Source organism: Oncorhynchus masou, chromosome 10 (assembly GCF_036934945.1).
Source record: "Oncorhynchus masou masou isolate Uvic2021 chromosome 10, UVic_Omas_1.1, whole genome shotgun sequence".
NCBI classification, from domain to species: Eukaryota; Metazoa; Chordata; class Actinopteri; order Salmoniformes; family Salmonidae; genus Oncorhynchus; species Oncorhynchus masou.
This window is the reverse complement of record NC_088221.1, coordinates 17,585,260-17,729,022: the sequence shown is the minus strand read 5'-3', so window position 1 is coordinate 17,729,022 and position 143,763 is coordinate 17,585,260. Positions and strand designations below refer to the sequence as shown.

Sequence of the window (143,763 nt, the reverse complement as noted above, 5' to 3'; positions counted from 1 at the left end):
GAGATAGGTGCCGCTCTAGCAGGGGCCGTGCCTGCTGTGTGTTCGTGGCTACTGTGAGTGAGCGAATGATGAGGTGGAGGAGCGAGAGAGACTACAGACCGCAACCAGCCAAGCCGCCTCGCGCTATAGTAGACTAATAGCTGGTATATCTAGGTTATTTATCATCAAATATGATTACGTAGTACCTGTCTTGACTGCATCAAACTGGCTAATTGAGGCTGCGTACTCTTTCTCATCCTAAGCAGTTAAACTACAACAATTCAGAATATTAAGTAGCAGCCTACCTGTTGATTCGAGGTCATTGTAGCTATCCTTCACCTTTTTAACTTTTAATTCCGTCATTTTAATTCCATCTTCCATTGATTAGATATCTCCTAACTTTTGCCACACGGAGGCTCTATGACTGTATCCTATTGCCGCATTGATGACTTATGATTGGCCAACAACAACAAGCTTCACGCGCCAATATTATGACAAGCAAGAGCAGCAGCATAAATTATACAATTTCTCATTTTCTCTCTCCTGCAGCAGTCGCGTTCGGATCGGTACGGGTCCCACCGGTCAAGTCACTTAAAATTGACACATGACCATTAGATTCGACTAAGACCCGTGATATTTAGAATTCTGGATGGTCTAGGGTACGGGTGTCTGGTATTTGGGTACAGGTGGAGACCTCTAAGAGCACATGTTATCACTGGGAACAAAGTTTTTTGATTGATCTGCTCTAAATTCTATTTTAGCAAGCTGTTATCTATCACTTTTATCACATGCACTGGATTATATCAAAGCGTTTATGGGAAGCCATATATATTTTAAGCAAAGCATTTATGGGAAATTTGTCTGCTTCAAACTACGATCAGTTCCTGTTTGTTTTAAATGGGGTAGCTGTCGTTCTGTCTCAGGATTTGTCATTTTTTAAGTCTTTTTTTTTTTTTTAAGTCCGAAGCATTTTTTTCTATTGTCGTTCCATTCAGAAAGTGACAAAAGTATCTTTATATGAACAAAGGTAACCTTGTAACGGTCGTCGTTATCTTAGCAAAGTTCCCTTCGCCCATTTAAACAATGTTTCTGTTTTCTACATATCGAGTTCCCATCCAAAATAGCACTAGTTTAGGTACAGTGAGATCCTGCATCTGAATCCAATACTATTAGGTATACTACACTACTACCCCACAGATTGTGCTATAGTGGGCCTATCCTGCATCTTAAAAATGCTTAAGTAGATAAAGAAGGGGTATGAGCATGATGTCACAATAGCAATTTGCATCAGCCAGCCCAAAGCATGCTGGGGCGTATCAGCTCCGTAATAACCATTTACGCCAATATTCAAGCCAATAGCTGAAGAAAAGGGTCAAGCATGTATGGTAGTAGACAGGTGGCTCCTTTTTCTAGTGTTGCTATCGACTACCTCATCCCTTTTGTGTGATAGCTGTTCCATTTAGCAGCCATGTGACTAAGACTGCCCTGGTTCTCACCCTCTTCACCTGTTTAAAAAAAAATACATGTCAATCTGAAGCACCAGGGCTGTGCTAGCTATGTATTTTTAGGAAGGGAACAAATTTGGAAGGCATTATTATAAGGATTTGGCGTCAGGTCAGTGTTGAGCTAGAGGTGGATGAATATGGCTGATCGAGGTCCGTAAACTGGAGCTCGGTAGCTGGAGATAATGTTTTTGTCTGGTGGTGAGTAGTTGACCAGATACGGGCTGAACAGATACGGTTCCTCCAGCTAGAGGAAGTTGATTAATAAAAAAAAAACTCAGTCCCCAATGTAGCTAAAATTAACAGAAGGAAATTTAGGTGTGAAATCCTTATGGAAATAGTATTTTTGAGTAGTATTGACAGATGCAGCGTGATTGGTTGGTTCTTGACTGCCAAGAGAAGTAAACACAGATGACTTTTGACTTATCTGAAATTTTCATGTCGTCTGCTAAGCATCCAATGCTAATGACATGAATCTGTCGATCTGGATGTGAATGAGCTACAACCAGTGAATAAGAGGTCATTATGAAGTGTTTCAATGGGTTATATATACAGTGCCTTGCGAAAGTATTCGCCCCCCTTGAACTTTGCGACCTTTTGCCACATTTCAGGCTTCAAACATAAAAGATATAACACTGTATTTTTTTGTGAAGAATCAACAACAAGTGGGACACAATCATGAAGTGGAACGACATTTATTGGATATTTCAAACTTTTTTAACAAATCAAAAACTGAAAAATTGGGCGTGCAAAATTATTCAGCCCCTTTACTTTCAGTGCAGCAAACTCTCCAGAAGTTCAGTGAGGATCTCTGAATGATCCAATGTTGACCTAAATGACTAATGATGATAAATACAATCCACCTGTGTGTAATCAAGTCTCCGTATAAATGCACCTGCAATGTGATAGTCTCAGAGGTCCGTTAAAAGCGCAGAGAGCATCATGAAGAACAAGGAACACACCAGGCAGGTCCGAGATACTGTTGTGAAGAAGTTTAAAGCCGGATTTGGATACAAAAAGATTTCCCAAGCTTTAAACATCCCAAGGAGCACTGTGCAAGCGATAATATTGAAATGGAAGGAGTATCAGACCACTGCAAATCTACCAAGACCTGGCCGTCCCTCTAAACTTTCAGCTCATACAAGGAGAAGACTGATCAGAGATGCAGCCAAGAGGCCCATGATCACTCTGGATGAACTGCAGAGATCTACAGTTGAGGTGGGAGACTCTGTCCATAGGACAACAATCAGTCAAATATTGCACAAATCTGGCCTTTATGGAAGAGTGGCAAGAAGAAAGCCATTTCTTAAAGATATCCATAAAAAGTGTCGTTTAAAGTTTGCCACAAGCCACCTGGGAGACACACCAAACATGTGGAAGAAGGTGTTCTGGTCAGATGAAACCAAAATTGAACTTTTTGGCAACAATGCAAAACGTTATGTTTGGCGTAAAAGCAACACAGCTCATCACCCTGAACACACCATACCCACTGTCAAACATGGTGGTGGCAGCATCATGTTTTGGGCCTGCTTTTCTTCAGCAGGGACAGGGATGATGGATGAAGCCAAAACAGGACCATTCTGGAAGAAAACCTGATGGAGTCTGCAAAAGACCTGAGACTGGGACGAAGATTTGCCTTCCAACAAGACAATGATCCAAAACATAAAGCAAAATCTACAATGGAATGGTTCAAAAATAAACATATCCAGGTGTTAGAATGGCCAAGTCAAAGTCCAGACCTGAATCCAATCGAGAATCTGTGGAAAGAACTGAAAACTGCTGTTCACAAATGCTCTCCATCCAACCTCACTGAGCTCGAGCTGTTTTGCAAGGAGGAATGGGAAAAATCGATGTGCAAAACTGATAGAGACATACCCCAAGCGACTTACAGCTGTAATCGCAGCAAAAGGTGGCGCTACAAAGTATTAACTTAAGGGGGCTGAATAATTTTGCACGCCCAATTTTTCAGTTTTTGATTTGTTAAAAAAAGTTTGAAATATCCAATAAATGTCGTTCTACTTCATGATTGTGTCCCACTTGTTGTTGATTCTTCACAAAAAAATAGTTTTATATCTTTGTTTGAAGATTCTTCACAAAAAAATAGTTTTATATCTTTGTTTGAAGCCTGAAATGTGGCAAAAGGTCGCAAAGTTCAAGGGGGCCGAATACTTTCGCAAGGCACTGTATATGCTATTATACCCCCCAAAAATAACCACTTTCAAGTTGTGAAAGGGGAAGTGTTACAGGGTACTGATTCATCAAGCGTTTTGTAGTAGTTCTGTCCTTGATCATTGGCTTCCTCTGTTCAAATTTAACGACAGACGTGGAGTAAATGGTCACATAATCTGCTTCAATAAAAAAAAAAAACATTTTAAATGTAAAGTTTGGATGTTTCATGCTATGTTTAATTGCCTCTTGGAAGAGTATGTATGTTGATGAATGTGGTTGCGTTATTCTAGTCTACATTTGCTTGTTCATGCTTGAAAACAGGAAGAGAAATTGAGGCAACATATCAAAATGGCTGTGTTTTATTTATTTAAACCCCGTATCAAATCATTTGTGGGTCAAAGCCCTGGCACTTTCACATCAATGTAGAATATTCATTCAAAAACAAAGTCAATGTAACACACACTTTTCCAATTTCACCTTGACTTGAACAGTTTTTAGCATAAAGTAATACAACAAAGTTAATACATTCAATCAATATAATGCTAGAGGTACATTTTCATATAAAGTGCAAGCATAGATAAGTCTCAATAACTTGTCCTATGTCTGTTTTCACATTTTAATACAGCCCTTCAGCCAACTTTTGACCATGTATACCTCAAACTGTAATTTCATTGATTAGTAAATTACAATATGTGCCTTAACCTTGCTACTAGTACTTGTCTAATATGTTCAGTAAAAAAAACTGAAGAAATAGTGTGATATACACAGTTGAACATAGTAATCCCATTATTAAACAGCCCAAATGTTACATGAAAGTCCTGGCCCAAGGACGCATGTCAAATGACTTTTTAATAAAGTGGTTCTGTCTTAAGCTGGATGACCTGATGACACGATATTATCAAAACAAATCATTACCGGGTAGGTCTAATTAGCGAGCCATATGCACCTGTCTCTGTCCTCTGCAGCAGAGCATACTAACATGCCTAGAGAAGTTCCCAGATTCTTGTAAAATAGTTATCTTTTGATCAAACGCAATGTTTGTAGCTGATGCAAGCAATGGCTTCAAAGTGTAAACAGTCATAGGCCTACTACAGTTCATCTACTGACGTTATCAAGTTCAACTTAAAATCCCAGTGAGTGTGAAAGGCTCATGTCTTGTCTGAAGTCACAGGATCAATGGATCACGGGTAATGATCTAAAGGGCCAGAGGATGACTCCAGTTCAGTAGGTGAATTAGTCCTGTTCTCTGTCAGACTGGTCCTCTTCACAGCAGGCGATGGAGATGAGATCGTGGCTTCCTTCACAGTCCCTGGTTGTTCTTGTGATGGACAGGGCCTGCTGGGGGAAGTCCCCTGATAGGTACTGGAAAATGAACCAATCATGAAAGTTGTTAGCGTTTAGCCCAGGAGATGTAAGCTACTTTAAAGACTCGATCATGGACACTCACTGACAGTTGTGGCTGCTTCGTGTGATGTATTGTTGCCTCTACCTTCTTACCCTTTGTGCTGTTCTCTGTGCCCAATAATAATTGTACCATGTTTTGTGCTGCTACGATGTTGTGTTGCTACCATACTGTGTTCTCATGTGTTGCTGCCATGCTATGTTGGCTTAGGTCTCTCATGTAGTGTTGTAGTGTCTCTCTTGTCGTGATGTGTGTTTTGTCATATTTTTTAAATTCCAGTCCCCATCCCCGCAGAAGGCCTTTGCCTTCTGGCAGGCCGTCTTTGTAAATAAGAATTTGTTCTTAACTGACTTGCCTAGTTAAATAGAAAAAAAATACTTGTACATCAAGGTGCCTCACACTACAGAAACAGGAGACAGGCTCCTGCCCTATGGGACATTCTGGCTCGGACAAGGTAATATATTTTATGTAAGCAGGGGAGTTCCATTTAATAGGTGTCTCAGACTAAATAATAGGTGTTAGAGGGGAATGAAAGAATATTGAGATATATAAACTCAAACTTCACAGCTCTTCATTGTAAACACTGTCTCCCATGCTTTTTCAATGAACCATAAACAATGTACATGCACCTGTGGAACGGTCGTTAAGACACTAACAGCTTACAGACAGTAGGCAATTAAGGTCACAGTTATGAAAACTTAGGACACTAAAGAAGCCTTTCTACTGACTGACAAAACACCAAAAGAAAGATGCCCAGGGTCCCTGCTCATCTGCGTGAACGTGCCTTAGGCATGCTGCAAGGAGGCATGAGGACTGCAGATATGTCCAGGGCAATAAATTGCAATGTCTGTACTGTGAGACGCCTAAGACAGCGCTACAGGGAGACAGGACAGACAGCTGATCGTCCTCGCAGTGGCAGACCACGTGTAACAACACCTGCACAGGATCGGTACATCCGAACATCACACCTGCGGGACAGGTACAGGATGGCAACAAAAACTGCCCGAGTTACACCAGGAACGCACAATCCCTCCATCAGTGCTGACTGTCCGCAATAAGCTCAGAGAGGCTGGACTGAGGGCTTGTAGGCCTGTTGTAAGGCAGGTCCTCACCAGACAACACCGGCAACAACGTTGCCTATGGGCACAAATCCATCGTTACTGGACCAGTCAGGACTGGCAAAAAAGTGCTCTACACTGACGAGTCGTGATTTTGTCTCACCAGGGGTGATGGTCGGATTCGCGTTTATCGTCTAAGGAATAACCGTTACACCGAGGCCTGCACTGGAGCGGGATCAATTAGGAGGTGGTGGGTCCGTCATGGTCTGGGGCGGTGTGGCACAGCATCATTGGACTGAGCTTGTTGTCATTGCAGGCAATCTCAATGCTGTGCGTTACAGGGAAGACATCCTCCTCCCTCATGTGGTGCCCTTCCTGCAGGATCATCCTGACATGAACCTCCAACATGACAATGCCACCAGCCATACTGCTCGTTCTGTGCGGGATTTCCTGCAAGACAGGAATGTCAGTGTTCTGCCATGGCCAGCGAAGAGCCCGGATCTCAATCCCATTGAGCACGTCTGAGACCTGTTGGATCAGAGGGTGAGGGCTAGGGCAATTCCCCCCAGAAATGTCCGGGAACTTGCAGGTACTTTGGAAGAGTGGGGTAACATCTCACAGCAAGAACAGGCAAATCTGGTGCAGTCCATGAGGAGGAGATGCACTGCAGTACTTAATGCAGCTGGTGGCCACACCAGATACTGACTGTTAGTTTTGATTTTGACCCATTTGTTCAGGGACAAATTATTCAATTTCTATTAGTCACATGTCTGTGGAAATTGTTCAGTTTATGTCTCAGTTGTTGAATCTTATTTTGTTCATACAAATATTTACACGTTAAGTTTGCTGAAATTAAACGCAGTTGACAGTGAGAGGACATTTCTTTTTTTGCTGAGTTTACATATACCCTGATGACCAGATCCTGTTATCACATGAAACATTTTGTTTCACAGGACATAGACATACCTCACGATAGTGGTCTGGTAGCTGTAGTGGGGGTTGAAGGATCTGTTTAATTTTCTCATGGTGCCTGTAGATGAACGCAAGGCCCACTACCAAGAATCCCAACAGGATGGTAAGGGTCACACTGATAGCCACAATCCTAATATGCCTTGTCCTTTCTGTACAGGAAGATAAAGAAAGAGCAAGAGAGAAAGGTGGCATGATTAGTTACTAGGTGAAGTGTTAACAGAGGATAAGATTATGGTAACGGCAAGTCAATTCGTACAAAGAAAAACTGGTTGAGCCTCACCTGACTCTGGGATGGATACACACTGTAGGGGGCTAGAGGTTCCAAAGGGGTTGTGGTAACAGACATAGCGGACCTGTACACAGTACCTCCCCCCAATCTCCAGACCTCGGAGGGTCTCGGGGGATTTGGAGACATACTCCTGGTAAAACAAGAGTAGAGAAAGGCACATCAACTCATCTCTGACCACACATATCACCTTACAGCAGTGGTTGTCACCAAACCTAGTCCTACAGAGATGCAGGGTGAGCAGGCTTTTTGTTCCAGCACTAAAATACCAAATATCCTGCCAAATAATTGCCAAGACCTTGGATGAATTAGGTGTTTCGGTGCTGTGTTGGATAAAAGGCCTGGCTACCCATGCCACTCACTTCGAGCTTCTCCCCCTCTCTACCGTAGTTGACCACATAATGACAATGGTCCCCATGTTCCTCCCAAAGACAGTTTTTCCCAATGTTGACCATCAGGAATCCTGCGTGGGGTTTGATCTGGACTACAGGGCTGCAGGAATCAGCTGGGTGGGCTAGAGAGAGAGGGGTGGTGAAAACACGAGTTTAAATACAGTTGGTCAAGCTTTCTAACCAAACCACACTTCTTCCAGTGTGCTGGCCTTCTGATGTAGCAGAGAATGCCTTGGACATGAAATAAAGCAGGTCAGCTCCAATTGTATCAAGTTTATCAGGAGTGAAGTGAACTGATCCGTTCCCATGGCTACAGGCTCAGATGGCTCCAGAGGTGCTGTTCCCTTCCCGGAACCCAGACACGCACCTACCAAGAAACCCAACAGGATGGTAACGGATCAGTTGTTTGATAGACCCAACAGGATATTGTTTGATATACCCACAGGCCTATGTTCATCAGTGCCTGTGTCAGTGTCTCTGGTCACATGATCAGGAAAAGTGGCATAATGTTCTGTGATATGTTCTGACCTGTAATTCACCATCCTTGCTAAAATGTGCCTTTAACACAATAAAAATGATCCCATCTCCCCAAAACAGTGTTGCAGTGTTGGTATTGTCAGCTACGTGAAGTCTAATACATCCAGGAATGTCTATTGGCATTTATAGCTAATAAAATAACATTTTCATGATTGTATGATAGATAAGGAAGTCATGGCCCGCTTACTAGCTACTCACAAACATGAATAAGAGTAGCCTAGCCTTCAAATCGAAAATAAAGAGTGAGGAATAATCCAAGGGAGAAAAAAGTGTTTTACCTTGTTTGATGACTTGACAGAGTGCCCAAAACGTCAAAACACATTTCAGACACATTTTACTCGATCAGTGAGCTGTATATGCGACGGCAACATAACCTTATACATCACTACATTGTGACTAGCATTATAGCGAAACCTACGTGCAATTGAGAAAAACTATGTTCACGTCACTTCAACACAGCTACGACCGGGAAGCGGTGTTGCCAAGTCCAGGGAAATTCTAGGGCTTGGCCAATAACCCCGGAAAACCCACCCACAAAGCCTGAAAAATCCCCCCTAAAATAGTTTGGCAGCATTGGGAGTTTCCAGGTTCATCCATGAAACCCTTTTCCTTAATTAACGTTGTCGAGCTAATTAAGGATTGTCTACGCCATTTTTAAAGAAGTACAATTCGGTTTTCCATCGAAATAATATATAAGTTTAAGAATATTTCGAAAGAGAAAAGATAAATCGACCTTATTAAACTCTCCAGATCATTTTCCATCAATGGATATCGATGTAACTTGTTTTGACTGCTATGACTGCTATACCACACCCTATGAGGTGTGGTATATGGCCAATACACCACGGCCAAGGGCTGTTCTTTCAACATGTACCACAAACCCCTGTGGAGCCTTATTGCTATAACTGGTTAACAATGTAATTAGAATAGTAAAAAGTGATTCCCATGGTACACAGTCCGCTATTCAACCATTTATTTTTACTGTTCTAATTACGTTGGTAACCAGTTTATAATAGCAATAACGCATAATATATGTTGCTGTGATATATAGGGCTGTGTCTAGGCACTCCGCGATGCGTCGTGCGTAAGAACAGCCCTTGGCTGTATATTGGCCATATACCACAACCCCTCGTGACTTATTGCTTATTAAATTAATAAAAAATGGTGCATCTGCATAACTATAGATAAATCCAACGGGAGAGTTTGAGTGATACAAGTTGGACAGAGGATCTCAAAAAACGAACGGCTATTTTCTGGCAGTTGTGCCTTCAATATGTGCCAGATTTTAAGACTACAAACCATAATAAATTGCCTATTTTCGAGATTGACTTGTTATTTCAATAGGCATAGGCTACTGACTAAAATTGCAAATAAACTTTGCCAAGGTTTGCTGAGCTAGATGCAGGTAGCCTGTAGCCCCTGAAGGCCAACATCTAATTTAATGGATAAGTCCAATATTAAACTGACATTTAAATGTGGAGAAGGATACATTCGCGATAGAGCTGTGATCGTGATCACAATCGATAACTTCCCATTTAATTAACTAAACATGGCCATTAACAATTGCATAATAACACAAGGCTACAACAACAAAAAATGAGTTATAGGCAAGTTATTAAATTCGTTTTCCAGCTCCATGTAGGCTACACAAGTGGCACAAATTAATTTGCAATGATTCCAGTGATATCATTAATTCGGAATATCTATTGTACTGTATCAAATGGTAGGCTACAGTAGCCTACAATGGCATATAAATTAATAGCCCACTTGATGGCCAACAGCTGCAAATGTGGCCTATCATTCTCCACATTTCATGTAATTTGCATTGTGAACTTTTTCCCATAACAGAGGCACGCGAGGGAGTTCCATAACTTCCATAGCGCCCCAGAACCTAAAACGAGACCCTAGAACTGAGCATGAGTAAAACCCTTCGCTTGATACGGTATCCATAAGAAAGGTAGACGTTTACTTCAAACCACCCCTGAGCGAATTTATCTAAAGAGATCGAGTGCGCCCAAAGCCATTTTCCAATGCCTTGTCTCAGTTATATCAGTTCAGCACGCTAAATATGTTTTATGGAAAAAGGGTGTCTCGACCAATCTAAATAGCCGACCTACAACTGGTAAAACGTTGTCACGCTGTACGCGCTACGTGATCTGGCTCCTTGACTCAGCTGCCTCTGTTGCAGCACTCTCAACCAGTGCTCTCAACGCACACACCTCTCTGGCCCTCCCCAACATTCATTCACTCATCCAGTCACTCAGTAACAACCTGCTCACTGCCTAAAAGTCGGCAGCAGATCAGTTAAATATATATATACACTACTGTTCAAAAGTTTGGGGACACTTAGAAATGTCCTTGTTTTCCATGAAAACATACATGAATAGGAAATTTAGTCAAGACGTTGACAAGGCTATAAATAATGATTTTGAATTGGAATAATAATTGTGTCCTTCAAACGTTGTTTTCGTCAAAGAATCCTCAATTTGCAGCAATTACAACCTTGCAGACTTTAGGCATCCTAGTTGTCAAATTCCTAGTTGGGGCGGCAGTGTAGCCTAGTGGTTAGAGCATTGGACTAGTAACCGAAAGGTTGCAAGTTCAAATCCCCGAGCTGACAAGGTACAAAATCTGTCGTTCTGCCCCTGAACAGGCAGTTAACCCACTGTTCCTAGGCCGTCATTGAAAATAAGAATTTGTTCTTAACTGACTTGCCTAGTAAAATAAAGGTTAAATTAAAAATTTGTTGAGGTAATCTGAAGAGATTTCACCCCATGCTTCTTGAAGCACCTCCCACAAATTGGATTGGCTTGATGGGCACTTCTTACATACCATAAGGTCAAGCTGCTCCCACAACAGCTCAATAGGCTTGAGATCCGGTGACTGTGCTGGCTACTCCATTATAGACAGAATCCCAGCTGACTGTTTCTTCCCAAATAGGTATTGCATAGTTTGTAGCTGTGCTTTGGGTCATTGTCATGTTGTAGGAGGAAATTGGCTCCAATTAAGTGCTGTTCACAGAGTATGGCATGGCGTTGCAAAATTGAGTGATAGCCTTCCTTCTTCAAGGTCCCCTTTTCCCTGTACAAATCTCCCACTTTACCACCACCAAAGCACCCCAGACCATCGCATTGTCTCCACCATGCTTGACAGATGGTGTCAAGCACTCCTCCAGCATATTTTCATTTTTTTTCTGCGTATCACAAATGTTCTTCTTTGTGATCTGAACACTTCAAATTTAGATTAGTCTGTCCATAACACCTTTTTTTCCCAATCTTCCTCTGTCCAGTGACTGTATTCTTTTGCCCATCTTAATCTTTTATTTTTATTGGCCAGTCTGAGATATGGCGTTTTCTTTGCAACTGTGTCTAGAAGGCCAGTCGCCTCTTCACTGTTAACGTTGAGACTGGTGTTTTGCGGGTACTATTTAATGAAGCTGCCAGATGAGGACTTGTGAGGCATCTGTTTCTCAAGCTAGACACTCTAATGTACTTAGTTGTGCAACGTGGCCTCCCACTCCTCTTTCTATTCTGGTTAGGGACTGTTTGCACTGTTCTGTGGATTGAGTGGTACACAGCATTGTATGAGATCTTCAGTTTCTTGGCAATATCTCGCATGGAATAGCCTTCATTTCTCAGAACAAGAATAGACTGACGAGTTTCAGAAGAAAGTTATTTGTTTCTGGCCATTTTGAGCCTGTAATCGATCCCACAAATGCTGATGCTCCAGATACTCAACTACTCTAAAGAAGGCCAGTTTCCTTGCTTCTTTAAGCAGGACTACAGTTTTCAGCTGTGCTAACATAATTGCAAAAGGGTTTTCTAATGATCAATTAGACTTTTCAAATGATACATTTGGATTATCTAACACAACGTGCCATTAGAACACAGGATTGATGGGTATTCGTTTGACTAGTGCAATTTATCACTTTCGCTGTAAACGCAACTACGAAAAATTTATAGCAGCAGGCTAGGATAATTAACGTAGCCGTTTAGGAGACTGGTTAGGAAAAGAGAGGGTTAGGGTTAGGGCAAATGCTCTCCTAACTTATGGAAAGGTACTTTGTTTAGAGCAAGATTTCAATGCAAACGGAAGTGTCTGAAAGTGGGCGTGTCAACAGAAGTAGGAGGCTCAACATCCATAGGCGGTACACCAGCGCTCTGTAATTGGTTAGCAGGTTTTGATTGAACGTGTTGTTTTTAGTTTCTTAACACGTTTTTATTGGGCAGTTACCGACCATGTGAGACAAGACTTGGAGAGCTAAAAGGCACTATGTTCTTGATAGAGAATCATACTGTGTCATTTGAATATTAAATTGAATATTAACAAATATTAACAAAACACAGAATGAACAACTCACTTATAGCCTAATTATTAAAATAAAATTAATTTTGACATCAGTTATTAGTCTTTTACCAGTTTTTCATTTATTACAAATAATAATAATAATAATTACTGTTGTATAATTGGGCAGCAAACAACCTACCGGGTTTTCATTTACCAATACATCTATCTTTGATTATTATAGCATCTATTTTATATTATCATAGCATCTATTTGACGATCATCAGATGATGACAATAAACTTGTGTTTGGCTCAATATAATATAATTTAATCGGTATTCTCATGAAAACGAATGGCACAAGTAATGATAGATGGACTCTCAAAATCACTCATAAATGTTTAGCCTGGTTAGATGGTTTCCAACGTGAAAGGCATTCAAACTTGTCATGTAGGACAATAATGAAAGACAGAATGAAATTATGAAAGAGGGCATTTTAATATGAGATATTCATCTAACAAGGTACAGCCCAAACAGAATGGCATTTGGAGTGTACATGAGGAGGTACTGTAGATGTTGACTTGGAGGGGTGTCATGATGTTATGTCAGTGTTATCATCCTGACTAAACCAGTTGGACATTACAAGCATCTATGCCTAATCTGAATCCTAAAGGAACCCACCACTCTTCACAGACCTCTTTTTGTACACTTGACATTTCTGCCAATACAATGTACAAATTCTAGCTTGGCATGGCATCATGACAATAATGAAAGCCAGAAAGAAATCATGAAAGAGGCCTTCTGTGCGATGTTTCTTACATTACCATGCGTGATCAAAACATGTTTTCTCATGGGTCTCTCTTGTCCCGATGTGGCAGACATAAAGTGAGAAAAATGTTTTGAACATCGAATCACTGTATCGAATCGCAATACATATCGTATCGGTACCTAAATATTGTGATATGTTATTGTGAGGTCCCTGGTGATTCTTAGAATAATGTCTTGACTCCCCCCCCCCCTTTTTTGGTTTGTCAAACTTTATTCCCACGTACACATTTTGAGAAGCAACTGCTGTAAAAGATGGGCGTCATTGTTGTTGTGTGTGAGGCACATAGCCGAAATATTAAAATAAAGGTCATTTTGACATTAGTTAAGTCTACCAGTTTTTCATTACTCATTATTGTTGTATAATTGGGCAGCAAACACCCTACCATTTTTTCATTTACCAATAAATCTATGTTTGATTATTATAACTCATGGCACCTATTTGACGATCATCAGATGATGACAAGAAACTTGTGTTTGGCTCAATATAATTACTCTTGTAGAATTGGGCAGCAAACCAGCTTAGAATGGATAGTAATTTAAGGAATGACAAGGGTTAACAATAAAATCTACCACTAATAGGACTCCCACCAGAAAACAACAACAGACGATGGCAAATAAACTTAATGACTTTTACATTACTTCTCTGGATAGCCACCTTTAAAAAAAATGTTTTTCACCTAAATTACATACCCAAATCTAACTGCCTGTAGCTCAGGCCCTGAACCAAGGATATGCATATTCTTGGTACCATTTGAAAGGAAACACTTTGAAGTTTGTGGAAATGTGAATTGAATGTAGGAGAATATAACACAATAGATCTGGTATAAGAAAATACAAAGAAAATAACCACCGTTTTTTTTCTACCACCAAAAATAGAAAATAAAAATATAGGACAAAATAAACATCATGACAAGAGAGACACCACAACACTACATAAAGATAGACCTAAGACAACAACATAGCATGGCAGCAACACATGACAACAACATGGTAGCAACATAACATGGCAGCAGCACAAAACATTGTACAAACATTATTGGGCACAGACAACAGCACAAAGGGCAAGAAGGTAGAGACAACAATGCATCACATAAAGCAGCCACAACTGTCAGTAAGAGTGTATATGATTGAGTCTTTGAATGAAGAGCTGGAGATAAAACTGTCCAGTTTGAGTGTTTTTTGCAGCTTGTTCCTGTCGCTAGCTGCAGCGAACTGAAAAGAGGAGCGACCCAGGGATGTGTGTGCTTTTTGGGACCTTTAACAGAATGTGACTGGCAGAAAGGGTGTTGTATGTAGAGGATGAGGGCTGCAGTAGGTATCTCAGATAGGGGGGATTGAGGTCTAAGAGGGTTTTATAAATAAACATCAACAGTGGGTCTTGCGACGGATATACAGAGATGACCAGTTTACAGAGGAGTATAGAATGCAGTGATGTGTCCTATAAGGAGCATTGGTGGCAAATCTGATGGCCGAATAGTGAAGAACATCTAGCCGTTCGAGAGCAACCTTACCTGCCGGTCCATAAATGACGTCTCCGTAATCTAGCAGGGGAAGGATGGTCATCTGAATCAGGGTTAGTTTGGCAGCTGGGGTGAAAGAGGAGCGATTACGATAGAGGAAACCAAATCTAGATTTAACTTTAGCCTGCAGCTTTGATATGTGCTGAGAGAAGGACAGTGTACCGTCTAGCCACACTCCCAAGTACTTGTATGAGGTGACTACCTCAAGCACTAAACCCTCAGGAGGTAGTAATCACACCGGAGAGGAGAGGGGCATTCTTCTTACCAAACCACATGACCTTTGTTTTGGAAGTGTTCAGAACCAGCCCATACAATTGCAATCATCAGAAAACTATCAGAAGTCAAGCAATATCAATCAAAAAATGGGGCGCCCCTGACCCACTAGTTGGTCAGAAAGTTCAAATCTTCGTTTCATATCGGGGTGTAGCTGTACTGTACAGACAATGACACAATAACGCAAGATCACAATTCCAGCATGGCCGACAACCACAACTCCCTTGCCCGCTATAGGAAGTTAAATGGTAATTCATAAATAATAAGTGAGCATTGCATTTGCAGCTCCTAAATTAATAAAAACATTTAAAGGGTAGTTTTAAACGTGATCTCTGAACGAGCTCCGGCAACTCGTGGCCCAGCTGGCTTTTCTGACACTGACACAGCTTTACTGACATTGCTCGGCTGCGGTTGCGTTGCAAGCCTGTGGGCGAATTGCAGATCTTCACGGGGGTGTTCCAGTTGATCTTCATTGTTTCATAATTTCTGGGTGTATTACAATGGATAGATAACATATCAGATTAAAATAATTGATTCAGATTATTTAAAGATTTATTGGCATCTACTTGTATTCAACTTGTCATCCAGTTAGTTTGGTGCACTAGGGTCTGAACAAAATCCTATACTCCCATTTTATTTTAAGAACAAATTCTTATTTTCAATGATGGCCTAGGAACAGTGGGTTAACTGCCTGTTCAGGGGCAGAACGACAGATTTGTACCTTGTCAGCTTGGGGATTTGAACTTGCAACCTTCCGGTCACTAGTACAACGCTCTAACCACTAGGCTACCCTGTCGCCCCAGAATCCTGTACTGGATTTCTCCAGACTTCTAAAACAAGATTTGGAAGGATGGCCACGCAAGGCTAGTGTTGAACATATCACCTAGCCACATACTGGTGGGGTTCCTGCCTGATTACGTTGAAGACGTTGCATTGCACCAAGCAATGGTTGTGCGCCACGTCATCGACTGTCGGGCATTACATTCCTATATCATATGATGTGGTTAGCTGATAAGTTAAACACCTATCCAAGCTTTGTGAGATCTGGTAGCTGTCTGCAATGTAGTCAGGCAGGAATGGCACCCATGTGATATAGTGGAGCGGTGGAGCAATCTAATGCCCGACTGCCAATGGCGTGGCATGCACATGACGTGCTATGCAACTATTGGTTGATACAATGCATTATCTGCAATTTGGTCAGGGCCTGGAACATGATCCTCAACTAGTTGAATCAGATATGTTAGGTTACGGTTGGACTGAATACCAACAGGATGGTAGATCTCCAGGAAGAGAGTTAGGTAGATCTGTTGACACCTATGTAAGTACAAGGTTGTGTTTATTGGTGCGGACCACAGCAGAATTTCCTTTTTCAATGTAAAACTAAAAACAAGCATTTCTTATAGGACAAGTTCAGGTAGTCCCTTGCAGTTTCAGTCCATTTTCATTCTGTTTGGTGCCTATTGAATACGACCCTGTACTGCCTCCAACCAAGTCCCAGGCTTCTGTGGGCTAACTGCCCCACAACGGCTCATTTTGCACTTCTATAGTTTCAGTTTTGTTTTTGTGAAGAGAGCAGTCTCACTAATTGGTCGTTGACCGATGGCCGACCCAGATTATACTTTATGAATTCAGAAAGACTGCCACTGCTCACAGGAAAGATCAAAAGCAATGATGTACTGGTCGTGGTCTCCCATTTCATCTGTGTGTAGTGTCTTTAGATTGGTCTGTTACGCTGGTCGCAGCAAGACTCTTTACTGCCACACAATCAGAGTTGGTGGCAATTGCTTTTGGTACAGCATGATAGAAAAAAACTCTCACAAGGGTTGAGTTTGAACTTATTAGTAGACAAGTAGAACATTTTAGGGCACAGTGTGAATTGCATTGACTCTTATAGAACAATATAGAACAGTAAAAATACATTAAAAAACTGACATTATACAGCTGTGCCAGGAAAATAACCGCTCCCTCAATGTCAACAAAACAAAAGAGCTGATAGTGGACTTCAGGAGACAGTAGAGGGAGCACGCCTCTATCCACATCGACGAGACCGCAGTGGAGATGGTGAAAAGCTTCAAGTTCCTCTGCGTACACATCACTGACAATCTAAAATGGTCCACCCTCATAGACAGTGTGGTGAAGAAGGCGCAACAGCGCCTCTTCAACCTCAGGAGGCTGAAGAAATTTGTCTTGGCCCCTAAGACCCTCACAAACTTTTGCAGATGCACAATTGAGAGCATCCTGTCGGGCTGTATCAGCGCCTGGTACGGCAGCTGCACTGCCCACAACCGCAGGGCTCTCCAGAGGGTGGTGCGGTCTGCCAAACGCATCACCGGGAACACACTGCCTGCCCTCCAGGCCACCTTCAGCACCCGGTGTCACAGGAAGGCCAAAAAGATCATCAAGAACATCAACCACCAGAGCCACGGCCTGTTCACTCCGCTATCATCCAGAAGGCGAGGTCAGTACAGGTGCATCAAAACTGGGACCTAGAGACTGGAAAACAGCTTCTATCTCAAGGCCATCAGACTTTTAAATAGCCATCACTACCCAGTACCCTGAACTGAGTGACTTTCACTAGTCGACTACTACCCGGTTACTCAACCTTGCACCTTCGAGGCTGCTGCCTTATGTACATATCATGGAATCACTGGTCACTTTAATGTTTACATACTGTTTTACTCATTTCATATGTATACACTGTATTCTAGTCAATGCCACTCCGACAATGCGCATCCTAATATTTATAGATTTCTTAATTCCATTATTTTGCTTCTAGATGTGTGTGTATTGTTAGCTGCTATAGCACTCTTGTGAAGCAAACAAACATTTCGCTACACTTGCAATAACATCTGCTAAATATGTGTATGCAACCAATACAAATTTATTTGAATATATCATAGAATCATGTAGACGTTACATGTATCTCTACCAGTATAGAGTTCTCATTTACAACTGCAACCTGGTCAAGATAAAGCAAAGCAGTGCGACACAAACAACAACAGAGTTAAACATGGAATAAACAAGCGTACAGTCAATAACACAATAGAAAAAAAAGTCTATATACAATGTGTGCAAATGGCATGAGGAGGTAAGGCAATAAATAGGCCATAGTAGCAAAGTCATTACAATTTAGCAAATTAACACTGGAGTGACAGATGTGCAGATGATGATGTGCAAAGTCTGATAGCATAATGTAGGACATAGTGGGAATGGCTTTGTCCCAGCAGCTAAAACTGAGAAGATGTCAACTGTCAGTGCTCTCTGAGTGTAACGGCTGTTGGAAGGAAATGACCTCTATGGCCAGGGCGTGACGCTGAGTGGAGGGAGGTCGTGAAAGGGGTGCGATGGATCACTCATGTCTTTGAGGAGTAAAATGATGGCTTCCTATCTACATGGCATTAAAGTCACCATCCATGACCAAACAACGTGAGGGTAGAGCTGGGGAGCAGAATAACTCGCTAGCTCACTAGTAAGTCCGAGCAATAATCAGTGGAGTAGGTTCTTAGTGTGTTAATGGCTAAAGGCACAAAGCTTATACTGTAACATGCCTTATTGCATCCTGGATGTGAATAATGTGAAGTCAGTATCATGTACTATGGGGTTTACCTTGCGTGTCATCTAGTATTATGCCTTAGTGATTTCTTAGCTGATTATGGCCCACTTCTCATATGAAGTCTGTGGTAAGTATACTGATCCACATATGACACTGGAGTAGGATATGTCTTAACAAGTGTCCTTCTGTTCTTAGGACAAAGAAGATTGTACATTTTTCCTGATCAAAGAGAGGTTTTGAAAGCCTTATTTGACCAGGGAATGACCAGGAGACGGTCGCCTCTGCTGGCTGAGGCAGCCACCTGAACTGGACTGTCAGAGAGTGTGGTGGAGGTGAGGGTCATTCATGTTCTGTTTTATTTTCTGTGAACATAAGAAATGGTTCTGTGTTTTTGTAATATCTATCTGGGTTCTGGGCAAAACATTTGGTTTAGGACTACTTCCTGTGGCCTTACTGATGATTCCCCTTTTATATAAGACATTAATTGAAAGCATCCTAACCTGCTTCCTTGGGTGGTATGGTTCGGCAGGGTCAAGTCTCAAAGCATCCCATCACTCTACAAATGAAGAACCATCCATAAATCCAAACAATTTTACTAAGACACACCCACTGTATGACCAGTACTAACGGCTGCTGTCAGGTCGAAGGTTCAAAGCCCCACTCTGTAGAACAAACAGGGCACACAAGTCATTCATATCAACCAGCATCAGGTTCCTAAATCCAGGATGACTAAACCGTAACCCACCACTTACAGTATACTTTCCGTGATAGTTATGTTGTATTTAAGTGAAGTGTTAAATGTCCTGTGATGTGTTACGTGTGCCATTATTCCCCAAACAAATGCCGCTATGGAACAAGGAAGTATTCCTTCATCCATTGTTGTCGGGCTATTGGATTCAATATAGATCATTCGTTGTATAGAAGGGCTCCTTTTTCAATCATCTACAAGATAAAAATCTGAGTTGGTGGAGCAATATTTTTGTCTAACCTTTTAATAAAGTATTACGTACAATTACAATGTGATGCAGTATTCTTTACTATTGTGTTGTCTTCCTAATGTTTCCTCTCGAATTGGTTAGGGAATGAAAGAAGAAAATTGGCCCAGGGTCAAGCTGTCCCTCATAAAACGAAGCTCTACAAACGTAATGTGTCAGCTTGCAAACTGTTTATGAGAGACCACCATAAAGCAAAAAGTTTGTGCAGGTTTGGCACTTTTTTGGTATTTTTACCCCCTTTTTCAATCTTGTCTCATCGCTACAACTCCCCAACGGGCTCGGGAGGTGAATGTCAAGTCATGCATCCTCCAAAACATAATAATAATAATAATAATATGACCCGCCAAGCAGCGCTTTTTAACACCCGCCTGCTTAACCCGTAAGCCAGCTGCACCAATGTGTCGGAGGAAACACCCTTCAACTGACGACCGAGGTCAACCTGCAAAAGCCCGGCCTACCACAAGGAGTAAAGCCCCCCCCCCGGCTAAACCCTCCCCTAACCCGGACGACACTGGGCCAATTGTGCGCCGCCCTATGGCCCTCCAGATCACAGCCGGTTGTGATACAGCCTGGGACCGAACCTAGGTCTGTAGTGACACCTCAAGCAGTGCGGCGCCACCCGGGAGGTCAGGTTTGGCTTTAATTACCAGTGTGTCAGTGTGTCTTTGATGTAGGTTAATTATTATATTTAGATGAATTATGAATTAGATGAATTATCAAAGGGTTTCCCTTCAGAACTTTTGGGGTGTAACAACAAATTCTAAAGTCTACTGTCTCCATCTGACACATTTTTTACATTGTTTCAACAAGTAAATGTTATGTTGTTGTAATGCCCTGATAGAATAGATAGATAAAACAATGTCACTGTTATTGTAATGTTTTCTGTTGTATGTCAGGAGTTATGGAAGGTACACAGCGCAAATGGCAGGCATTACCACCTGACACAAAACCCCATTACAGTGAGGAGGCAGGCAAACTACTGGCAGGAGATCAGGAGTTGAAAGAGAACCTGAAGGCATTAGTCTAAGTTTACTGAAGAAGGTTGAAATCAACGGTGGCAATATATAGGGTCACAATAGTAAGTCATGACATTTTGAAACTTTTACCTCAAAAAAATAATGGATTTGGATTTGATAGTTGGAGTTAGATTTGAGATACAGATTTAAGATACAAAGAACAGGCATTTTTATTATGGTTTGCAGTCTTTTCCTATAAATATTTTTAGATACTGTATTTGTTTTTACATCTAATTTAATGTATTATTTATCTTGTCTATTTTTACATAATTTTTTGTTATCGAGTTGGAAGGTCATCTGGGAGGAGAAAGGAATTTGTTGAGGGCCAGGATGTGAGGGTGTTGGTGAATGGAGAGGTAGAGTCAGGTGCAGGACACAGAGATGAGTATAGTCCGACCTTTTACTCAAAAATGAAGAAAATATTCCAACACGGAAAACACAAAAATCCAAAGCACAAGAACACGAACCCACATGACAAACAATAACGCTCAAAACAGAGAGGGAATCTAGAGGGTTTAATAAGGAACATAATTAATGTAATAGAAATCAGGTATGTATAATGAAGACAAAACCAAACGAAAATGAAACATGGATCGGTAGCGACTAGAAAGCTGGTGACGTCGACCGCCGAACGCTGCCCGAACAAGGAGAGGGACCAACTTCGGCGGAAGTCGTGACACAGGATCTGATCACAAAGTTTTCTGTACAATTTTCTAGTACACCATTTAAAAAAAAAATGAATCAGACTTGATTTTCCCTTGCAAAAAATGTATCAACCCCAGACAAAAATGTAAATGTATTATAATCTACATAACAATTCACATTACCTGTTACTGCACAATTAGTTTCCTGCAGTAGCAAACTGACTCCTACATTTACATTTACATTTAAGTCATTTAGCAGACGCTCTTATCCAGAGCGACTTACAAATTGGACATCTGTACATTTATAATGCCTTTAAACACACTCATACAGCACTGGGCCTCTTTTATTGTTAGGCAAACCTGCAGCTTCACAGTCAGTTTAAGGGTTTGACAAGGCTAGGGTGCAAGGAGTACAAGCCTTATTCAACCAGAAGTATAGTATATATAATTTTATTTTTAGGTAACTATTAAAATGTACTGTATATCTGTGATTCAACAATTAAATAACGTTCCTGCTCCTGCTTATAGCTGTGCCTTGTTAATTTTCATTGTTGATATTCAAGAAAGCAGATTTCTAGATCACTGGTAGAAAGCTTAGAATAATCTGTACACTTGGGGTATGCCAGCTGGGATAAAGAGTTTAAAAAGCCCTCCCACTGGCATGGACGGACTATCTAGCATTTTGGAGGCAGGCCGTGGCATCAAGTTCACAATAAGTAAGATGCAATGCTCTTTACAATGTTTCAATGCAAAATCGTAATGTCTTGGTCATTGAGATGAACAACATTGACATGTACAGTACAGGCAGTGGCTTGACATATTACTCCCTGTAATCCTAGATTCAGATCATTCAGGCGAGAAAAAACATCACCCAGTTAGGCCAGTCGTGTCAGAAACTCGTCATCATGCAAGTGGTCAGACAAGTGAAAATTATGGTCAGTAAAGAAAACTTTAAGCCCTTCTCTCAATTTAAAAAAATGTGTCAATACTTTGCCCCTTGATAACCAGAGCACTTCTGTATGTTGTAAAAGCGTTACATGGTGTTTGCCCATATCAATGCATAGTGCAGAAAATACACGAGAGTTCAGGGGCCTTGCTTTAACAAAGTTAACCATTTTCAGTGTAGTGTCCAAAACGTCTTTCAAGCTGTTAGTCATTCCCTTGGCAGCAAGAGCCTCTCGGTGGATGCTGCAGTGTACCCAAGTGGCGTCGGGACCAACTGCTTGCAAGCGTGTTACAACTCCACTATGTCTCCCTGTTATGGTTTTTGCGCCATCAGTACAGATACCAACACATCTTGACCACCAAAGTCCATTTGATGCTGTCCAAAGCTGTCTAGTTCTTTAAAAATATCCTTTCCTGTTGTCCTGGTTTCCAGAAGATGATATCTTCCTCAATTGACCCCCTATAAACGTAACATATACCAGGAGCTGTGCCAGGCCCGCCAAGTCTGTTGACTCATGCAGTGGTAATGCATAGAATTCACTGGCTGGTATGCAAAGCAGTAATTGTTTAAAAACATCTCCTGCCATGTCACTGATCTGTCATGAAACTGTTGTTTGATGAAGGCATTGTCTGTATTGTTTTGTTGTCCTTTCCCCCAGCATTGTCCCAGCCATATCCACAGCAGCAGGAAGAATGAAGCCTTCCACAATAGCATGGGGCTTGCCTGTCCTAGCCACTTACCATATAAGATGCTTCTAGCCCCTTCTTATTAATGTTATCTATTGCTTTTATACAAGTCTTACTACCCAAAGGTCATCTTAATTCTTGCGCCAAACACTCCTGTGTTTTTCAAATGGCCATGTTTTGTTTCTAAATGTCTGCGCAAGAGTCAAGGTTTCATTGAGTTGTGAGATGGTACTTTTGCACTTATAACACGCTGTGGTAAGTGTCACGCCCTGGCCTTAGTATTCTGTGTTTTCATTAGTATTTTGGTGAGGCCAGGGTGTGACATGGGGATTTATGTGGTTTGTTTTGTCTTGGGTTGTTTGTAGTTATGGGATTGTGGTTAGAGTAGTACTCTAGGTAAGTCTATGGTTGCCTAGAGTGGTTCTCAATCAGAGGCAGGTGTTAATCGTTGTCTCTGATTGGGAACCATATTTAGGCAGCCATGTTCTTTAGGTCTCTTGTTCCTGTCTCTGTGTTTGTTGCACCAGATAGGGCTGTTTCGGTTTTGGCACAGTTCTTGTTTTGTAGATTGTTCATCTTTATTAAAGATGTTTACAAGTAAGTAACCACACTGCGTTTTCGTCCGCCTCTCTTTCCACAGAAGAAAACCGTTACAGTAAGACTCTACTCCCAATATAAGTGAACCCCAAATCAATGTAGTTCTCATCATATTTGCGCCTCTTCGATGATCCAACGTCCCTGTCTGTTCGGTGCTTTCCCGTGTAACAGGAGCGTCTAAGGGGGCAGTAGCTCTTTGGCTGCATCAGATTCACAACTGTCAGTGTCCATGCTAGCGGGGCTAACCACAAATGTAGAATTACTGATGCTAGCATTGGATGTGCTCATGGAAGCAGAACAACTTGTATTGTCGACAGGTGCAGGTGTAGTACTGCTGGTTGTATCAGTACTAGTAGAGCTGGTATGTGTCTCTATGGACGCGGGATTCCTTTAAAAAAAAAAAACATCAATTTTCGAGCAAACGGAATGAGCAGCAGAGCGTTTGGCTATATACGGACCGTTAGTGGAATTCCTGTGAGAGAGTAACGGTTAATGTGATTGGATGTTAATTATTAGACTAGGCTACCTGTCTTTGACATTGTGTTGTTATTTCGCTGAACACTAGATGGTTTAATTTTATTTTTGGCAGTGAAACGAGGCTACTTAGGCGAGAATGAAACCTCACCCAAATGTATAGCCCCGTTGGAAAATATAAATTACTATGAAAATGTGAAGATTTTATTTAAAATGTGAATCACATTTGTATTTGGCGGACCCCCGACAGCATTGTGCGTACCCCAGTTTGGGAATACCTGCATAGAGCATCCATTTTTGTTTATACTGTAATGACCTGACTAGATCATAAATTAACAATTGTCCAGACAGAGGCTTGAGTTTGCGAATTGACGGTTTATTAAACCAACTTTACACAGGCTACTGTTTGGGCCGTAGCACACGCCAAAAAGATGACAGATAACCCACAAGCCAATCGTGACCTTCTCATGGGAAGCCCAGACGTAAGAGAGAGAACAAAAAGCTGAACCTGGTCTTAACTTCCAATGCTCCACCCCCCTGCCCAACCCCCCTCCACGCCACTCCGCCAACCACCAGGATGCCCGGCATCAGAACATTCCAGGCATTCACGTGATTGGCAGATAGCAGGTTGATTGACATGTCGGACCCCGCGAACACCGGGTACTGGTCAGTACAACACAACCACCTCCTAGCCTAAGACATAACACACAGCTGTCTGTGCGGGTCGCTACACAGCCCCCCCACCACAAAGTCCCTCGTCCCCGAGGGAATAAACAAAGTCTCTGAAGCGACCCGGAGGTCTCCTTTGCCTGCGTGTCCGTGACGGTCGCAGAGTGCCCCTCTGGGAACCAGGGGATGAAGGCAGGGCTATGGGGGACAAGGAAGCGGGAACGGGTAATACAGTCCGTGGCTCTGGGGAACCACGCGGTGACACAGGGGGGGAGACAGGGGGAGTGGGCTGTCTGGAGCCTTGTCTGCGGCACCTGAGGGTGGGTGCCTGGAGAATGTCATTGCCAGAGAGGGGAATTGTGGGGGTTCCTGGTGTTTGGGGAAAAGAGGCCCCTCTGTATGGGGCTAACCTGTCCCGGTGCAGTGCCACCTTTCTCCCCCTGGGAGGAAGCTGCACCCGGTACACAACCTCCCCTACCCTCTCCAGGACACTGCAGGGTCCCACCCAGTGACTGTCCAACTTGGGGCATCTGCCTTTTTTCCTTAGGGGGCTGTAGACCCAGACCAGCTCCCCAGCCACAAAGTGCCTTCCCCGGGTGTGCACGTCATAGTTCCTTTTCTGCCTCACACCTGCATTCACCAGCTGCTCCCTGGCGAAGGTGTGGGCTGTCTCCAGGCGGTCCTGGAGTCTCCGGGCATACTCCGGGCATACTCCGTTGAAGCGCTCCACAAGGCCATCACTTTGAGGATGGAGAGGAGTAGTGCGGGTCTTGTGCATACCCAGCCTCTCACACATGGTGGCGAACACACGGGACTCAAAGTTTCTGCCTTGGTCGCTGTGGATGGACTCTGCAGCTCCAAACCTGCTGAACATCCCCGCTGTCAGGGCATCGACGATGGTCTCTGCCTCCTGGTCAGGCAGAGCATAGGCCTCGGGCCATTTTGTGAAATAGTCCATGGCCGTGAGCACCCAGCGGTTTCCACTGTCTGTGGTGGGGAACGGCCCAACTACATCCACTCCCACCCTCTCCATGGGAGCCCCCACTGGGAACTGTTGGAGCTGAGCATGAGAGCGGCCTGGGGGCCCTTTCTCGCTGTGCAGTTGTCACAGCGGCGACAAAAGTCCTCCACATCCCTCTTGTGCTGCCCCCAGTAGAAGCCCTGACGGAGACGGCGCAGTGTTTTTGTGACCCCAAAGTGTCCAGTCCCCAACCCCCATGAGTACTCTGGAGCACAGCCTCCCGCAATGCTTTTGGGACCACCACCTGCCACCTCTCCTCTCCCGTAGCTGACTCCTTCCATGCCCGCTGTAGCACGCCATCAGCCAGCCGCAGTCTCTCAAACTTCGACCACAACCCTTTGGTCGCGAGTGAGAGCGCTGTCACCTCTTCCCATGGTGGCCTCACCTGCGCCTCTACCCACTGTAGCACTGGCTGTAGGTCTGTGTCCCGTCCCTGCTGCTGCCGCCATTCAGCCACGTCGACAGTCTGCAGCTCGCAGCAGACAGGCCCGCTCGCCCGACACACTGTGGCACAGACACCCTCCTCTGCCCGCAGCTCTCTCTCCCATCCCTCTCTCCGTTCACAGTGGCGGCAGCCGTCTGCAGTACAGGGCCGACGGGACATGGCGTCGGCGTTGGAGTGGCGTGCCCCTGCCGTGTGCACCACTGTGAAGTCCTACAGCTGAAGCTCCTCCAACCAGCGTGCCACCTGCCCCTCTGGCTCTCTGAAAGACATGAGCCACTGGAGAGCAGAGTGGTCAGTCCTTACAGTAAAGGGCAGACCACCCAGGTAGTACTTGAAGTGTTTGACGGAAGCCACAACAGCCAAGAGCTCCCGCCGGGTGACACAGTAGCGGCGCTCATGTTTGTCAAATGTTTTGCTGAAGTACGCCACCACTCTCTCCCCCTCTGGCCCCACCTGGGCCAGCACCCCACCCATGCCCACATTGCTCGCGTCTGTGTCCAGGATAAAGGGCAAGGTGAGGTCAGGGGGGGCGAGCACAGGGGCCTCGATCAGTGCACGTTTGAGGGTGTTGAACGCCTCCTCACACTCCACTGTCCAAGTGAAAGCCTTGTCCTTCGGCAGCAGGCGGTTCAGTGGAGCAGCAACGCTTGAGAAGCCCCGTACAAACCTCCTGTAGTACGAGGCCAGGCCCAGGAAGCTCTTCAGCTGACGCTGGTCGGTGGGGGTGGGCCAGTCTCTGACAGCCCCTACCTTGTCCTCCATGGTGCTGATCCCCTCCTTCCCCACTCGGTGGCCCAAGAAGGACACCTCTCTCCTCATGAAGTGGCACTTCTCGGGGTGGAGCTTCAGACCTGCGGCAGCCACCCTCTCCAGCACACGCCGTAGCGCCCCAGGGCTGACTGGAAGGAGCTGCCATGGGCCAGGATGTCATCGAGGTATACCAGACACTGCTGTCGGGGGATGCCATCCAGCACCCTGTCCATCAAACGCTCAAAAGTAGCTGGAGCGTTGCACAGGCCAAAGCACAGGACCTTGAACTGCCAGTGTCCTCTGTTAGTGGAGAACGCAGTTTTGGCTCTGGCCTCTGGGGAGAGGGGCACCTGCCAGTAGCCACTGCGGAGGTCTAGTGAGGAGAACCAGGAGGACCCCCTAACCAGGTCCAGCGACTCATCGATACGTGGTATGGGGTATGAGTCCTTCCTGGTTACCTCATTCAGCCGCCTGTAGTCCGCACAGAACCTCAGCTTGCCCCCTTCTTCGGAACCATGACGACTGGCGCCGCCCAGGGGCTGTCTGAGGGCTCAATGAAGTCTGCCCGCTGCATCTCCAACACAGCCTTGTCTGCCGCCTCCTGGCGTGCCAGCGGGATACGGCGGGGACGCATCTTGATGGGTCGAGCATCACCTGTGTCGATCTCATGCTGCACCAGATGAGTCTGACCCACCTCTTCCTCACTCAACGCAAAGCTGTCTCTGAATTCAAACAGCAACTGCCACAACCGTTCCTGCTGCTCGGGGTCAAGACCAACACAGTTCCTCCCCCATATCTCCCTCACTGCAGACAGTGTCCTCTCCTCTCCCATCTGGGGTAGCTGGGCTGGGGGGTTGCAGCCCGGGCTCACAGAGGGCTGTGTCATGGAGGTAGCTGGGGGAATGTAACACACCGCCGTAGGTGACAGGGGGACTGGGGAAAAGTCACACACAGCTGTGGGGGAGGGGGCGCAGCCATGAGTCTCTGCTGCTTTAACTGTTGGAGTAAAGGGTTTGTTGGGTTGAGTGAATGTGACATTAGGGGGGGCCATGGTGACTTCCGTCCCTCCCTGGAAGCTCCGTGTGCCCCTATTTAGGTCTAATTGGCAGCCTGTGCTCCTAAGAAAGTCCAACCCCAGGATACAAGGGTCCTGCACAGCCGCCACCCACACAGGATGATGCACAGTCCTGCCCCCTACTGTCAGAGTCATTATTCCCTTCCCTTTCATGGGTGCCAGCTCACCTGTGACTGTGCGGAGCTGCACAGTTGTAGGCTCACACTGAGTCCAACCTGGCACAATATCTGGCCTCACCAGGGTTACTGTGGACCCAGTGTCCACCAGGGCGGAGCAGGGCACCCCCTCCACAGTGACAGGGACATGACAAAAGTCCCCAACACAGGTCCGGCCCACCACAACAACAGGCTCCATCCGCTTGCCCTCGTCTGCTTCTGGGGGAAGTGGAGCCTTGCTTCCCGTCTGTGCCGGTGGGCTCCTCCTGAAGATGATGGTGGTTGGGATAGAAAGCCAGGGGTCCGCACTACCCGGTCTATGCGGACCCCGAGCCGTTTCCCTGAGCTCTGGGGGACATGGGGCAATCTCGGCGCAGATGGCCTGGCTGGCCACAACCCCAGCAGACCCTGGGACCAGGGCTTGTGTTTCGTGCCGCCTGTAGCGACACAGCCCGAATGAGTTTTGTCATTTCGGCCACCCAAGCAGGCTTTTCCGGCTCCGGGCTGCTCTGCCCCCCAGCTCGCACAGAGGGTGTGTCTCCCTGCACCCCCACCAAAGCCCCAGCTGAAGCCCCAGCCCACACCAGCTCCCTCTCCAAAGCCATCTCCAAGGCTGTCTGCAATGACTCAGGATGAGCCAGCTGGGTCTGTATGCGCAGCTCCGTAGGAGAGAGCGCCTGTATGAACTGGTCCCGTGCTAGCTCGCTCTGCACGGAGGATGGGCATGTGAGCATATGCCCGCCGAGAGAGGCTCTCAATGTCATTAGCTAGCACCCAAAGAGGCTCTCCAGGCTGCCTGCGTCTATTACTCAGTTTGGAGCGCAGTAGCCCGGGCTGTACACACTGTCCATAGCGCCTCCTCAGTGCTCCCACTAAAGCACCATAATCATGCCTGTCCTCGGGGCTAATCAATATCAAACAGGCCAGAGCTTCATCCGTGAGGCATAAAGCCAACTGCAGTGCCCTTTCTTCATCCGACCACCCCCTAAAATGAGCTAACAGTTCAAACTGAGCATGAAAAGCTTCCCAATCCGCCTTACCGGAATACTTCGGGGTCTTAACAGATACGGACGCAGCCGGGAACTGGGCGCCGCCATGTTTGTTTACATCCTGAGCCCCAGATTCCTCGTCACGCCGCGTCGACGTCGCCACTTCGGTCCGCCCACCAGAATCCGCGCGAAATACAGTCGACGAAGCACTCATGCCCGCTTCAGCCGCCATCGCTCTAACGTCCTCCCTCAAGCGGCCTCTGCGCTCCGACGCCCTGGCGATCTCCTCAGACAGAACCCCCGACGTCCATTCACACGCACCTCCTTGGCCATAATCGTCCCCTACCTCCACCTTTACTTTCGGATTCCCTCGACGCATTTTCAATCCCCGTTCTCACCTATGGTAGCTAGCCACATAAGTCAGCTAGCTAGCTGGCTAACTTGTATCAACGTTTTTACTTCTGACACCAATGTAATGACCTGACTAGATCATAAATGAACAATTGTCCAGACAGAGGCTTGAGTTTGCGAATTGACGGTTTATTAAACCAACTTTACACAGGCTACTGTTTGGGCCGTAGCACACGCCAAAAAGATGACAGATAACCCACAAGCCAATCGTGACCTTCTCATGGGAAGCCCAGACGTAAGAGAGAGAGAACAAAAAGCTGAACCTGGTCTTAACTTCCAATGCTCCACCCCCCTGCCCAACCCCCCTCCACGCCACTCCGCCAACCACCAGGATGCCCGGCATCAGAACATTCCAGGCATTCCCGTGATTGGCAGATAGCAGGTTGATTGACATGTCGGACCCCGCGAACACCGGGTACTGGTCAGTACAACACAACCACCTCCTAGCCTAACACATAACACACAGCTGTCTGTGCGGGTCGCTACAATACGTTTATTTGGATAGGGAAAATGTACAGTACAGCAAAAACATACTGTATGTTAACAGCTCATCTACATCTGTAGTCCCCGTTTACTAATGCTGAAATTCTTCCACCTGTGAAAAACAATGCCAATTGAAACAGCATATCTGATCCAAAAGGATAATTACTAGAAGACAACAGCACATAACCCTGTGGAAGCCAAAGCTGACTGTGTGTGGCATTGTACATATTAAGCAGCTCTTACCCACTATTCAGGGTCAAGATTCAGATGGACAACAGGCAAGCAGTTAGTTGGCCAGGTACAAAGAGGCTTCTTCGCTAATAGAGCACAGATGTGTGGCAAACAAACCGCAGTTACATAAACATCTGGTTTTTATCGTCTAGGTGAAATCTTGGTGGGGCAAAATCAAAAAAATATATTTTGATGCATGCCAGCAAAGCCACTCCCCAACAATACATTAAATGGTGACAAAGGGTGGCCACAAACTGTTGGGGTCTACTTAAAGCTGTACCAACAGCAGTCCCAACACCTTACCACTGTTAGACCTGGCTATCAGCGGAGCCTTGTCTGGCAGCGAAACAGTTCATTCAGCCTCTTTTTTTGCCTTTGCTGATATGGCTGACTTGCTTAAACAAATGTTGTTTCTACTGACAATTGAGATGTACAAACTATGGCATCGGCGATGACGAGAGGATAGGAGGCAATCTGTAATTTTGATTAAGACATTAATGAGCGAGCTAGTCTGGATGTAGTCAATATAACTATTTGTTCAGCACTTAAATGTACAGCAACAGAATTCAGAACATGGGCCTTTCTTACAGTGCTCTCCCTGTACACCAAGTTAGAACCATAGGATAAATAAAGGGGCATATAAGCAGACAATGAAAGCTCTTACAATAATTTGATAATTACATTTATCTAAAACAGGTTATAGGCTACATATGTACCACCAAGTCAGAACAGTAGGCTAAATTCTGAGTGGAAAATTGACCAGATCTTCAGGTCGGAGCTCGAGAAAGAGGCTAGAGTTCCCGACTTGCAATTCAGAGTTGGATGACCGTTCAAAACGTATTTTCCAAGTTGGAGCTTGTTTTCTTCAGAGTTCCCAGTTGTCTTGAACTCACTGAAGTCTGAGATTTTTTCAGCGCAGCAGAAGTCATGCTGGACTGCCAGTAGAATGTCGACTTTATTCATGATGATGACTGCTAGCTAAGATTTTGAAAGTATGATGTTAACATGATCAGTCCAATCAAAGCTAATGTCGATATAACGTGATTTGATGTCATTTTAGCTATGGTCAATGACCTTGAGCCTTCTTGGATGGGCACTTCAAATGTAACTCTATGGCGGCACCCAAGAGGCTTGAATTTTCGAGCTCTCCCTGTAGATTTTGCGGTGACTTTGTGTCCCCATGAGTGACAGAACACTGAGCCAATCACGGCGCGACTAGAGAACATTACCAACCCCTACACTCTGTATTGTCCGCTGGATGCCTCACTACCACAGAAAGCACTGAGCTAGGCTGAAACACCTGTATTTTGGTAGTGTCTTTCTAAAGATAGCAAAAAAAGAGACCTTGTTCATACGCAGCTTTATTAACTCAATTATAAAAAATATTTGTATTTTTTTACATTGTTTGCAAACTGATATGTGACAAGCATTAATGCCAAAATAACATTCAAAACAAGCTCTGCCCCACATTCCCTTATGACGGCCACTGTGGGTAAAGATGAAATCTCGAGTCGGTATTTTATTTGAGTGGTTTATTAATATCTTGACCAGCATTCAAAAAGGAGCCTAAATGATTCTTATTTACAGTACAGTAGCAAATCACTTACATAATAACAACTTGAAGCATTGTTCAAGATACCCAAGGACACGTGACAGTAAACATTTGAATTGTTCAAGTAGTGGTATGCACACCGGTGGTATGCTAATATGGATGTTGGAATTGAGACCGTCTCCCTCTACTGGGATCTCTTCATTCATTAATTCAATTTTTTTTTATTATAGATTTTTTAGGTACACTACTGTTAGTAATTTATGTTATTCTTCAATAACACAAACTCCAACGCAAATCAGGGGAAGAAAAATGCAAAGTTGCAAAGAAAAAAACATATCTCAGACAGGCCAATAAAAAGAAAGGTTTAAGATGGGCAAAAGAACACTGGACAGAGGAACTCTAAATGGCCTGTGAATTATCTGACCAAAATATATATATCTCCTATTGCAAGGGAATAACGTAAAAAATAATAACATATACAGTACATTCCATAACCTGCATTATTGGCCATTATTCCCAGGCAACTCAATAAACTCAACTAGAGAAACGCATCGGGTCTTAGAGCTAGTCTAAAAAAGTCTTAAGTCATTTGACTAAAAGAGAATTTCCCCAAGAGCTCTCCTCTTGATAGTGAATCCAAGCTGCTTCCCAAAATTCCACTAATTGCTCTACAGCAGTTTGCTATGGGGATCCATTTTTTTTCTTCTCAGTGTGTCTCTTTAGGTTGACTTGTTGTTGTTGATCCTGCGCTCTTCTTTCCACTGTCTTCTCCTGAGTAGATCCCAGAGTCCTGACTGGAGCTGCCTTGTCCTCTCTGGATGGAGGAGGAGCCACTGTCCTGCTCCGCCTCAACATCTCCCTGACCCTTGACCTGTTGCTGTTGACCCTGGCTTGTCTGCTCTACCTGTACAGCCACCACAACTGTGGCCACACAGCTCTCCTCCCGAGGCAGGAGGAGAAGGGATATTGTATCCTGTGTGTTATGCAGTATACTGCTGGGAAATGTGTGCTTTGAGACAATACTTTTTCTCTTTTTGTGGCATCTGTAGACAGGCACTGTCGTTATCAGAGCTACACAGCCCAGCAGAGCCAGCAACACCTTCCACACTGGAGGATATCCTTAGAGGGACAAACAGAGCAGGCGTCAATATAGATGTTAAGCTCAAATCTGAAAGATCCCTTTTTCAGGGACAATGTGGATTTAAATGTAATGGTGTGTAAATGGTTCTCAATTTTACCCAGGGTCCTGACACACTGTTGCTGTGTGTATGGGCTGGTCTTATTGTACAATTTGTTGAATGCATTGACCTGCAGGCAGTACTCTGTCCAGGGCTTCAGCGGGAACAATGTTCCCTCTGTGGAGTCAAAAACTTTCTCTTGTTTCTGTATGATGTAGACAAAAGCACACAGTAAGACATATAAATAGTACTTGAGTTTAGCATTTTGAAAAAACAAAAAGGTGTGACATTGATTGATAAAGCAGTGAGCTCAAATTTTTTCAGATATCTCAACAACAAAAATGTCAAAAAAGACCTAGTTGTCCTTAAGCCATTTTGACACAACATTGGAAGTATGCTTGGGTCTTTAACTTCCTGACTGATGTCTAGAGATGTTGCTTCAATATATCCCCATAATTTTCATCTCTAATGATGCCATCTATTTTGTGAAGTGCACCAGTCCCTCCTGCAGCAAAGCACCCCCACAACATGATGCTGCCACCCCCGTGCTTCACGGTTCGGATGGTGTTCTTCGGCTTGCAAGACTACCCCTTTTTCCTCCAAATATAACGAGGGTCATTATGGCCAAACAGTTCTATTTTTGTTTCATCAGACCAGAGGACATTTCTCCAAAAAGTACGATCTTTGTCCCCATGCAAACCGTACTCTGACTTTTTTTATGGTAGTTTTGAAGCAGTGGTTTTTTCATTGTTGAGCGGCCTTTCAGGTTATGTCGATATAGGACTCGTTTTACTGTGGATATCGATACTTTGTACCTGTTTCCTCCAGCATCTTCACAAGGTCCTTTGCTATTGTTCTGGGAATGATTTGCACTTTTTGCACCAAAGTATGTTCATCTCTAGGAGACAGAACACGTCTCCTTCCTGAGCGGTATGACGGCTACGTGGTCCCATGGTGTTTACAATTGCATACTATTGTTTGTACAGATGAACGTGGTACCTTCAGGCATTTGGAAATTGCTCCCAAGGATGAACCAGACTTGTGGAGGTCTACAATCTTTATACTGAGGTCTTGGCTGATTTATTTTGATTTTCCCATGAAGTGAAGCAAAGAGGCACTGAATTTGAAGGTAGGCCTTGAAATACATCCACAGGTACACTTCCAATTGTTGAACTTCTCTAGGGTAGGGGGCAGTATTTTGACATCCGGATGAAAAGCGTGCCCAAAGTAAACTGCCTGTTACTCAGGCCCAGAAGCTAGGATATGCATATATGGTAGATTTGGATAGAAAACACTCTAAAGTTTCCAAAACTGTTAAAATAATGTCTGAGTATAACATAACTGATATGGCAGGCAAAAACCTGAGAAAAATCCACCCAGGAAGTGGATTTTTTTTATGTTTGTAGTTTTCCATTGACTGTCTATACAGATTCCATTGATTAGGGACTCAAATTCCAATAGATGTCAACAGTCTTTAGAAATGGTTTCAGGCTTGTATTCTGAAAAATGAGGGAGTAAGACCACTCTGAATGAGTGGACACTGCAGTGTCCCAGAGGTTTTTCATGCGTGCAACCAAGAGTGCACCTTTCTTGTTTTCCTTTTATAATGACAAAGCTTTTGTCCGGTTGACATATTATTGATTATTATGACTAAAAACAACCTGAAGATTGATTATAAACATAACATAAAACCCAGTCTCTTTCACTCCTTATATTCTATGCTTCTGATTGATCATTTATTTAATATCTCAATGTTCAAAGTTTAGTCAATTCCAACAGTCATGACGTGGACCTTTCTGCGTGTAGATCATAGCCCCCCCCCCTCTCACTCGCTCTCCTAACCCAGGTTTATTACCTCAGGTCATAAATACCGGGTAGAAACTACCATCCCATATCGAGGGAGAGTCTCCCAGAACAGAGACTTGGCCAAGCACCTAAATCTCCAAAATGGGAGAATTAAACAATAAGTCCACTTTTGAGAATGTGGGAAGGGTCCGTGGACACTTAAGGGACACTTATAACGAGTATGTTTCATTTGGGGACCTCATGAAGGACAGGAAACACACAACTATATCTCTGAATGAGTACATTTCTCAGTTATAGGGTGTGCATCTAATTCTTGTATAAAATGAAGAGTAAAGATGTAACTATTTGCGAAATGATGTAATGTGATGTTAACCTTTTTTAAATGAATTGTTTTCATCAGTAAAATATGCTCACTCAGTGGCGATGCCAAAGTGAATAGGCATTGGTTGGAAATTATGAACCAACACCTTTTCTACATTTCTATAAGAGGCCCCGTGACCCAATTCATGGCAGACTAAGCAAACCCCAGCGGGAGCTGTGGTTGCAAATGGTTGAACGACTACAACCTAATGAAATAACAACAACCAGAAATATTCTTGAAAGGAGATGGGACATCTCTGCTGGGCAACTCAGGCTTCCATCTTCTAACAATCTATCGAAGCGCAGCTCAGAGTAAATATATTTCTTGCATTTTCCTTTTTCAAATGGGAGGTTATTTAGAATGCATAAGATTCTGTATTTACGATAGCATAGCTTCATAAGGTCCGATTGAGGAGCAAAATTGTGTCTCTGTCTTCCCGCGCTTTCATTCAAACCCAACCCCCTTTCTTTGTGTAACCAGCTGTCATATCAGTTTTGTCCGCTAGGGACATTTTCTTTTATGATATAATTAGTATTCATTTACATTTACATTTAAGTCATTTAGCAGACGCTCTTATCCAGAGCGACTTACAAATTGGTGAATTCACCTTCTGACATCCAGTGGAACAGCCACTTTACAATAGTGCATCTAAATCATTAAGGGGGGGGTGGTGAGAAGGATTACTTATCCTATCCTAGGTATTCCTTGAAGAGGTGGGGTTTCAGGTGTCTCCGGAAGGTGGTGATTGACTCCGCTGTCCTGGCGTCGTGAGGGAGTTTGTTCCACCATTGGGGGGCCAGAGCAGCGAACAGTTTTGACTGGGCTGAGCGGGAACTGTACTTCCTCAATGGTAGGGAGGCGAGCAGGCCAGAGGTGGATGAACGCAGTGCCCTTTCTTGGGTGTAGGGCCTGATCAGAGCCTGGAGGTACTGCGGTGCCGTTCCCCTCACAGCTCCGTAGGCAAGCACCATGGTCTTGTAGCGGATGCGAGCTTCAACTGGAAGCCAGTGGAGAGAGCGGAGGAGCGGGGTGACGTGAGAGAACTTGGGAAGGTTGAACACCAGACGGGCTGCGGCGTTCTGGATGAGTTGTAGGGGTTTAATGGCACAGGCAGGGAGCCCAGCCAACAGCGAGTTGCAGTAATCCAGACGGGAGATGACAAGTGCCTGGATTAGGACCTGCGCCGCTTCCTGTGTGAGGCAGGGTCGTACTCTGCGGATGTTGTAGAGCATGAACCTACAGGAACGGGCCACCGCCATGATGTTGGTTGAGAACGACAGGGTGTTGTCCAGGATCACGCCAAGGTTCTTAGCGCTCTGGGAGGAGGACACAATGGAGTTGTCAACCGTGATGGCGAGATCATGGAACGGGCATTCCTTCCCCGGGAGGAAGAGCAGCTCCGTCTTGCCGAGGTTCAGCTTGAGGTGGTGATCCGTCATCCACACTGATATGTCTGCCAGACATGCAGAGATGCGATTCGCCACCTGGTCATCAGAAGGGGGAAAGGAGAAGATTAATTGTGTGTCGTCTGCATAGCAATGATAGGAGAGACCATGTGAGGTTATGACAGAGCCAAGTGACTTGGTGTATAGCGAGAATAGGAGAGGGCCTAGAACAGAGCCCTGGGGGACACCAGTGGTGAGAGCGCGTGGCGAGGAGACAGATTCTCGCCACGCCACCTGGTAGGAGCGACCTGTCAGGTAGGACGCAATCCAAGCGTGGGCCGCGCCGGAGATGCCCAACTCGGAGAGGGTGGAGAGGAGGATCTGATGGTTCACAGTATCGAAGGCAGCCGATAGGTCTAGAAGGATGAGAGCAGAGGAGAGAGAGTTAGCTTTAGCAGTGCGGAGCGCCTCCGTGATGCAGAGAAGAGCAGTCTCAGTTGAATGACTAGTCTTGAAACCTGACTGATTTGGATCAAGAAGGTCATTCTGAGAGAGATAGCGGGAGAGCTGGCCAAGGACGGCACGTTCAAGAGTTTTGGAGAGAAAAGAAAGAAGGGATACTGGTCTGTAGTTGTTGACATCGGAGGGATCGAGTGTAGGTTTTTTCAGAAGGGGTGCAACTCTCGCTCTCTTGAAGACGGAAGGGACGTAGCCAGCGGTCAGGGATGAGTTGATGAGCGAGGTGAGGTAAGGGAGAAGGTCTCCGGAAATGGTCTGGAGGGGATAGGGTCGAGCGGGCAGGTTGTTGGGCGGCCGGCCGTCACAAGAAGCGAGATTTCATCTGGAGAGAGAGGGGAGAAAGAGGTCAGAGCACAGGGTAGGGCAGTGTGAGCAGAACCAGCGGTGTCGTTTGACTTAGCAAACGAGGATCGGATGTCGTCGACCTTCTTTTCAAAATGGTTGACGAAGTCATCTGCAGAGAGGGAGGAGGGGGAGGGGGAGGAGGATTCAGGAGGGAGGAGAAGGTGGCAAAGAGCTTCCTAGGGTTAGAGGCAGATGCTTGGAATTTAGAGTGGTAGAAAGTGGCTTTAGCAGCAGAGACAGAGGAGGAAAATGTAGAGAGGAGGGAGTGAAAGGATGCCAGGTCCGCAGGGAGGCGAGTTTTCCTCCATTTCCGCTCGGCTGCCCGGAGCTCTGTTCTGTGAGCTCGCAATGAGTCATCGAGCCACGGAGCGGGAGGGGAGGACCGAGCCGGCCTGGAGGATAGGGGACATAGAGAGTCAAAGGATGCAGAAAGGGAAGAGAGGAGGGTTGAGGAGGCAGAGTCAGGAGAAAGGTTGGAGAAGGTATGAGCAGAGGGAAGAGATGATAGGATGGAAGAGGAAAGAGTAGCGGGGGAGAGAGAGCGAAGGTTGGGACGGCGCGATACCATCCGAGTAGGGGCAGTGTGGGAAGTGTTGGATGAGAGCGAGAGGGAAAAGGATACAAGGTAGTGGTCGGAGACTTGGAGGGGAGTTGCAGTGAGGTTAGTGGAAGAACAGCATCTAGTAAAGATGAGGTCGAGCGTATTGCCTGCCTTGTGAGTAGGGGGAAGGTGAGAGGGTGAGGTCAAAAGAGGAGAGGAGTGGAAAGAAGGAGGCAGAGAGGAATGAGTCAAAGGTAGACGTGGGGAGGTTAAAGTCGCCCAGGACTGTGAGAGGTGAGCCGTCCTCAGGAAAGGAGCTTATCAAGGCATCAAGCTCATTGATGAACTCTCCGAGGGAACCTGGAGGGCGATAAATGATAAGAATGTTGAGCTTGAAAGGGCTGGTAACTGTGACAGCATGGAATTCAAAGGAGGCGATAGATAGATGGGTAAGGGGAGAGAGAGAGAATGACCACTTGGGAGAGATGAGGATCCCGGTGCCACCACCCCGCTGACCAGAAGCTCTCGGGGTGTGCGAGAACACGTGGGCGGACGAAGAGAGAGCAGTAGGAGTAGCAGTGTTATCTGTGGTGATCCATGTTTCCGTCAGTGCCAGGAAGTCGAGGGACTGGAGGGAGGCATAGGCTGAGATGAACTCTGCCTTGTTGGCCGCAGATCGGCAGTTCCAGAGGCTACCGGAGACCAGGAACTCCACGTGGGTCGTGCGCGCTGGGACCACCAGATTAGGGTGGCCGCGGCCACGCGGTGTGGAGCGTTTGTATGGTCTGTGCAGAGAGGAGAGAACAGGGATAGATAGACACATAGTTAACAGGGTACAGAAGAGGCTACGCTAATGCAAAGGAGATTGGAATGACAAGTGGACTACACGTCTCGAATGTTCAGAAAGTTAAGCTTACGTAGCAAGAATCTTATTGACTAAAATGATTGAAATGATACAGTACTGCTGGAGTAGGCTAGCTGGTAGTGGCTGCGATGTTGACACTACACTAATCAAGTCGTTCCGTCGAGTGTAATAGTTTCTACAGTGCTGCTATTCGGGGCTAGCTGGCTAGCTAGCAAGGTTGATTGCGTTCCGTTACTTTAAAAGAACGACAATAGCTGGCTGGCTAACCTAGAAAATCGCTCTAGGCTACACAATTGTCTTAGATACAAAGACGGCTATGTAGCTAGCTAGCTACGATCAAACAAAACAAACCGTTGTACTGTAATAGTTACTACAGTGCTGCTATTCGGGGGCTAGCTGGCTAGCTACGTTAGAAGAACGACAATAGCTGGCCAGCTAACCTAGAAAATCGCTCTAGGCTACACAATTGTCTTAGATACAAAGACGGCTATGTAGCTAGCTAGCTACGATCAAACAAAACAAACCGTTGTACTGTAATAGTTACTACAGTGCTGCTATTCGGGGGCTAGCTGGCTAGCTACGTTAGAAGAACGACAATAGCTGGCCAGCTAACCTAGAAAATCGCTCTAGACTACACAATTGTCTTAGATACAAAGACGGCTATGTAGCTGGCTAGCTACGATCAAACAAATTCAATGTATGATCCATCCTGTTTGATTATTTAGGTATTTAGTAAATAAACAATTCAACCAAATTTTGTATTGCTGATTCAACTTGTTAGCCAGGGTTCGTGAAGATAACCAAGAATTTTACGACGTTCAGATTAACAGGCCTTTAAGAGTTTATTCGAAAGATAACAGCTCTATAAACATTCTTCCGTGATGCTCCGACTTCCTAGTTAATTACATTTACATGATATGTTTATTCAGGTAATATTAATTACAGAGAATTGATTTGATAAAATAGCATGTCAAATATAATGTAATCCATAGTAAAGACACGACAGTATGTAAGTAACAGATGGATTATGAGAGAAAACCACCAAAGCTCCTTCACATCCTGTTTCCTGCCCTTCTTTTCTATGTCACATGGCCCAACCACACAACAGTAGACAATAACACAAGTGAGTCACTTGAGGATAGGCATTGAAGTGTGAACAAAGAAGAAATGGAAAACTTTTCTTCATCTTTGCAGGCTTCAAATACACCAAAAACTTGTTTGATCTGGCAACATTTGAAAAGGCAATGCAGCGTGTCCCTTTTAGACAGAGGACATGTTACACCCCACCCCCCGGTCTCTTATCACAGCATATCCAGTTGCTAGACTTCAAAGAAAGGACAGCACAGATTGTTTTATAATTGGTTTGGAGGATATTATGTTACGAGAAAGGTCAGTGGAGTGGCGCTATTTGCTTGTGCACATGAGATGACATGACATTTGTCTGGCCCTCCGCAGGTGCTTCCGAAAGAGCTGTTCACGGTGGTTTGCCGTTTATTCCCATCTTTAACAAAACTCCTACCACCACTCTACTTGTGAATCATCACTACTACTTAACCATAAAAGCCTAGCTGTTGAAGTGAGTCCTGACCTTGCTGGGTGAATGCTTCTCCCAATACTGCAGACTGAAAGACATGTGTAACACAGATCTCATGGAGGTGTTCTGCTCCGTCATTGGCTCCCTGAAGCTCACTGTTAACATGGTGTCCCCTGGATCGAACGCCACATGGGATGGGGGGCCTAGGTCCGCTGTAACACAGGAACAAACAGTGTTGTCAATGGCTACATCACAGCCTCAACTGCATTAACCTATGGCACTTGAGCACATGGGGTTTTTAAGTCTGTAGGCTAGCATTGTTCCACTTTACAGACATGATTCAAATGATCAACAAACTCAAATTTTAGACCAGTTATTTGAATCAGGTGTCTTTTATGAATCCTGTGTAGGTCAGTTGTTAGAGCATGGCACTTGCAACGCCATGGCTGTAGGTTCGATTCCCACAGATGACCAGTATGAAAAATGTATGAAAATGTATGCACCTACTACTAAGTTTGCCTGGATAAGAGCCTCTGCTAAATGACAAAAAATGTGTTGGAGTTGGGCTGAAACAAAAGCTTGCACACAGCCACAAAGTGTGCATGTCCAGTTACAGATGTTGTTGGCCTCACCATGTTCATCAGGAACGAACTTCAGCCTGTACCAGTCTGACATCTGACCCCTGCCCTCGGCCCTCACTCTCAGTATGTATGACCCCATGTAGAAGTCCAGCTTCCTAGAGAAGTCACACCTCTCCTCAGTTATCCTGATACACATCCCTGTGTAGGACCTCTCGTCCGACTGTTTATGAGAACTATGAGGAGACAAGAGAGGAAAAATGGCTAGCTTGTTGGTGAGGTTCATTCAAGTACCAGACAGCATGCTTGAAGCAGAGTAAACATATTTTTTACTGAATATGTACCTTTTATTGTCCTGGATTAAGAAAGGCTCTTGGTACTCACAATGTGTATTGAGCGGTGAACGTGATGTTGTGATTGGCCATGGAGTGATTCCAGTCCCATTTCATGATGTATCTAGTGTTCACTGCATCCATCCTCACATTATAAGGTCTAGGCAGCGCAGCAAACACTGAGGGAAACGCCAGAATGTCAGAATTCAGATGTTCTTTAGTATCACAGCAGTGTTGATGTTATAGTAACGTTATAGCAGAGGTGGAGGACAATGAGGACATTACACCAACATCTAGGCCTACTGATACTTTTTAGTCTGCTGGAGCAGTATCACTCTAAGACATGATAAAGCTGTTGTGGAAGGAGTGTGAAACGAATATAATTCAAATTAATGTGGTTAAGATATGAACTCATAAACACACCTTTGCCTAGACGAGACAGTTTACTGACATGTAGCACAGGATGTTGAGAAAGAAAAGGAAACCAAGACATCTTCAGCCTGTTGTATTATGTTATGTACATCATTTTTAAACTCGTGTGGCAGCTCATCCTAAATCTGCAAAGATTGGTACAGTTCAGAGAATACACAATGACTATACACGATTAATATTGCAAACTTTTAGATTTGTACACTTGTTTAGGAGCAATTTATTTGAATCAAAATGTCTATTCACCGCTCATTCATTGCAAAAGTGGAGCGGTCTGTCGTTTCGCTTTCATTTTGAATCAAAATATTTACCGGTGTATGCAAGGAGAAAAACTGGCCATGCAAATAGGCGTAATTTCATATCTTATTCCCTGGTCTTGATCGCTTCCCTCCCCTCTATTTCCACGTCGACCCTTCTTCAGTCACGGCGACAAGACCTCTCAAGGATGCGCGGCATTGCGTTGTTCTCATTATACCCTACACAAGTGGAAGCGTGTGTTCACGATCGTACCTTTCCGCCCCAGTATAATTCAATGTAGAAACCAACCACACACACAGGAAATCAAAATTAGTGCTAAAAGTTAGTCACTGTCTGGAAGAAGCAGCACGCACTCTCAATGCCACACGTGACCGATACTCTTTTTTTTTAAAGAACAAAAAAGTGAAATCACAAATGTAACAGAGGTCAAGTTCACAGCATGTTACAACATCAATCAGTTTGCAATCAAACACTTTGGCAAGACGTATGAGGTGAGTTAAATACTTTAATATTAATGAAACTCAATTTGGATGCAATACAGCATGTTCAGTATTGTACAGCATGACCAAAGATATAAATGAAGACAACCATTGTTTTGTGCATACTATTCACCAGGACTACTTTCAGTGGCAATTTTTGCATGTCAATCTTGGTGAGGCAAACATGTTATTTTAGATACATGCCAGCGAAGGCACGACAACTCTAAACAATACATGAAATGTACAACACTACACCAAACGTGATCATGACACGCAGGTTAAAATATCAAAACAAACTCTGAACCAATGACATTAATTTGGGGACAGGTCGAAAAGCATTAAACATGTATGGCAATTTAGCTAGTTAGCTTGCTAGCTCATTTGTCCTATTTAGCTAGCTTGCTGTTGCTTGGAAATTTGTCCTGGGATATAAACATTGAGTTGTTATTTTACCCGAAATGCACAAGGTCCCCAACTCCGACAATTAATCCACACATTTAACGGTCAACCGAATCATTTCTAGTGACCTCTCCTCCTTCCAAGAGGATGCACAGCTCTCGACCTTCGTCTCTCCTGAGTCTGTACGGGAGTTTCAGCGATGAGACAAGACTAACTACCAATTGGATTTCACAAAATTGGGTAAAAAAATAAATAATAGAAAGGACTTCTATTTTAGCCCTTGGCAACGCAGACGCTCGCTGACTCGCACGAGCAGTGTGGGTGTGTTACGGATACAAGTATCCTGTGTGTGTTTCTTTTCTCTCCTTCTTCACTCACAGGTGAAAATCCCCAATCAGTCACCAATCATCAATCAGAAGACACACCTACTGTTTCCTACCCAATCACCAGCCCTTTCACTTTGTTTAAAAACCCTGTCAGTTGTTTGCTGTAGAGCTCAATCTCTCTGTAAATGCCATGTCTGTAGATATCTCTGTTTCACTCTTTTTATGTATTGACCTCTCTTTTGTTTGAGCACCTCCATATCACTTTGTCCTCACCTGTGAGTATTGATTTTGGTTATGGTGTTTGTTTGCTGGTGGGAAAAGGGGGAACCAAGACAAGTCGCCCATGGGCATACACTACCCGTAGGTAAACTTTGTTAAATACCCTAGTTAGAACTGGGCGGACCACCCACTATTTTTGCTTAGTTAGCGGTTGTTGAAATAGGCTAGTCTAGCTTAGGGGTGTTTTTGAATACTTATTATTTATTTCCTTGGGTCCAGCTCAGCCCCTTTCCCTGCTCCCCCCCATTATCGTGTGTTTTCCAATAAACCCTGAGTTTGACGGTAGATTTCAGTAGTTGTGGTTATTTCGTTCTCACTTTTACTTTGTCACTATAATAAATTGCGTGAGTTATGTTACGGGTCTCATTACCCCCCTCCCACTAGACTGTTGGGCCAAAAGGGATTCGTAACAGGGTGCAATAAATTAACATAGATTTCTAAATGTATTTTTGCAAAGCACGCGACGCAAGCGGTGTAGTCAGGGTAGGGTAAAGCTCTCAAATTCAAGCCCCTTGGGTGCTGCCATAGAGTTACATTTGAAGTGCCCATCCAAGAAGGTTTGAGGTCATTGGCCACAGATATGTGATCTGATGTAATTTTATCTAAAGTAGCTATGATTGGACAGATCATGTCAACATCATACTTTCAAAATGTTAGCGAGCAGTCATCATTATGAATCAAGTTGACAATCTACTGGCAAATCCTAACTGCAAGGATTGCAAAGCAATCACTAGCCTGCTATTCAGTGGAGTGGCTGTGTGGTCCCAAGTCTGGGATTAAGGGTGTCTTTTCCAAGCTTAAAATGATAAAACATTCAACATTGGCATGCTTCATTGACAGCGTGGCCATAGTTTGTACATCTCAATTGAGTTTAAATGTATTTGGCTAAGGCGTACATCAACTTGACTTCAACTGTACAGGCATGTAATACAAAGAGCTGTTTGTAGCTGGTTATAATACAAAAGCATAGGAAATTCACATTTGTATTGGCTTTGGTTTTGAGGCTTTAGCTGATATACATGGTTATTTGTTGAATATATTTTGTCACTTATGAACTTAAGTGACGCTGATAATTTCCACTTTTAAAAAACTTTGACAAAGTTGTATTTACAATGAAAAACCTCTAGGAGGTATTTGTTCGACAGGGGAGTTTTCAGCTCAGAGGACAAATGCATCAAACAGACCTTCAAATAAATCACACATGAGATTCCGTTCTTCTTTAAGACTCAGGGTCCAATCAGCAACAGTTGGCGCAAAGCACCTTTCATGACAAAGAGGAAGTCAAATAATGAGAAGGTCTCAGAGAACATGACACTATTCTTGATTTCAGATTCTATAAGAATCATAAAAAGGACAAACTAATGCATTTAACATTTACATACAAACCAACATGCACGATGGGCTTCGTTTTGAAGATGTCTTGACGACAAACTTGAGGTTGATTATCTGCACCATACCTGTGATTGAAAATGTTCAAATTTAACCATTTAAACTACGAGCTGCCCTGTTTCCCCATGAATTCCTTCATTTATTTTGAATGGGGATTACCGCTTTAGTTACAGTATAGGGGAACACACAACATTTTGCAGCAGTCAGTCTGCATACATGCCAATGGACCAACGGTCACAGAATTTGCTGGAAAAAGGCATGCCATTGGCAGTGACCAGCACTCTCTGACATGTAGTTTGGAGCACGCCCATCTCACGACACCATGCCACTACACTCTTCCAGCATGGCCATAGAAAAGAAAGGTGGGCTGGGGTCTTGTTGATATTCTTAATCTGATAGATGCTCCTTCCTCTCCCACATTTTTTCTATGCCCTTAAAACACAGAAACATGGGATTCCCAGAACAACCCAGGCACAAATTCACAACTGACGCAGTGAATAAAGACAAACAGGAATCGCATTAATAACATGCCATCCTGTCACAAGGCGGCTCTGGATGGTACCTTGAGGAGGGGTGTAAAAGTTTACAGAACCTGGTTTTATGGTCGCGCTATGGTTCGGATTTGGTACAGTGGGAAAATGTCAAGTTACTCTAGGTAATTTTAGTTTATTTAAGAAAATATAAAGTGTGGGTATCAGGAATACCCACACTTTATATTTTCTTAAATGAAAACACATTACTCAACACTAAAATAAAGTGCAATATGTGTTTGAAATCAACATGTAAACATGGCTCAGACATTGTAGAAGCCTATGCTATAAGGTTCTTACAAAGAGAAATATGTGCACTTGTGTGACTCTCATAAAGGGGGCGTGTCTGTAGCGCAGTACTTTTCATTTCCCAGTTGAGGGAAATGTGAAGGGCTGTCACTTAAGTAGCTCTCCGTAGCCCTGGGAGGTCCATCCATCTGTAGTAAGCACAACACACATTGGTCTATTTATTGACAACTTCTGTTTCAGCTTGCTTATATAGAGTGGGTACTACCCATCTGCTGAAATGGGTGCGAGTGGGTGAAGTTCGTAACGTGGCTCGAGCACTTTCAAGAAGTGCTGAAACGCCTTATTCTTCTCAACCACCGAGAATATTTCCATGGCAATAAACATACCTATCGCTCGTCATTTGTTTATTTTGGCCCGGTCAGAATCAGCTGAGAAGGGCTGCTTGAATGCAGCGGGGAGACGACGTTGCGCTGTTTTTTTGAGTTGCCGTCTTGTTCTGGTGGTAGGAATACTGGCGTGATGTCGGCGTAACTGTGTCAACATGTTGAGATGTTGGCAGCTGCATAGGCTATTCTCTTCCAGCACTGGCAACATACTGTGTCCATCCCCACAATCTTACTGGGAAGCCAAAATGTTCCCAAACTGGTGATGGAGACTCCTCCTGGTTAATCGACCCCACCACTCGCCATTGGACAGAACTATTTCCTGGCTGCGCCTCACAAAAAGGAGAGTTAGAAATCCATCAATTAAGAATCAAATTGTAATTACAACATGGACATTCTGTAGTCTCTAGTTGTTTTAACGGGATAGCCTGAAATGTTTTTGTTGTTGCTCAGATTTACCCAAGAGGCATACAATGCAGCCTATAGGCCTAGTGAAATATCCATGTACAGTACCAGTCAAAAGTTTGGACGCCTACTCATTCCAGGGTTTCTTGATTTTTACTATTTTCTACATTGTAGAATAGAAACTATGAAATAACAGATATGAAATCAAGTAGTAACCAAACAAGTGTTATAAGAATATAAAATATTTTGATTTAAGTAGCCACCCTTTGCCTTGATGACTTCTTGGCATTCTCTCAACTACCTTCATGAGAAATGCTTTTCCAACAGTCTTGCAGGAGTTCTCACATATGCTGAGCACTTGTTGGCTGCTTTTCCTTCACTCTGCGGTCCAACTAATCTCAAACCATCTCAATTGGGTTTAGGTCGGGTGATTCCATCACTCTCCTTGGTAAAATAGCCCTTACATAGCCTGGAGGTGTGTTCTGGGTCATTGTCATGTTAAAAAATGAATGATAGTCCCATTAAGTGCAAACCGATGGGATGGCGTATCACTGCAGAATTCTGTGGTAGACATTCTGGTTAAGTGTGCCTTGAATTCTAAATAAATCAGTGTCACCAGCAAAGCACCCCCACACCATCACACCTCCATGCTTTACGGTGGGAACTACACATGCGATCATCCATTGACCTAATCTCAAATTTGGACTCATCAGACCAAAGGACAGATTTCCACCGGTTTAATGTGCAATGCTCGTGTTTCTTGGCCCAAGCAAGTCGTTTTCTTAATGGTGTCCTTTAGTAGTGGTTTCTTTGCAGCCATTCAACCACGTGAACTCTGAAGCATTTATTTGGGTAGCAATTTCTGAGGCTGCTAACTCTAATGAACTTATCCTCTGCTGCAGAGGATAACTCTGGGTCTTCCTTTCCTGTGGCGGTCCTCATGAGAGCCGGTTTCATCATAGCGCTTGATGGTTTTTGCGACTTCACTTGAAGAAACTTTCAAAGTTCTTTCCATATTCCAGATTGACTGACCTTCATGTCTTAAAGTAATGATGGACTGTCGTTTGTCTTTGCTTATTTGAGCTGTTCTTGCCATAATATGTACTTGGTCTTTTACCAAATAGGGCTATCTTCTGTATACCACCCTTACCTTGTCACAACACAACTGATTGGCTCAAACATATTAAGAAGGAAAGGAATTCCACAAATTCACTTTTAACAAGACACACCTGTTAATTGAAATGCATTCCAGGTGACTACCTCATGAATCTGGTTGAGAGGGATGCCAAGAGTGTGCAAAGCTGTCATCAAGGCAAAGAGTGGCTACTTTGAATAATCTAAAATATATATTTCGATTTGTTTAACACATTTTTGGATACTAATGATCCCATGTATGTTATTTCATAGTTTGGATGTCTTCAGTATTATTATACAACTTAGAAAATAGTAAGAATAAAGAAACCCTGGAATGAGTGGGTGGCCAAACGTTTGACTGGTACAGTAATCTGGGTTCACAGTGCAGACTGAACAGAGGTCCCCCATACCGAACGAGTTGGTATGGATACGTTTACCGTTACACTTTTGAGGTGTCTTTTAATCTGTGTGATGTCTTAAGCAAGATGTCATCAACTTCAAAGTGTCCTTTGAGGGGTAGAAAGACAGACTTCAGAGAACATTCTGTATGACCCTCCTCCTTTCCCTATTACAATTCTTCAACCATCACCTACAGTCTTTCCACCCAGCGCTCTTCTCGCTCTCTCCATCTCTCCTCAGACGCACACATCCACAACTCCCTCATCCGGAACTCCTTCATCTCCAGGCTCTTCACCCATCTCCTCCAGCTTGACCTTCTCCACTTCCTTGTCTCTCCTGATTGGCTCACCCCCACCACTAGAACCCTGCTGGCCGGAGCCTCCCTCTGTGGAGTAGACCCCAGAGTCTCCGCTGCCTTCACTGCCCTGGCGGCTATGCCTGCTGCTGTCATGCTGCAGCCCTGAGGGGGGAGCTGTGAAGGGAGGAGCTATGTGGATCTCCAGCAGCACCACCTCGGCGTACACGCTCAGATTATCACAGCACAGCTCTGACTCAGGAGTGAGGAGAATGGGCATTTCAGAGCCGAGGGAGGAGTCACAGAGGTACTGGTGGTGGTGGTGGTGGGGGGGGGGGAGAGAAGAGGGAGCAGCATACGATTACTCAATTTATCCCAACACCCCCGAGACACACCCCCACCCACAGATACCTAGATATTACTGTTGTTTACATGCTAGCCACTGTGAGGCCTGCTGCTACTCTCGGTTTATTATACATACATAGTCATATACATACAGTCACTTTACCCCTACCTACATGTACAATTTACCTTGACTAACCTGTATCCCCGCACATTGACTCGGTACCCCCTGTATATAGCTTCGTTATTGTGTTACTTTTTAAACTTTTGTTTATTTTGTCAATTTTGTTTTACTCTATTTTCTTAACTGCATTTTTGGTTAAGGGCTTTTAAGTAAGCATTTCACTGTAAGGTCGACACCGGTAGTCTTCGGCGCATGTGACAAATAAAATTTGATAGGATGTGTGTGCTTGTTAGCCCATGTAGAGCCTACCTCCTGGATGTATGCAGGCAGCTGGATGGTGGGGTAGAAGGTGTGTTTGAAGACTCTGTAGAACCTAAAGAAGGTGTAGGGCAGCAGCACCAGCAGGAAACATACTACCAGGAAGTACAGGAAGATCTGCCTCCACTGTGTGTCACCTGTGGATGAAGACAATCACACAAGTGTCCTTCAGATTACAGTGCCCTCATTAATGTGTAAATACTCCTGTAAAAAAGTGTGTGTATATATATATATATATATATATATATATATATATATATATACAAAAAAAATACACACAGTATACTTACTCACACGGATACAGGTAGGTTACACACACAAACACGTCATGCTATTTCAAAACCAATCTCAAAGTCTTTACCTTCTGTCTGCATGCACTGGGGTGCCGTGTAGCCGCTTGTCTTGTTGTAGTAGTCGTAGCGAGACTGAACCATGACGCAGTACCACGTCCAGGCCTCCAGCTCAGGCAGCGTCACCAGGTTGTTGTTAGAGTTCACCACATTAGGCTTTAGACCCTGTTCAAACAATAAAAACATGTTAAAATAGGTTTTTGCAGAGTGAAATAAGATAGGGCTGTGTTTCCCAAACCTCTCTGGAGTACCTCCAGCCATTCCACTTACTTGATGTAATGCAGTACTAGCACAGTTGATTCCACTGGTGAACTAATCACCAAGCCCTTCTTCACATGAACCATCTATGCTAGTACTAGATTAAATCAAGTAAGTGGAATGGCTGCAGAAGAGCAGATACAATTGATGTTGAAGCCCTGGGGGAGTTAGAGAATACGTAATAAGAGCTTTGCATTCAATCTGATGCGCATTTGAATGCCCTGTTCGATATCGAACAGAATAAAAACCCTGAGACGTGTTGGCTTTACTTTTTAGAATAAATACACTTTTTAAAATATTCAACCCTTCGCACTCGTGGGGATTGTCCTATATGGATAGGGCTAAATTGAAATCTTACAGAAGAAATATGAAAAGTATATGCATAACCATGAGTACACAACTCATCCAATTACGATCTTGTTTCATCGCTGCAACTTCCCAACGGGCTCGGGAGAGGCGAAGGTTGAGTCATGCATCTTCCCGAAACATGACCCGCCAAACCGCGCTTCTAAACACCCACTGCACCAATGTGTCAAAGAACACACCATTCAACTGACGACTGCCTGCAAGTGCCCAGCCCGCCACAAGGAGTCGCTATAGCATCAAGGAGCAAAGTAAAGCCCCCCTGGCCAAACCCTTCACTAACCCGGACCACGTTGGGCCAATATTCCTGGAAAATGTGAGGTAGGTGCAACATAAGACAAACAAATTACAAGGGTTTGAGTGAGAGGTCTAACTGGTGTTTCCAAGTGGCCACACACCTCAAGTGCACAGTCCCTTACATAGGATGCCACTACAGTAACAGGTTGATAGCAACAATTGATAACCTGATGTACCTTTTCAGACAGAATTCTGCTCCAGCATAGAATGTTTGGTATTGTTTCCCTGAAAACAAATGTTGCTCATTGATGTGCTGTTGTTTTTATGGTAGGGTAGAAATTTAGTTTTTTTCCCCCTTCAAAATGTATTGGTAAGTCATATTTTATGAACTTCAAAGAACTTTTCTTATGCCTCGACCACACCGACAGCATCATTGCATTTTTGTACACCAGAAGTACATTTCCAATGGAACACTGCGTTTGCCTCACAGCATTGCGTTGCAGAGGCAGTTGCAGTACGTTCTGTGTGGTGCATCCGTTGGATTTATCGAACGTACCCGTCAAACTATGTGTAGACGGCTTGACGGAAATGGTAGCGGAAGGTGAACGTTGAACTTTTGTTGCACACATACCCAGATGATGCTGATGGTCATTTGATTGACAGTTCTGGTTGCCTAGAAATTGATGTTAGTCCCGTCATTCCTTAACAAACAAGTTAAATTCCTGTTTTCAATGGCGCTTCGAAACTACCTCCAGAAAAGGTTTCGTTGCGGCATTTAAAAAGCCGTAGTGTACCCTTTCAGACAAACACACATGCCGTAGCGCTTTCAAGGCGCCACATTCCATAAGTCTGAAAGGTCTATTATTGTGTTGCGTTACATAGAAAACCTACATAGAAACCCTGCATAGAAAACCAGAGTAGGAACACAGGTGTGTTCTTTTTAAGGTTGCGGTTTAGTGTTACATGTTGTGGCTTCTGGTGTGTGGGGTTTTATAGCAGTCACAGGGTTACTGAGGGGAGGCCCAGGTGCCTTAAGAAAACATAGAAAAGGGAAATGTGAGCTGGAGAAACAAAGGTATTTTAAAAACTTCTCTCTGAGGACTTCTAGTTGTTCCAAAAAATAATGAATCTGTCCTAGTTCCAGCTAGAAACCAAAAAAAGTAACATTCACATTTGTCATTTAGGAGTTACTTAGTGCATCCATTTTAAAGGTAGCTAGGTGAGCCACCACATATCAACAACAGTACATTTTCCACCAATAAAGTAGCTATCAGAAAAGTCAGTGCTCGTAAGAAAAGACAGTACCCGAGGGTCATCAGACAGGCTCCAGTACCGGATGTGGTAGTACAGGGAGAGGACGTGTTCCTTCATGGAGCCCTGGGTGCTGGTCAGGGGGTCAGAGATGGTCACGTCCAGCAGGTTCCCCACAGGAGCCAGCTCAACCCTGGATGGTGGGCCCAAAGCAGCTAGACGGGGAAGAACAGAAAAATAAGCATAAATAAACTTTCAGTAATCATCAAGTCAGAATCCAGCCGAGCCAACTCCAGAGAACGATTATTGGTGATCGATAGCGATCTTCCTGTGCTAGTTGTGTGTTAGGGTGTCTACGTACAGTACCAGTCAAAAGTTTGGACACACCTACTCATTCAAATCAAACTTTGTCACATGCGCCGAATACAACCTTACTGTGAAACGCTTACTTACAAGCCCTTAACTCTTTCTTGAACTGCATTGTTGGTTAAGAAAATATTTACCAAATAAACTAAAGTAAAAAATTATAAAAAAGTAACAATAAAATAACGAGGCTATACACAGAGGGTACCAGTACAGAGTCAATGAGCGGGGATACAGATTAGTAGAGGTAATTTGTACATGTAGGTAGAGGTAAAGTGACTATGCATAGATTAAACAGCGAGTAGCAATAGTGTAAAAAACAAAATGGTGGTGGGGGGTGTAAATAGTCCGGGTGGCCATTTGATTAATTGTTCAGCAGTCTTATGGCTTGGAGGTAGAAGCTGTTAATTAGTCCAGGCTCCAGTACCTCTTGCCGTGTTGTAGCAGAGAGAACTGTTTATGACTTGGGTGACTGGAGTCTGACAATTTTGGGTCTTTCCTCTGACATATAGTATATAGGTCCTGGATGGCAGGAAGCTCGGCCCCAGTGACGTACTGGGCCATATGTACTACCTTCTGCAGCGCCTTACGGTCAGATGCCGAACAGTTGCCATACCAGGTGGTGATGCAACCAGTCAGGATGCTCTCGATGGTGCAGCTGTAGAACTTTGAGGATCTGCGGACCCATGCCAAATCTTTTCAGTCTCCTAAGGGGGAAAAGTTGTTGTCGTGCGCTCTTCATGATTGTCTTGGTGTTTTTGGACCATGATCAACATGTTGCTGATGTGGACTCCAAGGAACTTGAAACTCTCGACCCGCTCCACTACAGCCCTGACAATGTTAATAGGGGCCTGTTCGGCCCGCTTTTTCTTGTAGTTGACGATCAGCTCCTTTGTCTTGCTCACATTGAGGGAGAGGTTGTTATCCTGGTACCACACTGCCAGGTCTCTGACCTCATCGTTATCGGTAATCAGACCTACCACTAGTGTCGTCAGCAAACGTAATGGTGGTGTTGGCAGTCGTGGGTGATCGGAGTACAGGAGGGGACTAAGCACGCACCCCTGAGAGGCCCCAGTGTTGAGGATCAGCGTGGCAGATGTGTTGTTGCCTACCCTTACCACCTGGGGGCGGCCCGTCAGGAAGTCCAGTTGCAGAGGTAGGTGTTTAGTTCCAGGATCCTTAGCTTAGTGATGAGCTTTGTGGGCACTATGGTGTTGACTACAGCTCAGCGTTCATTCTCACATAGGTGTTCCTTTTGTCCAGGTGGGAAAGGGCATTGTAGAGTGCGATTGACATTGCGTCATCTGTGGATCTGTTGGGGCGGTATGCGAATTGGAGTTGGTCTAGGGCAGCGGTTTCCAAACTTTTTATAGTCCTGTACCCCTTCAAATATTCAACCTCCTCTAGCACCAGGGTCAGCGCACTCTCAAATGTTTAATTGCCATTAATGTAAGCCTCCCACACACACTATACGATACATTTATTAAACATAAGAATGAGTGAGAGTTGTCACAACCTGGCTCGTGGGACAAAGAGCTCTTATAGGACTAGGGCACATATAATAATCAATCATTTTGAACCTTATTTGTTAATTAAAAATTGTGAATAACTCACCACAGGTTAATGAGAAGGGTATGATTGAAAGGATGCACATAACTCTGCAATGTTGAGTTGTATTGTTTTAAATCATTTTCCACACAGTCATCTGTTTCGGGAAAGTACCTGCGTAATTGCGCAACAAACTCACTCAGGTGCTTCACTATATCACATTTGACATTGTCCGTAAGCTTGTTCATTTGACCACAAAAAAAATCATACAATGATGGAAAGACCTGTGTGTTGTCCTTGTTAATGCAAACAGAGAAGAGCTCCAACTTCTTAATCATAGGCTCAATTTTGTCCCGCACATTGAATAAAGTTGCGGAGAGTCACAGTAATCCTAGATTCAGATCATTCAGATGAGAAAAAACAACACCCAGATAGCCAGTCGTGTCAGAAACTCATGCAAGCGGTCAGCCAAGTGGAAATTATGGTCAGCAAAAAACTTTAAGCTCGTCTCTCAATTTAAAAAAAATGTGTCAATACTTTGCCCCTTGATAACCAGAGCACTTCTGTATGTTGTAAAAGCGTTACATGGTCGCTGCCCATATCATTGCATAGTGCAGAAAATAGTTCAGGAACCTTGCTGTAACAAAGTTAACCATTTTCCACAGTAGTGTCCAAAATGTCTTTCAAGCTGTCAGGCATTCCCTTGGCAGCAAGAACCTCTCGGTGGATGCTGCAGTGTACCCAAGTGGCGTCGGGACCAACTGCTTGCATGGGTGTTACCACTCCACTACGTCTCCCTGTCATGGCTTTTGCACCACAAGTACAGATAAACATGAACAGCAGCTAAGTTTGGCTACATATGGACCGTTAGTGGAATTTCCGCGAGAGAGTAATGGTTAATGTGATTGGATGTTAATTATTTGACTAGGCTACCCTTTATTTGACATTGTTGTTACTTCGCTGAACACTAGATGGTTTAATTTTATTTTTGGCAGTGAAATGAGCCTACTCAGGCGAAAAGAAAAAAAAAACTAACCCAAATGTATAGCCCCGTTGGAAACTATAAATGGACTGTTTGAAAATGTGAATAATGAAAAAAATCTATACACTATTTTTTTAAACGTGAATCAGTTTTATTTGGCGTACTCCCGACGGCATTTCGCGTACCCCAGTTTGTGAATACCTGGTCTAGTGTATCCGGGATGATGCTGCTGATGTGAGCCATTACCAGTCTTTCAAAGCACTTCATGGCTACTGACATGAGTGCTTCGGGGCGGTAATCATTCTAGGCAGGTTACCTTCGCTTCCTTGGGCACAGGGACTATGGCGGTCTGCTTGAAACATGTAGGTATTACAGACTCCGTCAGGGAGAGGTTGAAAATATCAGTGAAGACACTTGCAAGTTGGTCCGCACATGATTTGAGTACACGTCCCGGTAATCCGTCCGGCCCGTGGCTTTGTGCATGTTGACCTGCTTAAAGGTCTTGCACATCGGCTACCGAGAGCATGCTTCAGTGTTGCTTGCCTCGTAGCGAGCATGAAAGGCATTTAGCTCATCTGGTAGGCTCACGTCACTGGGCAGCTCGTGGCTGGATTTCCCTTTGTACTCTAATAGTTTTCAAACCCTGCCACATCCGATGAGCGTCAAAGCCGGTGTAGTAGGATTCAATCTTAATCCTGTATTGACGCTTTGCCTGTTTAAATGGTTTGACTGAGGGTGTAGCGGGATTTCTTATAAGTGTCCAGATTAGTGTCACACTCCTTGTAAGCGGCAGCTCAAGCCTAGCTCGATGCGGATATTGCCTGCAGTCCATGGCTTCTGGTTGAGATATGTATGTACGGTCACTGTGGGGATGACGTCGTCAATGCACTTATTGATGAAGCTGATGACGGAGGTGGTATACTCCTCAAAGCCATTGGATGAATCCCAGAACATATTACAGACAATTGAGAAACATATGTTTCACAGGCAGCTTCATTAAATAGTACCTGCACAATACCAGTCTCAATGTCAACAGTGAAGAGGCAACTCCGGGATGTTGGCCTTCTAGGCAGAGTTCCTCTGTCCAGTGTTATTTTGCCCATCTTAATCTTTTCTTTTTATCGGCCAGTCTGAGAAGGCTTTTTCTTTGCAACTCTGCCTACAAGGCCAGCATCCCGGAGTCACCTCTTCACTGTTGACGTTGAGACTGGTGTTTTGCGCGTACTATTTAATGAAGCTGCCAGTTAAGGACTTGTGAGGGGTCTGTTTCTCAAACTAGACACTAATGTACTTGTCCTCTTGCTCAGTTGTGCACCGTGGCCTCCCACCCCTCTTTCTATTCTGGTTAGTGTCAGTTTGCACTGTTCTGTGAAGGGAGTAGTGCACAGCATTGCTACATTGATCTACAGTTTCTTGAAAATTTCTCGCATGGAATAGCCTTCATTTCTCAGAACAAGAATAGACTGACGAGTTTCAGAAGAAAGTTATTTGTTTCTGGCCACTTTGAGCCTGTAAATCAAATCCACAAATGCTGATGCTCCAGATACTCAACTAGTCTAAAGGACAGTTTTATTGCTTCATTAAATCAGAACAGTTTTCAGCTATGCTAACAATTGAAAAATGGTTTTCTAATGATCAATTAGCCTTTTAAAATGATAAACTTGGATTAGCTAACACAACGTGCCATTGGAACACAGGAGTGATGGTTGCCGATAATGGGCCTCTGTATGCCTATGTAGATATTCCATTAAAAATCAGCTGTTTCCAGCTTCAAAAGTCATTAAAAAAATTAAATGTCTACACTGTATTTCTGATAAATTTTATGTTATTTTAATGGACAACAAATGTCGCTTTTCTTTCAAAAACAAGGATATTTCTAAGTGACCCCAAACTTTTGAATGGTAGTGTATGTGGGAACTCCTTCAAGATTGTTGGAAAAACATTCCAGGTGAAGCTGGTTGAGTGAATGCCAAGAGTGTGCAAGGCTGTCATCAAGGCAAAGGGTGGCTACTTTGAAGAATATCAAATATATTTTGATTTTCTTAACACTTTTTTGGTTACTACATGATACCATGTTTTTTCATAGTTTTGATGTCTTCCCTATTATTCTACAATGTAGAAAATAGTAAAAATAAAAGAAACCCTAGAATGAGTAGGTGTCCAAACTTTTGACTGATAATGTATGTTGGTGTGTGGTTGTGCTTAGATATGTGACTGCCTCTTTGCAACTGTGTTTATTATTTTGTTATGTTCTCACATTTACATCTCTTTAGTTGGTGTTTTTAAATCGGTGCCAAAGTCAGTCTTCCACATTTCCTCTCTCACCGTCTTTATCGGGGCAGAAGTCTTTAAGGACCCAGTCTGAGTGCAGTCCGTCTGCACTGGCTCGGACCCTGAGCACATACATGCCCAGGTAGTGCAGATCAGAGCCTGTGAAGTTACAGTGGGTATGTATGGTCCTCTCACACACACGGCTCCAGTTCTTCTTCTTCTTCCTCTGCATCTTATACTTCCTATTGGGGAGAGAGAGGGTCACTGATTTACATTTTAGTCCTTTAGCAGACATCGCTCTGGATAAGAGTAATTAGGGTTAACCGCCTAGCTCAAGGGCACAGACAGATTTTTCACCTTGTCGACTCTGGGATTCGAACCAGCAACCTTTTGGTTACTGGCCCAATGTGCTCAACTACTAGGCTATCTGCTACTGATGAGACACAGTCTTGGCCAAATACCAGATCATGAAACTCATATTGTAGTGCAAGAAGAATTAGACCAGCCACAGTTTGGGTGTACTGTAGCATGTGAGATATATTATAATGTGACATGGGGAGGGGTGGAGGATGTGTCCAAGAGTGTGATACTGTGTGTGTGGTGATTTACCCCATGTACTCTGCAGTGAAGGTAACAGTGTTGCCTGTGGTCGTCTGGTCCCGGTCCCAGTCCCATGTTAGTAGGTACTCTGTGTTCAGGGTGAGCAGAGTCAGGTTCTGAGGTACAGGCAGCTGTGCAAGCACTGAAACACACAAAGGAAGACAGGTTTATTAACTTCTTGGTGACAGGGGGGCAGTATTGAGTAGCTGGGTTGAATAAGGTGCACAGAGTCAACTGCCTGCTACTCTGTTCCAGATATATGCATATTATTAGTAGTATTGGATGGAAAACACTGAAGTTTCTAAAACTGTTTGAATAATGTCTGTGAGTACAACAGAACTCATATGGCAGGCGAAAACCTGAGACAAATCCAACCAGGAAGTAGGAAATATGAGGTTTGTAGTTTCATTTAAGTGATTGCCTATCCAATATGCTGTGTCTATGGGGCCAGATTGGACTTCCCAAGGCTTCCAGCAGATGTCAACATCCTTTAGAAAGTTGTTTGGGGCTTCTATTGTGGAAGGGGGTCGAATAAGAGCTGTTTCAACATGTGGACTAGGCTGTGTCCAATCAGTTGTTTACTGCGCAGTCACACAGGCGCGCCATTCCTTCTTTTTCCTCTGTAATGAATACGCTATTGTCCGGTTGGAATATTATTGAAGATTTATTATAAAAATACCCTAAAGATTGTAGAAACATGTCAAATGTTTAAAATCAAACTGTAATGGAACTTGACTTTTCGTCTGGATTTTGCAAGCGCGCATTGTGCCTTTGGAACAGTGAACTAAACGCGTGAACAAAACGGAGGTATTTAGACATAATTATGGATGTAATCGAACAAAACTAACATTTGTGGAAGTGGGAGTCCTGGGAGTGCATTCCGACAAAGATCTTTATTTATTTTTAATTTTAACCCCTTTTCTACCCAATTTCATGGTGTCCAATTGTTGTAGTAGCTACTATCTTGTCTCATCGCTACAACTCCCGTACGGGCTCGGGAGAGACGAAGGTTGAAAGTCATGCGTCCTCCGATACACAACCCAACCTAGCTGCACTGCTTCTTAACACAGCGCGCATCCAACCTGGAAGCCAGCCGCACCAATGTGTCGGAGGAAACACCGTGCACCTGGCAACCTTGGTTAGCGCGCACTGCGCCCGGCCCGCCACAGGAGTCGCTGGTGCGCGATGAGACAAAGACATCATTGAAAATAATAATTTGTTCATAACTGACTTGCCTAGTTAAATAAAGATAAAATAAAAATTGAGCTTGGAATGTGCTGAGTGCCGGGAAGACTATCACATTGGCAGGCACTGATATGGGTAGAGAGCTGTGGATTAGTGAGGAGCGGGGTCGAGGTCATTAAGAGAAAAGGAACAGTTTATTGCCCTTATGATTCTCATATATTATGGCTGTTTCATGACATTTATGAGTATAGCTCACTTCCTATAAAACACACAGGGCTAATGCACATGAATGGGTACTTTGGGTAAAGGCAATAGTGGCTTTGACTTGCAAACATCTTTTCACCCATCACCAACAATGTCTGCAATCCTCTATGACATTGACCTTCTTGGTTGTCTCTGTATTGTAAAATCATGTTCACACAAATAAAAAAGGTAGAATTAGAACGCTCCCCAAACCTATTTTCCTTTTTGACATATTTTATTAGCCTAATAATTGCCAGCTACTTATTTTGATTAACATTACTGTACCTAGAATACAAGGGTTTAATTTGCGCTAAACAATTTCATGTCACAAAAATAATGTAGGAAATCTTTCTGCTTTATGGGTTAGCCGCATATACATTATCTACTGGTATCATTTTAAATTGAGAACATACAGTGCCTTCAAAGTATCCAGACCCCTTGACTTTTACATATTTTGTTACATTATAGCCTTATTGTAAAATGGATTTAAAAAAAATGTAAACTCAGCAATTTACACAACTCTAGACCAAAGAAGCAAAAACCGTGGTGAAAAAAAGAATAGGCTAGCCACGATGACATTGACCTCACTAGCTAGCCAGTGCTTTTATAACAATTGAACACAGACATTTTGAATAGGAAAAACCCTGTAGAGCTAATCCTAGACGAGGTTTCAGCCTGCCGCGTGACTCAGAACTTGCAATACCACAACAGGAACTGTCATATGGGCTGGAATAAATAAATAAAAATGTAGAGGAGAGAATGGTTCCCTTAACAGCTGTGTGTGTGTGTGTGTAGGCCTGCTAAACTTCAGTGCACCCATGGGGCTGCGATTTTAAAAGGGTCATTACATAATATTTCCCTATGACTAAATCTGTACGTCTCGCTCTTTTTCCACTCTCTTTCTCAGTTGCGATTTAGAATGTCTAGCCCTCTTTCTAGATTGGGAGGGCCTTGATCGAGATGAACACAATTACCCCAACCTCCTGATGGTGGCAGGCACACACACTAGTGATATGCGGGTTGACCCATAACCCGCAGCCTCTGCGGATAACCACATGGTGGACGGGTTCAGGGTTATTACATTGTAGAATAAAGATAAATAATATCTTTCAAAGAAATGGATCATTGTGCAATTTAGGCTACATTGAGGTTTTCCTTTCATTATTTTAGGCTATTACTGTATAAGCGTAAACTTCAGGGCTTAAAAAGGGAAACACTTTTGGAAGTAAAGCTAAGCAAAGAGATGTATTCAATCCACTAATACTAAACATGTGTATTTAACACAATCTATATTTTGTATTTTGATCGCCGACAAGGTTTATTTGGAGGCATGGTCAGAAACATTTTAAATTGCCATAGTAACGACTGACGCCAGTGCGCCACTGGCAGGAATCAGCAAATTGTCTGTGGTACTGAGTTTTCGCACAGAGAGTGAATCGAAGAGAGTGGAGTCAAGTGTGGACAATGAAAATGGCAACAAGTAGTAATTCAAACACAAACTGTATAGCGCCAGGCTGTATGAATTGGTAAAAAAAAAAAATCGGAATCCCAAGGACGCACAACTATTGAAGAAGTGGCTCCACATCCTTTAGTTTGAGCTAGCAGGATCTGCAGATCCGCACTTCGCGGAGGCAGACTTCGCGATGAAGGGCACTTTCGATGCGTCAACCGGGAGTTTCCGAACGGAAAGGAGTCATAGGCCTATGTTGAAGCCCTCTTCTTGCGCCTCCATTTGACATTGAGGGTTATGGTATAGTGGTTACCGACCGACCATCATCAACATCTCAAAAACGACTGAACTGAGGAGGCAACGCGAGTCAATGCAATGGGGTAACGTTAACCGGTCATGACTGTTGTTGACTAGTCTAGCGTTAGACACTGAACAACTCTAGTTCAAGGTAACTAGCTAATTGTGTAACACCTCCAGCAAATAACATCAGTAAGCAACTCAACTACAACACAGTTTCTCCGTGTACCCCTGTTATTAGGTAGTTACTGTAGCTAGCTTCCACCTGAGATAGTCAAGTACTGGAATACATTTTGTTGACATTTGTTTTTGTAACATTAGCTCCACCTCATTTAACTAGACTGAAGTTGACACAGCTTTTTTATTTTTATTTAATTAGGCAAGTCAGTTGCAACTCTAGGGGCAGTATTGTCATTTTTGGAGAAAAAAAACATTGCCGTTTTAAATGGGATATTTTGTCAGGACAAGATGCTAGAATATGCATATAATTGACAGCTTTGGATAGAAAACACTAACGTTTCCAAAACTGTAAAGATATTGTCTGTGAGTATAACAGAACTGACGTTGCAGGCGAAAGCCTGAGAAAAATCCAATCCGGAAGTGCCCCGTATTTTGAAAGCGCTGCGTTCCAATGAGTCCCTGAGCTGTGAATGTTCTATCAACGAGCTTACGCTTTCTACGTATTCCCCAAGGTGTCTACAGCATTGTGACGTAGTTTTACGCATTTATGTTGAAGAATAGCCGTAGGTGGCTACATTGCGTAAGTAGTCACATGATGGCTCCCAGGGTGACTCACGCGTAAAATACAGAGGTAGCCATTACTCCAATCGGTCCTACTGAAAAACTAATTGTCCCAACTGATATATTATCGAATAGATATTAGAAAAACACATTGAGGATTGATTATAAAAAACATTTGCCATGTTTCTGTCAATATTATGGAATATTTTTCACCATTTTCGTGACTGCAATTTCCGGACGATTTCTCAGCCAAACGTGAAGAACAAACGGAGCTATTTCGCCTACAAAAATATTCTTTTGGGAAAAAATGAACTCTGGCTATCTACCTGGGAGTCTCGTGAGTGAAAACATCCGAAGTTCATCAAAGGTAAACGCTAGCTGCTAGCAAGGCATAATGCTATGCTAGGCTATCGATAAACTTACACAAATGCTTGTCTAGCTTTGGCTGTAAAGCATATTTTGAAAATCTGAGATGACAGGGTGATTAACAAAAGGCTAAGCTGTGTCTAAATATATTTCATTTGTGATTTTCATGAATATGAATATTTTCTAGGGATATTTATATCCGTTGCTTTATGCTAATTGTTGTCAGGCGATGATTACACGCCCGGATCCGGGATGGGGAGTCACAAGATGTTAAGAACAAATTATTATTTACAATGACGGCTTACCAGTGAACAGTGGGTTAACTCCCTTGTTCAGGGGCTGAACGACAGATATTTACCTTGTCAGCTTGGGGATTCGATGGCCCAAACGCTCTAACCACTAGGCTACCTGCCGCCCCCAAAGTTAATGTTAGCTGAAAAGTAAATGTCCCTGTATTTGCTGTGTGTGTTTGTGTCTTGACAAAGCATACAAGACAGGAAGCTTGTTAATTACAACTGATATACATTTGGGTTCAGTTGTCTTAACTAGGATGACATCTTCCCTGAAAATGTTTATCCTAGAGGAGACTGCGCAGGAGGCAGAGAAGGTACATGCTAATCCATGTTATTTTTAAGGCTATTGTTTATTTCAAGTATATGCAGTTATTCTTGAATATAACTATAGCCTGATAGATGCCTTAATTGTTTTCTACCAAAATGAAAGAATGGTTAGTACAGCATGCCAAACTGACCCCTGGGTGCCAGTGGTCCTGTGCTGCGGTGGAGAAGAGGTCCACCAGGAACATCACTAAAGAGCTTGGGGCCCAGCTAGATTGGCAATTTATTAGGATCCCCATTGACTGTTGCAAAAGCAGCAGCTACTCTTATTGGGGTCCACACAAAACATAATACAGAACATCAATAGACAAGAACAGCTATTCACACTCAATCATTTATATCTATATGGTATACAATGCAGGTTTCTTTTCAATCTTTTTCGATTGTTGTTTAGCTCATAGTACTTTGTTCTATATTCCACTTTGTCGTTGTCTATTGTGTCACTCAATGCTAGGGGGTTAAGAAATAACGTCAAGGGCAAAACATTTTATTTGCCGAACAGCTTAAAACAGATTTTTTTTTTTCAAGCGTCTCATTCAGTTGCTACCGACATCAACTTCTGGAGATCTCAGTGGGGTAATGATGTATGGCTCTCTCATAGCTCTGAACTCTCTGCTGGAGTTATCACTCTAAAGAATCATTTCAATGGAAGTATTTTGCACTCCAACTGTGACCCTTTTGGTCACTTTTTTTGTCTTGTCATCAACTGTAACAACATCATCCTTATTATTACCAACATTTATGGTTTCAATTCCAAACTTGAAAATGATCACTTACTGGAATCTTTAGAAAAGCGTATTCTCCATTGGCTAACCAAGTTCCCGAATGCTTTACTTATTGTAGGTAGGGATTTTAATATTTCTCCAAATAATTTAAACGATAGATGGCCTCCGGGACAGTCCACTTCTATGAATACAAGTTTGAGGCAGTTTATGGAAAGGTTTGAAATTATATATATTTGGAGAGTAAAGTCCTTATGACAAGTCTTTCACATGGAATAATGAGGCATGCTCCAGACAATCATTCATAGATTTTTGGCTGGTGTCTAAATGTTTTGATAAACAGGGTATTTCTGTTAACATCCTGGCCACTCCCCTTACTGAGCATAGAGCTATTTATATTGACATAACTTTTCTCTCTGATAATGGCCTTGGCAGAGCATCCTACTGGAAGCTTAATAGCTTTATACTAAAACATGAGTTGGTCAAGATGGAGATAAACAATTTAAATCACACACTTTTGGAACAAAGCTATAAATGACAATTCATACAGTAATAATGGTGAGCTTTTTAAATATGAGGTTGGAAAATATTTAAGAAAATATGGAAGTATTCTTGCCAAGACAAAGAGAGATGAAGAAGGTGTAATTACAAAGATTGAACAAAAGCCTGTTGAAAGTCTCTCAGAGGAGAACAAATTTGTTCTGTTTGAGCTACAAAACAAGTTGGATGATATGTATAAACTGAAAGCAGAGAGAGCCTTTGTCAGATCTAGGAAGAAGTGGCTAGAGTTCATATTTTTCAGGTTAGAAAAATACCACTAAAAATAATAAAAATTCAATAATTAAATATTAATGATCTCATCACAGATGATCCCAAATTAATCTCTAACTTTAGTTGCAACTTCCACAGGACTTTATATAGTTCTATGTATTCTGAGGATTCCTCAACTCTTTTCTTTGACTCACTGGGGGATGTGAAATCAATTGGGGAGGCTGTGAGGGAACAGCGTGACGACCCTATTATAGTTTAAGAGAATTTATACTATTGAACACCTTAAAAAAGAATACACGTCCTGGGACTGATGGTATATCTGCTGAGTTTTACAAAACTTTTTCTCAACAGTTGGCCCCTTTTCTGTTGGTCTTTTCTGAAAGCATTGTAAATGATGCTCTCCCTCCCAGTTTGGCTCAAGGTCTGATTACATTAATCCCTGAGCCCAAGAAAGACTTGCTTCTACTCGATAATTGACGTTGAATCTGTCTGTAATGACCACAAAATATTAGCCTCTATATTTGCAAAAAGAATGAAGGCAATATTGGACTCAATTGTAGAAGAAACCCAATCTGGCTTCATGAGGAATAGACATATATCTAATAATATCCGACTGATGTTAGACCTTATTGACTATTCTGATTTAATCTTCGAAGATATAAAAGTCTGAGAAGATCTTCTAAAGCCTTCGATACAGTGGAACATGAGCTTCTATTTCTCTCCCTTGAGAAATTTGGTTTTGTGGAATTATTTTGTAGTACTATTAAATTAAAGCATGGCACTTCAAATAGATTTGATTTGAAAAGAGGAATTAGGCAAGGTTAGGCAAGGTTGCCCAATTTCACCTTACCTCTTCCTACTTGCAACCCAACTTCTTTTAAAAGTTCTGTTAAATCTAATTATATAAAAGGGATCTCTATCTCTTATTATCATAAGTCAGCTTGCAGATGACACAACCCTCTTTTTGAAAGATGCTGACCAGATTCCTAGAGCAGTCGCTGTGATAAATATACTTTCCAAAGCATCTGGTTTTTGCCTGAACCTTAAGTGTGAATTGTTTGCTGTTAAAGACTGTGTAATACCCTCTATATGCAATATTTCAGTCAAGGAAAAGGTAATATACCTTGGGATTACCATATCTACGGATCAACAAGAAAGATGCTCATTAAATGTTATACCTATTATTGAAAAAAACAAAAAGAAGTTGAACCATTGGTTGCAGAGGGATTTATCCTTGAAAGGTAGAGTATTGCTTTCTAAAGCTGAAGGTATCTCCAGACATACTTATGCAGCCCAGTCCCTATATCTTGACAACAAAATAGGTAAAGCTGTTGACCAGGTGCTTTTCAACTTCATCTGGAAAAATCGTACACATTATATTAGGAAATCTGTCGTTATGAACTCATGTGAATATGGTGGTCTCAATTTTTGGGGGGGATTTTTCTACTTTGAAAAATACTTAAAAAAATGTTTAGCCCAATTTATCTTAAGAATCCTACTTCAATTTGGAATTTCATCCCTCATATCTTCTCCTGTTTTGGTGGCCTCAATTGTATGTTACTTTGTAACTACGACATTGATAAGATTCCTGCAAAATGATCTGCTTTTGATCTGCTAAGTATTCTTAGCGTGGTTGTTAATATATAAACATTTTTTCCCTGCATAGGTATTTCATTTGGAACAATAAGGACGTTTTGTATTGAATCATGCATTTATTTTATAAGAACTGGTTCAATAATCATATCCTACTGGTGAGTTAACTTTTTAATGCAGAAGGATTATCACTCAATGATGAGGAATTTTTATCGAATTACAATATCCCTGTAACACCTAGAGTTTGCCATAGTCTTTGATGCTATTCCATCTGGAACTCTCATGTTATTTATAGGTGTAGCCAGACCTCACCTTCCTGACCTACCCTATCTTAATCCAGTTGACTCTCCAATAGGGAAAATATGTTTCTCCTTGCTCCCTCAGAACAACAGATCTATACGTGCTTTATTTCAAAGGGATATTGTATCCATTCCTTATGTTACAAGTTACTGGAATACATTGTTCACTAATATCTGTTGGAAAAAAGTCTGGGTATTACCACACAAATACTTGCTTGTTAACAAGGTCAAAGAGGTCTCTTTCAGAATGATCCATAAGCATTACCCTGCGAATCATTACCTGAAGAAACTAAAAAAAATACATTAACATTGATTGTACTTTTTGTGTTGAGCATCCAGAAACCGTTTCACATTTATTTTAGCATTGTCTACATGTAAAACAATTTTGGAAAGATATTCACAGTTTTATAATTGTTAATACTCTTGATGACTTTTGTTTTTTTTTATGTGAGAATGTGTTGCTCGGTTTCCTTAACCATAATAAATAAAAAACAATTTTACCTCCATAAATCTAATTGTGCTAATGGAACATTTTCATAAATGTAAGTTCACTAATAAATAAAAAATTCCTTTCTAGAAGGAATTCGAGCAGTACATTAAGACCATTCTACATTCTTCTAATAAGAAAGCTGTTAAAACAATCAATATGTGTGCATCTTTTAAGGTCTTTGTATAATCTGTAATTTGGTGTACCCCCTAGTATACGTTATCATTGTCTGTATACTGATTTCTTTTTTTTTAATGAAAAGGCCTAGCTAATGCTGTATCACATTAGTGGATACTTACACTGCTCTCAGGGCAGGTTTGTCGGTTTTGACTAGCAGAAGTGACTTTTCGTGGCAGGTTACGAGAATTAGGTTAAAGTTAGTTAAAGGATTAGCTAAAATTGTCAATAACTGCGCTAAAACCAGTCTTGGTTTCAACTACATAATAGTACATGCCATCACCAAAATGTAATATTTAGCTACTATAGCTAGCTAACGTTACCTATATTAGAAAGCAAGACACGACAATATAGAGCTAGCATTAGCTAGCTACTTACCATTGGTTATTGGGAGAGACCAGAGGAGAACGAGAGCAAAGCCCACGTTCATGATGAATAATTATTATTTAGCAAGGAATCCAACCGTACGTTTGCTCAAGCTGCCTTCACAAATCGTTAATTTCACCAGTTGCTGCGGCCAGTTGTTGTGATTGCTGCCTCGGTAAACATTACCGTTCTTCGAACAGCAGGATATTATGCTGGCATCACATGGCGGATTTGTTTTTTTCAAAATAAGAGTCTCATTGAAAAAACACGCTAAACTTTGGGAATATCTTTTTTTTTTTTTACACTAATGTAGTACAACTGTTTTTCACAGCATTGCGACCACCAAGTTCACACAAATACTGGTATGTTGAAAGCTATTGTGTAGGCTATATTTAAGTTAATACACATTTAAATGTTTTTTTTAACCTTTATTTAACTAGGCAAGTCAGTTAAGAACAAATTCTTGTTTTCAATGATGGCCTAGAAACAGTGGGTTAACTGCCTTGTTTAGGGGCAGTTATCATTAGGATGATATTAGGATGAGCAATGTCAGAGTGACAGACTAAAATACAGTATAATAGAATACAGTATATACATATGAGATGAGTGAAGCAAAATATGTAAACATTATTAAAGTGACGGGTGTTCCTTTATTAAAATTGCCAGTGATTTCAAGTCTATGTATATGGGGCAGCAGCCTCCAAGGTACAGGGTTACGTAACCAGATGGAACCCACCTAGTGATGTTAACTTAACAGTCTGATGGCCTTGAGATAAAAACAGCTTCTAAGTCTCTCGGTCCCAGCTTTGATGCAACTGTACTGACCTCGTCTTCTGGAGGGGTGAACAGGCAGTAGCTCGGGTGGTTGTTGTCCTTGATGATCTTTTTGTCTCTTCTGTGACATTGGGTGCTGTAGGTGTCCTGGAGGGCAGGTAGTTTGCCCCCAATGATGCGTTGGGCAGACCGCACCACCCTCTAGAAAGCCCTCCGATTGTAGGTAATGCAGTTGTCGGTGATACAGCCTGACAGGATGCTCTCAATTGTGCATCTGTAAAAGTTTGTGAGGGTCTTAGGGGCCAAGACACATTTCTTCAGCCTCCTGAGCTTGGAGGGTACTATGGTGTTGAATGCTGAGCTATAGTCAATGAACAGCATTCTTGCATACTATAGGTACGTAGGGTGGCAGGGTAGCCTAGTGGTTAGAGCGTTGGACTAGTAACCGAAAGGTTGCAAGTTCGTATCCCGAGCTGACAAGGTCTGTCGTTCTGCCCCTTAACCCACTGTTCCTAGGCCGTCATTGAAAATAAGAATTTGTTCTTAACTGACTTGCCTAGTAAAAATAAAGGTAAAATGAAAAAAAAAATAGGGCAGTGCGATGGCGATTGCATTATCTGTGGATCTATTGGGGCGGTAAGCAAATTTTAGTTGGTTTGTAGAGAGAACTATTCTACCCATCTCAGATAATGGGGTGGGAAATACTCAGTAGGTTCTCCATTCAAATATGTGTAGCTTTGGAGGGGGACTGTGTCACACAGCCTGCTGATGGCTTTTCACTCTGCCCTCTTTATAGTGCCCAATGCAATACACTGTTATAGACTGTGCATGGGATACATATTGGCTTGAAGAGAGAACTTTTCTATCTGTCTCAGCTAAATTGGGGTGGGAAATACTCAGTAGGGTCTCTTCTAACAAAACGTGGTTAGTTTTGGAGATAGACTGGTTCGTACATTTTCAGCAACACAGCTTTATATGACCTGGGCCTGAAATCGATACACACTCGACAACAAAAGGAAATTTTAGCATGTAAATCTAGTCCCCCCCCCCCCCCCAAAAAAAAATGGGATGCATGCCAGCAAAGCCACAAGACTAAACAGTACATTAATTGCATGATAACGGTGACAAACGGTGCCCCCAATATTTTAGGGCCTTCATAAAGCTGTCCCAACAGCAGAGATTTATTTTCACCATGGAGTGAATCCTTACCACTGCTACATCTGGCTATCGGCATAACCTTGTGAACCTTGGCAGCGAAACAGTTAATTCAGCCTCATTTACTGTCTTTTTTAAAAACATAGGTGATATGGCTGACTTGCTTAAACAAATGTGGTTTCTACTGACAATTGAGATGTACAAATTATGGCATAAGGGGACGACAAGCGGATAAGAGGCCATCCGTAATTTCGATTAAGACAATTTTGATTAGGACATAGTCAATATAACTATTTGTTCAGCACTTTTGAAATGTACAGCGACAGAATTCAGAACATGGGCCGTTCTTACAGTATCCTCCTGTACACCAAGTCAGAACCATAGGATAAATAAAGGGGGCATAAGCAGACAATGAAACCTCTTACAATATTCAATGATGACATTTCTCTAAAACAGGCTATAGGCTACATGTGCACCACCAACAGCTAACAGCTTACTACACAACATACACTTTATTACTTTCTTAGCTACAGTATACATTATCGCTGGCATTTTACAGAATTTATGCAGCAGCATACAAGACATTGTATTGTACCTTGTTGTGCTGCGCTCAAATGAACAGGAAGATGGTGCGGCGGTCCTTCGTGGGCAAACTTTGTCATCATATTTTGTCATCAAAGTCTGGCATTCTCTGGATTTATGATGCTGGATGGATGGAGCTCTAGAAAGAGGCCCGAGTTCCCGACTTGGAATTCTGAGTCGGATGACCGTTCGGAGCTCGTTTTTTCCTGAGTTCCCAGTTGCCTTCTTCAAAGGGGGTGACACTCTAGACCCAAACTGTTACAGACCTATATCCATCCTGCCCTGCCTATCTAAAGTCTTCGAAAGACAAGTTAATAAACAGATCACTGACCATTTCGAATACCACCGTACCTTCTCCGCTGTGCAATCCAGTTTCCGAGCCGGTCACTGGTGCACCGCCGTTTCGATCAAGGTCCTTAACGATATCATAACCGCCATTGATAAAAGACAGTACTGTGCAGCCGTCTTCATCGACCTGGCCAAGGCTTTCGACTCTGTCAATCGCCGTATTTTTATCGGCAGACTCAACAGCCTTGTTTTCTCTAATGACTGCCTCAGCTGTTTCACAAACTACTTTGCAGACAGAGTTCAGTGTGTCAAATCGGAGGGCATGTTGTCCGGACCTCTGGCAGTCTCTATGGGGGTACCACAGGGTTCAATTCTCGGGCCGACTCTTTTCTCTGTATATATCAATGATGTCGCTCTTACTGCGGGCGATTTCCTGATCCACCTCTATGCAGACGACACCATTCTGTATACTTCTGGCCCTTCCTTGGACACTGTGCTAACTTTTTAATTTTTATTTCACCTTTATTTAACCAGGTAGGCTGGTTGAGAACAAGTTCTCATTTGCAACTGTGACCTGGCCAATATAGAGCATAGCAGTGTAAACAGACAACACAGAGTTACACATGGAGTAAACAATTAACAAGTCAATAACACAGTAGAAAAAAAGGGAGTCTATATACATTGTGTGCAAAAGGCATGAGGAGGTAGGCGAATAATTACAGTTTTGCAGATTAACACTGGAGTGATAAATGATCAGATGTTCATGTACAGGTAGAGATATTGGTGTGCAAAAGAGCAGAAAAGTAAATAAATAAAAACAGTATGGGGATGAGGTAGGTAAAAATGGGTGGGCTATTTACCGATAGACTATGTACAGCTGCAGCGACCGGTTAGCTGCTCAGATAGCAGATGTTTGAAGTTGGTGAGGGAGATAAGTCTCCAACTTCAGCGATTTTTGCAATTCGTTCCAGTCACAGGCAGCAGAGAACTGGAACGAAAGGCGGCCAAATGAGGTGTTGTCTTTAGGGATGATCAGTGAGATACACTTGTTGGAGCGCGTGCTACGGGTGGGTGTTGCCATCGTGACCAGTGAACCACCGTCCGTGGCCTCCAACTGCTCTTAAACGCTAGTAAAACCAAATGCATGCTTTTCAACCATTCCCTGCCCGCACCTGCTCACCCGACTAGCATCACCACCCTGGACGATTCTGACCTAGAATATGCGGACAACTATAAATACCTAGGTGTCTGGCTCGACTGTAACCTCTCCTTCTTGACTCATATTCAACATCTCCAATCCAAAATCAAATCTAGAATCGGCTTTATATTTTGCAGCAAAGCCTCCTTCACTCACACCGCCAAACTTACCCTAGTAAAACTGACTATCCTACCGATCCTCGACTTCGGCGATGTCATCTACAAAATAGCTTCCAATACTCTACTCAGCAAACTGGATGCAGTCTATCCCAGTGCCACCCGTTTTGCTACCAAATCACCTTATACCACCCACCACTGCAACCTGTATGCTCTAGTCGGCTGGCCCTCGCTACATATTCATTGCCAGACCCACTGGCTCCAGATCATCTATAAGTCTATGCTAGGTAAAGCTCTGCCTTATCTCAGTTCACTGGTCACGATAACAACACCCACCCGTAGCACACGTTCCAGCAGGAATATCTCACTGATCATCCCCAAAGCCAACACCTCATTTGGCCTCCTTTCCTTCCAGTTCTCTGCTGCCAGTGACTGGAAAGAATTGCAAAAATCACCGAAGCTGGAGACTTTTATTTCCCTCACCAACTTTAAATATCAGCTATCTGAGCAGCTAACCGATCGCTGCAGCTGCTCATTTATTACTCCAGTGTTAATCTGCTAAATTGTCATTCTTCACTACTATGGCCTATTTATTGCCTACCTTCTCATACCTTTTGCACACACTGAATATTGACTTTCTTTTTTTCTACTGTGTCATTGACTTGTTTATTGTGTTATTGGCTTGTTTATTGTTTAGTCCATGTGTAACTCTGTGTTGTTGTCTGTGTCACACTGCTTTGCTTTATCTTGGCCAGGTCGCAGTTGTAAATGAGAACTTGTTCTCAACTAGCCTACCTGGTTAAATAAAGGTGAAGTAAAAATAAAAATAAATCTAGTGCGATGGCAGAAATCTGTGAGTTGAGGAGACGGTAGTAGGGAGTGATCATTACCCCATAGTATGCACAGTAAGCCGGAGGGAAGAGGTGTCAGGGGATGGAGTAGGAAGGTGGGTGTTTGGAAGGGCAAAGTGGGATCAGTTTCAAGAGTTGAGTGAGCAGCAGGTGATGGCTCGGGTAGATATGAGAGGGGATGTGGATAGTACCAATAACTGGGTGAGAACAGCTTTAGCAGGGGAAGCTACTGAGGCTATACCTAAGAGTTCAGGGAGAAGGAGGAGGAAAGCAGTCCCATGGTGGATGGAGGAGTGTGGGGCAATGGTGAGGAGTAGTAACAGGGCATTTAGAGTAATGAAAAGGAAACACAACTTCCAACATCTGATTCAGTATAAGCAGGCCCAGACCCTGGTGAGAACTATCCGTCAGGCAAAGAGGTCATCTTGGGGTCAGTTTGTTATATCTGGAGTACTTCTCCTGTCCAATTCGGTGTCCTGTGTGAATCTAAGTGTGCGTTCTCTAATTCTCTCCTTCTCTCTCTCGGAGGACCTGAGCCCTAGGACCATGCCCCAGGACTACCTGACATGATGACTCCTTGCTGTCCCCAGTCCACCTGGCCGTGCTGCTGCTCCAGTTTCAACTGAACCGCGGCCCTAGGACCATGCCCCAGGACTACTTGACATGATGACTCCTTGCTGTCCCCAGTCCACCTGGCCGTGCTGCTGCTCCAGTTTCAACTGTTCTGCCTTATTATTATTCGACCATGCTGGTCATTTATGAACATTTGAACATCTTGGCCATGTTCTGTTATAATCTCTACCCGGCACAGCCAGAAGAGGACTGGCCACCCCACATAGCCTGGTTCCTCTCTAGGTTTCTTCCTAGGTTTTGGCTTTTCTAGGGAGTTTTTCCTAGCCACCGTGCTTCTACACCTGCATTGCTTGCTGTTTGGGGTTTTAGGCTGGGTTTCTGTACAGCACTTTGAGATATCAGCTGATGTACGAAGGGCTATATAAATAAATTTGATTTGATTTGATTTGGTGTCGGTTCTGTGACACCATTGGAAGTGTGACACCTGTGGGAGTAGTGTGGGGGATGATTAAGAGGATGAGTGGGGTCAGAAGGGAGTGGGATTATCCAGTGTTGACAAGTGGGAAGGATGTGGCAGTAACAGATGAGAAGGCAGAGATGCATAGCTCTGCACATTTGTCAGAGGAGGGGCAGAAGGGGAGAGAGGAGGACCCTGGAGTTCTGGATAGGAGGGTGGATGTAAATGATGCGTTGAATGCACCTTTTACCATGGCAAAAATAAAAAGGGCAATAGGTAAGCCTGGGCTAACTTCACCTGGGAAAGATGAGGTGTGCTATGTTATGTTGGCCCATCTTAGTGATGAGGCACTGGATAAGGTATTGGTGTTGTACAACAGAGTGTGGGAGGAGGGGAAACTACTCGGCGGCTGGAAGGATGCTGTAGTGGTACCAATCCGGAAGCCAGGAAAGGACCCAACGAGGCCAACAAGCTATCGGCCAATAGCTTTAATATCAACAGTATGTAAGATTAAGGAAGGTATGATTACGGAGAGGCTAATTTACTTCCTGGAGAGCAGGGGGCTAGTAGGGGGCCAGTTCAGAGTTGGTTCAGGAAGGGAAGGGGAACTATGGACCCAGTGCTCTGCTTAGAAACAGTGGTCAGGAAGGCTAAGGTGAACGGTTGTAGCCATCTTTTTTGATGTGGAGAAGGCATATGATATGATGGAGGAGTTAATCAAGCTTGATATTATGGAGGTAGAAGGAAGAACGTACAACTGGATAAAGGATTTCTTGTTTGGAAGGTCTATCCAAGTGAGGGTGGGCAGCTACCTGGTGGATAACGGTATACCGCAGGGGAGCGTGATTCGTCCTCGGTTGTTCTTAATCATGATCAATGATGTTGACTCTCAGGTATGGATGGAATATTGGGAGGTCATTATTTTCAGATGATGGGGCCTTATGGAAGAGGGGAAGAAATGTGCCATACATAGTCAGGAAGGTACAGGAAGCAATTGAAGGGGTAGAACGGTGGGCATTAATGTGGGGATTCAGGTTCTCTGTGGAGAACTCAGACAGTGTTCTTTACCAGGAGGAAGGTGGGAGATGAGGTACGCTTGAGGTTAGATGGGAGAAACTTAGAGGGTGGGGTGTTCAGGTTCCTTGGGGTATACTTTGACACTAGGCTGACCTGGGCAGAAGACATTGACAGGTGGGAAAGTGTAAGAAGGTGCTAAATTGATTGATTGATTAAATGTAATATTTTAACACAATAAAGCTTATTTTCATTGTGGTCCTTTCGGAGGCATTCATTGTCTTATATACAGTGCCTTGTGAAAGTATTCGGCCCCCTTGAACTTTGCGACCTTTTGACACATTTCAGGCTTCAAACATAAAGATATAAAACTGTATTTTTTTGTGAAGAATCAACAACAAGTGGGACACAATCATGAAGTGGAACAACATTTATTGGATATTTCAAACTTTTTTAACAAATCAAAAACTGAAAAATTGGGCGTGCAAAATTATTCAGCCCCTTTACTTTCATTGTAGCAAACTCTCTCCAGAAGTTCAGTGAGGATCTCTGAATGATCCAATGTTGACCTAAATGACTAATGATGATAAATACAATCCACCTGTGTGTAATCAAGTCTCCGTATAAATGCACCTGCACTGTGATAGTCTCAGAGGTCCGTTAAAAGCGCAGAGAGCATCATGAAGAACAAGGAACACACCAGGCAGGTCTGAGATACTGTTGTGAAGAAGTTTAAAGCCGGATTTGGATACAAAAAGATTTCCCAAGCTTTAAACATCCCAAGGAGCACTGTGCAAGCGATAATATTGAAATGGAAGGAGTATCAGACCACTGCAAATCTACCAAGACCTGGCCGTCCCTCTAAACTTTCAGCTCATACAAGGAGAAGACTGATCAGAGATGCAGCCAAGAGACCCATGATCACTCTGGATGAACTGCAGAGATCTACAGCTGAGGTGGGAGACTCTGTCCATAGGACAACAATCAGTCGTATATTGCACAAATCTGGCCTTTATGGAAGTGGCAAGAAGAAAGCCATTTCTTAAAGATATCCATAAAAAGTGTTGTTTAAAGTCACCTGGGAGACACACCAAACATGTGGAATAAGGTGCTCTGGTCAGATGAAACCAGAATTGAACTTTTTGGCAACAATGCAAAACGTTATGTTTGGCGTAAAAGCAACACAGCTCATCACCTGAACACACCATCCCCACTGTCAAACATGGTGGTGGCAGCATCATGGTTTGGGCCTGCTTTTCTTCAGCAGGGACAGGGAAGATGGTTAAAATTGATGGGAAGATGGATGGAGCCAAATACAGGACCATTCTGGAAGAAAACATGATGGAGTCTGCAAAAGACCTGAGACTGGGACGGAGATTTGTCTTCCAACAAGACAATGATCCAAAACATAATGGCCAAGTCAAAGTCCAGACTTGAATCCAATCGAGAATCTGTGGAAAGAACTGAAAACTGCTGTTCACAAATGCTCTCCATCCAACCTCACTGAGCTCGAGCTGTTTTGCAAGGAGGAATGGGAAAAGATTTCAGTCTCTCGATGTGCAAAACTGATAGAGACATACCCCAAGCGACTTACAGCTGTAATCGCAGCAAAAGGTGGCGCTACAAATTATTAACTTAAGGGGGCTGAATAATTTTGCACGCCCAATTTTTCAGTTTTTGATTTGTTAAAAAGTTTGAAATATCCAATAAATGTCGTTCCACTTCATGATTGTGTCCCACTTGTTGTTGATTCTTCACAAATACAGTTTTATATCTTTATGTTTGAAGCCTGAAATGTGGCAAAAGGTCGCAAAGTTCAAGGGGGCCAAATACTTTCGCAAGGCACTGTATGTCTGTAATAATTTCCCCTTTTGTGGTGAAAAACTCAATCTGATTGGCTGGACTTGGCTCCCCAGTGGGTGGGCCTATGCCCCACCCATGGCTGTGCCCCTGCCCAGTCATGTGAAATCCATAGATTAGGGGTAATGAATTTATTTAAATTGACTGCCTTCCATATATGAACTGTGACTCAGTAAAATCTTTAAATTGTTGCATGTTGTGTTTATATTTGTATTCAGTATATTTCAACTTTAAGTAAACATGCATTGATAATAACCAATGATAGGTGACAACACCAAACATTTATGAGCATTTAAAAATATATATTTATTCCCTTGGCAAGTCATTTTTAACTGTTGGGCACATTTTTTACTTGTTTGTGTGTGGTCTCCCACAATATCAAATGGTAAAAAGTCTATAAAACATGACTTCAAATGTCAAACGACATCTTCCAAGTGCTAATAAAGTACCTTCAACTGTTAAAGGGCTAATGCAGTCAAAAACGTGAGTTACCTGTGTTTTAAATTTCCACACTATGAGCTTGGAATAATACTGTGAAATTATGATAATGTCTTTTAAGTATAAGAGCTGTTTGAAAAGACCGTCTGAAATTTCAGCCTTTTTATGTAGGATGGAGTTTTGGCCTTCCATGGTAACATCACCATGTGGTAAATTAGTTAATAGACCAATAAGAAAGAGTTCCAAACCTCTCTGCCAAAAACAGTTCATTTTCTGTTTTTGCCTAAAGCACTCCCAGACCGTCCAAGCAAATGTCTTGATTAAGAAGTTGCTCTTTGATAAAAAGCTATTTGTTTCCTTTTAACTATTTTAATTGAAGTACCTTACTCTGATTGTTTTCATTGTTACTCATAAATGATTTGATATTTAGATAAAAATGGCTGCATTGGTCCTTTAATATCCTTCACAAACACAGAGTCACACAGAGACATATAGGAACAAACACAGAGTGCATCAAGGCATAAACACAGACCATGTAATACTCCCTTCCTGGTGTTGTGCCATTTAGACTGTGTTGTAAGTCTCTCTGATGACAGTGGTTGAGCCATTCCGTTGCCATGGACCCCAAAAAATGCCAGTGTAGGCTTACCATGCATGGCCATAATGAATGATAGGCAATATTGATCATTATCATACACATAAAGGTCACATAAATAAACACATCACCGTAAGTAGCTCTCTTAGCATTTCATCAACATTAATAAAAATCACTAAATCCCAGATGTCAGAATATTATTTCTCAATAAGATACACATCCTCTTTTCTGCCATCTATTTCAGTCATTTTTCTCTTATCTTACTTCACATCGGACTACTCACTTCCTATTTTTGACCCATATCTTCCCCACCCACTTCGGGCGTGTTCGACATTGCAGCCGACTTTAAAGGCGAGTCGAGAATGGCTGATCAACAAATCACCTTGCAACGTAAATAACTTTTCAATATTATTTGTAGATCTGTCAGTCAGTCTCAATTCACAGTTTTGATACTTTCGAACACAGCCAGACGGTCTGTGTGTTTTCTCCCAGTCTGTGTGTATTACATTCTTCCGACCAGCGGATAGAGCTCTCCTTTGTCTATGCCCCACCTGGCATGACGCGGAGCTCATGGTACACCTCCTCAGGCTGGGGGCTGCTCTGTATGGCCAGGATGGAGGAGCATGGGGGATCCAACAGCTACTGCATAGAATAGAATACCACTTAATTGTGTTACAGAGAACAACATTATTTTGACCCATCACCCTCCACTGCTACACAAAAAGAAACACAGTCTATTATTCATTAAAACACAATGATCATGAGTCATACTACTGACCTCTGTGAAATGTTCAGGCAGCTTGGCCTTGGGTCTGAGGAAGCAGACCACCCTGTAGCAGTACCAGAAGGCCAGGGCCAGCAGGGCCACTGCCAAAGCCATCACCACAAACGTCCCCAGGGCTACCAACCAAGGCCTGTCATTGCCTGAGGAGTGGTTGGGGTTGGAAAAAGGACACCAGGAAGGAAGAATTTAGTTGAGCAGAGGGGACTTGGAGAAGCACTGAAGGCAGCAATCTAATCAAATCCTCATAATTTGTGTTTAACCGATGAAAGGGAGGAAGAGAGAGGCAGAAAGAGAGCGAGAGACATGGGGCTCACCCTTAGCGGTGCTCTCACATGTAACATTGCTGGGCTGGCTGTGTTTGGAGAACCTCTGGGTGTACACCCAGACCTGAACACAGTACCTGGTCCATGGCTCCAGCGCCAAGACCACTTTACGCAGTGGGGTCTCATTCATACTTGTGGCCTGGGAGGGGGTGATAGAGAAGTAATGAGGATCGACAGCGCCATCAGATTATCCCACCCACAGTCATAACAGTTACCATTGGCAGATGGATAAGTAGTTTTTGTGCTCTGACCCTAAACCCAGAAGGTTCCCTCTAAAAGCAACAAAGTGAAACTTTTTTTGGGGGGGGGGTGGGTGCTCTAAGTAATGCTAATTTCACCATTCTTTTATTTGTTTAAAATGCAATCTGTACTGCCACAGTGGTAAATATTAAAATAAAAGTTTATTCCAAATTAAACGAACAACCCCACCTGTGTCAAGGCAAAAAACCAAAAAAAACACCCATGTGTCTGCACTTGTCATCCTGGGACAGTCAGCAAGACGCATCAATTAATTCAGGCTACAAGAGTGTCGACCCAATGATAATCGCCGATTGTCATTAAACTGTTAGAGGAGTTTTGTAAAAGATGTATCTTTCCATTCATCAAATGGCGTAAGCGCACAGTGCACTGTTCGGGTGCTGGAACTATTTTGGAGTGGACGAGCATGCACAAGTAGTCTACTCTTTTTTTTGACAATAAGATGAAAACATCATGACTGGTTGTGTTCATGCCCAATTAAAAAGGTAATAAAACAATTTTGAACGTTAAATGACACGTCTTTACGATTAGATCCATAAACATGTCATGGTATAATTCGCAATCTGCTTAAACCTGTACCTCATACTCCTTATTGGCTCCCGTTACTATGAAGTACTGCTTGTTAACCCACCAGATGTGAAAGATCCGGCGACAGTCTGTTTCCCCTTTGTTTTAACTTGATCAGATCCCTTGATGAAAAAATGTAAAGCAAAATGGTCACCATACCTTCTCCTCCTGTCCCTCTTTCCAGTAGGTGATCTTAAAGTTTGCGTGGTTGTATACGTCTTTGAACTCAGAGATCCTGAGCACTGGGTCGTTGATGCTCACTTCAATGACAGCACCACTGGAGACGAGCGTCACACCGGGAGGGCCTAGCGTGGCTGTAGAGAGACATTTGAAAGGAAGTGACCTAGAGGAAGTGAACACCTCTCAGATGAGGAGGGTTAAAGAAATCACACTTGCTAGCTGATAACCATAGACTAGTCTATTAAAGAGGCAATTCTGTCAGGCTCCAGGCTTTATTCACAGTGACACACTGTGTTTTACCCAACGTCTGGTTGAACAGTGCATGTTAATACACTTTCATACCCTGAAGATCTGTCAAAGCTGTTACGGAGATGGGTATAAACTCACTGTGTTCATCCATGACAAACCACTCAGTCTTCATCCAGCGAGATGTGTCCCCCTCTCGTTCTGCCCTCACTTGGAAAATGTACACTCCAAATTTGTTTAGATGACTGGTGAAGTCACAGCTTTGGGCTGTTGTGTTCCAACATACAACCTCATTGCTGCTGACCAAGCCCCTGTATCAAAACATGGCATAATAGTTATTGCAGTAGAATATTATTACCAGCACGGTCGGATGCTCATTAGGCAGGATTAGGTGGCGGCAGATTGACGAGGGCGGCATTTTCGGAGCTAAACTGACCAAGACGCACCAACAACAACACATAGAACCTCACAAAATTCTGCCCAAAAACAATGATCATTTCTCTCAACCAGTGGCATATGGGCTTTTTAGATGAACGCTGATGCCACCCTGTGATAATCAGGGCCCACTTTATCAAAGGCAGGGGAGCAAATTATTTTGCTTGTCCATTCCCTGCGTGCCTCTCCAGTGTGTTGTTGGACAAATAAAGGCAACAGCCTGTTTTACAAATGGTGGGCCCACCACATGGATGGATATTCATAAAATTCCATTGCCCGACACCCCAGTAAGCACGGGCAGACGTCTTTTTTTGGTCCTGTCCGGATGTCTTTTTTTGGTGTTTTACAAACGGAAGGCTTATCACCTAATTGGCCATTCATAAAATTATATTTCAGGCAACAGGCTACACCTCAGTCAGCACAGACCGATGCAGATGCCTTTTGGACATCTATTTTTGGTGATGTCCAGATCGGCCTTGAGTTCCACAGACATTGGTTTTAGGTTTGGTCCAAATCTGAACCAATCATAGAAGTCTATGTTTGGTTCAGATTTTGTCCGGTCTGGCCCAGCCTTGATTTGGCCCAAACATAGACGTCTATAAATGACGTCTTTTCAACGTTCATACAATATCCAATAAATACAGTAGCTAACATCCAATTTGGGCGAAACTTCCTTTCAAACAATGAGTAAGACATGAGGAATACAAAGAAATGGTCAACAGCCACCGACGGACCCTCAACCAAACCCAGCACAACAAAAAGTACACAGGTGCTCTGAGTATTGTTTCTTCATCCAATGCAATGTTTTCTGAGTGAATTTATTATTATTAAATGTTTTTCTTTCAGAGAAATGTCCTATCCTACATCCTGATATTACCAGGTTCTGATCACTAGATGTTGCTGTTCCTGCTACTAGATGATAAATAGGCAGTTTATGGAAGGTATGACAGCAACCCATGCTTTGGTTTCTTTACCTGGCTACTGCTTCAAATGCTAACATTTTAGCATTTGTGGCACAAATCCAATGCAAGTAAATGGTACCGACAGTACCTTCAGAAAGTATACCCTGGACTTATTCCATATTTTGTTGTGTTACAGTACCTAACATCTGATTTGCCAGTGTGAGTATTCAAAATGTATTACTTTTTAAAATGTTCTTTCTCTCACCCAACTACACACAATACCCGATAATGACAAAGTGAAAAGATGTATTTTTTTGTGGGCAAATTTATTGATAAGTTAAATACGGAAATATCTAATTTACATAAGTATTCACACCCCTAAGTCAATACATGTTAGGATAAACTTTGGCAGCGATTACAACACATTATTATTACTTGTTTATTCTTCAAGCTCTGTCAAGTTGGTTGTTGGTCATTGCTAGACAGCCATTTTCAAGTCTTGCCATGGACTGGACTAGGCCTCTCAGGAACATCTTGGTAAGCAAATACAGTGTATATTTGGACTTGTGTTTTAGGTTATTGTCCCGCTGAAATGTGAACTTGCCTCCCAGTGTCTGTTGGAAAGCAGACTGAACCAGGTTTTCCTCTAGGACAGCAGTCACCAACCTTTTCTGAGTCAAGATCACTTTCACAGTCAAAAAGCAAGCTGAGATCTACTGCTCAGATTATTCTTTTTACATTAACCTCACACAAACAATTTTGTAGGAATGAGGTTTGGGCAGTAGGCCTAATAGATTATCACAGGATATTGGCTATATGATTGGCCTGTCAATATTTTTAATCAGACCATGTTATATTTAAAAACTTGAGCTTTGATAACAAAATAGAGCAGTTAGTTTAGCACTTGTGAGCCACTGTGGAGCATGAATTGAAATAATTAGCTTTTTTATTTTACTGAACTGATGGTACCTGCATCTGATGTTCAACGATATCAAATCACAACGTCAGTGATCTTCAGGTCGAAAAGTCGGAGCTCTAGAAAGACCCCCGAGTTTCTGACTTTGATGACCGTTCGAAACTATTTTTCCAAACTGCCTCTCACGGTCTCTGCTCTCTCCTTCCTTTCCTCCGCTGAGACTGACCAGAGAGAGGAGACACAGTCTTCCACCTGCTCTCTCCTTCCTTTCCTCCGCTGAGACTGACCAGAGAGAGGAGACACAGTCTTCCACCTGCTCTCTCCTTCCTTTCCTCCGCTGAGACTGACCAGAGAGAGGGGACACAGTCTTCCACCTGATGACAAAACTCGAGTCGCACCGCATCTGCCTCATGCACAAATTCATGTTATTCCTATGACCAGAGAAAGTTAAATATTCCTTCATATTAAAATCGACACGATGAGCAGCTAATAATAATGATAATAAAACCCAGGGCTTTCAATACTTGGCTATTCACTTATTGCAACTGCAGCCCGAGCGGAAGAACGGAGAAGCGCGTTTTGTAATAGTGTTGAATAAAAACAGTGACAGTGCTACATATAAACTTAAACATGAACTCACTCATCAAAACAGCAGCTCTTTGCTGTATTCGTTAACAGTCCCTCTGTGGTCATGGTTATAAAAGTTATTAAATGTTAAGCAGGCGAGTAGCCTATTAAACTTGTCTGTGGCCAGGGTCATGGAAGCTCTGTAGCCACGGTAATTTGTGCTATCCGATTGGGCAGTCCAGTAGGTGCACTCTATTTAGTCACAGATATGCCGGTCCGCCGGGTGGGCAGAGTTTGTCTCATAGGAACACTTTGCTTACCCGGTGCGCAGGACTTTTGAATCAAGTGTACCTACCGGCAACAACTCAATAGTTTTAAAAAAGGAGCACAAGCCTTTATCGTTTGTTGGCTTTTCTACAGAAATATTTGGTGATCGACTAGGAATGCCTTGAAGACCGATCAGTTTATCGTGATCAACCAGTCGGCGACCACTGCTCTAGGACTTTGCCTGTGCTTATAGCTGTATCATGTTTCTTTTTATCCCCAAAATCTCACTAGTCCTTGCAAATGACAAGCATACCCATAACATGATGCAACCAACACCGTGCTTGAAATATGAAGAGTGTTACTCAGTAATGTTTTTGATTTGCCCCAAACATAACACTTTATTTATATTTTTATTTATTTAACCTTTATTTAACTAGGCAAGTCAGTTAACTTTTTTGGGATAGGGGGCAGCATTTTCACATTTGGATGAAAAGCATGCCCAGAGTAAACTGCCTCCTACTCAGTCCCAGATGCTAATATATGCATATTACTGTTAGTATTGGATAGAAAACACTCCGAAGTTTCTAAAACGGTTTGAATGATGTCTGTGAGTATAACAGAACTCATATGAGAAGGCAAAAACCTGAGAAAAAAATCCAAACCGGAAGTGGGAAATCTGAGGTTTGTAGTTTTTAAACTCAGCCCCTATTGAAGTTCCAGTGGGATATTGGTTATGTTGCACTTCCTAAGGCTTCCACTAGATGTCAACCATCTTTAGAAATTTGTTTGAGGCTTCTACTGTGAAGTAGGGCCAAATGAGAGGGGAATGAGTCAGAGGTCTGCCAGCAGCCTCGATCAAAGTCACATGTATTTACATGATAGGTAGCTCTCGTTCCATTGCTTTTCTACAGACAATGGAATTCTCCGGTTGGAACATTATTGAACATTTTATGATAAAAACATCCTAAAGATTGATTCTATACATAGTTTGATATGTTTCTACGATCAGTAATATAACTTTTTGGAATTTTAATACTTGTATGTTTGAGAAATTTGATTTTTGAGATTTCTGTTGATTTGTATTTGGTGCCCTGCAATTTCATTGGCTGTTGGCGAGGGGTTCCCAGACAGGTTAAGAACAATCAGGTTAAGAACAATGAAAGCCTGGGCCAATTGTGAGCCGTCCTATCCTATGGGACTCCCAATCACAGCCGGATGTGATACAGCCTGGATTTGAACCAGGAACTGTAGTGATATCTCTTTCACTGAGATGCAGTGCCTTAGACCTCTGCACCACTCGGGAGCCCCCGAGGACATAAAGTACATTTCTTTGCCACATTTTTAGCAGTTTTACTTTAGTGCCTTTTTGCAAACAGGATACATGTTCCGGAACATTTGTATTCTGTACAGGCTTACTTCTTTTCACTCTGTCATTTAGGTTAGTATTTTAGGGTAATTACAATATTGTTGACCCATCCTCAGCTTTCTTGGTGAAATCCCTGAGCGGTTTCACTCCTCTCCGGCAACTGAGTTAGGAAGGACGCCTTTATCTTTGTAGTGACTGGGTGTATTGATACACCATCCAAAGTGTAATGAATAACTTCACCACGATGAAAGGGATATTAAATATCTACTTTTTTTTTTAAATGTACCCATCTACCCATCCTTCTTTGTGAGGCCATGGTTAACCACCCTGGTAGACGTGGTTGAATCTGTGTTTGAACTCCACTGCTCGACTGAGGAACCTTACAGATAATTGTATGTGTGGGGTACAGAAAACACTATTATCATACCCAGAGTGAATCCATGCAACTTATTTTGTGACATGCTAAGCACATTTTTACTCCTGAACATATTTAGGCTTGGCATAACAAAAGGGTTGAATACATTTTAGCTTTTCATTTAATTTGTAAAACCTAACAACTTTAATGACAAATTTCTCTGAACAGGGGAATAAAAAAAACATCCCAAAATTCACTGGGATTGCATTGCATAGGATGAAGAAACAATACTCTGACTACTTGTCAGAGAGAACTGATACCATATACTGATTGTTGGTGTGGGGGGATCCATGGGGGCTTTTGACAATTTCTTTGGAATCCTCATTGTTAGAAAAATGGGTTCCAACTCAGGTGTTAGGTCCTATATTTATTGAATATGAATCCTATCAATTAAAATACCCAATTAGCTTAATTTCTCAGAGATTATATTATATAATCAACAAAATTATGTTTCTAATAGATTGTGGGGTCAAAATCCTCTTTCATGTGCTTTTTGATGTGGAAGTGAAATAGTTGCACTCATTTCTTAGAAATATACTGTCTGTGTGTGTGTGTCAGTGTGAGCAATACTGTATGAGAAAAGTAGGAATGTGTGTAGGTACAAAGAGCACGCCAGAGTGTGAGCATGCCTATGTATGACACATTGAGAGTCTACTGGTAAGGTCGACTTGAAGGTGTGTCAATTCTACCCTTTCCAAGCACCCACAGGAGGAAGTTCCTCATATTTCAATGTGTCACCCTCACTTTGCTCCATTGTGTTGTCTCCACTCACCTGTACTCTGCTCTGTAGGTTATGTTTTCTGTGTGGTTCTGAGGTGCATCCCACTCCAACACTAGTCCCATGTTGACAGAGTTTATCCTGATGTTACTGGGACTTGGAAGTTCGGCTAACACTGCTGTAAAGCACCGAGATATACATTTGAACATACCGACAATATACTGTACACCAGTGATAGGCCTACTAGTAAAATTTAGATGAGGAGGCACATCAACATCAGGAAGAGCAAAATTCAGTTGGTGGTACAGTAACCGAAAAAGGTTGGGATGCTCTGCTGTACATCATGCAGCAGGTGTGGGGAAATAGTATTGTTTCAGGTCTTAGACTATTTTAAGAGGTACTCGAGAAATTAAGCCTGCTTCATAGAGATAAACACTCTTGCGCAAATCTGCCATTCAGCAATGCTGCTGGATAAAACCTTTAGCCTATGTGTATATACATCATCCGTATGTAAATGTAACAGAGACCATTCCTGGACGTTACAGAGAAGGAAGTAAACTAATATTTACAGCAATGACGACGACAAAATGTAAAGTGTTTCCATTGGTTCCCACAATTGGCAATACAATAGATTAAGGAATGTATGAGAGTGTTAAATAAATGTATAATAGACGGTGAAATTATAAAGGAATATCTACAAAACGAGGTTTAAAACCTTCACCTACAAACATAGACAATCGCCTGACAGCACGTTGGTTGGCTATACCTTCTATGGTAAGACCAAGAGCAAAATACTGACCTGTAATTCCATGTAAAGTTAAACATACTTTGACAAACAAGATGGTAAAAACTGTAGATTGCATGTTATCCAAGAGATTTTCAATGTAATCCAACGACACTGAAATGTTTTGTTGGCTATATTTTTCTTGCGGCTGCTCTTGAGAGTTTGTCTAGCCAACTTTCTGAATGGTCTGAGAATTGCGAGGTAAGCGTAACTACGCTGCGCAAGAATACTGAAGCTTTACGTACGGTTCATACGAAAAACATGACACGCACTGGGCATTTCCTAGCTTCGCTATATTCAGTGTCAATAATAAAGAATCGCAATAAAACGTATTCAATTTCCTCCTTTTATTACAGGTCTATAATGAAACCTCAACTACTTGTTGAATAGGACATAGTTCAATACATTTATAGAAAAATCGACATACATTTCACATTTTGTTTTTGCTTATGCCTTTTTTACATGTTATAATCAATCACAAAGTAGCTTTATTAAATAATAATATAACTTTGTCATGACTCAGACATAAATATAAAGCAATGGTTTGTTATAATCTTATCACTGGATAATTGTGGGTTCAATATTTATTTGATCTCGAGGAGACCACCACCAGTCCATAGCCCACAGTAAACTGCATCATCATCTTCTTCCTTGACAGGTCTCCTCCCCTGTGTATGGCCTGGGAGGGACAAAGTCATGGTGATGGGGGTCCAACCACAGGCATGACTGAGAGCAAGTTGAAGAGGTCAGGCTAGGGATCTGTGGGCATCTAACCACCACAGAGAGGAACAGAGGACTGTAGTCAGAGAGAGTAGAGCCAAAAAGGGTTGGGTGTTAAGCCATGGAAGAGGCAATATCAAAAGCATTATAATGATAGTGATTTAATTTACTTTCCCCCTGAGTGAATAAATAACAATAATAATAATAATCTGTATTGATTTAAATTGGTGTCAGGCAAAGTTTCAGTAGCAAAATGATCTATGTTCATATCCTGGTGTAAGCAGTTGTGGTGTTGATGTGGTGTTAATTTGTGTTACTATGACCAGACTTTAAAAAAAATAATTTTGTTCAAGCAGGGTGTCAAATTAATCACTGTTACATAGTGTTGATTTTTCATTGTAACATTTCAAGTGTTGATTCAGGTGTTAAATTAACTCTGTAAGTGTTACATTAACACTCATTTGTGTAAAATAAAATATAACATGGTCTGATTAAAAATATTGACAGGCCAATCATATAGCCAATATCCTGTGATAATCTATATTGTATTGTGTTAAAGAATTGTATTTCAATTAGAAGACATTCACATTCACATTCACTAGGTGAAGATGGATGAAAATGGATGGAACAACAATGTCCCTGTCACTAACAAATACAGTCATGGGCCATAACTCCACAATTGACTTGAAAAGCAAGGCACTCTGGGAAATATGCAAATAAGGCTTTACACTGTGTGTTAAACAGTGTGTTAATTTAACACTGAAAAGTGTGGACCCATATAGGCACTAAAACAGTTTTAAATTGTTGATTTAACACTTAACAATTTGCTCTAAAGGGAAAGGTGAATGCCATAACAGTATACATTTATCACTGACGTAGTGTAAACATTGAATTCTGAAGTGTTAAATACAAGATATTAGTAAACACTATAACAGTGTAACTTTAATTCTAAGTTAGTGCACCACTGGTGTTGCAAAGTATCAGTGTTAAATGGCAGATTTTTGAAATGTATAAATTCAACACTTTCTGGTGGTTCTCATTTAAACACTTCAAATGTGTGAAATTGAACACCTGCAGTGTTCAATTTACCAATCAAATTTCGCTGTGCAGTTGAATGAAGTGGCAATAGTACCAGTGTTTTGGGGAGAGGTTTGTGCATACAGAGCAGACGACCACTATAGACCACTATTCCACAGAGGAGCACCACCAGGAGGCTAAAGGCACACAGTACACTCAGAACCACAGGCACTGGGGGAGAGACAGACACCAAGGGTTACGGACTATAATTGCTAACAGATGTAAACACTGATGTAAAATAATGGCCGTGCCTGTTGTGTATGACTGATTTACCAGTGCTGTATTGCTTTGTTGTACTACACTGTGTGGTCTCTTAGCTGTGCTGTTAGGCCCTGGTACTGTACCTGTGTTGGCAGCAGTAGGGCTGGTGAAGGCACAGTGGGGCTCAGAGGGGACAGAGTGAGGGTTAAAGCTCGTAGATGGGGTGACAGTCACGCAATACTCCGCCCCTGGCTCCAGGTAGCCAATCACAGTTTTCTCAGTGGAGGTGACCCACATGCTGAACTACAAAAAGGCAGAGACATTGTCACAATGTTTATACAATGTTTATAGACACGTTTACCATGCTGTAATCCACATTGATCATTGACCACAACGGTCTAATTCATAGCCATGTGTGTAGCTATAATACCAATATCTCATTAAGATATTAGTCCCTTGACTAATGATTTGTTCATTCATTGTTGTCTTGTATTAGATTCACTGTATCTGTACTGAATTGACAAATAACGGTGGGTTAGAGATAGGGAGATGAGATGACTGACAAAGAGATGAGGAGAAGAGACCCCTCCTCCTGAATCTGTGTAGGCGTACTTTTTCTCAGAGCAAGAGGCAGTTTCCTCGAACACAAACCAGACTGTGTGCTCCTGAGAGGAAGGTGTGGGCAAAAACCACACGTATCTACATCTGTAGTCATGAAAGATAAACAACCCTCAGAGAGGAAAAATGTGCACGATTAAATTCTTATATTAAACAGACACTGATCTGCTTTCTCATCAATGCCCTGATGTTCTTCTCAGGTTCTATTCAAATATAACGTGTGTGGGTTTTACCACATTCTCACAACTTTATTTTCTTGGTATATGTCCTTTCACATATCTTTACACTGTAAAAAAAACATCAACCTCAAAATGATGCTGATAGGTCAAACCCAACATGACAGGGCAAGGTATCAGAATGAGTGTAAGATCAAAGCTGTAAGGAGATGTCAGATGTCAGCTAAAGAGATATGTTATGTCCCCCCCCCCCAACTTACCCCATTGGGGGTCACATTTTGAACGACCAAGTCAAGTCCTACCTGAGATCCATCCCTGGTCCGGCGCACCTTGCAGGTGAACTGTCTGTAGTAGAGCTGTGTGGGGGACAGGGAGCGCTGCAGGCCCCTGGATTTGGGGGGAGTTACCTGCAGGAGCAGGCAGTTCCCACAGCCGGACACGGACACCACTGGAGGGCCCAGCAATGCTGCAACATCAGGGGTCAGAGGTTACAGTGAAGACTGAATGATTATATACAGGTACATCTAAACAGGTAAATGATGTAACGAGGACCACTAGAATGGACAATATTTCGTCCATTTCCTAATATAAAAAAAAAAAGAGTAGACTAACGTTTCACTCAAATACCATTCTCAACATGCATTTTGTCTAGTGAGCCGCGGTATTCCAAGGAAAAGAAAAGGAGACTGAAATGGAGGGGGAAAAGGTAGAGTAAAAGCATCTCACTGTCAGTCAAGGGGTAGAAGAGCATAGAGAGGGACCAGTTGGACTTCTGAGTAGTGGTGATGGCTTGAACACGGGCTTTGTAATGATAGAAGGGATCCTTGAACGTGTTAGTGAGGTCACATGACTGGCGGGTCTTCAACCTAGCACAACCCTTCACGGGATGCCATGAGTACTTCCTGGACGAGGGAGAGAGAGATGTAAAGAAATTAGAGAGTTTAATTTCACCAAATCTGAAATCATAATTTAAGGTTTCCAAGACCTCTCTGATGAGAAGAGGCTACCCTTCCTGTAGGGGGGAGGACGCAGAGAGCTGTGGGTTGGCAGCGCACCCCATTGCTGGGCGTCAGGTAGCCCAGCGGTTAAGAGTCTTAGGCCACTAATCAAAAGGGTGCTGGTTTGAATCCTCAGAGCCAACTAGGTGAAAAATCTGTCAATGTGCCCTTGAGCAAGGCACTTAATTCTAGTCGCTCTGGATAAGAGTATCTGCTAAATGACTAAAATGTAACCAAAATGAGGGACAGTGTCTGACAAACAAACCTGCACACATTTATTTACTTACTGATTTCCATTTCTAATACAACGCCACCCACCCCCCCACCCTAGATTATTGCTGTTACTGATTGTCCTGTTTGTGAAAATCTTGACAATTTTTCATGATGTTGTTATTGATATTATTAATGAATCATTCCATTTCCAAAGTACACTTTGCCAATATGTACATTGTTATGTCATGTATGAAAAAAAGCAAATGAAAATGAATTGAAATTGATTTGAGAGAGAAAAAGAGAGAGAAATAGAAGGGAGAAGCTAAGGAAATGCAACACTGATGAAGATATCTACACGGCTCTACATTGCACAATTGCAGTGATTCAGTATTGGCCTTGACCAGCTAACCAGACGAAACGAAAGCAATGGATCATCCTGGAAGACAACCCTGAAAAGAAAGTGCTTATTCAGCAGCTACGTATAAGGTGAAGTTAAATGAAATGAAAGCATGGGACTGAAGTGTAAGTGTGAGCTAACCTGAGGCTCTGAACTGTGAAATGTGTGTTGTCAGGAGTCCCTGGACCTGGCAGCCAGGTCAGAGTGTGCTCCAGGTTGAAGGAGACAATGGACACGTTGGTAGGGGCTGGGAGCATGGACACCACTGGAAGACACACACACACACACACACACACACACACACACACACACACACACACACACACACACACACACACACACACACAGTTGCAACTTGCAATATGAACATCCTACATGAAATACTACAGTCCTCGCCAGAAAGTAAAATGCATGACCCAAACAATCAACAAAAATCAATTGAAGGGCTGGGTTAAATGCGGAAGCCAAATTTTGTTGAATGCATTCAGTTGTGCAACAGACAAGATATTGCCTTCCCCTTTATTTCCCCCCAGAGACCCCCTTCAAAAAAACAGAGCCTACCCAGGGGTAGGTGCAGGAGCAGCAGGGTCCAAGGCCCCATCTTGGGTCAGTAGCTGTGTAGGATGGCAGGCCTGGCCGTGTGTCTCGGGGTTAGAGTGCAATGAGCTGGGGCAAGGAGCTGCTGCTGTCATTATGTAAAGGTGTAAGTTTCATTTCCCCAGAAATCCCTCCCTGAGATGTTCCCCCTAACTCACTCACACACCTTATAATATCCATGTGCCATGTTCTGTCACTCCCACACTCACTGGAATGCTGCATTCTAATAATGGGACGTACAACACTGGATGGAACAGTATTTTCTCTTCCTTTGCTGTCCATTTCAATGTAATATTTGTTTTTGTGAATGTTTGAAGTGTATGCTGTATTGGTTGTGTGTTTCTGTATGAGGTAAGTTTGAAGGAAGCTATACAGTATACATATTTCTGTCATGAACATGAAGCTTGCTTATAACGTTATACTGAACAGAGTGCTGTCATCAGTTTATTAACTGTGTTTATAACATACAACTACAAAACAAATGTTAAGATGGTATATACAAATATTTCATTTTATTAAGTAAGTACAAATAAAAAAGGATACAAAATGTCTCCAAGATTAATTATAAAATGTTTGTATTAGTTATTTGACCGTTAACAGTTTGGCATTAACAAATATTACATCTCAAAACAACATTCTTTTTGCATTGATTACATACATATAAAATAATACACACTTCAAAATGACTATATTTTCCTGAATATGTAACAGTTTGGGGTGGCAGGTAGGTAGCCTAGTGGTTAGAGCATTGGGCCAGAAATCGAAAGGTTGGTGGATTGAATCCCCAAGCTGACAAGGTAAAAATGTCGTTCTGCCCCTGAACAAGGCAGTTAACCTATTGTTCCCCGGTAGGCCATCATTGTAAATAAGAATTTGTTCTTAACCGACTTGCCTAGATAAAAAAAAATGGATAACAAGTTTTCTATAGTATGGCAAAAAGCAAGTAAAGGCTACTATACATTTGTAACGGTCAAATGACTAATAATTTATCTTTTGAAGACACTTTGTATCCTTTTTTCCCCCCATTGGCATAAACACTGAAAAGTATGTTGACCATAAACTTGTGAATAAGTACAGAAAACTGTATTGTATAGCTTGACCTACCATTCCCTTGACGTTTGCCCATGAGCATCCCACAAACACATACGGTACACACACTGATCCCCACTTTAAAAATGTTAGGCACCAAACATAATTTCAGGAGTACCAGAAAGAGATATATATTTTTAAATATAGTTTAGCACATCTCATGACAACTTGGATGGTAAATGACTCAGGATGAGAGCGAACGATATTGCCACTCCTATTTGCCATCTCTTCAATCAGGCCTACAGGAAAGTGTGTGCCCTCAGGCCTGGAGGAAAGTAAAAGTAATTTTGCTACCTAAGAATAACAAAGCACCTTTTACTGGCTCAAACAGCAGTCCAATCAGCCTGTTACCAGCCCTCAGTAAACTTTGTGAAAAAGTTGTGTTTGACCAGATACAATGCTATTTCACAGTAAACAAATTAACAACAGATTTTCAACAAGCTTATTCAACATGTCCGGCACTTACACAAATGACTCATGATTGGCTGAGAGAAATTGATAGGATACTATCAAAATAGTAGGAGCTGTTTTGTTAGACTTCAGTGCAGCTTTTGCCATAATCTGCTGCTGAAAAAACATGTGTTATAGCTTTACATCCCCTGCTATATTGTGAATTAAGAGTTACCTGTCTAACAGAACACAGAGAGTGCTATTTAATGGAAGCCTTTCCAAAATAATCCACATAGATTCAGGCATTCCCCAGGTCAGCTGTCTAGGCACCTTACTTTCTTCAATCGTTACTAATGACCTGCCATTGGCTCTGAATAAAGCCTCTGTGTCTATGTATGCTGATGATTCTACACGTCAACTACCATAGCAAGTGAAATCACTGCAACACTTCACAAAGAGCTGCAGTCAGTTTCAGAATGGGTGGCAAGAAATAACTAAAAGCACTGTATTTGGGACAAATCATTCATTAAACCCTAATTCTCAACTAAATCTTCTAATGAATCATGTGGAAATTGAGCAAGTTGAGGAGACTAAACTGCTTGGAGTAACCCTGGATTGTAAATGGTCATGGTCAAAACATATTGATGCAACAGTCACTAAGATGGGGAGAGGTCTGTCCATAATAAAGCACTGCTCTACTTTCTTAACATCGCTATAACCAAGACAGGTCCTAGTTTTGTTGCACATGGACCACTGTCCAGTCGTGTGGTCAGGTGCCACAAAGAGGGACTTACGAATGGCCCAGAACAAGGCAGCACAGCTGGTCCTTAAATGTACACGGAGAGCTAACATTAATAATACGCATGTCAATCTTCTTCGCTCAAAGTGATGGAGAGATTGACTTCATCACCACTACCGAGCTGTCTGTTTAAACTACTAGCACACAGTTCAGACACCCATGCATACCCCACTAGCCATGCCAACAGTGGTCTCTTCAAAGTCCCAAAGTCCAGGACAGACTATGGCAGGCGTACAATACTACATAGAGCCATGACTTCTCTATTCCACACAAAGTAACTCATGCAAGCAGTAAAATCAAATTTAGAAAACAGATTAAAAAATACACCTTAAACCAGGTGTACACTACACAACTTTCAAAATCCTAACATCGCTGAGCCTCTCACATTAAACAACCTTCTTTCCTGTAGTTATTTTTGTGTTGCCAACATAGTGGTAAATGATGAGGCACTAAACGATGTGGCACAGACGGGGGTCACACACTGCAAGATTCTTCACTTGGTCGTTATGATTCTCGATACCATGTGGTCTCACAAAAACAATGATGTGATTAGATTTAACGTACAGTAGCTACAATTAGCTGTGGCTCAAAGCAGCCTCAAATGTTTTCAGTAAGACATTCACGCTTGCCATACAGAGTTGAAATATCTTGCCAACATTTTGAATTGAATAACATTGCTTGTGAACTTCAGAGCTGTAGCAATGACACTTTTGCTTTGGTTAAAGACAAGTACAAAAGCATACTAGTAGTAGCTCCTGGTTGAGTCTACACATTCTGGGAGATGAAAAACAACGTCATCATCTCACTGTCTTCTTCTCTGGCGAACTCTCATTGGCTATTGCTGATCACTGTTCTCAAAACTTGTCGTTGCACATCTCACACTACAAGAGCATTGCAGATTTTGTGCTGATAAAATCAAACATGTTTGAAAATGTTTGGACGTCTGGGACTACTCAAACACAAGGTAGCCCTCAGATTGCGTCTCTGACCCGCTCACATTAAACGAGCGTCAGTGATGGCCGTGCGCCCGAGTAGGCAGCGACATGGGGATTTTGTCTACAATCTCAAAAACTTGACTAGGATAGCTAAACCGTGGCCAAAATTGTGTAGTGTACACGTGACTTTATGGAACAGCAGGGACTGTGAAGAGACACACACACACACACGGATTGTGTGTAGAAATGTGGTAGTAGGGTAGTGGCCTGAGGGCACACAATTAATGTGTTGTGAATTCTGTTGTGAAATGCAATGTAATGTTTTTAATTGTATAGAACTGCCTTAATTTTTCTGGACCTGTAGGACCTGCCTCGATATGGATCCCCATGCCAAGGCAGCAAATAATGGGATCCAAAATAAGTACAAATGAGTAGCGTAGCAGACCCATTTCCTTTACCAATCAAATTTCCCTAGACATACACTCAAGTTAGCAGGTTGTTAACTAGGTAAAATGACTGAAAAATGTTGTTTATCAAACCAATAACTAGCGACCTGGAATTAGTTTAAAATGGTCCACAACATGGTTTATGAAATTATATAAAATATGTGTGAAATTGCGCGGGAATAAAAAAGCTCTTAAAAAGCTCTGTTAATATGGGTCATGTTTTTTTTAACCGTTTGAGCTAAGACAAGATGTTTCCTTTGCAGTAAAGCTGCAAGCATGCCTGTCGCACAGCTGTGCTGTATTTGTCCTTCCTGGCACTCAGAGGCTGCGTGACAACAAACTTGTAGAGCCTACTCAGACTGGCCTGTGCTTTTGGTTATACCAGGGATGATATTATACATTTGTATTAACTTTACTTGCTCTGCTCTAATGTATCAAACGCAAAAATCTAAACACAGAAGACTCATCAGAGTCACTATTGTAATGCTCCAGGTGTTGTGGGTGTGGAGTCAAATGCAGGAGACAGAGAGTTCAATGCTGTGCGTCTTTAATAGCACCAACGCACCACAGGGTGCTCACGATAGTTACGTTCCCAAACACAGGGAATCAAAATGTGCAACGAAAAATACACGACCAAGTACTAACACGTACCTCTACAACAGAGCCGAAGGTTACACTGAAATAATCCCGCACAACAACCAGGCGGGCCGGCTGTCTAATAAAGACAAACTAATTAAACATAAACAGGTGGTACCACTAAACATACAAGGAGGAGGAGGAAAGACAATCAGTGGCAGCTAATAGGCCGGTGACGACGACCGCCGAGCGCCACCCGCCCGGGAAAGGGAACCACCCTCGGTCGGACTCGTGACAACTATCCCGCTCGCTATCATGAATAAATTATATTTCAAAAACTGATTGAGGAATAGATGCGCAGGAAACTGACTTTATAAAACAAGTGTAATTGGCAGGGCTGAAAAATGTGGTATTATCATATGAAACAGTACTACAGTTTATAAAATGTTGGTATCATAAGTATTATGACGTTTTGGTACTGTGATATAACCGTGGTACCAGTATACGGTGCAACACTACAAGAATGCACTTGTGCATTTTGCTAAAAGCTGCCCAGAATCAAGTAAATAAATCATGAGGAATAAGGTTTTGAACTGTCTGTCCTATATGTAGGGAATATAAGAAAGCTCAGAAAATATTTTAGTTTTTTTGGACACATATTTTTCCCTGTTTTTATTGGCACAAAACTTCCTCCATACTTCCATTAATTTGTCAGGGAGGGGGTACTGTCATGTATACTTCCTTTCTGGCCTCTAGGTCACCAGACTGCTTGTTATGGCGCACTCCTGTCACCATCGCTACGTGCACCAGCGCGTCATCAGACACACGTGGAATCCATCAACTCCCTGATTACCTTCCCTATATATGTCACTCCCTTTGGTTCCTTCCCCAGGCATTATTGTTTCTGTTTCAGTTTCCTGTCTCTGTGCTGTTCGTGTTTCTTGTTTTGTATTATGTTTCATTTATTTATTTATTAAATGATTCACTCCCTGAACTTGTTTCCCGAACTCCCAGCACACACGTCACAACAAGCATGATGGTTGACGCAGCTTGTTGGTCATTAGCCAAGTGGCGATACCCAGCCATTTCAAAGCACGTGAAGGCATCCAGTATGGTATTTATGACTTCACATCAGGACAATTCCCACCTCCCTCATGGTTACGAACACAGCTTTGTATTTAATATATTGGGTAGAAAAATGTAAAATTCTACTATTATCCGCACATGTACCCAAAAAGGTACTGACCACTACCATGTGAGTTCCTATGTGAAGGTACACTATGTGTATGTACAGTGCCTTGCGAAAGTATTCAGCCCCCTTGAACTTTGCGACCTTTTGCCACATTTCAGGCCTCAAACATAAAGCTATAAAACTGTATTTTTTGTAAAGAATCAACAACAAGTGGGACACAATCATGAAGTGGAACGACATTTATTGGATATTTCAAACTTTTTTAACAAATCAAAAACTTGAAAAATTGGGCGTGCAAAATTATTCAGCCCCCTTAAGTTAATACTTTGTAGCGCCACCTTTTGCTGCGATTACAGCTGTAAGTCGCTTGGGGTATGTCTCTATCAGTTTTGCACATTGAGAGACTGACATTTTTTCCCATTCCTCCTTGCAAAACAGCTCCAGCTCAATGAGGTTTGATGGAGAGCATTTGTGAACAGCAGTTTTCAATTCTTTCCACAGATTCTCGATTGGATTCAGGTCTGGACTTTGACTTGGCCATTCTAACACCTGGATATGTTTATTTTTGAACCATTCCATTGTAGATTTTGCTTTATGTTTTGGATCATTGTCTTGTTGGAAGACAAATCTCCGTCCCAGTCTCAGGACTTTTGCAGACTCCATCAGGTGTTCTTCCAGAATGGTCCTGTATTTGGCTCCATCCATCTTCCCATCAATTTTAACCATCTTCCCTGTGCCTGCTGAAGAAAAGCAGGCCCAAACCATGATGCTGCCACCACCATGTTTGACAGTGGGGATGGTGTGTGTTCAGGGTGATGAGCTGTGTTGCTTTTACGCCAAACATAACGTTTTGCATTGTTGCCAAAAAGTTCAATTTTGGTTTCATCTGACCAGAGCACCTTCTTCCACATGTTTGGTGTGTCTCCCAGGTGACTTGTGGCAAACTTTAAACAACACTTTTTATGGATATCTTTAAGAAACGGCTTTCTTCTTGCCACTCTTCCAAAAAGGCCAGATTTGTGCCACATACGACTGATTGTTGTCCTATGGACAGAGTCTCCCACCTCAGCTGTAGATCTCTGCAGTTCATCCAGAGTGATCATGGGCCTCTTGGCTGCATCTCTGATCAGTCTTCTCCTTGTATGAGCTGAAAGTTTAGAGGGATGGCCAGGTCTTGGTAGATTTGCAGTGGTCTGATACTCCTTCCATTTCAATATTATCGCTTGCACAGTGCTCCTTGGGATGTTTAAAGCTTGGGAAATCTTTTTGTATCCAAATCCGGCTTTAAACTTCTTCGCAACAGTATCTCAGACCTGCCTGGTGTGTTCCTTGTTCTTCATGATGCTCTCTGCGCTTTTAACGGACCTCTGAGACTATCACAGTGCAGGTGCATTTATACGGAGACTTGATTACACACAGGTGGATTGTATTTATCATCATTAGTCATTTAGGTCAACATTGGATCATTCAGAGATCCTCACTGAACTTCTGGAGAGAGTTTGCTGCACTGAAAGTAAAGGGGCTGAATAATTTTGCACGCCCAATCTTTCAGTTTTTGATTTGTTAAAAACGTTTGAAATATCCAATAAATGTCGTTCCACTTCATGATTGTGTCCCACTTGTTGTTGATTCTTCACAAAAAAATACAGTTTTATATCTTTATGTTTGAAGCCTGAAATGTGGCAAAAGGTCGCAAAGTTCAAGGGGGCCGAATACTCTCGCAAGGCACTGTATCTTTGATCTTTTTGTGCACCAGGTAACAACACTTGTACAGTAACTGTACTCTTATTTTTTAGTGTTTGTGAATATACACTACCGTTCAAAAGTTTTGGGTCACTTAGAAATGTCCTTGTTTTTGAAAGAAAAGCTAATTTTTTGTCCTTTAAAATAACATCAAATTGATCAGAAATACAGTGTAGACATTGTTAATGTTGTAAATGACTATTGTAGCTGGAAACGGCTGATTTTTTTATGGAATATCTACATAGGCGTACAGAGGCCCATTATCAGCAACCAATCACTCCTGTTACAATCGCATGTTGTGTTAGATAATCCAAGTTTATAATTTAAAAAAAGTCTAATTGATCATTAGAAAACCCTTTTGCAATTATGTTAGCACAGCTGAAAACTGTTGTTCTGATTAAAGAAGCAATACAACTGGCTTTCTTTAGACTAGTTGAGTATCTATTAATACATTTTCAAGCTCATAACGGTGCTTTCTCCTCAAACAACAGCATTGTATTCTTTCACTGTAATAATTTCGACAGTGCAGTTAGATTAACAAGAATGTAAGCTTTCTGCCAATATCAGATATGTCTATGTCCTGGGAAATGTTATTGTTACTTACAACCTCATGCTAATCACATTAGCCTACGTTAGCTCAACAGTCCGACGGGGGACCCACCGATCCTGTTTGTGCCATAGGCGCATCAAAAGAAGGCTATCCTTTAAGTTTAAATGCAATTGCAAGTGAGGCATGCCAAGTTAATTTGCAGGACAGGCCAAAAAGTACCCAAGCGCATTGCATTTGACAGTAAATATATAGCAGAACACTAATACATACACTACCGGTCAAAGGTTTTAGAACACCTAGTGTTAGGGTTGTATACTATGTATTTTTTATTAGCTAAGCAATAAGTGGTAAATGCAATTTTCGTATATACGGGCTCTCTGTCCCACCTCGCAGGGCAAACAGAGAACTGACTTGTTCCTGACAAAGATATTATAAATATACTCTGACATAGGTAGTTCCTGCGTCCGAGCCGGCCTGTCAGAGAATATACAGTTATCAGGCACCTGGCTCCTGTTATCTAGCAGAAGACTGTTTGTTCTCGCAAACAGTGCCTCCTCTCAACTCATTGCACAATTCCTGTCTTCATGTTATTCTGTATTTCTCCATCATGAGAAAGGCCCATGGCCCTGAAACTGTTAACAATGTTTCAAGTCAGCTATGTTGCATAACACATACACCCACACAAGCCAACAGCAAATAATATTCAATCACATATGATATGGTAACGGGCTATAGTGCATAACACAGAACCTTGGTTTTTCTTTATTTTTCCATTTTTTTCCCTACATTGTAGAATAATAGTGAAGACATCAAAACTATGAAATAACACATATGGAATTATGTAGTAACCAAAAAAAAGTGTTAAATCAAAATATATTTTATATTTGAGTTTCATCAAATAGCCACCCTTTGCCTTGATGACAGCTTTGCACACTCTTGGCATTCTCTCAACCAGCTTCACCTGGAATGCTTTTCCATCAGTCTTGAAGGAGTTCCCACATATGCTGAGCACTTGTTGGCTGCTGTCCCTTCACTCTGCGGTCAGACTCATCCCAAAACATCTCAATTTGGTTGAGGTCGGGTGATTGTGGAGGCCAGGTCATCTGATGCAGCACTCCATCACTCTCATTCTTGGTAAAATAGCCCTTACACAGCCTGGAGGTGTGTTGGGTCATTATCAATTGTTTTTCAACAGGACAGTCTCACTAAGCACAAACCAGATGGATGGCTTATCACTGCAGAATGCTTTGGTAGCCATGCTGGTTAAGTGTGCCTGAAAAATCACAGACTGTGCTTTGCTGGTGACACTACTACACTATAACACCTCCTCCTCCATGCTTTACGGTGGGAAATACACATGCGGAGATCACCCGTTCACCTACATCGCGTCTCACAAGGACACGGCGGTTGGATCCAAAAATCCCAAATTTGGACTCAGACCAAAGGACAAATTCCCAACGGTCTAAAGTACATTGCTCATGTTTCTTGGCCCAAGAAAGTCTCTTCTTATTATTGGTGTCCTTTAGTAGTGGTTTCTTTGCAGCAATTTGATCACGAAGGCCTGATTCACACAGTCTCCTCTGAACAGTTGATGGTGAGATGTGTCTGTTACTTGAACACTGTGAAGCATTTAATTGGGCTGCAATTCCTGAGGCTGGTAACTCTAATGAACGTATCCTCTGCAGCAGAGGTAACTCTGTATACCACCCCTCCACCCCTTCCTTTTCTGTGGTGATCCTTGTGGGACGTGCTTCAGTTTCATCATAGTGCTTGATGGTTTTTGCGACTGCAATGATGGACTTTCTTTTCACTTTGCTTATTTGAGCTGTTCTTGCCATAACATGGACCCGGTCTTTTACAAAATAGGGCTATTATCTGTATACCACCCCTCCACCCCTACCTTGTCACAACACAACTGATTGGCTCAAATGCATTCAGAAGGAAAGAAATTACACAAATTAACTTTAAGAAGGCACACCTGTTAATTAAAATGCATTCCAGGTGACAACCTCATGAAGCTGGTTGAAACAATGTGCAAAGCTGTCCTCAAGGCAAAGGGTGGCTACTTTGAAGAATCTCAAATTTTAAAATATATTTTGATTTGTTTAACACTTTTTTGGTTACTACATGATTCCATTTGTTATTTCATAGTTTTGATGTCTTCACTATTACTCTACAATGTAGAAAATAGTAATAAAAAAAACTTGAATGAGTAGGTGTTCTAAAACTTTTGACAGGTAGTGCATATTACTGTAAAAATCTACCGTATAATGACTATAAAATGTACCACTAAATTAACAGCAATGGCTAACAGTGTAGTTTCATGTTATCACATGTTGAAGCATACGTAAAATGTGACATTTCACATCTGAAATCATGTGAAAATGTGTTTTAGGAACATATGAAGTGTTTTGAAATGTCACAAAGTGTTCCAAAAACATGTTTTCACATATGAAAAGCCACATCATCACGTGACCGCTCCCCTCCTCCTCTTTCATCTGCTGTAATCCCTCTACGGTCCATGTAGTCTCTCTCTCTCTGAGAAAAGACTGAAGCTCAAGTCCTGTCCCAATGAACCACACTTGGCTGGCTCTGGAAGTTGACTGGTTTGTGAGGTCACAGATAGTTGACAGTTGTTTGATATGGACATTGAAAGGCAGTCAGGTCTAAGCAGAGATTCACGCTGTTGGTCTTGTGTTATGAAGAGAGGACATTGAGGGCGGTTGGACACTGTCTCAGAGGTGGTCTTAAGCTTTGTGGACAGGACAGTGGGATAGGCCGGAGAGTGTTTTTGGATGGGGTAGGAGCACCTCTGTTTTAGTGGAAGAAGAGGAGGAAGAGGAGAGGGGGTTGAGAGAGGACAGATCGGCAGCAGCCCCTCGTGTCTCGTGCCCTCCTCCTCCCCCACTATTTATCTTCCCCTCCGTCTCGATCACTGCTGTCCTTACTCTCTCCATCCTTTCCACTGCTTCGCGAAGGCTGACGATGGTGGAACTAAATGCACTGAGGGAAACCGTTCCTCATTGTAGGACACTGGAGGCATGTTCTCCTGGTGTTGTATTTATCTCTGCAAAGAGTCAGACAGTGTTAATGTGTTAATGTGTTTAAAAAGTCTTAAATCAAGAGACCGTTGCACCTCTGACACCATGTGTGAGCCTGTGACTAAGGTCACCTCATACAATCCCCCATAAGGGAAAACCCCTCAACACTAAACCATTGCTGTGGTCAACGCTTCACAATGGAACAAATCAAATAGCGAGCAGATTGGAAACAACCTAGCTTTTATTAGCAGCGTGTTAGCCTAGACTCCCCCTCCTCTACTTGACACATTTATGTTAATTCAGCAATGTGGTATAAGTCATGCCCACGCTATTAACGGTTCCTTGTACCGCGTCTTTGTGACAACATACGTACAGTAATAACAATCATGTTTCCATCGCACATGGTTTATGAACTGACACACAAAACACTGTATTCAAAACTTAAGTTTTTCAATTGAAATGATTATACATAATTCTTGCAACCTATAGAATGTTATGTATATGGGGGATACAAACCATCTGTTTTTTTTATGCATGATGGCTCACTGTTCGTTGTTGGCATATCCTGCCTGTTTGCCCACTTTGCCAATGAAGTAATCATTAAAATAATTGCCAACATCAAATGGTTGTGATGAATAAGCCATCTGATTCGATGAAAGTTGGAGTTGAATTTATCTTTTTGCCCATAATTTAATTTAAAGTAATGCAAAGTGTTTTCCCACTCCATCATTATTTATACAGTATCATTGATCTTGGCTTCATAATAGTTTATTCTTCTTTTTGTTGAGTTTAGTCACATCATTTCTCAATTTGCAGTAAATCAGATGTGCAACCAAACGTATTAGCCACTCCTTTTTGCACCATCTGCCCCCAAAGCCAGACAGCTTTTCAATTCCTCATCAATCCATGGAGCTTCAACAGTTCTAACAGTCAGTTTCTCAACAGGTGCCACGTTCATCAACAATTGGAAGAAGCCATTTCATAAATTCATCAAGTGCAGTGGCTGGATGCTCCTCATTAGTCACATCAGACCAACTAATATTTGTAACATCATCCACATAAGAGTCACAACATAATATTTTGTATGATCTCTTCTACACTATTTTAGGCCACCTTTTGAAACTTTGGCTTTCCTGGCCACAGCCACTATAGTGTGGCTACTACATCCAATGGATACGGATACAGCTTTAGAACAAAGTGCTACAGAATTAGTAAAAAAGATGTGATCAAAACATGTGGATTATCTTGATCCTGTAGTGCTTGTAAACACCCGTGGTAGGTTGATTAATAACCTGAACCATTACAGGCACTGGTTACAGTGAGAAGCTTCCTCTTGAGCAGACAGCTTGATGAAAGTCAGTCAATATCCAGGACCCCAAAGAAAGTAGAGCTCTCGGTTTACATCACATACAGTACCAAGCGTTTCAGACACATTATTTCGCTACTGACTGTTAGCACTTGGTGGTCTACAGCAACACCCCAAAAGAATAGGCTTTAGATGAGGCAGGTGACCCTGCAACCACAGCACTTCAATAACACTTGACAGGAGATCTTCTCTAAGCGTTACAGGGATATGACTCTGAATATATACAGCATAATCATTTCTGTCTCTTCTATAGATGTTATAAACCTACTACTGTATCATCCAAGGAAATCATCTAAATGAGTCTCAAAAATAGCTAATATATGAACGTTATCTGATGTTAGCAAGTTATTGTTTTCATGAACCTTTAAAATATGGGCAATTTTCATCCCTTTCCTCAGACAGACATAATATGGAAAATACCAAACAAAGCAAGAGAAAAAAAAACATTCACAACTGTCCCAGACTGTTTTTTGGAATATTTATTTCTTGCACAGAATGTCAACTTTGGTACTATGGGATATAGTAGATTGGCTAGTGCTTTTGCTGTTCGTTAGGCCTACTCATCTTGTTGGCTGACGAAAAGTAAACGTGGACAGTTCTTACAATATCTTCAATATGCACCTCGGAATTGGATAAGGACAGGCGCAGTTGCGTCCCCAATGTGTCGGTCTTCACTTGTAACCTGAGAAAGACCCGATCACGTGATGGAGAGCCATGTGAGTGAGATGAGAGGTGTGAGTGAGATGAGAGGTGCTTCTGAGCGGGTAGTATTTAGGGAGAAGGACTGCAAAAGGCATTGGGATTTTTTGAGGGTGCATTATAGCCACACAAAAGGATGCCTAGCAAGTGCTTCTCAAAGTGTGAATGAGAGACTGAAGTGTGTACAGTCTGCGCAAAAAACAAACAAATCAGAGCTCATGCCTTTCAAGCAACTTTTTCAAATCATTAGTCTCATCATGCAGCCTTACAATGTATTAAACATATAGCCCAATGTTTGTACAACAAATATAGTTACATTAATAACTCTAAATTAAGCATATTGGAGTACTTATTTCTTTGTTACCCGCTCAATACAGAATAGCCGCATGTGCGCACTTCCTCAAATGGTTTGGAGAAACTGTCCTTTATTTTATTCATCTTTTTTTATTGTATTTTTCATACTATAAAATAATGGCACAGATGTCTAAGCAAATCTTGTCTGCTAAATTAACTAGTGTAGCCCACACCCATATGGCATAGCCACATCAGGTCCTAAGGACAACTCTGTGTATGCTATTCTGTTCTTCTGAAATAGACCACATTTTCTTCATTTCATGTTTCTTTACACCGGTCTAAAATAAACTATGGATTGACTTTGAAGGTGTAGGCTATATTACATGGATTTATTAGACTTTTTCAAATGAAGATGTTAAAAGGTCTGCATCAGTGGATTGTGTGGAAGCCAGGAGATGCTAAATGTGCTTATGTTAATTAACGGTCAATTATCATGAGCCCGACAGATATTTGCTTGACAATCACCGACTGACATAATTGTGACTGCAGCAGCCCTTGTCATGAACAATGTTTGTGCCCATAGAAATGCTGGAAGGGGGGCCCTGAGTGAAAAAGTTTGGGAACCCCTGCATTAGAGAGACAAAGAAGAGGGGTTTGTTTTAAAAGGTGCAATATGCAGAAATCATTGCCATTTCTGGTTGCCAAAATTTGAATAGATTGCCTAATTTCAGTTAATGTGATAACACAAAACAGTCATTGTGTAAACCGCTGTGAAATATATTTTCCATAACATAAGTTGTATTTTCAGCTGTTTAAAACTGGTGTACAAAACCAAAAGTCTTTAATAAGACGCAAAAACTAAACGTAAGAACGGGAACCATAGACATAGCGCACATTGAACCGATCTACTGCTTCTTAGACTTGCTTTCAATGAGAATTACAGATCTGTCACTCACATTTCTATATGAATGTTTTCAGGTCAGCCCCCTCCCAAAAAACCTCTCTTTGTAGATACAGCTTTAACCAAACAAGAGAGAAGCAGATGGCGGGGGATGCAGCTGTCTGTTAAACACTCTGCCCTTTCTGTCTTTGTGACCACAGCACAACCACAGGCACATGTATCACAGTGCTGGCGTGTGGGACAGAGGGGAGGCATATGCGACACCTGCAGCTCTTTCCTGTGTTGTCTCCACTGTGAGCCTCACGTTAACATTTTACCAAGGCCTAAGCTAAGGTTTATGATGGGACTTAATGCTATGAGTTACCCAACACTTTTCAGACAGTGTTACTTTGTCCCAAATCCCTGCTGATTGAGTAACCTGCTATCTAGGGAGTTTTGCCTTGCCACTGCGCTTCTGCATCAGCATGTCTTGCTCTTCGGGGGTTTTAGGCGAGGTATCTGTAAAGCACTTTGTGACAACTGCGGATGTAAAAAGTGCTTTATAAAATACATTTGATTGATTGAAGCCAGGGCTAGAATATCTGTATCAGTCTATAACTACAGTATTTCTGGAAGAGGTCGTTTCAGACAGATGAATCCAGTGTGAACCAGTAGGGCTATACAGAGCTCAGACAGCATCACAAGAAGACACAAAACCACTGAGACCTCTGTCTGTGAAGAGAGAGAGTCAGGGCACAAAGACCACTAACATGGATTCATGTGTGTACACCCATGCGCACACACACGTGCCTGCGGTGTACTTAGAAGTAGTGAAGCTACAGTGGTTGGCTGTAGGAAGAGTTCCTGCTGCGTCTCTCTGGGCCGCCTAAGAGCCTTACGGAGACACAGTACTCTCTGCTGGGAGTCTTACCCTTCAGAGACACCTTGTCCACAAAGTACTGGACACAACAGATACCATCAAAACCATGCCAGGTTTTTTCGGCATAGAAAAGTATCGGACGGGCAAAACCGTGAAATAAATACATTTTGTAAATATTTCTCAGGATGGAATATGTATATTTTTATTACAATCTAAAATTTAAAAAGTATGCATTCAGGAATATTTGTGTTATTGCATGAGGCCCCCATTGATTTTATTATAATGTTTGATACATTCAGATACAGTAGCATAAGCCATGGCCCAATGTGTAGAACTGCAGGAAATGTGCTTTAAAACTGCTAAATGTTCTCTTAGCCTCATGGCAAAACATGTAGAATTGCAGCAAATTAGCTTTAAAATATCTAAATTGTATCACTGTGACCAACAGCTAGGCCTCTACATTTTTTAAAATCAGCAACCAAATTATTGGCCACACCAACCACCTAAGTCCCATTTTGATCCAGAAAAATCCCTGCATGCATCATGCTTGAATGCACTGAAGAGACATTTAGCAATGAAAAAAAACATTTAATGCATTAATAAACACCTCTGATGATTTAGTGAGTGCTTTATAATGAGTTTGAATCTATCACTCAATTTCAAATTGACCCATATGGCACAGGTTTTGAGTCTTCAAAGGTTTGGACCATGATAAAGAAGTTTAAGTGTACGTATCATGCTCTTCCTGTCCTTACTGTTGCGCCATCCCTGTTGCGGTTTGCGTCTGATGTGGAGTTTGTAGCTGAACCTGTCGTAGACATCTTGTTGGCCATCCACAGGAGGCCTCAGGTCCACACAGAGTGCTGTCACAGGCTCTCACTCACCAAGGGTAGATCCAGGTGGGCTACAGGAAACACAGAGGGAGAAACGAGCTTAGTGACTGCTGAGCAACCAGGCTTTTATTTTTTTAAAGGCCCACTATGAGGTTGGCATATTACTGCGGAATTGCCAAAATCACAATAATGCCACTTTAGTGTTAAACCCGTTTGAAAAGACCGGCTGAAATTTTAGCCTGTTTTGGTAGGATGTAGTTTTGGCCTGACTGGTGACATCACCAGGCGGTAAATTAGTTAATAGAACAGTAAAGAAGCGTTCCAAACCTCTGCCAATAACAGCTGGTTTCCCCTCTTCACTCAGAACACACACAGACAGTCTTTAAAAAATTATCTGGAAGCTATTTGTTTCTTGTTGACCATTTTAATTGAAAACAATCACTATAAAAAGGTACTTAATCGTTACTCAGAAATTATTTGATAGCAAGATAAAAACGACTGTATTGGACTTTAAGGTTGAGTAAGTAAGAATTGTCCACAAACGTACCGACATTTATATGATATATAAATAGTTTATGATTAGTAAACGCCATAGTGTAGTTATTTTGTTGGATACTTCTCCCTATTAGCTGAAAACATTTTTTTAGAGCCATTTTTTGCTATCAGGCTAGCTGTTGAGTCCGAAACAGATTCCTAAGTCATGGTCATTTGTTGTGCAATGTAGACTCCTCCCTCCGAGGCACACGTTGCTGGGCTACACTCCTCTGTGGATAAAGCCAGTGTGAGAAACGTGCTAACAAACATTTCTGCAATGAAACTAAATACTGCACTCTGACCCAGAACATATTTGCTAGATTCATTAGTGTTGTTAGACAAAGCAAGGAAAGTGAACTTCAATATGCGATGTCGCCTAGTTTTATTGGAATTTGCAACTGTTTGTAAGAAATTAATATGCTAGGTTCTGACACGACTCACTGCATCTTGAAAGTCTCTCCAAAGGGACCAGATGTTTTTAAAATGGAGAATGTATAGGTGCAAGCTCTGTTAGTGCTACTGAACACAACTCTAAAGTATTTGAACTTTAACCCTGAGGAAATGCTGATACTCATTGTCGTTGATGAGTTTAAAGCAATCTTGGTGGGTCAGGCGTGAGATGTGGTTCCCCAACACAGCGAACACCTGGCTGTGGTTTCGGTCAGAGAAACTATTTGGTCAGGCTAAACACCAGAGGGGACTGCACATGCTCACAACCAGCCACCACTTCCCAAGTCTGTCCGACCCTTCCCCTTCTGTACAGGAGGGACAAAACATAGAGACTAAGAGAGAGAGAGGGAAAGAGCAGTTGAAGACGAGCTGAAGTGTTTACTGCTTACTTGTTGGCTAAATATTATAGTAACTATGGGTATGGGTAATTTCCCTTAAATGCAGGAAGACACTCCCAGTCCTGTTCTGACAAGTCTCTTCATCTACGTGGTGTAATTACAGCAATGAATCTCCCAAAGAGTAAACGCCTCAAGGAAAGGCTGTTTTTGCTTGTTGATTTAGATATTAGGGAGTGAGAGAGATACTCATACAGATCACAGAATGACACTCACACCCACAAGCAAACACATACCTGTCAGAGCAACCCATCACGAGGTAGTACACACCCCTGGATACCAGGTCAGGATATGGACAAAATGGCTGGAGGAGAGAGTCACATTGACTGGAGCATGGAGTTCACACACTGCTGAGAGAGACAATTATATTAGTATATTTCAACTCAGAAATAAGGTAATGGCTAAAATGAAGCAGCAGGCCTTGTGGAAAATACAGTGCAATTCGGACCCCTTGACTTTTCCCACAAGGCCTACTGCTTCATTGTAGTCATTAACATATTTCTGAGGTTAAATATGCTAATATAAAATTATGTCTCTCAGCAATGTGTGAACTGCCTGTTCCAGTCAATGTGACTTTTAGTCTTTCTAAAATTGATAAAATGGTTGTTTTTTCTCAATCTTCACAAAATATCCAAAAATAAAAAAGCAAAAACATTTGTGTTTTTTGCAAGGTATTAAAATAAAAAAACAGATATTACATTTGCACAAGTATTCAGACCCTTTACTCAGTAGTTTGTTGAAGCACCTTTGGCAGCAATTACCTCAAGTCTTCTTGGGTATGACGCTACAAGCTTGGCAAGCCTGTATTTGGGGAGTTTCTCCCATTCTTCTCTGCTGATCCTCTCAAGCTCTGTCAGGTTGGATGGGGAGCATTGCTGCACTGCTATGTTCAGAGACTTGTCCCAAAGTCACATTTAAGAAGGAAGGATGGAGGCCACTGTGTTCTTGGGGACCTTGCAGAAAATTTTTTGCACCCTTGCCCAAATCTGTGCCTCGACACAATCCTGTCTCGGAACTCTACGGACAATTCCTTTGACCTCATTGCTTGGTTTTTGCTCTGACATGCTCTGTCAACTGTTGGATCTTATATAGACAGGTGTGTGCCTTTCCAAATCATGTCCAATCACTTGAATTTATCACAGGTGGACTCCAATCAAGGCGGATCAATGGAAACAGGATGCACCTGGCCTCAATTTCGAGTGTCATAGCAGAGGGTCTGAATACATATGTAAATAAGGTATTTCTGTTAAAAAAATGATACATTTGCTAAAAATACAAAAAACCTGTTCTTGCTTTGTCATTATGGGGTATGGTGTGTAGATTGATGAGGATTTTAGAATAAGGCTGTAACTTAACAAAATGTGGACAAAGTCAAGGGGTCTGAATACTTTCCGAATGCACCGTATCTCTGACCGACAGTTCCATAACTGTATTCCCAGTCATGTGAAATCCTTAGATTAGGGCCTAATGAATTTATTTAAATTGACAGATTTTTCTTATATGAACTGTAACGTAGTAAAATCTTAGAAATTGTTGCATGTTGCATTTATATTCTTGTTCTGTGTACATGTGAAGTGGGTAAAACAGTATGTAAACATTATTTCAGTGATTATGTACATAGTGCAGCAGTCTCTAAGGTGCAGGGTTGAGTACCAGGTGTTGCCGGCTAGTAACAGTGACTAAAGTTCAGAGAATGGTACTGGGCGGAGGCCGTCTATTGGTGACTATTTAACAGTCTGACGGCTTGGAGAAAGGTGTTTTTCAGTCTCTCGTTCGCAGCTTTAATGCACCTGTACTGTCTCCGCCTTCTAGATGGTAGTGGGGTGAACTGGCCGTAGCTTGGAGGAATGAGGTCCTTGACTATCTTCTTGGTCTTCCTGTGACACCAGGTGCTGTAGATGTCCTGGAGAGCAGGCACATATACAGTATAGTTACAGTTTATGAGTGTGTGATATGGGGGTTGTTTTATTTTGACATTACAAAGAAAATCTTTTATAAACAATGGCATGTTGCACTGAGCCTTACTGTTGGTAAATCACATTAGCGTCCGATTTTCGACTGTTGCAGATGCACCTCCCCACTCTTTGACTACAGTCGGTTGCTTTCGCCTTACTACTCAAACGTGCCCTGTATGTATAAATGAATGGGATATTTGAGTCTCTCTCTCCCCAATTGATGTTAAAATGTACACACATGGGCAAGGGGTCGGGCACCACAAGTTATAAGACCAGGCTTTTTCGTTGTTCTCTCTCTTTTCTTTTCCTGACAATATGGTACGGTTACATAAGAAAGAAGGTTACTTAAGATTACTTAACATTAGCCACCTAGCTAATACTAGTGTTAGCCACCTAGCAAACATTAGCCACAACAAATTGGAATTCACAACATAGCATACTTTTTCCAAATTCGTAACATATCATAGGAATTGAAATTTGTAACATATCATATGAAATGGATGATGGCCATCCACAAATTAATATATACCAAATGAAATGTAACATATCATACTAATAGGAGTGTCCAAGATTTACATTTATTATGTTACGTCTACCCCTGAGTCCAGGTTGACAGTGTCGTACCCTTTACTTTTTTTTTGGTTCACCACCAATATTTTTGTACCTATTCAACGTGTGGAACCACAATTTACATTTACATTTAAGTCATTTAGCAGACGCTCTTATCCAGAGCGACTTACAAATTGGTGAATTCACCTTCTGACATCCAGTGGAACAGCCACTTTACAATAGTGCATCTAAATCATTAAGGGGGGGGTGAGAAGGATTACTTATCCTATCCTAGGTATTCCTTGAAGAGGTGGGGTTTCAGGTGTCTCCGGAAGGTGGTGATTGACTCCGCTGTCCTGGCGTCGTGAGGGAGTTTGTTCCACCATTGGGGGGCCAGAGCAGCGAACAGTTTTGACTGGGCTGAGCGGGAACTGTACTTCCTCAGTGGTAGGGAGGCGAGCAGGCCAGAGGTGGATGAACGCAGTGCCCTTGCTTGGGTGTAGGGCCTGATCAGAGCCTGGAGGTACTGCGGTGCCGTTCCCCTCACAGCTCCGTAGGCAAGCACCATGGTCTTGTAGCGGATGCGAGCTTCAACTGGAAGCCAGTGGAGAGAGCGGAGGAGCGGGGTGACGTGAGAGAACTTGGGAAGGTTGAACACCAGACGGGCTGCGGCGTTCTGGATGAGTTGTAGGGGTTTAATGGCACAGGCAGGGAGCCCAGCCAACAGCGAGTTGCAGTAATCCAGACGGGAGATGACAAGTGCCTGGATTAGGACCTGCGCCGCTTCCTGTGTGAGGCAGGGTCGTACTCTGCGGATGTTGTAGAGCATGAACCTACAGGAACGGGCCACCGCCATGATGTTGGTTGAGAACGACAGGGTGTTGTCCAGGATCACGCCAAGGTTCTTAGCGCTCTGGGAGGAGGACACAATGGAGTTGTCAACCGTGATGGCGAGATCATGGAACGGGCAGTCCTTCCCCGGGAGGAAGAGCAGCTCCGTCTTGCCGAGGTTCAGCTTGAGGTGGTGATCCGTCATCCACACTGATATGTCTGCCAGACATGCAGAGATGCGATTCGCCACCTGGTCATCAGAAGGGGGAAAGGAGAAGATTAATTGTGTGTCGTCTGCATAGCAATGATAGGAGAGACCATGTGAGGTTATGACAGAGCCAAGTGACTTGGTGTATAGCGAGAATAGGAGAGGGCCTAGAACAGAGCCCTGGGGGACACCAGTGGTGAGAGCACGTGGTGAGGAGACAGATTCTCGCCACGCCACCTGGTAGGAGCGACCTGTCAGGTAGGACGCAATCCAAGCGTGGGCCGCGCCGGAGATGCCCAACTCGGAGAGGGTGGAGAGGAGGATCTGATGGTTCACAGTATCGAAGGCAGCCGATAGGTCTAGAAGGATGAGAGCAGAGGAGAGAGAGTTAGCTTTAGCAGTGCGGAGCGCCTCCGTGATACAGAGAAGAGCAGTCTCAGTTGAATGACTAGTCTTGAAACCTGACTGATTTGGATCAAGAAGGTCATTCTGAGAGAGATAGCGGGAGAGCTGGCCAAGGACGGCACGTTCAAGAGTTTTGGAGAGAAAAGAAAGAAGGGATACTGGTCTGTAGTTGTTGACATCGGAGGGATCGAGTGTAGGTTTTTTCAGAAGGGGTGCAACTCTCGCTCTCTTGAAGACGGAAGGGACGTAGCCAGCGGTCAGGGATGAGTTGATGAGCGAGGTGAGGTAAGGGAGAAGGTCTCCGGAAATGGTCTGGAGAAGAGAGGAGGGGATAGGGTCAAGCGGGCAGGTTGTTGGGCGGCCGGCCGTCACAAGAAGCGAGATTTCATCTGGAGAGAGAGGGGAGAAAGAGGTCAGAGCACAGGGTAGGGCAGTGTGAGCAGAACCAGCGGTGTCGTTTGACTTAGCAAACGATGATCGGATGTTGTCGACCTTCTTTTCAAAATGGTTGACAAAGTCATCTGCAGAGAGGGAGGAGGGGGGGGAGGGGGAGGAGGATTCAGGAGGGAGGAGAAGGTGGCAAAGAGCTTCCTAGGGTTAGAGGCAGATGCTTGGAATTTAGAGTGGTAAAAAGTGGCTTTAGCAGCAGAGACAGAGGAGGAAAATGTAGAGAGGAGGGAGTGAAAGGATGCCAGGTCCGCAGGGAGGCGAGTTTTCCTCCATTTCCGCTCGGCTGCCCGGAGCTCTGTTCTGTGAGCTTGCAATGAGTCGTCGAGCCACGGAGCGGGAGGGGAGGACCGAGCCGGCCTGGAGGATAGGGGACATAGAGAGTCAAAGGATGCAGAAAGGGAAGAGAGGAGGGTTGAGGAGGCAGAATCAGAAGATAGGTTGGAGAAGGTATGAGCAGAGGGAAGAGATGATAGGATGGAAGAGGAGAGAGTAGCGGGGGAGAGAGAGCGAAGGTTGGGACGGCGCGATACCATCCGAGTAGGGGCAGTGTGGGAAGTGTTGGATGAGAGCGAGAGGGAAAAGGATACAAGGTAGTGGTCGGAGACTTGGAGGGGAGTTGCAATGAGGTTAGTGGAAGAACAGCATCTAGTAAAGATGAGGTCGAGCGTATTGCCTGCCTTGTGAGTAGGGGGAAGGTGAGAGGGTGAGGTCAAAAGAGGAGAGGAGTGGAAAGAAGGAGGCAGAGAGGAATGAGTCAAAGGTAGACGTGGGGAGGTTAAAGTCGCCCAGGACTGTGAGAGGTGAGCCGTCCTCAGGAAAGGAGCTTATCAAGGCATCAAGCTCATTGATGAACTCTCCGAGGGAACCTGGAGGGCGATAAATGATAAGGATGTTAAGCTTGAAAGGGCTGGTAACTGTGACAGCATGGAATTCAAAGGAGGCGATAGACAGATGGGTAAGGGGAGAGAGAGAGAATGACCACTTGGGAGAGATGAGGATCCCGGTGCCACCACCCCGCTGACCAGAAGCTCTCGGGGTGTGCGAGAACACGTGGGCGGACGAAGAGAGAGCAGTAGGAGTAGCAGTGTTATCTGTGGTGATCCATGTTTCCGTCAGTGCCAAGAAGTCGAGGGACTGGAGGGAGGCATAGGCTGAGATGAAGTCTGCCTTGTTGGCCGCAGATCGGCAGTTCCAGAGGCTACCGGAGACCTGGAACTCCACGTGGGTCGTGCGCGCTGGGACCACCAGATTAGGGTGGCCGCGGCCACGCGGTGTGGAGCGTTTGTATGGTCTGTGCAGAGAGGAGAGAACAGGGATAGATAGACACATAGTTGACAGGCTACAGAAGAGGCTACGCTAATGCAAAGGAGATTGGAATGACAAGTGGACTACACGTCTCGAATGTTCAGAAAGTTAAGCTTACGTAGAAAGAATCTTATTGACTAAAAGCATGTTGTTGAAATGCGGCCCATCGGACCCCTATATATGAATGGACAAAACCATTGATCACATGACACCATTCATTCATTCGATGTGTTTGTCCATTCATATACACTATATATACATATATGTATGTGGACACCCCTTCAAATTAGTGGATTCGGCTCTCTTAGCCAAACCCATTGCTAACAGGCATATAAGTTCAGTTCGTCAAATGTCTACCCTGCTAGAGCTGCCCCTGTCAACTGTAAGTGCTGTTATTGTGAAGTGCAAACGTCTAGGAACAACAACATCTCAGCCGCAAAGTGGTAGGCCACACAAGCTCACTGAACGCTGAGTGCTGAAGTGTGTAAAAATGGCCTTTCCTCGGTTGCAACACTCACTACAGAGTTCCAAACTGCCTCTGTGAGCAACAATGAAGTGGATTTCCATTGCCGAGTTGCTGCACACAAGCCTAAGATCACCATGTACAATGCCAAGCATTGACTGGAGTGGTGCAAAGCTCGCTGTCATTGGACTCTGGAGCAGTGGAAACGCCTTCTCTGGAGTGGTGAATCACGCTTCACCATCTGGAATTCCGACAAACTAATCTGGGTTCGGAGGATGCCAGGAGAACGCTACCTGCCCAATACCCAGTGCAAACTGTAAAGTTTAGTGGAGGAGGAATAATGGTCTGTGGCTGTTTTTCATGGTTTGTGATAGTTCCAGTGAGGGGATATCTTCACGCCGTAGCATACATTTTAGACATTCTAGACAATTCTGTGCTTCCAAATTTGTGGCAACAGTTTGGTTGAAGGCCCTTTCCTTTTCAGCATGACAATATCCCCGTGCACAAAATGAGGTCCATTCAGAAATCGTATGTCGAGATTGGTGTGGATGAATTTGACTGGCCTGCACAGAGCCCCTGACCTCAACCCAATTGAACACCTTTTGGAGGAATTGGAAAGCCGACTGCGAGCCGGGCCTAATCACCAAACATCAGTGCCTAACCTCACCAAGTCCTCGCAGCAATGTTTGAATAACTAGTGGAAAGCCTTCCCAGAAGAGTGGAGGCTGTTATAGCAGCAAAGGGGGGACCAACTCCATATTAATGCACATGACTTTGGAATGAGATGTTTGACAAGGTGTCCACATACTTTTGGTCTTGTAGTGTATACAATCATTGGGGAAGAGTCAATAGCGCATTGATGCCAAATTAAGCCAGCCAAATTAAGTCAGTTAAGATGGCGTAACAATTTGATCTGAGCTCTTATTCTTCTCTCATGAAATTGCACTTACATTACAATAAATAAAACCGACATACAAAAACAAGTGCATGGCATTTTATGGAAATTATTATTTTACATACACATTCACATCCTCAACAGAAGGCAATAATTGGGAAGGAATGTAGGCCAGGATATCCTACCAAGTGGAATATATGTGCAGTTATCGGCTAAGGAACACTATTACACAGAGCCACACACACAATAATCAATGTCCCATGTACCCTGAGAAGTCTTCCTCTTCCTCCTCTTCTTCTGTCTCATTGTCAGCCTGCACAGTGCCTGTGTGCGTTACAAGGTAGCCAGAGTGTGTCTCTGTGCTGCTGTCAGCATGTCTATTTGAATATTCAGAGTATATGCATGTGCAGACTGTCTTTGGCAGTGTCAGTACTAGGCCTGTATCCTCCTGTATCTCACTCTGAGATCTCATGCTGCCCGGTCGTAAGTTCCTCTGGAAGGAGTTTATGGGAAGTTGAGGCTTCTGTTCCTGTTTCGAAAATTCTAACAGAAAGTCTGTCTCCTCTTCACACTCACCCTCCTCTTCCCTCTTTAATGCCCCCAGAGTCACAGAGAACAGATTGACATTACCAGAGGTCTCCTTCTCTTCCACCTCTCTTTCTTTCTCCTCCTCCTCTCCACCCAACCCTCCAAGTCCCAAAGGTCTGGGTCGGTCTCCGTCAAAGCTGGAAATGACCCTCGCCTGTTCACCTGTGACCTCTCCCTGAGCCTGACATCCTAGCACCATCACACCCACGGGGGCTTCCCTTTCCTCCTCAGCAGCAGGTACCTCAGAACTCAATCCCAGAGAATGCCCTGCTGTGTCAAGGAGGGCTACGTTGGCCCCTGATGCATCCTGGGACTGTGTGGTGCTGGAGCTGCTGTCAGAGGAGAGCCCCGCAGCGCGGTCCATGTAGCCGTCGTTTCCCCCCTCTTCATCCTCCTCCTCCTCCTCCTCCTCCTCCCCTGCTTGGTTAGAGTTCTCTCTGTCATGGTGTGTTTTTGATCTGCGGGCCTTCCCTTGTTCCTCTGTCGCAGAAAATATAGAGACCAAGTCAGGGATCGTCCTCTCTGGGATGAGGAAGTGGCCCTCCACCAGGGCAGTCTGCATGGGGGGAGGAGAGAGAGGCTGTGTTAAACACAAAGGTACAGTGACGTCAATTCCTGAATCTTATGGCTATAGATGTATGTACACCCATATATGTGGACTACATGGGTGACAGAGTTCCTCTTACAGTATTCTCCTACAGGAATTGTCATTGGCTTTGTATTTGCATTGGCTTTGCATTTCTTAAGCTCCACAAATTCACATCCTAGATCCACAGATCAACATTGAAACAATGACAAAGAGTGAGATTGTGAGGTGTAGTTAGTTACAGATGTAGCCATTTCTCACCAGTCCTTTGGGTTGGTGAGTCTTCAGCTTGCACAGGAACCCCGTGTAGAACAGGCCAAACGTGAGAACCGTCAGACCTACCCCACTCACAATGAGGACAACAGACACTCCAGCTACAACAGCAGGGACTGAGAGAGAATCATGATCAAATTGGGGCTCTGTGCAATTGAGATGAAACATTAACTTAAACTATAGACAATATTCACCTCTGTTGGGCTCCAGAATGCTGGTGTAAGCACATTTCCACCCAGAGGACCGTGTGTTGAGGTTGGTGATGATCCTTGTGTACACCCTCACACAATACACCATACCCACCTCCAAGTTCTCCAGCATGTAAGCTAAATTAGTTGTTTGGGTCATTTGGGGCTGGAAATGAACATGAATGAAGAGTAATAATTCACAATGAAACGGTCCTCTATAGTTCACATCATGAAAAGAGTACAATTTGATACTGCAATGAAGACAAGGAAAGAATAGGCCTAGTTTTTTTTTTACCTTTGTCTCTCCTGCTCTCTTCCAGTAGATGTCAAAAGATAATGATTTCCCATAGACCTTTTTAATAGTTTCTATCTCAAGCAGTGTGATGTTGATTTCCAGGCAGTTGCCACATCCATCCAAAGACAATATTGGAGAGCCAATAACAGCTAAGAAAGATATAATGGTACTGTAGCATCATTTCACACACAGATTAAACGATGTACAAAAAACATTACATCAGACACATTCACACACATACATGCCTAGATTGTGTAATTTAATGTCGACCTGGATAATGTAAATAATTGCACTCACACAAACACCTATTCGAAATCTCTAGCAAAGAAATATCTTAACATTGCTACTGGCACGACAAAATGGAGAGCAGACATACTCTGTGTGAAGGGGGTGAAGGTGGTCTCGACCACGGGCGACTCTGAGAGGTTGTGGAAGGCCGAAACACCGAATGTATACTCTTCTTTGGGGAACTTTAGATCCAGCCTATGACTTGTCACGTTGGTTTGATGTGGAACTTGCGGTCTGTGGTTTCTTCTGTTGAGACAGAAACAAGGAGGGTCATTTGTGTGTGGTGCCGAATATTAGCAAATAAAACAAAAGAGCAGGCGAGTTGAATGACTTCATTAACAAAAAGTATGTTTGGTTCAATTCCAAATGATTCAAAAGTTTAATTTGTGCGGTCTTCAAACCTCAACAATATCTCATTCGCAGTGTTGTGAGACAGAATTGTATACCCATATCACTCAGGTTTCCCTGTTCCATAATGAGTATTTACAGTGGGGCAAACAAGTATTTAGTCAGCCACCAATTGTGCAAGATCTCCCACTTAAAAAGATGAGAGAGGCCTATAATTTTCATCATAGGGACACTTGAACTATAACAGACCAAATGAGAAAAAATCCAGAAAATCATTGTAGGATTTTTATTATTATTATTTATTATTATTTTATTATTTATTTGAAAATTATGGTGGAAAATAAGTATTTGGTCAATAACAAAATTTTATCTCAATACTTTGTTATATACCCTTTGTTGGCAATGACAGAGTGCAAACGTTTTCTGTAAGTCTTCACAAGGTTCACACACTCTAGAGCAGTGATGTTTTGGGGCTGTTGCTGGGCAACACAGACTTTCAACTCCCTCCAAAGATTTTCTATGGGGTTGAGATCTGGAGACTGGCTAGGCCACTCCAAGACCTTGAAATGCTTCTTACGAAGCCACTCCTTCGTTGCCCGGGCGGTGTGTTTGGGATCATTGTCATGCTGAAAGACCCAGCCACGTTTCATCTTCAATGCCCTTGCTGATGGAAGGAGGTTTTCACTCAACATCTCACGATACATGGCCCCATTCATTCTTTCCTTAACACGGATCAGTCATCCTGGTCCCTTTGCAGAAAAACAGCCCCAAAGCATGATGTTTCCACCCCCATGCTTCACAGTAGGTATAGTGTTCTTTGGATGCCACTCAGCATTCTTTGTCCTCCAAACACGACGAGTTGAGTTTTTACCAAAAAGTTCAATTTTGGTTTCATCTGACCATATGACATTATCTTCTTCTGGATCATCCAAATGCTCTCTAGCAAACTTCAGACGGGCCTGGACATGTACTGGCTTAAGCAGGGGGACACGTCTGGCACTGCAGGATTTGAGTCCCTGGCGGCGTAGTGTGTTACTGATGGTAGGCTTTGTTACTTTGGTCCCAGCTCTCTGCAGGTCATTCACTAGGTCCCCCCGTGTGGTTCTGGGATTTTTGCTCACCGTTCTTTTGATCATTTTGACCCCACGGGGTGAGATTATGCGTGGAGCCCCAGATCGAGGGAGATTATCAGTGGTCTTGTATGTCTTCCATTTCCTAATAATTGCTCCCACAGTTGATTTCTTCAAACCAAGCTGCTCACCTATTGCAGATTCAGTCTTCCCAGCCTGGTGCAGGTCTACAATTTTGTTTCTGGTGTCCTTTGACAGCTCTTTGGTCTTGGCCATAGTGGAGTTTGGAGTGTGACTGTTTGAGGTTGTCGACAGGTGTCTTTTATACTGATAACAAGTTCAAACAGGTGCCATTAATACAGGTAACAAGTGGAGGACAGAGGAGCCTCTTAAAGAAGAAGTTACAGGTCTGTGAGAGCCAGATATCTTGCTTGTTTGTAGGTGACAAAATACTTATTTTCCACCATAATTTGCAAATAAATTCATTAAAAATCCTACAATGTGATTTTCTGGATTTTTTTCTCATTTTGTCTGTCATAGTTGAAGTGTACCTATGATGAACATTACAGGCCTCTCATCTTTTTAAGTGGAAGAACTTGCACAATTCAAAACAAAACAAAGCTGTGTTTTCAGTAAGCTCATCTGTAAGACTTGCTGCATCCTCACCAGACCCCCAGCAGAAGAGAAAGTGGTTGATTATATTGAATTTCCTTGAAATTCACAGCCTTTTTAAAGTAGTAACACCTGCATAACAGTCTCTAGAGCAGATACTATGAGGGTGGAAACAACGACCACAATGACACAAAGCTGTATCTACGGTCAAGTGAAAGCAATACTTGAGAAAAAAAAAACACTTCACACTGCAGTCAAATCTTCCAGCCACAACACACTTGGTAAGACAGGCAAATTATGCTGAATAGGCTAATGTTGGTTAAAGGTAAAGGTTATAGCTTATGTCCAAAACAAACACTTTTCTCCACAAGTGAAACCCAAAATGCTCTGACTGAAGTTTGAATTTTCCAATGACTGTCACTCTGAAAAGCAATGATTTACTACTGTAATTATAGTGTTATTGCATCTAACCTCTGAGACAATCCACAACCCAGTCATATAAAGTGTGTCATGGGAATCTGATCAACATCATTTGTCTAAAGTCAAATAACGTAACCCAATGCAGTAGTAGAATTATCCAACAAGATTAACACAGACATAATCATGACGATAGGTGACACTATACTCCGTTTTAATTCAAAGTAACTGTCCAGTGTTTCCACCACTGCTAAATGCATATAGGCAAAAGCACTGGGTTTGGGTGTACCTCAACAACAGAATGGTGTGGGAATAAACCGGTCATTAAAAATATTGTGACAACCTGCGGATGATCTTGTACACGGTCCCAGGAGGTGTGCCTGGACCGGCGCTCCAGCGTAGAACATGGTGGAAGTTGAGGGACTCTATGGAAACATTGACTGGAGCAGGGAGGGAGCACAGGGCTGAAAGGAAGAAGGTAATACAGTGAGGGCCATTAACATCAAACTCATAAAGATAACATAGAGTATATGGTACCACTATACTGCCCACAGACACAGACTGTTTGTTGGTGGGTATATATATATGTGAGAGCAAATGTTCACAGTGTCTTATCCGAGGCCAGGTATGCAGGTACAGTAAATACATAACTTGCTGATAGTATCTGGCAGTAAAACTGGAATGCTATATTGAACCGGTTCTTCTTCTTATTATTTTTTACGCCTTTTTCTCCCCAATATCGTGATATCCAATTGGTAGTTACAATCTTGTCCCAACCCCGCAACTCCTGTACGGACTCGGCAGATCAAAGGTCGAGAACCATGCGTCCTCCGAAACACGACTCTGCCAAGCCGCACTGCTTCTTGACACATTGCTCACTTAACCCGGAAGCCAGCTGCACCAATGTGTCAGAGGAAACACAGTACAACTGGCGACCGTGTCAGTGTGCATGCGCCCGGCGCACCACAGGAGTTGCTGGGACAAGGACATGCCGGCCAAACCCTCCCCTAACACGGGCGACGCTGGGCCAATTGTGCACCGCCTCGCGGCCAGCTGCGACACAGCCCGGGATCGAACCCGGATCTGTAGTGACGCCTCAAACACTGCAGTGCCTTACACGGAACACAAACCAGCTGCGTGCGTGCGCCATCGTGCATAAATGTATTTTGTCCCCCTACACCAAACGCGATCCTGACACGCAGGTTGAAATATCAAAAACTCTGAACCAATGACATTAATTTGGGGAAAGGCAGAAAAGCATTAGCTTGCAGCTAGCTAATTTGTCCTGGGATATAAACATTAGGTTGTTATTTTACCTGAAATGCACAAGGTCCTCAACTCCGACAATTAATCCACACATAAAAACAGTCATCCAAATCGTTTCTTGTCATCGCTCCTCCTTCCAGGATTTTTCATGTTTAACTTATATGGTGATTGGCATCTTAACGTTCATAGTATTACCACGACAAACAGCAACAGTTCGTCTTTCAATCACCCATGTGGGTATAACCAATGAGGAGATGGCACGTGGGTACCTGCTTCTATAAACCAATGAGGAGATGGGAGAGGCAGGACTTGCAGCACGATCTGCGTCAGAAATAGGAATGACTTCTATTTTAGCCCTTGGCAATGCAGATGCTCGTTGACGTGTGAGAGCAGTGTGGGTGCAATAATTGAATAATATAGATTCCTACATTTATTTTTCAACGCTTGCACACGTGACACAAGCGTTGTAGTCAGGGTATTAGACCACTGCGCCACTAAAATATTTTATTTTCCAGTTCAGTACAAAACAGCTGCCAGAAATACAAGGTGGAATATTTAAGCTAAGGCCGGAGGGGGTGTGGTATATGGCCAATATTCCATGGCTAAGGTCTGCTCTTAGGCACGACGCAAAGCCTGGATACAGCCCTTAGCCGTGGTATATTGTCCATATATCACAAACCCCTGAGGTGCCTTATTGCTATTATAAACTATTACAACAACGTAATTAGAGCAGTAAAAATTTAAATGTTAAAATGTTGTCATACTCGTGGTATATGGTCTGATATGCCATGGCTGTCAGCCAATCAGCATTCAGGGATCAAACCACCCAGATCATAATGCTTATTATAAACTGGGTGGTTTAAGTTCTGAATGCTGATTGGCTGAAAGCCATGGTATATCAGACCGTATACCATGGGTATGATAAAACATTTATTTTTACTGCTCTAATTACATTGGCAACCAGTTCATAATAGCAATAATGCACCTCAGGGGTTTGTGATATATGAACAATATACCACAGCTAAGGGCTGTATCTAGGCACTCTGCGTTGCGCGGTGCTTAAGAACAGCCTTTAGCCGTGGTATTTTGGCCTCCCTCATGCCTTATTGCTTAAATAACACACACTACAACATATGAGTGACAAAAACAGTACAGTCAGATGTTGAACCTGTTCTTAACAATGATTGGTGTTGGTAACTTACCATAGCAACACTGCACCATCAAATAAATAGTCAGAAGGAAATGTTTCATATCTTCTTATTTTTTAAACATCACATAGCTTAAGTCTTCTAACTCATGGTTGGTTATTGACCTGAAAAACAAACAAAAAAGATCGAATACAGAAAATAAACGTGTCCTGCTCACACAATAGGAAAGGTTGACACTACGATTCGATCCTGTACATAACTATTTATAGGTTTGTATCCTATCAAACACGAAGATCAGGTTGCATGTTGCAAAATTGAGACAGGAGAACACCACACGTACATCTAGGCTACTATTATTTATGTATTTGGTGTCTATAAGCCTTCTACAAGTCTTGAAATTATTGAACACAACAAACTATTTTTAGGATATAAAAACAACAGACCTGTAGTAATGAAAAGCCACAGTGTTTCTATAATAAAATGATACATGCTACACTGTTTCTTGATCTGAACTAAATGCGGACGTTAATAAATAATTGTACCCGAAGACCTTGCGTTGCTTGAGGAATTCCATTCAGATGAAAGTGATGTTTACCTGTTCGTAAAAGCAGAAGCGAAAATATACATGTGAAAACATAGATATAGATAGACGGTCTGAAGAAGCCAACACTCGCAAAAAAAAAGAGTCAAGCAATCCGCGCTTCAGGAGCCTCCTGGCTTTACAGTCCAAAGACACAACCTACGACTGATGAGTATACACCTGCAGGGCAAGGGAGGAAGGAATGCTTTCTAAATGGCCCAACCTTGACCGGAAATTCGTCACTCGTTCATCCCGCGATGTTTGTGTTTTCAGCCACCGGTAACTTGTGGGTGCTTTATATACGCTACAGTCAATTATGAGTGCATGTTTGGACCGTACACCCCGGATTTGTGCGTGAATACACAACACTTTACGGTATCACTTGTTTTCTGGCAGGGAAATTAAACTCTCATCCGCAGAAACAGGCCAAAGCACAGAGTTTCTTAACCTAGAGGCAACCCCGGATATAATTTTGAGCTGATGGGAAACTCCATTGGCATCGTATTAACGCCAATTGTGTGCTTCGCCCATGTGTCGTTAATGGACCGCGCGATGCATCCTGGCCGATTCTGGGACAAGGAGAGATGAGTTGTCCTTCAAGGAGTCAATTGAGTACCACAGTATGAGTCATAATACACAATAAACAAGCGGTAAACCCGGACATGGTTCCAATAGTTTTTCCACCATTCATTTTTCAATAGGGGTTTTAGAACTACTTCATATAAGGTCTGCATTTTCTGTATTTTGTGTAGGTATACCCCGGAAAGACTCTGCAAGTGTTGGAAAAAGTAATCAATTCTCATACTAGAGTAAAAGTAAAGATACCTTAATGGAAAAATGACAAAAGTAAAAGCCAACCAGTAAAATACTAACGTTACTTGAGTTAAAGTCTAAAATTATTTAAAAAAAGTAAATGTAATTGCAAAAATATACTTAAGTATTAAAAGTAAAAGTATAATCATTTCAAGTTCCTTATATTAAGCAAAGCAGATGGCCACATTTTCTAGGTTTTGATTTATTTACAGATAGTCAGGGGCACACTCCAATATTCAGACATCATTACAAATTAAGCATATGTTTAGTTAGTCTGCCAGATCAGAGGCAGTAGGGATGACATTAATGTTTTCTTGATAAGTGTGTGAATTAGACCATTTTCCTGTCCTGCTAAGCATTCAAGATGTAACAAGTACTTTTGGGTTTCAGGGAAAATGTGGGGAGAAAAAAGTTAATTATTTTCTTTAGGAATGTGGTGAAGTAAAAGTAAAAGTTGCCAAAAATATAAATAGTAATGTAAAGTACACATACTCCCAAAATCTACTTTAGTGTTTTTTTTGTATTTTTGACTTACAGTTGAATACACCATAGCCAAATACATTTATAGTCAGTTTCACAATTCCTGACTTTTAATCATAGTAGAAATTCCCTGTCTTAGGTCAGTTAGGATCACCACTTTATTTTAAGAATGTGAAATGTCAGAATAATAGTAAAAATAATTATTTATTTCAGCTTTTATTTCTTTCATCACATTCCCAGTGGGTCAGACATTTGCATACACTCAATTAGTATTTGGTAGCATTGCCTTTTAAATTGTTTAACTTGGGTCAAACATTTTGGGTAGCCTTCCACAAGCTTCCCATAATAGGTTTCCCATAATAAGTTTCCCATAATAAGTTGGGTGAATTTTGTCCCATTCCTCCAAACAGAGCTTGTGTAACTGCGTCAGGTTTGTAGGCCTCCTTGCTCGCACACGCTTTTTCAATTCTGCCCACATATTTTCTATAGGATTAAGGTCAGGGCTTTGGGATGGCCACTCCAATACCTTGACTTTGTTGTCCTTAAGCCATTTTGCCACAACTTTGTAAGTATGCTTGGTGTCATTGTCCATTTGGAAGACCCATTTACGACCAAGCTTTAACTTCCTGACTGATGGCTTGAGATGTTGCTTCAATATATCAACGTAATTTTACTACCTCATGATCTATTTTGTGAAGTGCACCAGTCTCTCCTGCAGCAAAGCACCCCCACAACATGATGCTGCCATACCCGTGCTTCACGGTTGGGATGGTGTTCTTCGGCTTGCAAGCCTCTCTCTTTTTCCTCTAAACATAACGATGGTCATTATGGCCAAACAGTTCTATTTTTGTTTCATCAGACCAGAGGACATTTCTCCAAAATGTATGAACTTTGTCCCTATGTGTAGTTGCAAACCATAGTCTGGCTTCTTTATGGCGATTTTGGAGTAGTGGCTTCTTCCTTGCAGAGCGGCCTTTTGGGTTATGTTGATATAGGACTCTTTTTACTATGGATATAGATATTTTTGTACCTATTTCCTCCAGCATCTTCACACGGTCCTTTGCTGTTGTTCTGGGATTGATTTGCACTTTTCACACCAAAGTACGTTCATCTCTAGGAGACAGAATGCGTCTCCTTCCTGAGTGGTATGATGGCTGTATGGTCCCATGGTGGTTATACTTGCGTATTATTGTTTGTACAGATGAATGTGGTACCGTCAGGTATTTGGAAATTGCTCCCAAGGATGACCCAGACATGTGGAGGTCTACAATTTTTTTTCTGAGGTCATGGCTGATTTCTTTTGATTTTCCCATGATGTCAATCAAAGAGGCACTGAGTTTGAAGGTAGACCTTGAAATACATCCACAGGTACACCTGACTCAAATGATGTTAATTAGCCTATCAGAAGCTTCTAAAGCCATGACATAATTTTCTGGAATTTTCCAAGCTGTTTAAAGGCACAGTCAATTTAGTGTATGTGAACTTCAAACCCACTGGAATTGTGATAAGTGAAATAATCTGTCAGTAAACAATTGTTGGAATAATTACTTGTGTCATGCACAAAGTAGATGTCCTAATTGACTTGCCAAAATTATAGTTTGTTAACAAGACATTTGTGGAGTGGTTGAAAAACAAGTTTTAATGACTCCAACCTAAGTATACCGTATGTAAACTTCCGATTTCAGTTGTAAGTATTTTACACCACTGCAGAATTGCACATCCTGTCACATGCTTTGACGTCATCACTCAAGGCAGTGTTGCAGCGATTGAAAAACTCTAACTCACTACAATGAAAAATACCTTTGGTGGTAATATTCTACACTCGGAATGTGACCCCTTTGGTCACTTTATTTGTCTTGTGATCAGTTACAATGACATTACACTCATTACTGTAAACTTCTACGGGTATAACACCAAACATGAGAATGATGAGTTGCTTGAATCTATAGAGAAACATATACTTCATTGGTTATCTAAATTTCCCAATTCGTTATTATTGATAGGAGGGGACTTTAACATTACAATAGATAATTCAACTGATAGATGGCCCCCAGGTAGGCCAACCAATCAGAATTTGGGTTTAATACTTTTTATGGAAAAGTTTGATCTTACAGATATATGGAGAGAGAGGTTTCCGGCTGACAGATCATTCACTTGGAGTAACAAAACAGGCTACAGACAATCCAGAATAGATTTTTGGCTTATATCCAAATGTATTGATAGTGAGTTTGTTACTACAAATATTTGTACTACTCCCCTCACAGACCATAAGGCTATTTACATTGATATCAAAATATTTACCCCTGATACCAACCTTGGTAGAGCATCCTACTGCAAGCTAAATAGCTCATTATTAAATAATGATATAGTTACATTTGAGGTTAAAGATCTGCTCTCACACTTTTGGGAAAGGGCTTGTGAAGAAAAATCTTATTGCAAGAACTGGGAGCTCTTTAAATTTGAGGTGTCCAAATATCTTAGAAAATATGGTAGTAATCTTGCTAAGACCAGAAGAGCTGAGGAGGAAAAGGTGATTATTAAGATAACTTCCCTTTCTCAGAGGTCCCCAGCTGACCTCTTGGGGGAGGAGAAGATGGAACTAATTGAGTTACAAAATAAACTGGATAATATATATAAATTAAAAGCAGAAGTGTTAAAAATAACACTATCCATAAGTTAAACATTGATGGTGTTATTACAGATGACCAAAAATTAATCGCTAAATACTGCAGCAATTTTTACAGAAAATTGTATAGCTCTACGTACTGTCAGGAATCCACAGATATATTTTTTAACTCACTGAATAATGTTCACTCTATCAGTGATATAGAATCTAAACAGTGTGATGAACCCATCCAAGTTGAAGAGATTATAGAGTCTATCAAACATCTAAAGAACAATAAATCACCAGGTGTTGATGGAATTACATCAGAAATTTACAAATTATTTTCTGAACAAAAAGCTCCCTTCCTATTTGAAGTCTTTTTAGAGAGTATTAAAAACAATGTTCTCCCTCCTACAATGAGTCAGGGGTTAATAACACTGATACCTAAACCTAAAAAAGAAGTGCTGCTCATCGATAACTGGCGTCCAATTTGTCTTCTTAATAATGACTATAAGATATTAGCCTCACTACTTGCAAAAATAATTAAAGAAGTCCTGGATGCAATCATTGATGAAACACAGTCTGGCTTCATGAGGAACAGACATATTTCTAACAATGTCAGACTAGTATTAGACGTACTTGACTACTCAGACCTAATAACTGAGGATAGCTTCATATTATTTTTAGATTTTTATAAAGCATTTGACACAGTAGAGCATCAGTTTCTCTTCCACTCCCTTGAGAGACTTGGCTTTGGGGATTTTTTCTGTAAGGCTATTAAGACTCTCTATGCAAATGGTAACAGCTCTATCAAATTGAAATATGGCACCTCACCTAGATTTGAGTTAAAGAGAGGAATTAGGCAAGGTTGTCCTATCTCTCCGTACCTGTTTATATTAATCACCCAACTTCTTGCAAATTCTTTAAATAATAGTCCTGTACAAGGTATTTCCATAGCTGGTAAAGAAATTATTATAAGCCAGCTGGCTGACGATACTACACTTTTTCTGAAAGACACTAACCAAATTCCCATATCGATCAATGTGATACAATCCTTTTCCAAAGCGTCTGGTCTATATCTTAACATTAATAAATGTGAATTCATAGCTGTCAAAGATTGTGTGACACCTTCATATTATGGTATTCCAGTAAAAGAAGAACTTACATATTTAGGCATAACCATTACAAAGGATCAGAAGTCTAGAGGCTTACTAAATTTTAACCCTCTTATTAAAAACCCCATAAGAAACTAAATCAATGGCTACAGAGGGACTTATCTTTAAAAGATATAGTCCTAATAACCAAGGCTGAAGGTATCTCTAGACTAACATATGGTGCTCTATCTTTATATCTTGACTGTAAAATAAGCAAGGAGATGCTTTTCAACTTTCTTTGGAGAAACCGTACCCATTACATTAGGAAAACTGTTGTAATGAACACTTATGAGAATGGTGGACTGAATTTTCTGGACTTTACTACTTTAAATAATACTTTTAGATCAATTGGATAAAACAATTCCTATGAAGACCCACTTCTATCTGGAATTTTATTCCTCATCATGTCTTCTCTACTTTTGGAGGCCTTAACATCATGTTGTTTTGCAATTATAATATTGACAAAGTTCCAGTGAAACTTTCTGCTTTTCATCGGCAGGTTTTCTTGTCATGGTCCTTAATTTATAAACACAATTTTTCTCCACACAGATATTATATATGGAATAATCGGGATATATTGTATAAAAATACCTCTCTGTTTTTAGAATATTGGTTCCGAAATAATATCCTATTGGTGAGCCAACTGGTAAATGCAGAGGGTATTTTACTCAGTTATAAAGAATTCTTATCACTTTACAAGGTCCCTGTGACACCTAAAGATTTTGCAATTGTTTTAGATGCCATTCCCTCAGGTGTTGCTATGTTATTCAGGAACATGTCAAGACCTGACCCTCAGAGCCTACCTTCTGTTGACCCTGTTGACTCATCAGTAGGAAAGATGTGTTTCTCTTTTGGTCCATTCAACAACAGAGCGATACGATCCTTGTTTCAGCAGGATGTTGTATCTATACCTTATGTCGTGCCTTATTGGAATGTATTTATTGATAAAAAAGTTTGGATGTTGCCACACACATACCTACTTGTTAACAAAATTAAGGAAGTTTCCTTTAAAATTATTCATAAATATGATCCTGCCAACCACTATATGAAGAAGTTTAAGGAAAACATAAACTCAAATTGCTCCTTTTGTAATGACCACCCAGAAACAGTTGTGCATCTTTTTTGGCATTGTATGCATGTAAGAAAACTGTGGCAAGACATCAGTAGGTTTATAAATGAAAACATTTATGAAGATTTTACACTATTGTGGAGAGATGTACTGTTTGGATTCTTTACATACAATAGAAATACGCGGAATCAGTTTTATGTAATTAATTTCATTATTCTTTTGGCCCAATTTCGTATACACAAATGTAAATTTACAAACAGAAAACCACATTTTCGTACCCTACAAAAAGAAATTGAACTGTATTTTAAGATGGTTAAATGCTCTACTAACAAAAAAGCTGTTAGAATTGTAAGTATATGCATGTCCCTTAAGGTCCTTGTGTAATTGTAATGTGATATTGTACCCCCTAGCTCGATTGTCTATTGTTTGTAATCTATGTATGCTTGTGTTCCCTCGTGTGCTTTATGTATTGATTTGATATTAATAAAATAATTAATAAAAATATAAAAAAAGATTGAAAAACTCTAAATTCACACAAATGCTCAGCAACAAGGAACCTAGCAGGTGAAATCAAATAGAATAAATAGTAGATATAATAACCTTTTGTAGTTTCTCATTTAAATAATTGATATTGTTTATTTATCGTGTCTATTGTGGGATAGCATCTTTCCAATTACCTATCTTAGCTTTTTTTGTCTAGAATTATTGAATATCCCTGGCTTTTGTAGCTAACTAGCTAGCTAACCTTAGGTCTCTCTGTCGATCAGAAGCAAGGATGGTTCAGTGCTATGTACTGGATTGTAACCACTACTCAAAATAAGCATAGGTGAATTTGATTGTTTTCCGACCTCTGTCATCGAGAGGCTAGCTGCTGACAAACTATTTTGGTTAGGTCAAAGATCTGTGTTTATGAAAATGAGCTAGATAACCACCGACTGTAGTTGTGTGTACAATGCAATTTAACGTTACCTTCCTTACAAGTGAAAAGAAAACCAGCACGGGCAAGCATAATGGCTGTTGTGACCTTTTTATTCTTTAGTGAGCTAGCCAGCTAGTTAACGTAAGCTCACAGGTTGTGTAGTCATACACTATACACACAAAAGTATGTGGACACCTGTTAAAATTACTGACTTCATTTGGCTTCAAATCTCCATTGAGTCTTCGCATAGGAAAGAATGGGGCAATGTGATCGATGGAAACAGAGGCAGCTTATAAGAAGTGACACTAAAGTACCATATGATATTTAATTTATAGATAGTAATTTTAATACTTTAAACCAGACCATCAGGTCAGTGGGCGTGAAGAATTAGCTGTACTAAGTTACAGTACATTTTCAATAACCCACTTTTAACTAGTTGACAGTAAGATTTGAAAATTAAACATCAACTTTCTGTGAACCAGCTGCCGTTAAGCTCCTGGAAACCGCACAGTAACCTTTTAACAGTGCAGGTCTTGATTGCCACAAGGTCTTACAAAGATTGCAAAACTGACAACAGCTAAAGAGATGCTCCCGAATACATTTGCCCCACCTACATTTTAAAGTCCAGTAATGAGTATATTTAATGCTGCATTCATGACCACATGGGAAGTTGGATTTTACCACATACAACTGGGAAAAATCCACATGAACGGCCTACCAACTGGTAATTACTAGTGGGAAATGCGTCTATCATCCCTGAGCTCTGACTTCTCCCACATGCTGACCTATGATGTCACCTTGCCAGTAGTGTATCACCCTGCATCCCACTGCTGGCTTGTTTCAGAAGCTAAGCAGGGTTGGTACTGGTCAGTCCCTGGATGGGAGACCAGATGCTGCTGGAAGTGGTGTTTGAGTGCCAGTAGGAGGCACTCTTTCCTCTGTTCTAAAAACAAACCCAATTCCCCAGGTCAGTGATTGTGGATACAGACCTGTGTAGGGTGCTCTCTTTTGGATGGGACGTTAAATGGGTGTCCTGACACTCTGAGATCATTAAAGATCCCATGGCAGTTATCGTAATAGTAGGGGTGTTAACCCTGGTGTCCTGGCTAAATTCCCAAGCTGTCCCTCATAATATCACCGTCACCAAATCATCCCCAGCTTACAATTGGCTCATTCATCCCCCTCCTCTCCCCTGTAACTATTCCCCAGGTCATTGCTGTAAATGAGAATGTGTTCTAAGTCAACTTACCTGCTAAAAAAAAACTATTTATGCTCTATTTATGCACTTTGAGATTATTCTTGAAAAGCACTTTACACGTAAAAAAATATTATTATTATTATTATTACTACTAAGGAAATGACCTTGATAACAGCATTTTCTGCAGTCAAATGTAACAAACATTATTTAGAAAAAACAATATGTTAATATGGTTTTTGAACTCTATAATTTGCTTACCAACCTGATAGCTGTACTTTTAATTTATGGTTGACGCAGCTTGTTGGCCATTAGCCAATTGGTGTTTCCCAACAATTTGAATGCACATCAATGATTCCAACTGGTATTTACAACTTCACAAGTAGTAAATTCCCACCTCCCACATGGTACGAACGCAGCTTTAAATTTAATATTTTGGGTAGAAAAATGTACCCTAAAAGGTACCAACTAGTACCATGTGAGTTCCTATGTGTACCTTTGAAGGTATCTTATGTTTTCCTTTGGCCTTTTTGTACACCAGGGAACAACACTGTGCCATAAACATACTCTTATTTTTGAGAGTGTGTGCATATACTGTATGTTCTTGGTAACAAATAACCAGCTGGTGGCACTGCTGAGACATTAATACATTCAGACCATAAGATTGCAAGTTCAAATCCTCCGAGTAGTTATGCACACTTAGATTATATCAGATCCATGCGAGTGGACACCTGTGTAACTGGTGTGAAATGGCTAGCTAGTTAGCGGGCGAGCGCTAGTAGTTGTTTAATTGGTGTCGTCACTTGCTCTGAGACCTTGACGTAGTTGTTTCCCATTGTTCTACAAGGGCCGTGGCTTTTGTGGAGTGATGGGTAACAATGCTTCGGGGGTGAATGTTGTCAATGTGTTCACAGGGTCCTTGGTTTGAGCCCAGGTTGGGGCGAGGAGAAGCAACACTGTTATACCCACATAGCAATTATTTTGTCGGTGTCGGAGGTGGAACTGTGTTAGAGCTGTCAAATCCACAAATGATCTCCAAAATATTTGTCTCATACACCGGATAGGTGCAGTGAAATGTGTTGTTTTACAATGTCAATCATAGTAGTACGGCACCCCTGGAGCAAATATGGGTGAAGTGCCTTGTTCAAGGGCACAGACAACCTTTTGGTTACTGGCCGAATGCTCTAATTGCTAGGCTACCTGTCGTCCTATACCTAGGGAACAAAACTCCACTCCATGGTAAAGGAAGTTTATGATGAACTTCACCAACAGAGTGAAGCAGAGACCGGGCTTTGTGGAATCTAGCTGTCACTTCATTGATTCATCCAAGGTCAATACTTAAAAAAAATGTAATCATTAAATGCCTACCTTGTACTTATGTTTGTCCTCGGTAGTTGCGTGACTTTCTTTGTTTGCTGATATCCATACCTTTTCCATAAAATGTTAATCAAATACAACCACCAACTTTTTATTTGCTTCTGTCTCTTGAAGTAGCTGATTTTTACAGTTCTTGCCATAAGTGCTTCAAAAGAAGGCTATCCTATGAGTTCAAATGAAATTGCAAGTGAGGCATGCCAAGTTGATTTGCAGGACGGGCCAAAAAGCACCCAAGTGCATTGCGATTGACAGTAATAATATAGTGAAACACTAATACAGTATCCTATTACTGTAGAAATGTACTGTAAAATGACTATAATTGACCATAAAATTAACAGCAATGGTTAACAGTGTAGTTTCATATTTTCACATGTGGAAAATCACATGATTTCACATGGGAAATAATTTCAAAACATGCTTTTGTAACACTTTACATGTGACATTTCTAGTGACGAGCGATGAGTGCATTTTGAGATTGGTTTTGTTTCGGTTTGATTAAAAAAAAGTGTCACCGTTTCATTAAAAAAAATGCATTTTTAAACATTAAATGCATTATGCAATGTGTGGCTTGAATGAAGTAACTACACAGCATAAAACAATTAATACAAGTCCCATGATGGTAGTGACTGCCCATTACTGTTTATCACTTATTAACCATTGTTTATTCACATTACTTCACTTTAATAAAATATTTGTTGTTGTGTATATTACATATGCTTTATTTGATGACTTTATTTAATTCCTAGTCCATCTCTATAGAGTCGCTGCCTATGCTGTCTGAAAAAAACACAATTTCTTAGATCATGTATTTTCAGGTAGAGATAACTCTCTTGATTGTGCATTCTTCTGTCTCTTATACATAGCAGGCGTAAAAGAAACACAGACTGGACAAGTAGGTGCGCAATGGATTGTGGGCATTGTAGTAAATTACCACATTTTCTGTGGTAAACTATGTAGAATATTAGCCTGTTGGAAACTACAACTCCCTACTACATCGCACAGTTAGGGCTTTGCCTGATTTATGAGAAACTGATCAATATGCGCATTGAGCTCACAGAATAATAAACTAAATGGAATTCAAATAATTGAACCGACATCATCAATTAGTGGTTTAAAAAAAAAGGAACCAAACCACACTTCACATGTGATCAGATTTTCAAATGTGCAATTCCAATGTGTTATTGCTGTTCAGCTTAATTATGATACCATCTGGGATTTGAATTCACAACCTCTGGAATTGGAATACACTGATAGTGTATTTCTGCTGTGCCACAAAGTCAATAGCATTCCCCTAAACATTCATTACCTATAATACATCTCAGTGCTTAGCAAAAGAGTGACAAGTGTACTGCTATTTTAGTTATCAGTTATTCTGACTTCTCTCATCATGGATTTCAGTTACTTGTTTCAGCAATTTGAGGGTTTTCTGTATAGTTGTCTAATGTTGGTGGGGCATGTTATTCTGATGTAATGTTACTCCTGAATCATTAATATAAATATATGACTTTTTCTTGAGTTGTATTTTTAACAAAGCTGAGATTTACTCTGAAGTACAAAGTGTAGGAATACAGGTGAAATCTGTTACAGACACAGACATGATGACGTGGCAGGAAGATCGTAATGCCGTGAACCAAGAGGCTGTGATTTCAAATCCCAGGTAAGAACATGTTGAATAATAAAGACTGTATAAATAAATGTACCCTCTTAAACCAGGTTTATGTCCAACCTTTTTATGTGTGCAAAGTTCATGGCGGATAAAAAATGTCATGACGGACCTGCTGGTAAACTTTCCAAATATCGACAAAACAAAATACACTAGACGAGGTGGGATCTAATTGTGTCTGTAAAATTAATGAGACAAGAAATGTTGATGGAAACGCTTATATGAGGAAATATCATCATATTGTAGTAAACTTGGAGTCACGTGATGACATGTTGTGTTGTCCTCCCACTAGGACTTGTCGGGTTGCAGTTTTTTAGGCTACAGATGAAATAAGTTACAATGAACTTCACAGGGTGGTGAATGTGCAAGGTGATGAGTTTGACGGGTACATGAGACCATAGGCCTACTGGTAAAATGGTAAAATGCACGAGGAGGTACTTCAGGGGTATTCTGGGCAGAGCAACATTTAGTTGGTGGTACAGTAAACGAAAAAGGTTGGGAACCACTTGTGTAGGCTAATACTGCACTGTATCTGTGAGCTGTTGGCTCGAGTCCATGTGCCAATACCAGAGTGGGCACACGCTATATAATGCAAACATTTTCATCAGTTGAAAAAATGTCCTGGAAACACATTTAACTTGCATTTTTTATTCGGTATATGGGAATTTAACTGCAAAATTTAGTTTTATGTGCACTGCATCATCACTTTTATCTGCAAGTCAATTTGATGGAAACACATCTTGTTTTCATGCGGAGTTTAGAATATTCACATTAAAATGTGTTGCCAATTGGATGGAAACCTAGCTAGTGTAGTCATGTTTGTCAAATATGTACGTTGAAAACACAATGTGTATCATAACAACTTATTTTTGTTTGTAGGGCATCATCTATGAAATCTCATTTGAAAATGTTGATCCACAACGTGAAAATCCACGTGTGAAATATTATCACATTTAAAACACATGGTTTCACGTGTGAAAATCCACATAACGTGAAGTGTTCCAAAAACACATGATTTCACATGTGCCGAACATATGGAAATGTCACATGTGAAATCATGGGATTTCCCACATGTTAAGTCATGTGGTTTTTCCGTAAGAGGCAGAGGGTTAGAGCAAGGAGCAACACATTTTTGATGACCTAGCCTGAATGTTTAATCCACAGGTAATGGTTTTCAGAGGTGTCTATTCATACATTCCCCAGATGGGAAAGACTAATGCCAGATTTCTGGCTGTACAGAGTGAGCCTGTGCTTGAGAGATTATAGCGGAAATACAGATTCCAACATCAACAGTCATTAGTGAGTGCTCACGTCCCAAATGGCACCCTATTCCCTATATAGTGCCCTACTTTTGACCAGGACCCATAGGGTTACAATATGTAGATGAGAAAAGAATATGCACACACTATGCATGTACAGAGCATTCAAGTATTCAAACCCCTTGACTTTTCCACATTTTGTTATGTTACAGCCTTGTTCTAAAATGGATTAAATCGTTTTTCCCTCATCAATCTGCACACTTTACCCCATAATGACATAGCAAAAAAAAGATTGTAGAGGTATTCAGACCCTTTACTCAGTACTTTGTTGAAGCACCTTTGGCAGCGATTACAGCCTCAAGTCTTCTTGGGTATGACGCTACAAGCTTGGCACACCTTTATTTGGGGAGTTTCTTCCATTCTTCTCTGCAGATCCTCTCAAGCTCTGTCAGGGTGGATGGGGAGCATCGCTGCACAGCTATTTTGAGGTCTCTCCAGAGATGTTAGATTGGGTTCAAGTCAGGGCTCTGGCTGGGCCACTCGAATACATTCAGAGACGTCCCGAAGCCACTCCTGCGTTGTATTGGCTGTGTAATTAGGGACGGTATCCTGTTAGAAGGTGAACCTTCACCCCAGTCTGAGGTCCTAAACGCTCTGGAGCAGGTTTTCATCAAGGATCTCTCTGTACTTTGATCCGTTCATCTTTCCCTCAATCCTGACTAATCTCCCAGTCCCTGCCGTTGAAAAACATCCCCACAGCATGATGCTGCCACGACCATGCTTCACCGTAGGGATGGTGCCAGGTTTCCTACAGACATAATGCTTGGCATTCAGGCCAAAGAGTTCAATCTTGGTTTCATAAGACCAGAGAATCTTGTTTCTCATGGTCTGAGAATCTTTGAGTGCCTTTAGGCAAACTCCCAAGTGGGCTGTCATGTACCTTTTACTGAGGAGTGTCTTCCGTCTGGCCACTCTAACATAAAGGTCTGATTGGTAGAGTGCTGCAGATATGATTGTCCTTCTGGAAGGTTCTCCCATCTCCACAGAGGAACTCTGGAGCTCTGTCAGAGTGACCATCGGGTTCTTGGTCACCTCCCTGACTGTTCAGTTGGCCTAGGAGGAGTCTTGGTGGTTCCAAACTCCTTCCATTTAAGAATGATGGAGGCCACTGTGTTCGGGACCTTCAATGCGGCAGACATTTTTTGGTACCCTTCCCCAGATCTGTGCCTCGACACCATCCTGTCTCGGAGCTCTACGGACAATTCCGTCGACATCATGGCTTGGTTTTTGCTCTGACATGCACTGTCAACTGTGGGACCTTATATAGACAGATGTGTGACTTTCCAAATCATGTCCAATCAATTGAGTTTACCACAGGTGGACTCAATCAAGTTGTAGAAACTTCTCAGGAATGATCAATGGAAACAGTATGCACCTGTGCTCAATTTCGAGTCTCATAGCATAGGGTCTGAATACTTATGTAAATATAAGAAATAAGGTATTTGTGGTTTTTATTTTAAAATACATTTTCACAAAAAAATGTTTTTAATTTCTCATTATGGGTGTGTAGATTGATGAGGGAAAAATAATTTAATACATTTTCAAATAAGGCTGTAATGTAGCAAAATGTTGGAAAGGTGAAAGGGTCTGAATTCTTTCCGAATGCACTGTACACATGCACACATCGCGTAGACACACACATTCATATGCACGCATGCACACACTCAGAGACTCTGGATGATCTACAGAACAGAAGTGTTGGCTGCAGTCTTTGTTTGTGAGAGTGGTTTTAGATGAATTGAATGTTTACGTCTCTCTCAGGATGTGAGATGGAAATAAAGACCAGATTGGTGCCATTCGTTTTCTGAGTGTAGAACTTCTTTTTGAGTTCCTAACACCTCTTTGCATGCTCCTTTTTTTTACACCATGAGTACAATTTATTAACCCTTACTAGGCTGGTCTATAGTAGGTCCCTGGTCAAGGTACTACAGTAAATATACATGGTCATTCTAGAACAGGAGTGGGCAAACTACATTCAATCCGGCGGGAGGTTTGAGTATTTTTTTTACAAACTTTTGATGGGGGAATTATTATTTAGTGAAAAAAATAATGTGCATCCCTCTGTTGAATTTCAAAATCCCAATGTGGCCCTCGAGCCAAAAAGTTTGCTCATCCCTGTTCTAGAACATGAGCCGAAGAACACATTGTCGAACATAGAGATGAGAACACTCCATTCCAAGGTTGTTCCAGGACAACTCTGAATTCTAGAACACCAGAAACAGAGTGATGTAATCAATCCAGCATGGGCGGACCAATCTCCAGATCAAACCAGTCCAAAACGCTTTTAGCTTCATCAAGAATAAAACCCCAACCAAGTCCAGCTTAAGTAGGTGGATTCAGAACTGTACAGTCACGAAGAGTGAAGTCCATCGCCTGACGATCCAACAAGGTTCTAATCAGACTGGCCCATTTATAAGGCAGCCATCGTAACCGGTTTCAAAACAACATGTTTTAATAGGCCATCTGCACGCAATAACCGAGAGAAAAGAGCAGCTGGAAAATTTAACTGTCAGCAGCAGGTCTACAAGCTCTGTCAGTTTGTAGAGCAGCAGACGGATGCCATCGTTGTCTTACTCTCACCTAACCGGACCTCTCCCTTTCTCTTGCAGTGATATTGAAATATGACTCCATCTTCTTCTCAGAGATGGTTGTGTTTTCTTGTCCAGAGTCCTCTTGAGGACAGACAATAGTGTTTGTTTTTTCCTGCACTGTAGAAATGCACCATATAGACACACATTGAAAAGTAGCACAGCTCTCTGCACATCAAGCCCATTCAGTAACATCTGGGTGGATGGAGCTCTTGTAGGCACCTGTGTCATCCATCCAGCCCAGTCTAGTTTCCACAGATCTAGCTCTGAGCTCAGAGTCTACAGGTCTAGTATATGAAGGTGAGGAGGCAGTCCTGTTGGGGCTCCGAGGGCTGATCCAGGGCGGTGGAGGGGTGTAGGGGCAGGTGGGGGAAGTATTGGAAGAGGGTGGACATGGGAGTGGCACTCACACTGTAGGCCTTCAGGGACGACAACCCATTTAGCACTGACACATCCAGGATGGATACATGGAGAACGGAGGAGGGGGAGGCGGGGTCAGTGGAGGAGAGGTACCCCATCCCCTCCATATCCCTACTCCTAGAGGAGATGGTGAGGACCTGCTCCAGGTGTGAAGCATCCTGGGCAGCACTGTGGACCCTCAGCCTACGGAGGCCAAACAGGGCCAGGTACTGGTTGGGGATGGCCAGGGTGCCAGTGCCACAGAACGACAGGCGGAGGTCGAGCACCACGCTGCCATTCAGCAGCTCTGTGAGAACCCAGGGCTCTCTGAGCCACACAGTCAGTCCGCCCTGCTCCCTCAGGCCACCGGGGGTCAGCTTGGAGCGCAGCACAGTGTGGCAGCTGCACAGCAGGTTGGCCAGCGCCTCGTCACAGTCCTGGATGTGGGCGGAGCAGCTGCAGTTCCGCAGGCTGTTGCTGTTGTCGGTGCTGTCAAAGAGCAGGGTGCTGTTGCCGGGGCCTGTGGTCAGGGTGACAGTTGAGGGGAGGAGTAGAACCCACAGAGTCCACAGCAACAGGGCATGGGGACAGCGCCAAGAGGAAGCCCTGTTTAGAAACATCTCCAAGGCAACCAGTTGGACTACATCTTCACTGAGTGGATATCCTGAAGGTTGTATGCAAATCTGCATGATAGGAGAGAAAGTTATGTAAGCACATGTTTTTAAGGAGCTTCGGGTGTATACAAGGTTGAAATCACAACGTAGACACCAAGACCAATTTATAAACAAAGCTAAATTGAAAGTAAGACAAATCATACCAGTGGGAAAAATGAGTCAGATTGCTCTCTGCCTCTTTGTCACAAAGAACACACAATTATACAGACACTCACTTGCTCATAATAGCACATGATCCATAGCTGTTCTGTCCTACAGTAACCTAGCTGCTACTGATTAACATCTCCAGTTTATTGGTTTAAGGGCTGTGAAAGACAGCCAGCTGAATTCAGTCTGGCTACCGCAGACGCAATTGAGCCACTTATTTTTTTGCTCCACTACTTTATTAGGGCGAGGTCCTTCCAGGCCCTGGGCTACTGCAGATGGCATTTGGCTGTCTATAAAAGTGCCTGCGCCGCGCTGCGGTAAAGGCTGTGGCCAGCCACATTAAAACTGTCAGGAAAAATAAAACACTGCCCCTTTCTTTCCCCATTGAGGAGAGAAGGAAAAGTGGGATGAATAAGCCATCTTGACTTCAGGAAGCAAGGACTTTCCGATGCTGTGATTGGCATCACGGTTGGACATAATGTACATAGATGGGAGAAAAGAAGGATTGATCTGGTCACAAAATACCCTTTTTATTTTTCTCTTATATAAACTGCGTATAGCGTTTATCAAGGTTTCAGTTGCTAAAACAGTGCCATATTCAGACTATATTTTCCCTCTAACTTAAGAGGGTATATTTGTTTGAAAACCCAGCCTAGCAGAGGATTGGCTATGCCGATCCCAATCCTCGTCTTAGCATCAACAGGTTATATCCATCACACAGCACAAAACAATTCTCAGTCTTTAGACAGAATATGCCACTGGCCTTAAATCTAAACTAAAACCTCAGCAGCTGTGGCTTCATACAACACGGTGTAAACTTACTACCATTCTGTGCTAAGTGTCTGACTGCTTCTAAATCCCTCTGCCTGCAGCCACTGTATCCTTCAGTCACCTGACCCCTGCTAAGTACACAGAACCACAGCCCAGTCTGCATTACCGGAGCCCAAGCTCTAATAGACTACGGTTCCCTTCCTCCTCCAGACCACAGCCCTGACTCACAGGTCTGCAATACTCTTTAGCCTATGCAGCGCTATAACTTCCTGTTTAGACATCTCCCTCCTTATTTCCACTCCGTTACTGTCCAAGTCTCACTCATCTCTCTCTCCCGAGTTATTCTCCCTCTGCCCTACTGTCTTCTTCTCTCTCTCCCTCCTTTCCTCATTTCCCTCCCTTTGCCGCAGGCTCCAGCTGCAGGGCCGGATGCTGAAGGAGAGGGAGGGCGGGAGGGAGGGAGGGAGGGAAGGTGGCTGCTGTTCCAGACAGCTATGAGGAGAGGCACAGAGCATTCCTCTGACATCATGTTCCACATGCGGCCGCAAGCAGGCACCCAATTCCCCCCTCTCCCCCTCTCTCTCCCCCTTTCTCTGCCTCTCCAAATCCTCTCTCCTTTTCCCTCCAAATCCAATCTCCTTCTCTCTCGTTTTCTATGTCTGTTATGTATACACACATGCGCACACAGACATAAGGCAGGCACTTTAACAGATTCCCGTATGATAAATGACTCAAGATGTGGCTTGACTATTAAATGTATGGCTACTTACAGGGATGGCGCTGGCGGTGGTCAGGGAGGCATGTTGTCGTCCTCTCTGCTTCTCAGATGTTAGCCTTTTAGCTCTGCTCCTGACGCAGCAACTTAGCCTTCCACATCTGCTGGGAGACACGCTGGAACTCCGCACCCCTGTCTAGCAGACGCAAGGGTGAGAAACGGTCAGCCCGAGAGAGAAGCAGAGAGAAGGGGGGGGGGGACAAAGAGCAGGGGGAGAAAAAGAGGAGAGGAGAAAGAAAGATAGAGAACACGGGATACCACGGACAGTCTTCAGTGATGGACATGACAGACACAAATTCTCTGCCCATTTTCTCCCCATGTCACTCGCTTTCACTCCCTCCCTTATTTCCTCCCTCTCTCTCTCCTCCTCTTCTTCCAACTGCACCTTCCTCTCCATGTCAGTAATGTATCTCAAGCTTCCACCTGCAGTTAGAATATGGTACTACTAAAAACATTTTTATCACGCCAATTCAGACTAATCGAGACCTCTTAAATGATTAAAATAGCATATCTATCCAATCTGTTATCTGACACCCATACATTTAATCTGAAATGTTTTCAACTAATACAAGCTGCAAAAAAAGGAGACAATCTAGCCAATGTGCATTACGTTCTTGTCCTTTGAAAAGCTATGTAGACTTGGATTTTAAACAGGAGTCTGTTGGCCTGTGACAGGGTAACGGAAGTACACAGTGGTCTCGTCACGTCATACACTAGAGGGAGAAGACCCATGGACACATGGCCTGATGGTCCTCATTAATACTACTACCGTTACTGAGTGTGTTTGTGTATGTGTTCCAACTAGTACATAAAACACATTCTTTCCCAGAGAAACACACATGCATATGTAAAAGAAAAACACCAACCAAAAAAACAGGCGCACAATAAATATAATTATACTCATACTGTATCTCTTTGAATCAACAGCTGATACACAGCAAAAATACCCTGTGTTAAATTAACACTCAAAGTGTGGACTTGAATAGACACTGAAGAGTGTATTTTTTTTTTACTAGGCAAGTTATTTAAGAGCAAATTCTTATTTACAGGGGCAGAATGACAGATTGTCAGCTCGGAATATTGATACAGCTACCTTTCGGTTACTGGCCTAACACTAGGCTACCTGCCGCCCCGAATTAACACACTGCTAAGTGTAAAGCTTGATTTCCATATTTCCCAGAGTGCTTTGCCATTCAAGTGAGTTGTAGAGTTACCACCTATGATTGATTTTGTTAATGACAGAGACATGGTTGTTTCATTTATCTATTTTCAGTCCTATGGGCATCACTGAGTGAGATCCTAAGTGGATATGTCATCGTTAATATTTTATTATTTAAAGGTCCTGAACAGTCATTCTGAAAATGTGTTTTTCTTTCACGGCTAACTACCAGCAGTGTTGTAGTAAAAACAGCTCAAGAAAATGTGGTGATCCACAAAATAACTCAAACAACATTGAAATTGCATGTCTCTTGTGATGCGGTTCACAGCAGCACTGAAGGATATGTTGACTTGACAACTGCTTCTACGATGTTGGTTCCAAGGCGGTACTTATTTAAATTAGGTAAGATAATATCAAGTTACCATTGGTCTATTAAAATGAGAGTTGGGATGATGTCACCTTGTCCCCTTAATAATGAATTCAAGTTTGACATGGGGAAGGTACCAGTAAATTTATGATCAAACTTTATCAATGCAGAAGCAACAGTCAATTTTCATACTTTAGTCATCACACTTTGATCTGGTTTCATCCAAATATCATTCAAACATGATTTTGACTGTTCATCTTGACCTTTAACAATGTTCCAGTGTCTATACAGGTCCACACTTTTCGTTCATTTAACACTGGAGAATTTGCTGTGAGACGGAAGCAGGAAACTACTAACATTGTGAAACTGAGGTGTGAAAAGAATGCAGACATGAAAAAAATATTTATGTCGGTAACAGCAAAGGTCAAACAAACTACAATATAACTACCCACCTCTCCTGTTTGTCTAGGAATGTTGTGACATAGGGGCTCATGGGTAAATCTCAACGTCCCACAGGCTTGTTCCACACTGAACAGATACATCATTATAAAGCACCATGCATGATTTGTACCATTCAAACCCTCTCAGTCATGACTCACTCACCAAAGCACACTAATACACTGTTTACTGACTAATATGTTAGCATGTTTACCTCATTGAGAGTAGAGGCACATTCATTCATTCATGTTTGTGTGGCGCCGTTGTTGCTAGCAACCAAGAAAACTGTCCACTGCAGGGATGACAAAACAGATGGAAAGTTAGGCTTTTCCACCGAGGGCCAGTGCTTGAGTGAGATTACTTCCTGCTTGCGTGGTTCCAGTAAGTGTCTGGGCGAGAGAGGAGACGAGATGCCAACGTGGTTGCCAGGACAGTGGAACACACTGCGACCCTGCCTGCCATATAAAAAAGCCTATGGGTGGATTGCTGGGCCTATCCAAAACATACACACACAATCCCAAGGCCTAGTGGGTGATGTGGCTGGATGCGCCAATTTCTTTTTTAAATGATATTATTTTATATCCTATTTATATCCTAATCCTTGATATCCTTTGTCTGTGCTTATGGACTGTCCTCTTCAATTCAAACCATCAGTTTTAAATGGGGTTCAAGTCTGGAGACTGATATGGGCATGGCAAAATGTTGATTTTGTGGTCAATTAGGACCCAAATGGACCCCTAGATGTCTTTTGGTAGATAACATAAAATCCTTGAAGATAGCACAATTCTGGTAATTTACTGGAAAACTTGAGTTTCCAGTAATATATCCCCCTTTTGAAACCCTAGTTCTGCTGAGCCATGTAATGTCATGTATTGTGTAATGTCATGTCATGTATGTGGTACTACTTAAGTCGTTTTTTTGGGGTATCTGTACTTTACTTGACTAATTATATTTTTGGCAAGTTTAACATTTACGTCACTACATTCCTAAAGAAAATAATGTACTTTTTACTCCCCACATTTTCCCTCACACCCTAAAGTACTCATTACATTTTGAATAATTAGCAGGACAGGAAAATGGTCCACTTCACGCACTTATCAAGAGAATACGCGGTCATCTCTACTGCCTCTGATCTGGCGTACTCACTAAACACAAATGCATTGTTTGTAAATTATGTCTGAGTGTTGGAGTGTGCCCCTGGCTATCCATACATTTTAAAAACGAAGGACACACATCCCTCTTTTCAGTTCGCTGCAGCTAGTGACTGAAATGAGCTGCAAAAAACACTAACTGAACAGTTTTATCTCCTTCGGTTCGTTAAAAAACTCAATCATGGACACTTCCTGACAGTTGTGGCTGCTTCGCATGATGTATTGTCGTCTCTACCTTCTTGCCCTTTGTGCTGTTGTCTGTGCCCAATAGTGTTTGTACCATGTTTTGTGCTGCTACCATGTTGTGCTGCTGCCATGTTGTGTAGCTACCATGTAGTTGTCAACTTGTGTTGCTACCATGCTGTGTTGTCATGTGTTGCTGCCATGCTCTGTTGTTGTCTACTCTGTATGTAGTGTTGTAGTATCTCTCTGGTTGTGATGTGTGTATTGTTTATTTGATTTGGAATCCTAGCCCCAGTCCAGGAGGCCTTTTGCCTTTTTGTAGGCCGTCTTTGTAAATAAGAATTAGTTCTTAACTGACAAAATGAAGGTTTAAAAATGAATACAATAAAAATTGTGCCATCTGCTTTGCTTAAAATAAGAAAATTGAAATGATTTATACTTTAACTTTTGATACTTAAATGTATTTG

At 42.4% G+C, this 143,763-nt stretch overlaps 7 protein-coding genes and 1 long non-coding RNA gene across 17 annotated transcripts in view; 1 reads left to right on the top strand and 7 right to left on the bottom strand.

The window, feature by feature from the left end:
- LOC135547258 (transmembrane protein 50B-like) overlaps positions 1 to 3,857 on the top strand; it is a 15,355-nt gene extending 11,498 nt beyond the window's left edge. For both annotated transcript variants that reach the window (XM_064976066.1, XM_064976065.1), the window contains exon 7: positions 1 to 3,857. This exon is cut by the window's left edge and continues 740 nt beyond it. The gene's annotated coding sequence lies outside the window, so the exon portion shown is untranslated.
- Positions 3,858 to 3,991: 134 nt separating this feature from the next.
- Positions 3,992 to 9,115, bottom strand: LOC135547257 (uncharacterized). Of its 3 annotated transcripts, none has more exons than XM_064976063.1 (5): positions 9,031 to 9,115; positions 7,731 to 7,882; positions 7,363 to 7,501; positions 7,077 to 7,231; positions 3,992 to 5,012 (listed from the first exon to the last, which is right to left on the bottom strand). In XM_064976063.1, the coding sequence occupies exons 2-5, from the start codon at positions 7,821 to 7,823 to the stop codon at positions 4,884 to 4,886; spliced, it is 516 nt and encodes a 171-aa protein (XP_064832135.1). In that variant the 5' UTR covers positions 7,824 to 7,882; positions 9,031 to 9,115; the 3' UTR covers positions 3,992 to 4,883. The 3 variants fall into 3 exon arrangements, with proteins under 3 accessions (XP_064832135.1, XP_064832133.1, XP_064832134.1); XM_064976061.1 differs by lacking the exon at positions 9,031 to 9,115 and adding an exon at positions 8,576 to 9,015; XM_064976062.1 differs by lacking the exon at positions 9,031 to 9,115 and adding an exon at positions 8,576 to 9,013 and having other exon boundaries at positions 7,731 to 8,127.
- A 22,601-nt stretch (positions 9,116 to 31,716) lies between these two features.
- On the bottom strand, positions 31,717 to 42,380 carry LOC135547255 (interferon alpha/beta receptor 1a-like). Of its 4 annotated transcripts, none has more exons than XM_064976057.1 (7): positions 42,078 to 42,380; positions 41,761 to 41,894; positions 41,390 to 41,516; positions 41,060 to 41,241; positions 40,482 to 40,639; positions 33,132 to 33,276; positions 31,717 to 33,012 (listed from the first exon to the last, which is right to left on the bottom strand). In XM_064976057.1, the coding sequence occupies exons 2-7, from the start codon at positions 41,828 to 41,830 to the stop codon at positions 32,600 to 32,602; spliced, it is 1,095 nt and encodes a 364-aa protein (XP_064832129.1). In that variant the 5' UTR covers positions 41,831 to 41,894; positions 42,078 to 42,380; the 3' UTR covers positions 31,717 to 32,599. The 4 variants fall into 4 exon arrangements, with proteins under 4 accessions (XP_064832129.1, XP_064832130.1, XP_064832132.1 ...); XM_064976058.1 differs by having other exon boundaries at positions 42,013 to 42,096; XM_064976060.1 differs by lacking the exon at positions 41,761 to 41,894 and having other exon boundaries at positions 31,718 to 33,012; positions 42,013 to 42,099.
- A 131-nt stretch (positions 42,381 to 42,511) lies between these two features.
- Positions 42,512 to 66,832, bottom strand: LOC135547254 (interferon alpha/beta receptor 1a-like). 2 transcript variants are annotated; one of them, XM_064976056.1, is made up of 8 exons: positions 66,625 to 66,832; positions 57,308 to 57,440; positions 56,753 to 56,940; positions 51,589 to 51,749; positions 49,437 to 49,590; positions 49,067 to 49,212; positions 48,191 to 48,601; positions 42,512 to 48,104 (listed from the first exon to the last, which is right to left on the bottom strand). In XM_064976056.1, the coding sequence occupies exons 1-7, from the start codon at positions 66,674 to 66,676 to the stop codon at positions 48,233 to 48,235; spliced, it is 1,203 nt and encodes a 400-aa protein (XP_064832128.1). In that variant the 5' UTR covers positions 66,677 to 66,832; the 3' UTR covers positions 42,512 to 48,104; positions 48,191 to 48,232. The 2 variants fall into 2 exon arrangements, with proteins under 2 accessions (XP_064832128.1, XP_064832127.1); XM_064976055.1 differs by having other exon boundaries at positions 42,512 to 48,601.
- Positions 66,833 to 75,761: 8,929 nt separating this feature from the next.
- Positions 75,762 to 85,464, bottom strand: LOC135547253 (interleukin-10 receptor subunit beta-like). Of its 2 annotated transcripts, none has more exons than XM_064976053.1 (7): positions 85,257 to 85,464; positions 84,512 to 84,635; positions 79,013 to 79,182; positions 78,605 to 78,759; positions 77,612 to 77,759; positions 77,292 to 77,437; positions 75,762 to 77,152 (listed from the first exon to the last, which is right to left on the bottom strand). In XM_064976053.1, the coding sequence occupies exons 1-7, from the start codon at positions 85,318 to 85,320 to the stop codon at positions 77,054 to 77,056; spliced, it is 906 nt and encodes a 301-aa protein (XP_064832125.1). In that variant the 5' UTR covers positions 85,321 to 85,464; the 3' UTR covers positions 75,762 to 77,053. The 2 variants fall into 2 exon arrangements, with proteins under 2 accessions (XP_064832125.1, XP_064832126.1); XM_064976054.1 differs by having other exon boundaries at positions 77,068 to 77,155.
- Positions 85,465 to 85,573: 109 nt separating this feature from the next.
- Positions 85,574 to 122,258, bottom strand: LOC135546824 (uncharacterized). Its single transcript, XM_064975410.1, has 14 exons — positions 122,013 to 122,258; positions 121,525 to 121,634; positions 119,400 to 119,520; positions 116,698 to 116,855; positions 116,322 to 116,470; positions 116,033 to 116,192; positions 115,827 to 115,954; positions 114,647 to 115,535; positions 89,783 to 89,906; positions 88,760 to 88,935; positions 88,336 to 88,499; positions 87,383 to 87,542; positions 87,094 to 87,209; positions 85,574 to 86,037 (listed from the first exon to the last, which is right to left on the bottom strand). Exons 2-14 carry the CDS (start codon positions 121,571 to 121,573, stop codon positions 86,011 to 86,013), a joined length of 2,421 nt encoding a protein of 806 aa, XP_064831482.1. The 5' UTR covers positions 121,574 to 121,634; positions 122,013 to 122,258; the 3' UTR covers positions 85,574 to 86,010.
- LOC135547252 (uncharacterized) lies at positions 100,683 to 110,087 on the bottom strand. Of its 2 annotated transcripts, XR_010456682.1 has the most exons (5): positions 109,356 to 110,087; positions 109,121 to 109,233; positions 107,567 to 107,677; positions 105,874 to 106,022; positions 100,683 to 101,025 (listed from the first exon to the last, which is right to left on the bottom strand). It is a non-coding gene; the product is annotated as an uncharacterized LOC135547252 (long non-coding RNA). The 2 variants fall into 2 exon arrangements; XR_010456681.1 differs by having other exon boundaries at positions 109,121 to 110,087.
- An 11,699-nt stretch (positions 122,259 to 133,957) lies between the features above and the next one.
- LOC135547251 (exosomal polycystin-1-interacting protein-like) overlaps positions 133,958 to 143,763 on the bottom strand; it is a 15,523-nt gene continuing 5,717 nt past the window's right edge. Inside the window, exons 2-4 of the mRNA XM_064976051.1 lie at positions 142,177 to 142,254; positions 139,994 to 140,134; positions 133,958 to 138,314 (exon numbers count right to left, since the gene is read on the bottom strand). Of these exons, the coding sequence (XP_064832123.1) occupies positions 137,520 to 138,314; positions 139,994 to 140,134; positions 142,177 to 142,206 (966 nt within the window). The 5' untranslated portion in view covers positions 142,207 to 142,254 and the 3' untranslated portion in view covers positions 133,958 to 137,519. The remainder of the gene's footprint in view (positions 138,315 to 139,993; positions 140,135 to 142,176; positions 142,255 to 143,763) is intronic.

What these genes read in the sequence shown, in the direction of transcription:
- LOC135547257 (XM_064976061.1), bottom strand. Translation starts at nt 8,630, where the DNA reads ATGTGTCTGAAATGTGTTTTGACGTTTTGGGCACTCTGTCAAGTCATC. An exon ending in TGTATCCATCCCAGAGTCAG is followed by an intron (nt 7,232 to 7,362) that starts GTGAGGCTCAAC and finishes CTTCCTGTACAG; the next exon opens with AAAGGACAAGGCATATTAGG. An exon ending in TACCAGACCACTATCGTGAG is followed by an intron (nt 5,013 to 7,076) that starts GTATGTCTATGT and finishes TTCATTTTCCAG; the next exon opens with TACCTATCAGGGGACTTCCC.
- LOC135547255 (XM_064976057.1), bottom strand. Translation starts at nt 41,830, where the DNA reads ATGTCTTGGTTTCCTTTTCTTTCTCAACATCCTGTGCTACATGTCAGT. An exon ending in ACTGTCTCGTCTAGGCAAAG is followed by an intron (nt 41,517 to 41,760) that starts GTGTGTTTATGA and finishes CGTTTCCCTCAG; the next exon opens with TGTTTGCTGCGCTGCCTAGA. An exon ending in GTTCGTTCCTGATGAACATG is followed by an intron (nt 40,640 to 41,059) that starts GTGAGGCCAACA and finishes CCTGTGTTACAG; the next exon opens with CGGACCTAGGCCCCCCATCC.
- LOC135547254 (XM_064976055.1), bottom strand. Translation starts at nt 66,676, where the DNA reads ATGAACGTGGGCTTTGCTCTCGTTCTCCTCTGGTCTCTCCCAATAACC. An exon ending in TTCACTGCAGAGTACATGGG is followed by an intron (nt 56,941 to 57,307) that starts GTAAATCACCAC and finishes TCTCCCCAATAG; the next exon opens with GAAGTATAAGATGCAGAGGA. An exon ending in CCAGTGCATGCAGACAGAAG is followed by an intron (nt 49,213 to 49,436) that starts GTAAAGACTTTG and finishes CTTCATCCACAG; the next exon opens with GTGACACACAGTGGAGGCAG.
- LOC135547253 (XM_064976053.1), bottom strand. Translation starts at nt 85,320, where the DNA reads ATGCAATCTACAGTTTTTACCATCTTGTTTGTCAAAGTATGTTTAACT. An exon ending in AACTTTACATGGAATTACAG is followed by an intron (nt 84,636 to 85,256) that starts GTCAGTATTTTG and finishes GGTGCTTTACAG; the next exon opens with CAGTGTTAGCCGAACTTCCA. An exon ending in GTTTGTCATGGATGAACACA is followed by an intron (nt 78,760 to 79,012) that starts GTGAGTTTATAC and finishes GTCTCTCTACAG; the next exon opens with CCACGCTAGGCCCTCCCGGT.
- LOC135546824 (XM_064975410.1), bottom strand. Translation starts at nt 121,573, where the DNA reads ATGAAACATTTCCTTCTGACTATTTATTTGATGGTGCAGTGTTGCTAT. An exon ending in CATTCTGGAGCCCAACAGAG is followed by an intron (nt 115,955 to 116,032) that starts GTGAATATTGTC and finishes ATTCTCTCTCAG; the next exon opens with TCCCTGCTGTTGTAGCTGGA. An exon ending in CTTCTCAGGGTACATGGGAC is followed by an intron (nt 89,907 to 114,646) that starts ATTGATTATTGT and finishes TGTGTCTTCCAG; the next exon opens with TGGTGTCCATGCTCCCAGCC.